Source organism: Pollicipes pollicipes, unplaced genomic scaffold (genome assembly GCF_011947565.3).
Source record: "Pollicipes pollicipes isolate AB1234 unplaced genomic scaffold, Ppol_2.1 Scaffold_6686;HRSCAF=7923_pilon_pilon_pilon, whole genome shotgun sequence".
NCBI classification, from domain to species: domain Eukaryota; kingdom Metazoa; phylum Arthropoda; class Thecostraca; order Pollicipedomorpha; family Pollicipedidae; genus Pollicipes; species Pollicipes pollicipes.
This window is the reverse complement of record NW_023596921.1, coordinates 40,777,682-40,894,326: the sequence shown is the minus strand read 5'-3', so window position 1 is coordinate 40,894,326 and position 116,645 is coordinate 40,777,682. Positions and strand designations below refer to the sequence as shown.

At 55.2% G+C, this 116,645-nt stretch overlaps 6 protein-coding genes across 10 annotated transcripts; 3 read left to right on the top strand and 3 right to left on the bottom strand.

Annotated features, from left to right (window-relative positions):
* Positions 1 to 5,338: 5,338 nt before the first annotated feature.
* On the top strand, positions 5,339 to 42,669 carry LOC119108660 (protein O-mannosyl-transferase Tmtc3-like; the record flags this gene model as incomplete). The annotated part of the gene is given in 15 exon segments (XM_037232280.1): positions 5,339 to 5,475; positions 6,919 to 7,000; positions 10,079 to 10,178; positions 21,640 to 21,755; positions 25,821 to 25,993; positions 28,433 to 28,685; positions 32,396 to 32,544; positions 33,458 to 33,679; positions 35,074 to 35,167; positions 39,089 to 39,286; positions 39,288 to 39,380; positions 39,765 to 40,046; positions 40,375 to 40,569; positions 40,964 to 41,213; positions 41,543 to 42,669. Coding segments are annotated over 14 exon segments (2,319 nt in total), but the record flags the coding sequence as incomplete, so codon positions are not given.
* Positions 42,670 to 43,598: 929 nt separating this feature from the next.
* LOC119108537 (hydroxyacid-oxoacid transhydrogenase, mitochondrial) lies at positions 43,599 to 45,318 on the top strand. Its single transcript, XM_037232126.1, has one exon. It carries the CDS (start codon positions 43,657 to 43,659, stop codon positions 45,052 to 45,054), a length of 1,398 nt encoding a protein of 465 aa, XP_037088021.1. The 5' UTR covers positions 43,599 to 43,656; the 3' UTR covers positions 45,055 to 45,318.
* A 1,704-nt stretch (positions 45,319 to 47,022) lies between these two features.
* On the bottom strand, positions 47,023 to 48,539 carry LOC119107893 (hydroxyacid-oxoacid transhydrogenase, mitochondrial-like). The gene is given in 2 exon segments (XM_037231467.1): positions 47,023 to 47,235; positions 47,237 to 48,539. Coding segments are annotated over 2 exon segments (1,398 nt in total). The 5' UTR covers positions 48,503 to 48,539; the 3' UTR covers positions 47,023 to 47,103.
* Positions 48,540 to 51,763: 3,224 nt separating this feature from the next.
* LOC119108328 (hsc70-interacting protein-like) lies at positions 51,764 to 82,934 on the top strand. The gene is given in 9 exon segments (XM_037231905.1): positions 51,764 to 51,843; positions 53,825 to 54,132; positions 54,439 to 54,606; positions 55,059 to 55,156; positions 55,158 to 55,201; positions 56,030 to 56,132; positions 79,352 to 79,678; positions 80,018 to 80,150; positions 82,831 to 82,934. Coding segments are annotated over 8 exon segments (1,272 nt in total). The 5' UTR covers positions 51,764 to 51,843; positions 53,825 to 53,837.
* LOC119107898 (actin cytoskeleton-regulatory complex protein pan1) lies at positions 57,576 to 74,035 on the bottom strand. 5 transcript variants are annotated; one of them, XM_037231470.1, is made up of 14 exons: positions 73,912 to 74,035; positions 65,760 to 65,950; positions 65,299 to 65,497; positions 64,167 to 64,955; positions 62,919 to 63,587; positions 62,591 to 62,674; positions 62,179 to 62,247; positions 61,525 to 61,974; positions 61,051 to 61,167; positions 60,618 to 60,778; positions 59,486 to 59,674; positions 58,924 to 59,187; positions 58,403 to 58,609; positions 57,576 to 58,109 (listed from the first exon to the last, which is right to left on the bottom strand). In XM_037231470.1, exons 1-14 carry the CDS (start codon positions 73,988 to 73,990, stop codon positions 57,945 to 57,947), a joined length of 3,633 nt encoding a protein of 1,210 aa, XP_037087365.1. In that variant the 5' UTR covers positions 73,991 to 74,035; the 3' UTR covers positions 57,576 to 57,944. The 5 variants fall into 5 exon arrangements, with proteins under 5 accessions (XP_037087365.1, XP_037087366.1, XP_037087367.1 ...); XM_037231471.1 differs by lacking the exon at positions 62,179 to 62,247; XM_037231472.1 differs by lacking the exon at positions 62,919 to 63,587.
* On the bottom strand, positions 82,805 to 108,108 carry LOC119107899 (proton channel OtopLc). The gene is made up of 9 exons (XM_037231476.1): positions 108,003 to 108,108; positions 94,996 to 95,248; positions 88,276 to 88,390; positions 87,185 to 87,410; positions 85,861 to 86,015; positions 85,110 to 85,305; positions 84,654 to 84,785; positions 84,136 to 84,301; positions 82,805 to 83,822 (listed from the first exon to the last, which is right to left on the bottom strand). Exons 1-9 carry the CDS (start codon positions 108,076 to 108,078, stop codon positions 83,012 to 83,014), a joined length of 2,130 nt encoding a protein of 709 aa, XP_037087371.1. The 5' UTR covers positions 108,079 to 108,108; the 3' UTR covers positions 82,805 to 83,011.
* Between the last annotated feature and the right edge of the window lie 8,537 nt (positions 108,109 to 116,645).

Genomic DNA, 116,645 nt, shown 5'->3' with positions numbered 1-116,645 from the left:
TTAATGCAATTCATATCGTCTACGCGGGTGTTGTTGAACAGCTCCCAGCCCGTTGGTCTTTGCAAATTGTGCATCGCATTGGAAGCATGACACATATTTAATTTCAATCTGATCCCTGTCAGTGGCAAGTCAGTGCGAAATAGTAAGGACCTCACACCGACCAAGCGGCATCCAACCGTAACTTTTGATTGCCTCCGATAACTTTTTCCGGTGTCACCCCGCCCAGATCACCTCGCGGCGCGGGCTCATCTCGTTAAGGCGTTATGGCTCAAACTTTTACGATGTCCAATATATCTCGGGGGGCTGTGGCACTTATTTCGGTCCAACTTCCCGGCCCCCACTAATTACTCGGGCCATCTGAGACTGATTTTAGTTTAATGACTGCTGAAAAGTGGCGAGGCTGGCTATTACCACCGCGGTGTAAGAATACTGAGATGGGCATATTCGGGCGTGTGACTTATTCTTGCACTTCATGACGAGCCGGGCCCCTCTTCAACGAGGAAACCGGCGGTGTTTTCGGAAATGTATTACAGCTCAAAGAAACGCACCTGAAAAGGGCAAATGCATGAAATGATTCAATGCAGCGTGCCGCAACTTTCGACGTACCTAAATTGGTAGTGCGAGTCTTATTAAACTCGGTATAACAACCGTATCGAACTTCTTCCCTTGTGTTTGTAGTTCAGTAAACAACAATGAATTAGTTAGTACATTGTAGCACTCTCACTTCACCCCTTCAGTTTACAGGCAGCTGCACGGCGCATTTAGTGTAAGCTGATATTGTGATCGAAAACTGCTGTAATACAGTGCCACAAAGTAGACACGCCATTAAAAAATAATTGTGCTTATAGAAAAGTTCCAGGTTTATTTTCCCAGAACACGCTAAAATGCATGACTACATAAAGTAGTTTTTTAAATGCCGGCAAATTGTGACCATCGTCAACGTTGCCACCGCTGCACCTAATCCTGCGGTACGTTTTCGTCTTTAACTGGCTAACATGTATCTATTAGCTTGAAAGAATATACTTATAGCACTAGCCACCAACTGCAGTCGCGTCAAGGACGAAGGAGCGAGCTTATCATAACGTAGAGAAACTTTTGGAGAAAATGTCAGGTGAATCCGAAGCGGGCGTCACAACTTGTTGCATATTTAACCAAGAAAAACGATTTTTGGAGGCGACCTCAAACCACTTCAAAAACACTTTTTAGATTAAACTATCACAGGCATATCAAATCTATCTAAGTCTAAGTCTAAGTCTATCATATTCCTGTCAAGTGTGTGCTATTGAGGCCTTACAACGCACTCAGCTGCTGAGGCCATATGACGTCGCCTGCCTCTCACCCTGGCAGGAGGGTCGGAAGCATGTCCTTTTCTCACCAAGTGTTCTGAGCAGAGCACAATGCAACGCGAGCCACCAACCCTCTTCTTCACCGATCGGAGTCGAGGCACAGGCACAGGTGCGCACTCGTGTACGCGCAAGCGCAGTCATGCCACCGCACGCCACAAATACCACACATGGCAGCGAGCGGTGCTCTGCAACGCCGGCTGCGGAGGCACCGGTCGTTCAATAGCAGGCCTTGGTCGGTATACGGCGCCCGTCGTGGGCTGTACCTTACCGTATAAATACGACCACTTACAGACAGAGCCAATCACCGTGCATCAGTCGGATGGCGTCGGAGCCGACCCCGGCAGGCTTCGGGCGCTCCCGGGCGACGGCTGTTCAGGAGGCGCCGCCATCTATCGGCCGCGCGCCGTCTCCGGCCGCGGTGGTCTGCCCCCCCCCCCCGCCCTCCGCTCTCCGGAGGCTTCTTAGGGAGGGAGAGGCATCGGGCGCTGCTCTCGAGTGTGGTTTGGTCACGTCTGGACGCCGGTGCGCATGAGAAGCAGCTGGCTTTTAGCCATTTGTGTCGCGTTTGTAGGAAAGCGGTTATGGTGGTGATCAGGGTTGTGTGTAAATCAGGACGGTATCGGAGTCGACATGCGAGTCAACACAATTTGTGTTGAGTCAACGGGAAAAGGATTTCTTTGACGAGTGTCAGTGAGTGGGAACCGGAGTTAAATAGACCGCTTTGGCTTGCATCATCAATGAGTGAGCTCTATTTGACTGCTGCGTTTAAGTCGCGACCTATGATGTTATCATGCGTGTTTGATAAACAGAAAATGGACCACCAAATAACCACGCTGCCATTTTATTAAAGTGTACGTTAAGTATGGACCTATGCACAGTACAAGGATACAATTTTCTCGGTTTTGTTAGTTGTTCTAAGTCTAGTCGATTACGAAGTTTGGTCACATATATGCGAGGCGGAATCGGAGGAAACACAAAGCTGCACTGAGTCAGAGTCAGCATTAACCTCAGAAGTTGAGCCGAGGTCGGAATCGGCAGCACGAAACGACACTAAACATGTCTGGTCTGTACGATGTCTTTTCGTTTCCGACCCCAACCGGGACGGGGATGAGTCAGCTAGCTGTTGCCGGGCTGTTGTTGCTGGGAAGGAAGAATCGTGGAGCGTTTGTTGGTCATAATCGGCTGCTATTTTTGACAATGCAAGGAGCTGAAGCCATGCTGCGGGCGGCTTTTCTATCCGCCGTTGCCACCGTCCGATCTCTATTCCTGTCGCCTCGCTTCAAGTGCTCAGCAGTGAGCCTCCTAGGGACGGAAGTTCTCTGCGAGGACAGTGAGCAGCGCCGGCCACGCAGCCCGCCCCGTCACGATCCGTTGGGCCGCGTCGATGGCAGCTCTCCAAACTGCATCTTACGGAGCAGCCCGCCGAAGAGCAATGGCTTGCCAGCGATGACAGATGGCTGTCACTGTCTGTCTGCGCGTCGCTACCGTGCATGACGACAGATGACTGTCGCTGTCTGTCTGCGCGCCGCTGCCCTGCTTGATGACAGATGGCTGTCGCTGTCTGTCTGCGCGCCGCTGCCGTGCTTGACGACAGATGGCTGTCACTGTCTGTCTGCGCGCCGCTGCCCTGCTTGATGACAGATGGCTGTCACTGTCTGTCTGCGCGCCGCTCCCATGCTTGACACGGCCCGTCTCTGACTTTGTAGCTGCATGCCACTTCCACCAACGGTTAGAGCCCGCCCCAAAGTTGGCCTGGCGTGCCGTTCTCGGTGTCTGCGGTGCTCCCCAGCGGAGTGCCTACCTCATCCCACTCGGCGTCGAGCTGGCACTGGTGAACTTACAGCTGACCGTGGAGGTCAGCCGCCGCGCCTACCCGAACCCATCAGGACGTGGCACTCAGTCGTCCAGCCGACGCAGCCTGACCCCGCATTGCAGACAGCCATTCAGCGGGCGTGCTCTTTAATGCATGCTGTCTGAGCAGACGTCAGATCGTGCACGCGCCTCAAACACTCGAGGCGGCTCAATGGCCCATAAAGCTGCGGTGTTGGCAAAGGCCGCAGCCCGTCACCCCTCGACTTATAATTTATTTGCGCCCTTGCTCACTTTATGACGGGCGTTGAGAACCAAGCTGAGCCAAATACGCTGGCGCTCGGGCCTGCTGAAAGCTCGAGCATGTTGCATTAAAATATCCGGGGTTGAATTAGAGCTAATGGCTATCGCTGTCAATCGGTCGAGAGCGCCTCGGGCAATGCCGAAAACCGGCCGAACTGGATTCATGTGGGTGGCTTCGATCTAACGACGCCACAAACCACCAGCCGCCTGTTCGTGCGTGCTACATATGGCTTAGCGGAGTCGGGACGTCACCGAGCGCGAAACCAGAGCGTCGCATCTTCAACGCAAAGACAACGACGCCACTTAAACGTCAGCCCATGCGGACAGTAGCCACAGCATAAACCGGTAAGCAGCGTTGACCAGTGACTTTTTGCCCGCTCAGCGATGCGGCTATGCCTCATGTGGAGCTCCTGGACCAACATAACTAATGCTGTTTGGGCCGACGGGCATCTCCTGGGGTTAACTGTCGGTGACAAAACACATCATTACACGAATTACTATCTATAGTTATCTCAACGGCATCGGCGATTCGGCGCCGTCCGGTTATGACATCCGTCCCGGGGGCATCGGCTCACCTCCTACAGCTGGGGACGGCTGGGGGCAAGCCCAACGGCATCGGCGATTTGGCGTCGTCCGGTCATGTCTGTCCCGGGGCATCGGCTCACCTCCTACAGCTGGGGACGGCTGGGGGCAAGCCCAACGGCGACGATCCGTCTGACCGACCGCGCGCACGTTGGGCGGCTCGATGGCGCCCGACGAGCCGTGTCATGAACTGTGACCGATCCGGGGCTCGACACGAGGGGACGCCGAGAACGGGCGGGGGACGAGCGCGTCTCAGCGTGCCGCGTTCGGATCTGGGGACGCCCGCTGTGGTCGGGCGGCTACGCCTCGGCCTGGTTGGAATACGAGACCGTCTGGCGAAGAGCGTCCGCGTGAGTCAGTCGTGAGTCGGTGAGTCAGTCGTGAGTCAGTGAGTCAGTGAGTCAGTGAGCCAGTCGGTTGCGGCTGGAGAGTCAGGCTCCAGATCGGGAACAGGGAGAGCGGGAGAAAGCGCGCGACGGAGCACGCATTGGAGGTCCGTCAGAAAGAACGGGGTTTGGACAGGTGGAAGAGTCTCTTGTTACATAAAACTCCCTAACGAATCATCACATTCATTTCAATGTTGAATATTTGTCTTAGCTCTTCGCTAAAGAGGATTAAAGTCACGTATGTTTGATATGTCGTAGACCTTCACGAAAGACAACACAAAGGAAGTTCCAAGGTTGGTTTATATATATATATATATATATATATATATATATATATATATATATATATAGTTTCATCGCATATATCTACATAAATTACCTACGAACATATATCGTGCAAACCACATCGAAGCACAACTGGAACGTCGAGTGTATGGTCGTCTAATGATTTCCAGTGTCATTTCTGTGGGACGGTGTGGCATCTGCGCTGCAGCGAGTTGTTGTCCATTAACTTCATGCATTGAGGCTCACCGCAAATGCAACTGCGATTGCGATGCACGGGACACAAAAGGGCGTTCCAAGGTGCAACTCAATGGCGACCATATATGTTGCCCTGCTCCCCGCTGGCATTTGGACCTTCTTGTCGGCACGAACTCAATAAAATGGCATTAGTCCCACCGGACCCCAGCTGCAGACCGGACATTTTTGTAAGCCGGCCTCTGTGGTGAATAGGAGCGCACATTGTGCACTGGGCATAGTATTTGTGGGACGTCCGTATCGACCACTGTTTACAAAGATCTGCTGTTTGTAATTCCCACTGCTGTTTGCCCATACAACGCATAAAAGTTGGCTGCTTCATGAAAAGTCGTGATGTTGGTACCACCAGCTCTCTGAACGCAACGATCTTTTCAGGAGCACTCTCACAAGTCCTACAGGCCGTTCTGCGTTCTCACATTCAGATGGAACTACTTCTTCCACCAGCTGAGCCCAATGGGCTACCACCTCGTCAACGTCATTCTCCACGGTCTGGTCTGCATACTTTACTTCAGGTATGCCTGATCTCATCGCCCCAAACCACTGCCAAGATGCAGACGTGCTGTTGCTGACATTGTCTGAGAACCGCACGTGCTAGGAGCCACCTCCATATGTAGCTATATGCTGAGCTGTTCACATACTTATCAGCACGAGCAATTACTATAGTTTTCACACGCCATCATGCCATGGGTCATTTTGCTGCGGAGCGACATCAAGTGTCTCTTTCCAAACCGACCACATTGCTCTCAACATCTAGCTGGAACTGGCTGAAACGGACGTGCGTTACTGAGTCTCTCGAATTAGGTGTGCATTGCAGTGCACAATATAATACAACAATGAGCCGTCGGACATGTCAGCAGTGCGGATCTTAGCATCAGCTCTGTCGCCTGTTGAATGTGGGGCTTTACAATGAGCATGCAACCGCAGAAAGTTGAGCTCCGTAAGTAAGAACTGAGCGCCTATTTTAGCAATGGATGAAGCGGTTTGTTAACCCAGTTTATTCTGTCGCGGACTATGAATGCTCGACACGAGCAAGTTGACATGTTTGTAGGAGCATTACGCTCAATAACTTAGAGAGGTTCTGAAAGCAATTTGTGTAACGCAAGTGAACAGATGTAAAACTGTCATCTGCGACTTATGGACAAGTTTAGAGGCGAAATTGGTATTGCGGGACGTCTTCTCAGAGCTCGTGCTTGTAGGAGTCATCGCTTTTTACTGACGGTCAGCGTTAAATCAGTGTCCAGCGAGCTCAAATTGAAATGCCACTGTGTCGCATGTTTTGTACTCATCTCTACGAATTTTCGCTCACTAGCTACAGCGCATAATTTCCTGCTTGTCACCGGTTTTACCAAATACGGTTGTCATCATTTGGCGAACTCCGACAGTGTCCCTATTGGTATTGTTGATCACAATTGGCTCTCAATCCTCCCATTCCAACTACATTCACCTGCCAATGGGTCCACAAATAGGCCCCTTACCCCAGATGCTTCTGTGAACTACGATGTGCTCAAAACACTTGCAAACAGCCCACTGTGCTGTGCGCTCGGCCCTCTCAGAAGCCACAGACATCAGCTGGCTTTTGGATTGAAACTCCCTCTGATCATGTGTCGTGGAAAATCCTCTTTTAATCCAACGCTAAAAAATCCCGAGATCATGCGACAATGTATTTGATCACATGACGAGCCCTGTGAAACACTTTGGCAATCATTCTGCTTCATTCTGCGGTCGCTTTCAGCATCATCTAGCGTATTGTGTGCATCTTAGCATCCACGCTGTTCCGGACACAGCATGATGTTGTATATATATATATATATATATATATATATATATATATATATATATATATATATATGTGTGTGTGTGTGTGTGTGTGTGTGTGTGTGTGTGTGTGTGTGTGTGTGTGTGTGTCATAATAATATAATTGTTTGCCCCACAACACCCATGCTCGTATGTTACAGGTTATGCGCTCTCTTCGCCCCGGACTCTTGCAGCTTTCTGGCCTCACTCCTCTTCGCCATCCACCCAGTCCACACAGAGGCGGTAAGATCTGTTCACTGGCCTCAGTGGTAGCAAGCTTGTCACGTTTTCTTCTGCATTTTGCCATTTCCCCCTCGATTTCACGGCATGGCGCAGGCTGCTCCTGCGGTCCTCAATGCCACAATGTGTCTGCCACCCCGGTATTAGCAGAAAGCAGAACAGCTGCGTGTAGTAAGTCCGGATTAAGAATTAGAAGTAATGCGCGCTATTAAATGAAAGGTCTGCAGGTGTCCTTGCAAATATTAGATCCTTGATGAAAAGTAAAGGTACCCTTGCTGCAAGCTCGTTATGGTGAGGGCTCGTTTTATGTGTCCAAAGTCACGAATTGTTCACGTAATTTTTTAAAAGTATATTACAGTCTGAACTTCCTCAAAAGGCCGACTGCTGGCTGGTGACCTAGTCCACCACCAGGGTGGGCCTGAATCCCAAGGTCGCCTTTTGCTTAAACTCGTTCAAGCCAACGTAAAAAGCTACGCGTAGGCTCAAGAGCAGGGTGATATATCATACACATGTAACCCTTGGTGGCGAGGCCAGCGTGTGCAGGGTCTCAGTAGCTCACCGTATGCAGGAGCAGTGAACCCAGGCCAGTGCACTGGTTCGTTACAGCTTATATAGTGGACCTTACCAATCACTGGACGATGAGCTATTTACATGTTGGTGTGCTCCAGCTTTCAGGTCCCGCGCGCATTGCGCCGTTTCTTTGTCCCTGAACAGGATATGTCCATGCTTATTAATATAATAGGATGCATTGTGCCTGTACCGATAGCACAAATGGGATGATTATATCTGTTGCGTTCAGAAACGACCTTTAACACTCGTTGATATACTGCATTAGACACCGCAAAGTTTGTTCATGCATACCAGTGCATAATTTAATGGAATAATGCATTTGAGCTATATGTTTTCGTTTACACGTTTTGTTTCGTGTTACATTCATGGTGCAATGTGTGTATATTGAAGACATGTATATTCCGCAGCAACTGGTTACTATAGACAGAAAAGGACAAGCGTGATGTCGCAGTCAGGGTGACTACATTTAAGTACGACGCCTGCTGAGACGTAGGTGTTGGCTAGTTTAATTATCAGCAATCCACTTTTCATGCTTAGTTTTACCCGTAAGTTCGCTGCCTTATAAATGGGACAACTTCGAGCCTCAGGTCTTACGGCAAACGTGTTTTGAGATGTTTGAACTTCTGGAGTTTTGTTTGTCTTGGTCGGCTCTTTGCCTAGTCGTTAATAGCCGCGTTCGACTCGGTTGGCGCAAACACGGAAAGTTTCCCTGCACTTGCCTGGTTAACGTCGCCTATCAACGCTCGACAAAAACACAGCACCCACAGAGTGTCCTGAAATCAGCGCGCCGAACTTGACTCTTCCCAGTAACCAACACCGTCCACGCATCTAACGTTTTCGACGGCAAGTAAAACAAAGAGTCTAGCTGTGATCAACCGCAATTCAGATTCACGACAAAAAGTCACTGAGCGCAAGTCAGAGCACCTTGTGAGGGCACAACAAAACCGGCCACGTAAACAAGGTCGGTCGGGATCGTCCCATGTATTGGTATCAGGCAAAAAACAAGAAAAGTTACCCAACCTGTAAAAGTTGCACAGCTTCGAATTGCCCAGACCTGAGGCTCTGCGACATTCGACTGCCGTAAAGAGCGGGCACTGCTGGCAGGGAAGGTGTCAAATGGCTGCTCTAGTGGAGAAAAATGGCCGCCGAATTCCCGTTGCGTTTGCGGATGCCGGCGCCGGCCGTCAGGTAATTATTAAATGGCGGCGCGCCACGCCGGCCGCCGCCTCTCGGCGGCCGGCCCAGACAGCGGCGGTGGATCGGCGCACCGCTGACAGCGTATTAATGGGCGACGTTAATGGGATTAGATTCTGCCCCCGCCGCGACCCGTGGGGGCCGCGTCCAGCGCCGGAGGGGTCGGGCCGCCCCGCCGCGCCTGCCCCCCTCCAGTCCACCCCCGGCGCCGACCGCCAGCTGTTACGACGATGAAATTCCGGCGGCGATGGCCGTGCATCATTCATGCTAATTTACCGCCGGCTTTTACTCGACCCATGCGGCAGTCAGTCGAATGTGGCTGGGTGGGCCGGCGCGCTGCAGCGTGGCCGGCCGGCCCCGCCGCGCTTGTGTCGCGTGTTGAGTCAGGTAGGCCTTGCCATGGCCGTCCCCGCACTGGAGGCGCGGCGGCGCACGGCTCCTGTTGCAAATGCGCCGCGCTAATCAAGCCGTGTTGTCCGCTTGGCTGGGTGTTCTTGCACGGATTGTCGGCGGCACTGGTAATAGCAGAGGCGTCGCGCGATGGTGGGACACGGCTTGTATGTGTTGGTTGGTAAAGCGCTTGACGGTCGATGCGGATACGTTCTCAACTCCAAGCGGCGTATTCTCATGGCGCTGAACTTCGTCCGTACGTCCGTCCGTCCGAACGGACGGACGGACGGACGGACGGACGGACGGACGGACGGACGGACGACGACACTCGACCGTCCCTCACTCTCCCTCTTTCCATCTTCTCATCGGCAGCCTGCAGCGTCACAGCCAAAGCTCCCACGTACCATTATGTTGCTGCGTTTTGGTAACATGCAGAATGGTGATGTATTCCTCCTGGCGGAGTGCCCCAATAAATGAGTTGATATGCCAACATAAAACAGCCATAATTCCGCACCCGTGATTTATGACTCGCTTGACTCACGCATAACCCATGAACGTAATGGATCAAATTATTTTTTACGCCAAATACGAAAGCATAATCGGACCAAGTAATCTACTAATGGCTATTACACGTCAATTGCATTGCATATTTAAACATTCATGCCTAGTGCTTTGTGAAACGTCGGCGCCGTTTGGACCACGCTTCCCTACGCCATAACAAAACAACTTTTTCCTTTCCACGCAACCCCGCCACACTACACACCCTCAAACCTGAACAGCATCCGAGCTCCGTGCTCCGTGCTCCGTGCTCCGTGCTCCGTGCTCCGTGCTCCCGCCATCTCGTGTGCCGTGACCATCATCATCGACGATTTCCGGCCGGGAGCCCAGAATGACCGTGCCACGATCGCCGCCCCCCTCCGCCGGCAGGTGACCGGGGTGGTGGGAAGGGCGGAGCTGCTTTCCTCGCTCTTCTTCATAGGCGCCTTCATGGCCTACGCCCGATCGACGCAATCGCCTCACACCACGGGTAAGGCGCGTCGTGATGACGCAGCTGATGACGTCATGTCGTTGTGATGACAGAGTTGATGGCATTAAGATGGCGTAGTCGATGAATTTGTGATAGCAAAGCTGATGACGTCGTGATGACTTTGCGGACGACGTTGCAATTATAGATGACCTGTTGCTTTGGGTCATGCGGACGTTTATGGCGTCGATTTTACGCAACTGGTAGCATCGCGATAGCAGAACCGGTGACGTTGTCATAGCACTGCTTGTGACGTTGTGGCGACACAGCTGGTGACGTGTCGGCGTAAATGACACCGTCGTTATGACTCGGGCCAGCTGGGCCGGTCGGTGTGCTGGTCACTGGCCACTGGTCACCGGTCACCGGTCACTGGTCCCTGGTCCCTGGTCCCTGGTCACTGGTCACTGGTCACTGGTCACTGGTCACCGGTCACCAGTCACCGGTCAACGGTCACTGGTCACGAGGCGATAGCAGATGACCATCGAGCCTGATGGAGGCCATTGCTTTGTTGAGGTTTGGCACTTCTTCTGACTTTGGGTTGGCTAGTCCCCACATGCAGCTGTGTGGAAAAACGACAAAGCTGGGCACGCTTGCCGCTGTGTGCTGTGGGATACGCCGCGGCTTTTGGGGGCTGCATTCTTGGTGGCGGCACTTGTCATAGCTTCCGGTGAGCAATGATAACCTGCTTTCGGATGCTGCAGCCAACGTGCCAGTATTTGATATCTAAGGAGATATTTATAGCTGCTAGAGCAGCTTTTATTCTTGTCAATTGCATTGGATGCAATAACCAGTTAATCATGGAGCAATTCCAGCGTGACATGTTGCAGCAAACATTGCGCACCTTTTTTAAATAAACGTCAAGTAGTCCGGCAACGCGAACGGCGATGACACCTTTGCTTATCTCTCGAACATGTTGGACTTGGACGGAACAAAATCAACACCGTCCTTGAAAATAAATGTAGGTCTGTCGTACGACTGAAATGCAGGTGAGACTGGGATGAAACTGAGACTCAAATGTGAGACTGTTTCCATTTCTGTCCTGGTTTTTCTAAGCGTGGTTTTGCCTGCCATGCAAAGTGTTTTATTGAAAACCAGGAGTATGAACTTCTGAAGATAATCCCATGCCCTAGGCTGTTGCGTGCAGCATATTGTAATTCTCTGCAGCTTTTATAACCGTTGATGAGCTACAAAGTGTCCTTGTGATGGGCTTTGGTGTACTTAGTTCCATTTCACCATCATTCAGTTTGGTTTATGTGGGAAGTTCGGCATTGAAACGATTGAATATCAAATACGAATACACATACTGGCAGTCCTCCTCTCTGGCTGCATTCAGAGCCGACAATTTTTAGACATAGTTTTACGTATGCATGCCTATCCCAGGCTGATTATGAAGCTCATTTCACTCCCGTAACGCCCCTGCACGCCTGGCTTCAAAGCCAATGCATATATTAACCGTTCCGTGGCGTCAGGTTGGTGGCGGAGTATTGTTCGGGATGATCCCCCTGTACCGCCTAAGACCGCGCTCCTCCCGCCCTCCCAGCCAGGTCACCTCAACAAGTCGATGGCGGGGCGGGCGGCGGCGGCCGGCGGTCTCCATTACCGTCCGGCCGACACCAGGGCGGCGGCGGCGGTGGCGGCGGCGGCGGCATACGGGCCGCTCCCACGCTCCCCGGCGCCGCTAATAGAGGTGCCGAGCCGTGCCTGGCGCGCCGCGCTGACGGTGAAGGCGCACAGCACCGCCGCCGCCGCCGCCTCCGGCCCTGGGCCAGACATCGACGCAGGGCAGCCGGTCCCCTGGTGGTGTGACGGGCGTGAAACCTGACTGGAGGGGCGGAATAGCATGGAGGAAGGGGCAGGTGCTGCTGCTGCAGGAGAGAGTAGTCAAGGTCAGAGTTGGTCTACCTTTCGGCCTCAGAGAGCTGCGGCGCGGATTCGGATGCGGTTTGATTTTCTCCTTTGATCTTTGCCAACCAGTCCGCTCTCTCAGCCGGTTCCTACTCCCGCGTATTTTGCACCTGTCGGTAACCGATCCTAAAACTAAAAGCCTCAGGGTGTTGCATTAGCCATCACGCTCTGGCATTAGCAACAGGCCGGTTGGTTCACACCCTGCAGTGTATTTCATGACCCGCGCCAGCTAATTTTAGTCTCAGCTCCGTACCCGTCGCTCCTTCAAGTGCCGTCGCCCACGTCACGTGCCACGCATCGCTGGCTTGACGCTCTCGATGTGCCTCCCACGTGCCAGCCAGAGCCCTAGTGAGCTATCCGCCTAATGAATGCAAAGGTCGGGCCGTGTGGGGGTTGACAGAGATCAGGCGGCGTACTGGGGAGAGGACGTCTGCTTGCGGAGCCCGGGAGCGGGGCTCACCATGGCATGGACTTCGACGCAGCGTATTGATCAGGCAAACACACCCCCGTGCCTCCGCTTCTGTGGCCAGCGATAACGCCAGAGCATGCATCGCTTGCAACTAACAGCATGCAGCCTCGTCAGGCTGCACGCTTGGCTGCATGTTTGCAATGCCAAACACCATTCTGGGGCCCACGCCGAGACAAAGCCGTCGCCACAGCCACGGGAACGATCCCGGTGTCCCGGTATCCTGGCGGCTTGGGCGGCGGCGAGGCTGCGGCGCCGCGGCCGCCCAGCCGCAGCGGCCGCCGACTGATACCGCGCCCACGTCTGCTCGCCGCTGCCGTCTCTCGACGGGCCCGACGGCCGATCAGCCGGCCCGGGTGAGCCGACCGTCTCGTCGATCGGAGCGGCCCAGATAGGACGCCGGCGCGCGGTCGGCCGGCCCGGCTCCTGCCACCGCCGCCGGAGGCGTGCCACCGTCACCGGAGGCGCCCGGCTCGTGCCACCGCCACCGGAGGCATGCCACTGTCACCGGAGGCGCCGGCTCGTGCCACCGCCACCGGAGGCGGCCGGCTCGTGCCACCGTCGCCAGGGCGCTGCGGTGGCGTGCTCGCGTTCGTGGATGGGTGTGGGCTCACAAAGCGAGGCGTAGTGGCTCTGTCGATCTTGGCGGCCGCGTTGTCGAGAAACGCAATCTGTGTCAACGTCGCCGACAGAGGTGGAGTGCAGTTTACGACGAGAAAAAGAATGTTGATGATCGCACCGCGGGATGAGCGCGCTGCAAATCATTCCGCGCACCACTTCCAGGGTTCGTGAATGATGTTGGAATGCTAGAGATAATTAGAGGGCAGGATTACACACGCTGTGACGCCGTGGCCGGCGACATGAAGACAGATATTAGTTCCGTTTCCTTATCGAAACACATCTTATTATGACAACTCATTGGTTCAGCTTTTTGGCCCGAAACTGAGTGCTGCAATTAAATTTTCTACATCAGAAATAATGCACATTTCTTTCATTTGTTGTGCTGGGCACATGCATATCAGACTCTCCACAGATATCCCACGCATCTGTTATGTTGTTTTCGAAGGACGCACGAATTCTCAGCTCCGTCTCACCTTCTAAAGCCAAGCGAAATGCTACGTCGCATAGCTTGCGTAGAAGTGCATCCGACTAGAACCATTGTACACCAGGGTAGGGTACTTTCGATCGATACATATTACGTTAGTGGGATTAGCCAAGCAGTTTATAACCTCATACAAAAAGCTATGCGTGCTATGACAGGGTAGAAAGAGGTACTATACGCGTCACAGCGCACCACTGCATGATAGACTGATACTTGGTGCGCGTCAAGGCACACCACTGCATCATACACCGATATTTTGTTCGTCATGGCACACCACTGCATCATAGACTGATCACTGCATAAGCTAAACGTGACATGTGATCGGTCATAGCAAGGCATAGGCAGGAGTATGTGTGTTTGAATGCTGTCTGGGACCAGGGAGCTGCAGTAATTCCACATTTAAACAGACGTAGATCAACGCATGCTGAAGATGGCCTCAAAGGATCAGGAATTGCTGTTGGAAGACCCTTAATAGCTGAGCGAAGTACCACCCCTAGTCAAAGGGTAAAATCTTACGTGCATAAACTCACATCACGTTTTGTAAGCATCCAAACGTGTTCCGACGCAAACAACTTTAAATAGCACTTGTAAAGCTACATCTGATATTCTCTAATGTGACAAATGCTATGCCACGATGTGCCACAATGGCCAACATTTCCCTAAAACAACCTTTTCATGCGGCACATTTGGCGATACCGTATTTTAAGACAAGAATAAACCGTAGAATGCGTGCACGCTTATAATTAAAAGGGCCTTAGGATGTTTCTTCTTCGCTTTGGCAAATGCTCTTATCAGGCGCCGGAACGCTGCACCCGAATGCTATGACCTTCAGGGAGGCCATCACTCGTAGAGATTCAGCAGCGGTGGGATCTTTTATTGTTGTAGAGCAGGTGAAAACTTTGAACACCGAGATTCATGAAATTTCATTATTATGCTTTCAGTGCTTGACAAGCTGCTCCAGAAAAACCTGGTGAGTGTGGGAGAGGGAGCGGGGTTTAAAACCCCGTCGTTTGGAGCGGGTTAAAGGGAATGTTTCACATTTGAACGTATTGAAGCAAGCATCAGATGTGATGAAATAAGCGCACCTATAAATTTTGCCACTTCTAATTGGAAAAGACTGCTCTAGACAGCACAATACCTCTATGCAGTAAATATGCTCATCAATATGTCATTGTTTGATTGCGTCCTCGTACCTTGCACAGCAGTGATTGAGAGCCGACTGACGGGCTGCTGTATCCCGAAATCGTGCTCACAAACACCAGATGTAAAGAACTCGACAACCATATTTTTCAGTTTGGAGGCATAGCTAATGACATGACCGGATTTTAATGACGTCATTATGGCGTCATGGATGTCTGGTTCAACCGGAAACAGTCTCCCCGAAATGGTCTGCACATCTTCTCGGGCGTGTAGCTCAGAAAATAGAGGGATTTGGGACTTGAGAAGGGCAGGACTGTGAACTGCACCAAACGATCTTCAAGATGGCCACTTCAGCTCAAAACCCCATACAAATGTGGAACACTTATGAATATTACTCATCGTGGACTGATTGTCTATTTGTTTGTGGGGTAGCTTAACGTAAATGATCTATCAACCGATGATAATTATATTACACTGCGTTCCAATTTAGCCATTCGGAGAATGAATGGAAATTTCACCAATATTATGGAACATTCGCGCTCAGCAAATGACCATCAAGGCGATCACGGACAAATAAGCGACCCATCAAACCTGGTTTAAATGTAAACATCGGAGTAGAACAAACTGGTTAAGCGTTTTATGGCGTAGTTTTCCCTTCATGTTAGTTGTGCGCCATATATGCCCCAGTTAACAGGTAGCGTAATTAGTGTACTGAATTGGCCGTGGCACTGGGTGTGAAGCGTTTAGTTATTTTGCTGTCAATGTCGGGACAAAAAAAAAGTTTTTTTTTAAGAGGCCCTCGCACATTTCGTTACAGCTTATGGGAACTAGCACGCAATACTGGGGCACCGTTGGTCATACCAGATTTATAACACAATTGATATTATCATGAGCTCTAAAACATTTCCGGAAGCTTGTTATGTAGATTCATAGTGATCTTGATTTAGGCACCATGCGCTGAGCTTCGTCAGAATTATTTTTATCTATAACATTGACTTTGATTCACCATGCAATTTGTGTAATGCCTTTAAACATTTGGTACGTCCCCTACGGCCAAAAGTATTCTGACTTGATCCTGTTTTTATGTTTTTCCTACATGATTAATTACGTTTTCACCAGGATTTCCCTTCAAAAAGATGCATTTCGGCGGCCGCTTTTCCATCAAAAGGCTATTGTTTGCTGGGGCACGAAGCCGCGGACTAAACAAGAGCGGTCGTAATTCGATTGAGGAAATTGGAGTGCCGGAACGAGGCGGGCTAAGACGGCGGCTTAATTAAGTTTCGTATTTTTCGCAGGAAAGGAGGAACGGAGCGCCGTCATATTTTCTGCTGGATGAGGAAAACCGAACAATGCAGCCTTTATTATCAGCATTAGTTGCGTGCTCACAGTTCAATGCAGGCCGTCACGCAGCTACTTCGATCAGTGTTGATTGCGCTTGCACAACAGTAGTGTTTTTCTGTCTAGTGTATTGTTTTTTGTCATAATGGAACGACCTGTTTGCCGCCAAGTAAAGTTAATGCCACTTGATGACGATGTAAACAGATTTGAACACAGCCACATATATGATAGATATCAATTCACTGCAGTCACTCACACCATTTAAAGCAACGTTAGATAATAAGGCTTTCAATGACTGATTTTTAGTTTTGTTACGTTGGAGTTCTCTTAGCCCAAAAAGCTACCTCACATCTATGATGGGATCATGAGTCAAAGCTAAGAGACGTACAGTGCAGCGACCACCCAATCCATACCAGACGTCGAGACTTATCCGTCAGTGAACTCCACCTTATTGCAGGCGGGATGTGAAGACGCTCGAGAGTGGACCCCAGCTGAGAGGTCATTAGGTTTACTTATAGCTATCGACCGCACGATACTCCCGCCCTTACGGAGATTTGGCACGACCGCACCATACTCCCGGCCTTACGGACATCTGGCACCGAACGGTGGATGATTATAAGAGGCGGATGGCTGTGCTCGTTACTGTGTACTTACTAAAGAAAGTGATATAATGCGCCGAATTATGTTAGAATTGTGATACACATTTGCAATTGTCCGTTCTTCCTGTGGCGACGCAGTGACTGTGAAGGCTCAGGCACTTTACGGGCATCAATATTTTGTCAGTTTCACTCTTCAATGCGTCCAAGTCCCAAGCGCATTGATCTGGGGCGGCAGCGTGACGATGGCCCCGTTCCCGTGAGACATGATGGCGGTATATCCGGCCAGGCCCCCACGCGCGCAGTCCCAGCCTCTAAACGACCCAGCACCAGAATATCGGACCCTGCCGGCTCTGAAGGCATGCGTGACGAGATGCAGGGTGCAGCCATGTGATGCGGCCGCGCTGTTTAATGGGACATGACGTCCACGGTCGCTGTAGGGGTTATTTGGGTATGAAAATAAAAACTTGGGGCCGGGACCGTGGGTCAAATATTTCCGATACTTGCGTTCTAATCTTATCGTGTTAATATCCAGCAGGAGCACACTTTTGAATATTTCCCGATGTGCCTTTATAGTCTGTATATATAGTCTGCATTTGCACAGCCGAACCGAGGCAGAAAGTGACAATTTGGCATTCAAGAATCGTTTTACTGTAACCATGCTTCCAGTGGCCAGCAGCTACAGTCCGGGTGGCATTGGGACCGAGTCAAAACGAGCCAAAGTTTCATTCGGTTAGCAAAGAATCGATTTCTTAGAAGCATTGTACCAGTTGGGATTTAGGGCTTAGCCAATGGTGTCGATCGGAATCGTTAATGGGTCGACTGAAGTAAAACTGCGCATGATAGAGGATGAATTTATTTTGTTTGCCTTTTTACGCTTCTGCCAACCTTTTCATGACACAACCCGGCTGCAGTTATCTGCATTGTCACTGGAACCAGCTCCGTGTCAATTTATTGCAGGATAAAGCCGCATGTTCCTGAGTGAAAACTAGAATCGATGTATACTATGATATGCCTCTCTGCATCGGAGTTGAATCAACGCAACGATTAGGGAATCGGTTTTTGAATTAATTCCTCATACCGGGTGGGATCAGGCAAGATTATTGTCGCTGGACTTCGTGCGAAGAATTGGCAACGCAAGATTCATGCGGCATCAACTGCCAAGAATATGCGCGGCAGCTCTCTCCTTCCCGCTTTGCTCGTGTCGCGTTGGTTAAGTTGTAATCAGGACAGCCAGGTTCAGTAAATCAGCTAACTCCGACCATCAATGTTCATAAAAATCAGTGGCGTGGGTGTGGCAAGCCTCGGTTGATCCGCAAAAGGGATGTCGTTCGCCGACCTGAAGGCTTTTAGTAACAAATTATAGATTAACATTATTTTGATTATAGAGGACCTTAAGGCAGAACAAAGCTATTCCACGCAACTAAGTATCTAACAGAGCTGTGAACTCGAAGAAGCAGTCCTCCGCTGAAGGCATGTACGTCATTTTCCATGAATCTTGAATGGCTTATAATTTGTTTCACTTTAAATTATTGCGCAGTGACGGCAACTCTTTTTTGATTTTTGAATAGTTTTGTTTGCGTGCATCAAAATACAGCGTTAGGTTTTTCCTTTGCAGCATTTTCGTTTTTGTACCTTTTGTGTGAGTTTTCATGAATACCAGCACGGTTTAAATTGTGTGCGCCGCTTTCACACGAGTACACAAATGACGCTTCCTTCTGTACAAGGTTTCATCAAAATAAAGATCTTAATTTTTAAGAAGACGGCCATAATAAAAATAACCAAATATTGAAAGACTCTGCCTTACAAGTAGTTTTTTTTTAAATAATGAAATCCAGTGTTCCCTTCTTAGCACAAAACTGCAAATTTATTTTTACAAGTCGTTGGTTACGCCTCCCTCTCTTTTCCCGAGTTTTATCTTCGACCAACGAGGGGGCGAGAGGTTTCTAAGATCTTGAAAAGTAAACCAGCTAAAGCCACAATGAAAACGGCATTGAGAAGCTCTAGCAAAATTGCGCAACAGTGAGTTAAACTGAACAATGATGAATACAGGGGCGCGGAGCTATGTTCAAATGGGGGGGGGGGGGGCACACTCCAAAATGCCAAAAGGGTCCCTAAGATTAGGTAGTGACCCCGAAATGCCAGGATAGGCCCTTTACGATCCATAATGGGCCGTCTACAGGTCATAATGGCGCTGTAGGGTCAGAATGGACCTTCTGCAGGCAAAATAGACCATCCGCAATCAATAATGGGTCTAATGCAGGTTGGAATGGGCCCACTTCAGGTCAGAATGGGACTTATATGGGTAAGAATGGGCCTCGTTAGGTCTTCATGTCCCTTCTATGGTTCATAGTATACCCTCCACACGTCAGAGGGGGCCCTTCATAGTCCATACGATCCCTCTACATATCAGAATAAGCCATCTACGGGCCAGAATGGGCTGGCCAAAATCGGCCCCTGAAGACAATAATGGGCCCCTCTAAAGGTCGGAACGAGCCATTTAAAGGCTAGAATAGGTTCTCCGAGTCAATAATGGACCCTGTACAGGTCATAGCGGGCGAATGGGTTCTGTAAAGACCAGAATGTGTCTTCTAAAGGCCAGAATGGGTCATCCAGTCAAAAATAGGCATCTGTAGGCCAGAATGGGCCATCTAGTCAACAATGGACTTCTATAGGCCGGAATGTGCCTTTTTCTGGTCAGAATGGGCCGTCTTTTGGCTCAGAAGTGCCCTCTTTTAGTCAGAATGGATCCTAAAGAGGTCAAAGTGAGCCTTCGACAGGTCAGAATTGACCTTTACAGCCCTATGTAATCCCTTTACAGTTCAGAATCGGGCCTCACATGCCAGGATGGGCTCTCCACAGGATCTCCAAGTTGAGGGGGGCGCCCCCAGGTTTCAAATTGGCGGGCGAGCTGCCCCCCCCCCCCCTCCCCTCCGATTCCCGCATTTTTGCGCGAATGTGATCCTTGGTAAATCAAATGAGGTCAAGGTTGTTCAATTAATACTTTATAGGTCCCTTCTGTTGCCTCAGGAACCAAAAATGCGATAACAATGTGAAAATGACGTTGAATAGCCTTTGACAGACGCTGATCGACGTAACTTGAGGCGAGCGTGCGATAACCTTCGCAAATTGAAGGGATCGAAGTTTTGGCTTTACTTTACCACGTGCCTTGCCTGGTCATCCTCGTCTGGATCGAGTCGGAAATTGTTCGGCAAGATTTGGTGCATCGGGCTAATCCAGGGACAATTGCGATTGTCACTTTTTAGTTGTTGATTGATATGAAATGTGTGTTAAATTTGGTGTTCTCACTGCCCTTACACGCCTGTCGCTTTTGCCCTGATCGAGTCGAAAAACGCACGTCTAGATCCAGCGCATTGGGTAACGCCATGAACGCATCTGCACACAGCTATGAGAGCCAAATTATTCAACAGTTTGTGTTTACGATATGGCGACTGCGGCAAAACAGCACCTTGTTGGACTCGCCCCGCACACCTGTGCCCGTCCAATAACCGTCACTCCTATATGGCAAGAGAACCTCACACGGAAGATCTCTCCAGGCTATGTGCGGGCACCGCCGTCTTCCCACTGTCTGATTAGTCTTCTACGACACAGACTAACAGACAAACAAACCTATAAAACCGTCCATTTGCAGCAGCGCGGCCGGATATTGTCATCTGGGATGATAGGGGTCGGCTCCATATTGGACCCGCCAGAATCGGAACCGGCCCGACTGCGCTGTTTCTTTTGGCGCGGCAGGGCACGCGGCCAAAGCGGAACCACCTTGCGACCCGAGCTTTCCCTCGATGATGGGTGCTGCACGCAGCCGTTGCTGGGAACAACGCTCAATTGTATATGTGGGGTGTGTAATTATGTTGGAAGAGGCCTTTTCCAGAAAAAACATTTTGGGGCGAAACCACCAATCGCTCTTCCAGTCAAGAGACATTCCAGCACGTTGATTTGCCCTGTACACAGTTCCGGATGGAACAAATTCATATCAGACTTATCGAAGGCCTAGCTATCTTTGTTAATTTGTTTAATGAAGATATCTGTCATTTATTTTGGGGTGGGTGAGGGGCGAACATACTTCAAAGTGCTTTGGAATTTGGTCGAATTGCGAAATTAAACAATTTTAAACTCTTGTCTGCTTTAGCGAACACCCATCATGAGAATGAAGGCAAATTTTTTGGGGGGATGGCAGACAAAAGGTTTATATTTCACACTGTCCACCTGAAATGTTCAAATGAAATATACCAGCGATCTACATTAATTTTTGAGGGGCACTTGAGCCATGCTTATTAAGGTTCAAGTAAGGCATGGTGCAAAGCCTTTCATTTTACCCGCTCCAAGTTTCTTGCAACGTTCTGAAATAAAACAAATTATGTAACGGTTTGCATGATGGAAAACATTCTCAAGCTGGCAGGTGATTGATCAAGGTTACGAAACACTTTGTGCAATAGGCAGGCCTCTTCAACGATAAATGACTGACGAAAACTGACGACGTGAAATTCTTATGTTTACTGCACATGAATCTCTGTGAAACATCCCAACACGCTCTTTTGTATACCACACTGCACATGAATTTCTGTGAAACATTCCAACACTCCCTTTTGTGTACCACATATAATCCAAATCAGGAATGGTTCTAACTTTCAGGATCTCTGATGTTTTGCATCTGCCACTGCTTCCGCTGGTACCTTAGTTCCTTTTGTAATGTCACCTGGGATTGTACCGCACGCCTTGGGGGAGGAAAGGCCTTCGGGAGGAGATTTCCAACTTTTTTGGAACTTGATATTACACCTGTTTTGTCGCCACGCAAAATACCACTTCAAAACCCCCATGTCCCGTAGTTTTTGACCCGTGGCGGAGCCGCAGCAACTGCGTCGATAACCGGTACGCGATGCTGCCGTGTGATTTCAGATTGGAGGAGAATGGCAATCGCTTTGGGCTGCGTGACAACCTCGCTTCTCTGCAAAGAACAAGGCATCACGGTGATCGGGGTTTGCGCCGTGTACGAGATCTTTGTTGTCCGAAAGGTGAGAACGCTACCAAACCAACCGCCGTTTCCCTGGAGCTGGCGATCCCTGAGGGATGCCGATGCTGGAGCTGACGATCCCTGAGGGATGCCGATACTGGAGCTGACGATCCCTGAGGGATGCCGATGCTGGAGCTGACGATCACTGAGGAATGCCGATGCTGGAGCTGACGATCCCTGAGGGATGCCGATGCTGTGCGCATAATATCCAGTCCAAGCTTTTTCAGAGCACGCACGGTAAAACCCGTAGCTGGAACGCACATGACGTGATGCACGAAATCTTCATAACAAAAGATCTACCACTGCAAAGTGAGACGATGGACTGTAACAGTTTATATCGGTCAGAGAGCACTTGCCAGTCAGCCATCGGAACGACATCTCTCGACATGTTCTATGAACGCGATGTGTCTGCTTTGGTATCAGCGATGCACGCGAAGTGGTCAAAACGTCAGGGAAAGCCGTCGCCATTTCCGGTTACAACATGTGCTTTTCTCATAGCTGACCCGTTTCCCTACACCGAACGTGGCATCAAGGACGCCAGCGAGACGGCAGTCGGAAGTCATATGCATAAATGATATCCCCATTGCGGCTTCCAAGCGGCGCGTTCTGTTCCTAATGCTGCCATCTGCTTGCGCTGGGATTTTACATTTGGATGTGCCAACTGGTCCGATTTTCCGTTGACTCGAGGCAAGGGACGCCCGGGCAAAAGTTGTGGCCTGGCTTAAGCAAGCAGTGGACGCACAACTTTGAATTCCTTTTTGGTTCTGGCAGAAGCTACCGTTTGTTCTCAACGTATCACGCAACAGTAGGTACAAACACGCCCGAATAAGCAGCGATGAACACGTTTTGTTAACGGGATGACGTTTAATCATATTCTAACAGGCTATGTACGTTGTACATCATAGTGTGTGTTTGGATGGGTCCTTAACGCATTTGAGTCCCAAGAAATCCGGGAGCGTATGGTGCAGACTTTTAATTGTCGGGCTTGAATGGCTGTTTCGATCCGTTAACTGGCGACCGCTTTTACACATATGCCCGACTCGTCAAATTAAAAACGTTTTTGCTCACTTATCTAACGAAGGTGATATAATATTATCGCACGCAAACATAACCTGAAGATTGAATCTTTATGGAGCATGTCAGCAGACGCATCTGCTCTTAATACGAGCCTACCAGTGTAGTGAATTTTTTCCATGGTCACCGGCGAAATAATACTTCACTGGACTTAAGTTACGCCGGCTCTCTTGCTATTGCGAACTCTTTCACCCTTGATAGTACCCAAACATGATGGGGCACCACTTCTCCCGCGACGTCCACCGTTCCACCGGTGCGGCAGGTGCGGTGCGGTCCGAACCACCGGTGCGGCAGGTGCGGTGTGGTTCGACCCACCGGTGCGGCAGGTGCGGTGCGGTCCGAACCACCGGTGCGGCAGGACAGAGAGCCATGTTGTGACAGCAAACGGTCTCCCCTCCCGCCTCTGCGCGCTTTCCGATAGTTTTCGCCGCCCACGCCGGTATTATGCCGTCTCGGGCCGTACGCCAGCCGCTGATAGCCGTGGCGGCGAGGTGGCCGTCTCACCGTATCGACAACGCTCCGGGGCAGCGCGGCGGCGGACCGGACCGAAGACGCCCGGAGCGTGCCTTCACCCCGTGACTGCGGCATGGCGCCCGATCACGCGTCGCTTAGCCGCGATGGGCGCCGTGTTACTGCGTACCACCCGCTGACAGGTCAAAGGTCACGGAGGGGTGGAGCAGGTGGCGACGTCGGACCTCTGCCGGTCGGTGCGGCGCCGGCAGGGCGTCTCTGAAAGGCGCCGTTTGTTTTATGGGTGCCCCCGGCAGCTGTAATCAATGAGTTGACTTCATGGCGATTTGCTGTCCAACAGCTTTATTTCAGAGACAACGGGTTACTGTCGGCCATTCAAATAAATGGGCTCTTTGTGTGTAGTTCTGGCGCGCGCTAATAGGTGGCAGTGATGCGGAGTTCCTGCGAGTTATGCTGTTCCGGTTGACTTAGAATGATTATTTGCCAGAAGTGACTTCACGCCGTGCAACCAGCAGAATATTACCCACTGAAGAAAGGTAGCAATAGTCCAGCTGCGAGCAAATAATCTTATTGGTCTTCTGGTTTGCTTATGATATTTGGTATCAAGTTTGGCATGGCATCGTGCACTTTCTGTATCTTACTAAAGCAAGGTCATTTATTATACAATGCATTCGTTACACTTGTACAAACAAACGATTACCACAAAGCACTTGACTGTTCAGCTGATAAGCCCTTCTGTCCTATTCTCGTTACATCCTGCATGATCGCGACGCCCGTTGATATCCGGGGCGGGCTACATGCACCAGCCATGAGTGGGCTTAAGTGCGGTGGGGCCCCCTTCCGAGTACCGAGGACATACCCCTTAACGGTGTCCCTGTATGGGCTGTCTCGGCAGAGGACCTCCGGGGTACATGTAGCTTTTCCACCATTATTGACTTTGCCTCATCCTATGACCTTGAAATGGTCACTAATGGCGCAAGGGCTCTAATCCAAACAAAACTAAAAACCGATCAGCTCTGTTCGGTTCAGTTTATTTTCAGTTCCGTCTTTTGCCTCCAGAAATGTTGTGAAGCACAGCATAACATAATCAAGCGCTTGGTAAGCAGGCGCTCATAACATTCAATCACTTGTCCGGAGCATGTCCGCAAGTCCAACATGAAACGAAGTAGGCTGCCTTACTGTGTGGCTGGGTGTAGCTCTTTAACAGGCTCACCGGAAGCCGTGGAAATTACCCCTCCCCCCCCCCCTGTAGGAGAACGGATTATGCTATTCCCATCAGTTCAGGACCCGCAAGGAAGAAAAAACAAACTGCATAGTGCAGATGACCACTATAGATCACTTCGTTGTGTAAAAACACCGTATGAGTTACAGTAACGAAACTCATCGTGGAGATGGTAACTATAGATAACTACGCTATTATAGATATTACGAATTTAACAAATTTGATAGTTAGACACAAAGTATTTCATCATTTTCAAATAGAGTGTGATTTTAAAATACTGGTTTTATCTTCTACAGGGGCATCCGTATTCAAACTTATCATTTTACAACGTGAATTTGGTTAATATCCCACACAATCATGCGTTTGTATGGAAGTGTGGTGTGCACGTCACCAGAGGCGTGTTTCATTTGTAAACACGGGCGTCTTACATACTTTATGTACTTTAAACAGTTTATGAAGGACGGTCTCGTCTGACGGTGTCATATATTTCGGAATGAGCCGAACATGAGTGACTGCTGTAGACGGCAGCTGTGTTCTTACCAAAACTTGTGGTATAAGAACCTTGTGCGACATACTAAGTATGTTTGAAGCTTTGTGATCTAATATATCGGCATTTTGCGTGCAAAAAGTACTTAACGCGCCTACCGAGTCAATGGGTGCGTTATGCATTTCACATGCTATTTTCTTCCTAGTTTTGCAATGCTAGTTACAAAAAGCAATGAAAGCACCACGGATCACGCACTGTGCGATTATTTATCAACTGGTACAGTTTCTCTCCAATTGTACCTTCAACCTAAATCGACTTCATTTAACTGAAAGACGTCACGAGGACCCATCACACCATGACTGTAGTCAATTCGTGTCCCCCCCCCCCGCCCCCGCTTCCCTGGTAACCTTACATCGCCTGACCTGCTGCAGGCGCGGGCGGGCAGGCTGGGCTAACTGTCCCCATCCTCCCGCTCCCCTAGTAGCCTTGCGTCGCCTGACCTGCTGCAGGTGCGTGCGGGCGGGCTGGCTGGGGTATCTGCACCCCCCCCCCCTCTCCCTGGTGACCTTGCGCCGCTGCCTGCTGCAGGTGCGGGCGGGTGGACTGGCGGGGTATCTGCACCCCCCCCCTCCCCTGGCCTTGCGCCGCCTGCGCTGCAGGTGAGGGCGGGCGGGCTGGCTGGGGTATCTGCACCCCCCCCCCTCTCCCCTGGTAACCTTGCGCCGCCTGGCCTGCTGCAGGTGAGGGCGGGCGGGTTGGGCTACCCCCTCCCCCGCTTCCCTGGTAACCTTGCGCCGCCTGACCTGCTGCAGGTGCGGGCGGGCGGACTGGGCTACCTGCTGCGATCGCTCGTCAGCGGCAAAGCGCCGCCGCCCGGCTGGCTGCTGGCTGCCTGCCCCCGGCTCGCTGCGCTCGGGGTCACTGCCCTCGGGCTCCTGTTGGCCAGGGTCAAGATCATGGGTGCCCAGCTGCCTGTGTTTACCAGGTAGGTGGTAAGGTGCAGAATGTGTTTTCTGCAAGCGAATTCTGCAGGACACCAACAACCCCTTCCCTGCCAAAGCTATGATATGATAACTGGTGGTCACCGCTGTTGAAGTTATTTCACTACCGTTTGGTTTTCGACTTGGTCTAGAAGTGCTTGTGGCTGTCAGTCTCGTGAATTTTCTTTTGTTGTGGAGCCTCGCACGCATCATCCGACCGTAAAATTGCATCGGCATTCTCTGCCAACTGAACGACTCCGCCGCGTGGCTTCTTCATCGGGCTCAGCCGTCACATCAGCGGAAGCACCCGGCGAACTCCACCTGGGGTGAGCCGGCGGAGGCCCGGGAGTGGGGCCGCGGGAGCGAGCGCGAGCACACAGGCGAGATTGGCGGCCATAAACATCGCGTCCGGCCTCCCCGGAGACGGGGGGCGCCGGATCGCGACTCGGCCGAGCAGCGCTCCGACTTCGGCCGGTTTCTTGTCGCGCTCATCGGGACAATGGTCGCTATTGGTCCCCTGAGGCCGTGGCCAGCGCGGCGTAATCAACTCAGCCCCAAGCGGCTGCTGTGATACCGACTCTGCCGGGAGTCGCCGCGACTCCTCGACGAATGGAGGCGAAATAGCGGGGACGTAATCTTATTGAGCGTTTTATTGGCATATCTCCGCATGCTGGATGCACACACTTAAGGTCTCGATGGAACGCATGTTGTATTGGGCAGGTACTTCTTGTTATATACTGCACATGCATGACAAAGTGCATTAAGACATATCTCAAAAAATTTGCTAACTGTATCACGGCAGACTCTTTTTGTTTTGGGCTACACCTCAGACTCGTACTAATTGCCACCAATTTCTTTCAAAAACCTTCGCTGTCTTTGACTTTCGTATACAAATGCTCTTGTTTCTTTTGCTAAGAATTGCAAAAGCCTCCTTTCACTCACCACCACGATACCTTTGAGGTAAAACGCGTCGAGCTGAAAGCCTTCCTAAAAATAAATAAACAAAAACAAGCAAAGCAAAGACAGAGGTGCCCATTGTCTAGCACTGGTATGAGATACCCTGGTAACAAGTGAAAAGGTCCTCAGTTCCACCTCACAGCGAGTGCACCGTAGGAGGCGACATGCCTCATTTGAGAATAGCCTCATTTGGAAGCGTGCCTAGTGTCCACGTGGGGGCCATTAGGGCCGGCTTCTGTTATAGCCTCTCGGCGCTGATATGGCCAAGATTGCTTAGTGCTCCATTAAGGTCAGTGCATGCACCACGACTTGCCCGCCAAACCATGTTTATAGCAATCTCAACCAGCTGGGGTATTCTGGTAAAATTTAGGGATCCTACGGCTTTTGTGCTGATGCTTTTCACTTGAGCTTAACTGTGAGTTTGTAGAAGTTCGAACTGTGCAGTCAAGAATAATTTGTCAAACTTCAACACTTACTGACAATCTTCTAGGATCCATAATCGGTTTAAGGTTTGCGCCGGGTGTGCAGAGGGCATTGCTCTTTGTCACGGCCTTTTACCTGCGCCTTCACATGGGCGGGTTAGCTTAACCCAAGGGGCTTGCCCGTCTAGTCGGTCATCAATAACTGAAATCGTCTGCGGATGCGAATCATGCATGACGTTTTCAAAACGCGCTGGTCCATTCGTTCCTACCGCACGCTAGCACTCCTGCAATACTCTGGGAACTTCCGATGTTAATGGCTTCAGCAATTATTTGCTTACATAAATCAATCAATCATCATAATGTACCTCAGATCTGTTTTTCTTCACGCAACGCGTCGGACAGCAAGTAGCCGCTTAATGCACAATTCATACCGCAACATCCTACGAACAAAGCCTTTTTTCAAATGCTTACAATCTTAAGTGTCTCAAAATAACTTAAGTACTTCGAAAAACATGTCCCAAAAATTGCTCAGTTTAGGTCTTTTCAACTTAAAGCCTGTTTTTGAGATGTTTTGTTGGCGCTCAGCGTAAAAACAATACCTGTGTGATAACATTGATGCAAGTGATACATACGTGTTTAACGCTTCCCTTGCGCAGATACGGTTCTTTGAAACCCTGCAAGACTTCGAGCTGAGCTTTCCCGGTTCAAAATTTGTACTTGCTCACCGTGAAATCGGAATTGATTGAAGATGAGCTTATTTAAATGCGTTAGAAAGGCCACTAGATTGCAAGGCAAAGTATGATGCCGTAAAAACAATGAATCCTTGTTTCAACCCGCCCAAGATTGCCTCGCGTAAAGCCCTTATCAAGGTCGCTGCAATATAAGCCCCATCAAATAGGGCCTAATAGACTTCTTTCCAGAAAGCGTGTTTATGGGCCCATAAAGAAGGGGTGCATCACCGCTCTCAATTACCCGCTAAACAACTGAAATCGGCTTAATGACGTGATGAAGTGATGGCCGACTTCGATGGGTCATTTCGACCTCAATTGGGGTGCATTTCGCCAGGTTCGACAACCCGGCATCTGTGGCCGGCTCGCCATCCCGCCAGCTCACCTACAACTACCTGGTGGGTGTCAACGGCGGCCTGCTGCTGCTGCCGCACGGCCTCTGCTGCGACTGGACCATGGGCACCGTGCCGCCGGTGACATCTATCGGCGACCCGCGCAACCTCACGCCGCTGGTCACGTACGCGCTGCTGCTGCGCCTGCTGTGGCGCGCGCTGACCGCGCATGACAAGGAGTCCGACCTCGTCATCATGGTGAGCGGGACGGATGACCGGTCTGTGGGTGATGTACTGTTTGGAGGTGGAAGGGTTCCCGTGGTGTGTGCGCTGCTGCACCGCCGCTACCGCCGAGCTTGGACCCTGCGGTCGGCTGGCAGGACCTCGGCCCTGGTGTAAGCACGCCGGCGGAGGGCGCCCAGCTCTTCAGTCGATGAACACCGACATGACATGCCCCATAGAGTCGGTGACGCCAGCGAGTTAAAAATTCAGCCGCATTTGCATAACTGGCCGAGCCAGACAAATGCTTTCAGACGCTGTTAACCGGAGCAGCATGGCCGTGGCTGTGGTGGCGCGGATTTACAGCCAACTTTCGCACCCGCAGTCACAGCCGGGGTGTGGCTTGGCACGAAACGCGCTGGAAGCTGGCAGGCGTCAAGCTTTCGCGATGGTGTACTGATGCACACTTGGCCAAAGCGGCTAACGGCCTGTAGCCTACTTTAGCATCTGATCCTGTCCTCCACACTGTTGAATGAAGGTGGAGAACAGGCAGACTGGGTATGGGCCGTCGCTTGTTTAATCGTGAGTGCGAATTACGTTTTGATGCATGGAAACAATTCACCGTAAAAGGGCCTTGACGTACACTCTGTTAGGCACATTTCTACTCGCCGTTCCCCTGATGGGATTACTTCTGATCCGCCGCTGCTGCTTATCTGCACCGCTATATCTCCCTCCCCCACAAGCGGCGAGGCCGAGAAATGGCGTTGTTGACGACGAGCAGAAGCGCTCGTTGGAGCGGAACGGTCGCCGCTCCCCCGGCCGCGTCTGGGACCGGCCGGTGGTGCAGCCTGCCGGCCACGGATGACCGAGTCAAACGGCCACGTCATGGACGACCGGCCCGAACGTCGGATGGCGGGATGACCCAGTCAAACGGTCACGTCGTGGACGAACGGGCCGAAAGTCCGATGGCGGGATGACCGAGTCAAACGGTCACATCATGGGCGACCGGGCCGAACGTCCGATGGCGGGGCGACCGAGTCAAATGGTCACGTCATGAACTGCCGGGCCGAACGTCCCATGGCGAGACGATTGAGTCAAACGGTGATGAACGCCATGAGCGCCATGAACGACCGGGCCTAAAGTCCCATGGCAGGACGACCGAGTCAAACTGTCATGTCGTGGACGACTGGGCCGAACGTCTCATGGCGGACGATCGAGTCAAACCGTAACATCATGGAATATCGCGCTGAAGTCCTATGGCGGGCTGACCGAGTCACACAGTTACGTCGCGGACGGCCGGGCCGAACGTGCCATGGCAGAACGACCGAGTCAAACGTCCATGCGTGAGGCGAGCGAGTCAAAGACCCTCTGCAGGGTGACCAAGTCCGGCGTCGCTCCGCACGTTTGTCGAGTCAGTGGCCCCATCGCGAGAAGATAAGAGTCAGCCCTCCATCCTCGAGATGACTGAACCCACAGCATGTCCGCAAGACGATCGAGTAAGCTCTTCATCCTAAGGACTCCCGAACCCAGCATCCTTCCCCAGAACGACCGAGTCAACCGTGTCACCGCGGCTCGGCGGATGTTCTCTTCCATTCGCTCTATTCTCGGCTATGCTCGGTCGACGGCCTAGCATCAGGATGTTTGTCGCGACATTACCGCTGACTTATTGCGCCAGCATCATAACGCGGTCCGCTGTAAACATGGCGACCAACAACAAACCCATAAACTGGTGTGGCGATGCCGTCGCGCCGCTGCGTAACCGTTAGCGCCCTCATCCCGCCGCTGATGTTGGCCGTTATTGGGGCAAACTGTGCCACGTGTGTGTATGGTGATGACCGTCGCCACGGCTATGACGAGATTACTTCCGGGAAAGTGGAGGTGATCCATCTGGCCGATTTGACAGACTGACAGCGCCATTCAGAGAGAGAAAATAAATCGTCGGCGTTTATTGAGACAAATTACCCACATGTGCGGAAAATTGCAATCAAAGTCGGACCACCAGAACCAATTAGTAACTATATGCATGAATAACGCCTCTGAAAAATGGTTTCGGATGCGCGCAGCAAGAGCATCTCGGGACCACTGCGTTCTGTGAACTTCTCCCCAGCGCTGCGGAGTTTTTCGACGAAGCCGACGGATCCGCCGCCGTGCGCGCCCTGACGTCTGTTGCTCCCTGGAGGAGAATTCGGCATTCTAGGCGGATGGTAAATCGTGGGGCGCGGCGGTGGAGCGACGAAATCACTCCCCCGCCGCGCTGCAGGCTCTGGCCAAGTCTGAGCAGGGCGGTCCGTAGCAGTCGGGACGGCGGAATGATCTGTTGCGTCAGAGGTCTGGAGAGGTGTGGGACGCAGGACAGGACAGGGCTCTATGCCTGCATACTATAAAATCCTGGTTAGCTTGATATGAAGGGGGTTGTGTCATATGATGCCTACGGCACGTGCTTATTTAATGTACCGCAAAGCCTGTGTCGTTCTCTCCTCCCCTTCATCCCTCATCACACCCTCTCCAACTCCCCTCATTCTCCGACCCGTCCTCGGCGCCCGCGCTGTTTTCGCCTCCTCCATCCAATAACCGCGCGAATCGACTCAGCTCCGCCGGTTATGGCCAGCGCGTCAGGCAGTCAGCCCCGGCGGCGCCCCTATCTGGCGCCGGCACCGAGCCGGTGGCGCTGTTTGCGCGGCCGCCGCGCGCCGGCCGGCGCTGCATGCCGTTTATCAGCGCTGCCAGACGCGGCGGCAGCGCATCACTGAGCGGTGCGGCGTTGTTGACCCGCGCCCAGACGGATGACGGTGCCAGCCGATGCGGGTGGCGCTTATCCGGTGTTGGAAGGTGGCGGTGAGCTTTTGCTGTGATATGGCGGTGGGAGGCGCAGTGGAAGCTTTGCGGCGGGCGAAAGGGTTAGAGTAGCTATGAGGGAATAGGGTTTTAGTTGCCAGTCGCGTCCGCTCTTGTTTGGCGCGTGGTTTGCTTGGGTACTTCTTAACATGATTAATTAAAACTATTTCATTTCAGCGGCTGGATATTATACTTTCACCAAGTTTGGCATTACGAAACGTTTTCCCCCTGCTCTGCGCCCATGCAAGATCATTCATCCTCCCCCAAACCATTACAGACATCCATGAATCCGGGATCACATTCTCCATTATCTCGTTGAATCCGTAAGCTCTGTGGAGCGCGTGGCTGTGCCGCATCACCATTATCACCCGCCGCGCCCGGCACCCCGGCGCCCGGCGGCGGCTGAAAACAACAGGCTCGCGCGGTTAAGCCAGCGTTAAATTTCCTGCCTCGCCCGGCGCGAGCAGCAGCGAGCGAGTGACAAACGCTCGAGCTGTTTTCGCTTCACACGACTCCTGACGCGCGGAAGCGCCGCGGAGCCAACGGAACGCAGCCGATCGGCGCTCGCCGCACACCTCTTTATCAGGCACCGTCGGCGAAAGAAACGGCACTTTGTAGCCTCGCTCGGGTTTTTATTGTTTCAGAAAGGGCTGGATTGGCCTGAATTGGCTGCGATTGAGGAGCGGTAACACGATATTGGTGTTTGTGTTCTCGCTTGAAAACGAACTGCAAATGGCTTTGACGTGGAGCGAGAGAAATAGACGAAATGTTGGCAGATCCTTTTTGTCTGTCGCTTCCACTGCGCTGGATTCGCCCGTCTCAAATCACTGCGCTGAGTGCGACCATGCAACTCCGGATTTATTTTCTCTTCTCGAACCATGTTATCGCACGCCCCTTCTGTTCATCTGTTACAGAGCTTGGCGTTGATGGTGTTTCCATTCCTGCCGGCCAGCAACTTGTTCTTCCCCGTGGGATTCGTGGTCGCAGAGCGCGTGCTCTATATGCCTTCCATGGGATTCTGTCTGCTAGTGGCCGCTGGTGCTTGCAAACTGGCCTCATCCAGGTAAAGTCTGTTTGCAAGCTGGTCATTCTCTCTCTCTCTCTCTCTCTCTCTCTCTCTCTCTCTCTCTCTCTCTCTCTCTCTTCTCTCTCTCTCTCTCTCTCTCTCTCTCTCTCTCTCTCTCTCTCTCTCTCTCTCTCTCTCTCTCTCTCTCTCTCTCTCTCTCTCTCTCTCTCTCTCTCTCTCTCTCTCTCTCTCTCTCTCTCTCTCTCTCTCTCTCTCTCCTCTCTCTCTCCTTCTCTCTCTCTCCTCTCTCCTTCTCTCTCTCTCTCTCTCTCTCTCTCTCTCTCTATCTCTCTCTCTCTCTCTCTCTCTCTCTCTCTCTCTCTCTCTCTTCTCTCTCTCTCTCTCTCTCTCTCTCTCTTCTCTTCTCTCTCTCTCTCTATCTCTCTCTCTCTCTCTCTCTCTCTCTCTCTCTCCTCTCTCTCTCTCCTCTCTCTCTCTCTCTCTCTCTCTTCTCTCTCTCTCTCTCTATCTCTCTCTCTCTCTCTCTCTCTCTCTCTCTCTCTCTCTCTCTCTCTCTCTCTCTCTCTCTCTCTCTCTCTCTCTCTCTCTCTCTCTCTCTCTCTCTCTCTCTCTCTCTCTTTTCGGTTTCTCTCACCTCTCTTTCAAACCCCAATGCGATTGAGTGCATCATGTCTCAGCTACCACCCAGAGTTGTTTTTTAAACATGCAATTCAGATTGATTGCATTTGCAGTTGTGGAAAATAGCTTTATGAATTAACGGCATCGTGATGATGGATATGTAGACGCATGCCAAGGTTTAAAAGACACCGATCATATAAACAAGCAGGCAATGCCATATCATTACTAGTCATTTCAACGTCCCCTTCCTGCCCCGCTACTGCTGTCTGTTCCTCTGGCTGCGGCGGCTCTCCAGGCCACCTCACCGCTGACTCCCCCCCCCCCCCTGCAGACGTTGTGGCCCGGCGCTGTACGCCGGCCTGGCAGCGCTCCTTCTCAGCCAGGCCCTCAAGACCCACCAGCGCAACTGGGACTGGCAAGACGAGTACTCCATCTTTGCCGCCGGCCTCCGCGTCAACCGCAATAACGCCAAGCTCTACAACAACGTGGGCCACGCGCTCGAGAGCCGAGCCCAGTACCGCTCGGCGTTGGCCTTCTTCCAGCAGGCGGCCAGGTGGGTCTCCAACGCGGTCCCGGGTGGGTTAGGTGGGTCTCCGCCGCGGTCCCGGGTGGGTTAGGTGGATCTCCGCCGCGGTCCCGGGTGGGTTAGGTGGGTCTCCGCCGCGGCCCCCGGTGGGTTAGGTGGGTTTCCGCCGCGGCCCCCGGTGGGTTAGGTGGGTCTCCGCCGCGGCCCCCGGTGGGTTAGGTAGGTTTCCGCCGCGGCCCCGGTGGGTTAGGTGGGTCTCCGACCGGCGCGTCACTTTTGATGTTAAGTCACTGAGATCAGGTTTACCTCGCTTTGAATTGGTCTGCGGGCAATGCCTGCCAAAAAGTATCTACTTCAGAGTCCCGTTCGCAGAGGGCCACCAAACATGTTACGAGCTCGTGCGTTAGTTTGCAATGATTGCTCGTTTTCCACATTTCACGTGCGACCGGCGATAAAACTCATCGCTACATTCCAGAAGCAGGCCAGCGGGGTGCGTCTCACGTAGTCTTCTGAAGTCGCGTCACGTATCTACATTAGCGAAATCTCGTCTCAAATTAACAGCCTAGCCAGTTCGAGCTGCTAAATCGTCGTGAGGACTGGGAACCAGCCGGATTCTGAGAGGACGTATATATTACCGGCCGGTGGTCGTTATCTGGTGCCGTTGAAGTTAAACTATTCGTCAGTGCCCACCACGTCTCCGCCCCAAGCTCTGGGGAACTGAGTTTTAATTACCACGAGAGGTGGATAAGATTCACACTGTTATCAGATTAAGTACTGGTACGGGCTCAGCACTTACTTCCAAGAATCAGACCTACAAGGACTTCTCAGGAGGGCTCGTCTGGCATCTTAAACTGCGCTTAAACATCCAAAGATACGGCCGCGTCTAAGAGGATTCCCCAGCAGCCAAAATGTTCAGGTTCTCGCCTTGCAGCTGGCTGTAGACCCCGACGTCCGGCGTCGCTCGCCCCGCCGGAGCCCCTACGGCTGACAGCGTCGGTCCGGGCGTGGCGAGGCCCGCGGACGGCGCCTCTCGCGCCGGCCGCTGGCGTCGGACGTCCGCCCGTCGCTCGTCGCCGCCGACGCGGCCGGGCCACGGCGGGGCTGCGTCGGGCTGCGGCGACGCCGCGGTGGGGCGGGACGGCGGGCAGCGGCCGGGAGGAGCGGGCAGACCGGACGGCGGGGTCGGACGGCGGGGGTCCGAACTAGCAGTGTCGCGAGGGGCGGACCTACTGGCGTGGAAGCGTAGGGCTTCGGGATACACCCAGTCCGCGATAGCTTCTTGTATTCAAAGCGTGATAGCGCTGTTGCCACCAAACGTCGTCGAATCGCATGCATTTTCTAGTGCATGATTTAAATCCGTGATGTCATGTCGCAGGTGTGATTAATGGAGCCTCCTCGACAATGACTTTATGTCTTTGCAGAGTGCAAAACGACGATATCGGAGCCCACATTAACGTGGGCCGGACGTACAACAGCCTCAAAATGTACGAAGAAGCAGAGCAGTCCTACTTGAAGGTCGGTGCAGTTGTTTAATGGCAAATTCGAGTTTGTAGAGCTCTTGGAGAGGCCACTGAGGGTGCATGGACGTAGCTTGGAATCGGAGTGGCACGAGGGCGAAGTCGATCGCCAGCTGGTTGCAGTAAGGCTCCGCTGAGGCAAGGCACGCCAGGATTCCAGAACTTCGCGACATTGGCGAAATCGTGGGTGAATAGTGCACTGGATGACCTGACCAGAGAACTAGAAGTCATGTACAAACCCTTGCGTAGAACCTGCTCCATTATGGAGCACTTGGCCAAGTTTCCTGCCACGACCCCCAGTTGGCGATTCATTGATAAGCCCAAGTTCTCCATCCAAGCCACACTGCATAGTAACAAGCCCGCGTCCCACAAGTTCGGTCTGAAACCGTCCTACGCCGTGCCGTAACCATACAGATGAAGCAGCGACAGCTGCAGTGCGAGCATCCATGGAAAACCTTCAGTAACACGGGAGGTATAGGGGAGCGGTATGTCCTAGCTGCTCAGCCCGACGCTGCACCACAACACGGCGCAGTACTTCCTCAGCGTTGCGTATGCGCCTGCGGAACAACGTGCGAAAGCGCCATTCCCCGCCAAGCGTGTGAGACGCGTGAGTAATTTCAAATTCACCGCATTTCAATCGAGGATCCTGAGAAGAGGATGCATTATTCCTTACACGGTCCATAAATTCTCCACGCGTGCCGCATGCTCGCGAGAGCCGCACCGCCACGTCAGTCGACTGAAAGGAGCGGCCTCGTAAATCGGTCAGCAGTTCAGCCGTTCGTGAGTTCTCTCAGAGCCACCCACCCGACCATTGCCATTCCAGCGACGGATATGTTAACTGATGATTGACGCTGAGCTTATTTGTGAACGCCGGTCTCCCGTCAGGCCCGTTAAATTCTGCCTAAGTGATTTCGGCTGATTTTACATTCAGACTACCGGGGCCTGCCGAATTCTCCGAGCGTTGGCGGCCTCCCTGAATGCTAAACGGGCGCCCATTGTGCTCAATCTCTGCCGGCCTACATAAATGCATGATGAGATCCAGTTAGCGCCGCGAGATTCTCAAGCGCTGCAGATGGGCGCACAGGCGTTGTGAGCGCCGGGCCGAGGGACACGATAATGAACAGACAATACGCCAGTGGCTGGTTCCGGAACTATGCAAAGTTGACAAACATTCGCTAACAGGTACCAGGAGACTAAGGCTTCAAAATCCTCCGAGGGAAGATGTTTATTGCGAAAACTACCCTGAATATTTCAGGTGCATTTGTTTTCTCTGGTTTGCACCGCTTCCGTTTCAGCTGTTAACTTATTCAGTGTTATTTGCGGCGGTATTTCTATGCTTTCGGGTGTGAGACTGGTCGCGTTGCGCCAATATGCTGCATACTTACCGAGACATGTGCTCAATTAATCACTTCTTTATGGAAACAAAAAGGCCACAATTTTCGGGACGGTGCAATGAATGAGTGCGAGCTCCCAGGCTTACCTTTGTTTTTGGAGTACAGCCACCGTTTCGTTGTGTGTGATAAATTGTGTGTTTTCTGAGGTGAGCGTTCTCATTATGTGCCTCGAGAAATGTTGGGCCCGAGTTTCCTCCTTCTGACACAAAATTGTTTAGGAAAAGAATGTTGTTTGCTTTAAGAAGTTCCCACTCGCTTCTTCCACTCCTTAGAGTATTCAATTATATCCTCTGACTCATAATGGTACCCACCTTCCAGTTTTGTGTTCTATTCGTCATGGGCGCATCGAAAGTGCCGTACAGGCTGCAAGCCACGTGATCCAAGCGCCGTAGCATGGCGGCAGCTCGCGCCGCCTCCCCTTTGTCATATCTCTAGCTATTCCGTCTCGTTCGCAGCTCGAACGCCGTCGGATTATATTTGTTCCCTAGCCCTCTCGCCTTTGCGTGTCAGTGCCACCATGCACCTGCACGTCCCCTGTGCACCTCCCCCCCCCCCCTTCCCCACGGTGTCGGCGTTTCGCCCCAGGCGCGCCGACGATCAACCCCTTCTTGGCCCCGCGCAGCTCGCTCGTCAAAAGATTAATCAAACTTCCGACCGGCTGGTCATCAATCACACAGCGAGTCGCACCGCCACTATAAACTTTGCGCCCGCCAGACCCCGAGACTGACGGCGGCTAAGTATCAGTGCGGCTGGAGAGAAAAATTCGCCGCGCGCCACCCCAGACGGCAAGCTGGCTTCAGACCGCGGCCTGAGCTGCTGATCAAGGCGGCGCGCTGGTAGTCTGTCCCAGACTCAGCGCACGCCCACGGGCAGGACGAGAGATAACGAAAACGGCAATATTTGCAGATGTTTTTTGCTGTTTACAAACTCAATAGCCTGTAACGAGCGCTCAGTTTGACTGAATAACGGAAAAGTGTAGCAGTTGTGCAGCCGCTGAACTCTTCCGATCAACAAAGACTACTTCGACATGCTCCGGACTGTGAGAAGTTCGAACTTGCCATTACCATCACAAGGCAACGCGCGGTGAGGCACGAGCGAAGCGATGACAGAAGTGAGGGGTGTCAGTTCCCATCATTTGGATGATGCCAAGAGCTAATCTAATGAAGCCAGATGCATTCGGCAACCAATGCCAGTGAGTTCGGTCCGCGCGCTGAAAAGTCTACTTCGCATGCAAATTTAGCAGGTAAAATCAACCAATGCGGCATTTACTCGCCAATTCACAAACACTATTGCCTGAAAAACCGCTATGGGTCTATAATCCTAATCGGGCTTAGTAACCTTAGTCGACGAAATTAACGCGCTTGCAATTATTTACAATCTGGATAGCTGTGGCCAAAATATTGTCAAAATCGCAAATACTGTGGGTTGATATTGGCCATAACATTCACAGCTGCACCCGTGTGTTGTTTTATGATTCAGACACTTCCAGTTTAGGCCATATAGTCCTGTACCCAAGATCAGTTTCGGAAAAGCTAACATTTGTCGCTTTCCCACTGCGATTAAGGCCCTCTTCTGGGTCGGGCAGTGAGAGCCGGTAGGCAGCTGTCGCCGCTAGATTCGCCTATACCGTGCAAGCGATTTCCATACCTTGCCCGCTCTGGCTGCTGAGATCTTACTGAAAACACGAGCGCGTGCCCGTTTACACACATTGGCCAGGTAATGTCTTTTTGCGAATGTGATTTTCCCGTCCGTCCGTTTCCCGTCCAGTATGTGAGTCTAATGCCGCTAAGACGCCGCGTCATAAGATCTTGATCTGGCTTCGACCCTTTTTCTTCAGTTTTAGGCAATTTAGAAATCTTACGTCTTTGGGTGAAATAACGGCGGAGGTGAAATCGGGGTGATAATACAATCTTGCAGACAAAACGACCTGATCAAACGGCTTGCAGGCAAAAACCTAACAATTTGCAGCTTTTTAAGACTTCCGCGAAATCTTCCTAGGATCAGCAAGAACACACCACCAGTGGCCACAAAGGCGTTTGCTTTTAGAAAGGGTGACCGCCGGGACGTGACAGACCGCTCAAGGGGGTAATTTCCTCACAGTTACAGTTATTCACAGTCAGTCACAGTTCGAGCGAGACTCACTCGGCTTGCCATCTCGCTCGTAAGGAAAGTTAGCTAATTTACACTATTTTTATAGGGCTAACGAGCCCGCGCCTTCTGCGAAATAAAACCTCCAGTTTACATTGATGTCGATGAATAATATAAAACTAAGGATCCGGGTTGTAGCGTGTCGCTGTTGTTGAATTCGGTTCCTCAAAATGCAGTTTGTTCTAAAGAAAGATAACAAACCCCTGAAAGTTGTAAAACCCTACCCATCTCATCTAGTTTTTCAAAACATGATTTGTTCTATCGATGGATCGTGCCGTTCTCTTTAGAGTAGGGCGACATCCACTACTGAGGACACTTCCTCGCCTGCAGAGCGTGTCGCATCTGCCGGCCCCTGTTTGAACCTCGTCTTCCCCCAGGCCATGTCGCTGCTGCCACGGGCGAAGCCGGGCGAGGTGTACCACGCGCGCGTGCCGCCCAACCACCTGAGCGTGCTGCTCAACCTGGCCAACCTGATCTCGCGCGACCCGGCGCGGCTGGAGGAGGCGGACGCCCTCTACCGGCAGGCCATCAGCATGCGCGCCGACTACACGCGCGCCTACATCAACAGGGGCGACTGTGCTCATCAAGCTGAACCGCACCAAGGAGGCGCAGCGCACCTACGAGACGGCGCTCTTCTACGACAGTAACAACCCTGACATCTACTACAACGTGAGCGTGCGCCTTGGAGTCGGCTAGGCCGTGAGCAGGCCGCGCCACAGCTGTGCGGTGTCGGTGGAGGCGCCCGATGGTCAAGGAGACACCCGGTGCAGACGGCACGCGGTGTGATGTAAGGAGTGATGGCAGCTGGGAGCGGCGAGGCAGTTGAGTCCCCTCCTATTAATCCCAACCGCACGTAGGAAATACCTGGGAAATGGGCTGGAAGGATGGGGAGCCCTGTCATTCCCCTACACTTCGTTCCAAGCTGTCTTCGCAGTACTGCCATGTTATTTCGTGTTGCCATGTTTGGTTGTCAGGCCTGCGAGCCTGCTGGTATTTCATAACACCTGTGCCCGCAGCTGCGCAGGAGTCCTGACCCTCCGCCTGTCCCCACAGCTGGGCATCGTGTACCTGGAGCAGGGGCGACAGGCGCAGGCGCTCGCCTACCTAGACAAGGCGCTCGAGTACGACCCGGACCACCAGCAGGCACTGCTCAACTCGGCCGTGCTCATCCAGGAGCTGGGCAGCGGCCAGCTGCGGCCGCGGGCCTACCAGCGGCTGCGACGGCTGCTGCAGCTGCAGCCCACCGTGGTGGACGCCGAGCGGGTCCACTTCAACCTGGGCATGCTGGCCATGGATGACCACGACCTGTGGACCGCGGAGACGCACTTCAGGAAGGTGGGTGGGTGGGGCGGGGCGGAGCGTAGGGGAGGGCGCGGCGGAGAGGAATAGGGAGGAAATGTGCTGTCCGTCTGGCAGAGATGGCTGATGTAATTCAGACGAGCGGTGGGCTATATCATCCGCAACACTCAGGTATAACAGAGTTTTCCCTTGTTCCAAGGGCTTGGTTCGTGTAGACAGCAGTTAATCATATGAGCCAAACTATGCCGTTTGGGGTGCGCTCCCTGGCACCATGTGGTCTGACTAGGCGACACACCCGAAGACAGCTACAGTTCCTGAGCTCCGCACGGCCAGAGGCTCAGTCCGTCACGTGCTCGGCCGACAGGCGGTGGAGACGCGGCCGGACTTCCGCAGCGCCCTCTTCAACCTGGCGCTGCTGCTCAGTGACGCCGACCGGCCGCTGGAGGCGGCGCCCTTCCTCACGCGGCTCGTGCAACACCACCCGGACCACGTCAAGGCCTTTATCCTGCTCGGCGACATCTACGTCAACAACATTAAGGACCTGGACGAGGCGGAGCGGGTGAGACCACTGGCCGGCCCGTCGCACCAATGATCCGGCGCTTACTTCGTTCGTTTGCGAACTAGCTCTTGCCATCTTAAATTGTTTTGTGCACGTAAAACAATTGCGAGAGTGCTTTTTAGCACTGATGCCTACCATGTGGATAGGACAAATGGTAAAACATGCCGCGATAAAAATATAGAATATGACAATGTGACAAGCGCTCCCGGTCTGTCTCGCCAAATCATATCAGTACATTAAAATTTCATGGAGGGGTCCTAAATACGACACTGCAAAATGCACGCGGCGTTTACTGCGAGGGCCACCTGTTGCTACCCCACGTGATGTCAGCCTCGCGTTCTCATCTCCTGCCGGGCGCCCGCCGCAGCTCAGTGCCACCCCCGTCCGCCGGCAGTGCTTCGAGCGGATTCTGCAGTTGGAGCCGGAGCACGTGCAGGGCCTGCACAACCTGTGCGTGGTGTACGTGGAGCGGGCCGAGCTGGCCAGGGCCGAGACCTGCCTGCTGCGCGCCGCCCGGCTCGCGCCGCACGAGGAGTACATACAGCGCCATCTGAAGATTGTGCGCGCGCGCCGCCAGGCGGCGGATGGCGAAAGCGTCCCGAGGGATAGCGTCACGTAGCGGGCGGCGAAGGAGCTAGGGTTAGGTGGGTGCTACTAAAGCTCTCTCCGCATATGAGTTTTGAGTCGTTGGTATGTGTAAATAATCTTGTGGACTGATTTCCATCGACACTGTAGAGTGAGTTGAACAAAAACGAGCCACATCATGCCAGCGACAGTCTGGAAAACCTCCTATTTTCGGTCCCTACTGCTCAGATCCCAGACTGGCTGACCTAAATTTTGCAACGCTGAAGTTATCGATGCTGGCCTAAATGTTTAGATAAAATACCGCAAATGTATTTCCATGATCACCGCTGGACATGGTACATCCCAATGACGATGAAACGCGCTAATGTGACCGTGCGTATGTTTCCAGCGTGCCAGCCTTCCTCGCAGCAACATATTTTCAAACTGAGTCTCAGGTACAGATAGCGGACAAACACTAGCGAAATCTACCGTTCTCGCCGTGGGAGAACCATGGGAGAACTGGACTGTGGTGCGCCTGAACCCTGCCACCCGTGAGGCTACTATTGTGGGGAAGCTCTTGAAGAAGTGCGTTCGAAAAAGTTCGCAGTGTGTGGCAGGCAGTGGCGGTGTGGCATGCGAACATGCCGCGGCATGCGAAGTGGATTGTTGTTTGATCTGAGGCCCGTTTGTTTGGTTTGCGAATACAGTGACACCACGGTGCGTGATCCTGCGCATGGACGCAGGCAAGGGACCTGGTAATTAAGTGAAGCTCGTTGCTACCGGTCGGGGAAGTGATGGCATGGTACGGGACCAGGGGGGTTGAGGCCGCAGCTGCTGTAAGTTTCTCGAAAGGCGCATTTGTACCGCAATAGTGACGATCTCATCTGGTGCGTGGAACAACCAACCAACGCTGACCCGACCGTGTGGTGTTTATTTGACTTCTGGTAGGCCTGAGATCCGTCGTCTGCGAGATATACAGGGTACACACGGCCAGCGTTTTATACAAGTGCGGCCTTTGCTGTCGAGCGCGGGGCCAGGGTCGCGGTCGGCTGCCGTTGGACGCTGCTGACCAATGTGTGCTGTGTGCCGCTTTGTGGGCTGCTGCCGCGCGGTGTAAGACCGCTGTGCGGGCGCTGTGCGCTGTGCCGTCGCTTTTGCCGTGCGCTTGCCTCGCCGTACGTTGCGCTGTGCCGTGGGCCTGTGCCCAGAGCGCGGCGCGGGACAACAGAGAAATGGTGGCGGCCCTGAATAGCACTCCCGAACAGCAGGGCGTGCTGTGCACGCTTCGAACAGCGCAGGGTGCTGTTCAGCCGCTCAAGAACTGTCCTCGTGGTATAAGGAAACCATTGAAACCCGACAGTGGTCCATCTATGATGGGAGCCCGCGATGAGGGCCATGAGGGTGTTGTAACGTGAATGTCAGACTATGTGTACCAGCAGAGGGGCCGAAGTGAGGCCACAGTCCTGAGACGAGGTCGGTGCGCCCGCCTGGCGCTGCACGTCTGTGATATCTTGAATAAATGTGCTGACATGGTGAGTGGTTGAGGTTAATATGTGGGACAGTGCGCTCAAATGCCCACGGCGCGTTCGGTAAACAGGATCTGGTCGGAAATTGGAAACATCTGTCCCGTCCACAAGCAAAAGTCGAGTTTTCCTTAGCTGAACTAAGTTTCTTCGCGTCGTGTTTTACGACAAAAAGCGCTGAGCTATTATTTACACAGCATGGCTTCAACCTCCCATTCATTCCGCCTGACCCAATGAAGCCTGTGAACAAAGGCTAGGAATTCACGGACGTGTATTACTGCTAAAATTATTTGAGCCTCAGATTCCTTCTGCTCAAAGGAATTGTACGGTATATCTGCCCCAGACGCCCGTATAAGGAACGAATCATGCAACCGATGCTTAATAAAATGACTTTAAAAAGACAACTTGATTGTCGCACAGCAACAGCTCACGGCACGCTGGCGACGGTTCATTGTCGGCTTTTTGCCGGTCCCAGACCCTTGCACAATCCTGACGGTCTAGCTCAACCTTCCGAGGCCGCGTCTGGTTTTAGATCAACTTCAGTGGCAGCTTCAGCGCCCATTTCAGGAAGGCGCCAATCATCAATGCAGCGTGATTTCAAGCAAGGCAAGAGGTGTTAAAGCACATCTGCTCTAACAGATGTTTCTCTATCACAATACAATGCACATGCTTACACTCGTAAGGCAGAGCACAAATATAAATAATGCATCACACATCACAAAACCCAGCACATCACGTATAGGGTGAGTCTGTAGAGAATACCACTTCGGTCACTCGGTCTGAGCCCACGCCTGGCACTTCAGGAGCGTTGCCGAGTGCACGTAGCGCGCCCTGAAAAAAAAACGGCACGTCCACGCCGGGCCGCTACTACCGCCGCCCACGGCGACCTTGGCGGCTCACCGGACGCGTGGACGCCGCGTGAGGCTCGTCTTCCGTGTGGCTGCGGCCGGTGCGGGTGCCCACGCTTACTGTCCCCCGTCAGGATCTCCCACCGTGCATCATGGCATCCGGTCGCGGCCGCGTGCTCTCCATGCTGCAGGCCATGGACCGGGTGTCGTGTCGGTGTCCGGCGCACGGCTCCGGCGGCGCCGTCCGGCGCGCCGCCGCGCCTGCGCCCTCCACAGACTACGCCTTCGAGATGGCCTGCTCCAACATCCGCTATGGACCCGGCGTTACTCAGGAGGTCGGCATGGACCTCAACAACATGGGTGCGAAGAAAGTGTGTGTCATGACCGATGCCAACCTCGTGCAGCTATCACCGGTCAAGGCCACGCTCGAGTCTCTGCACAAGCACGGCGTCAACTACGAGCTCTACGATTCTGTCCGAGTAGAGCCCACCAACGAGAGCTTCGAAGACGCCATCCGCTTCGCACGAAGTCATCCGTTCGACGCGTTTTTGGCCGTGGGCGGCGGCAGCGTCATGGACACGGCGAAGGCGGCCAACTTGTACCTCTGCAACCCGGAGGCGGACTTCCTCGACTACGTCAACCCGCCGATCGGCAAGGGCAAGCCCATTCTGGGCAAGCTGAAGCCACTGATAGCTATCCCTACAACCTCCGGCACCGGTTCGGAAACCACTGGCGTCGCCATCTTTGACCACACGCCCCTGAAGGCCAAGACCGGCATAGCGAACCGCGAACTCCGCCCGACGCTCGGCCTCGTGGACCCTCTGCACGCGCTGACGATGCCGGAGCGTGTCACCTGCTACAGCGGGTTCGACGTGCTGTGTCACGCGCTTGAGTCCTACACGGCCGTCCCGTTCAACCAGCGTTCCCCCCGGCCGGACAACCCGATCCACCGGCCGGCCTACCAGGGAAGCAACCCCATCTCTGATGTTTGGGCGGAGGCGACTCTGCGAATGATGGCCAAATACTTCGAGCGCTCTGTTTACGACGCCGGCGACGTGGAGGCCCGCAGCCACATGCACATGGCAAGTGCCTTCGCCGGCATCGGCTTCGGCAACGCTGGCGTCCACCTGTGTCACGGCATGAGCTACCCGATCGCGGGCATGGTGCGGAGCCACCAGCCGGCCGACTACCCGCACCACCACGCCATCATCCCGCACGGTCTGTCGGTGGTGATGACGTCGCCGGCCGTGTTCCGCTTCACGGCACCGCTCTGTCCGGAGCGCCACCTGCGCGCCGCCGAACTGCTGGGCGCCGACGTGACGGGTCGCACGGCCGCCCAAGCCGGCCCGCTGCTGGCCGAGCGGCTGCTGCAGCTGATGCAGACCATGAAGGTGGAGAACGGTCTGGCGGCGCTAGGCTACACGTCCGAGGACATCCCGGCGCTGGTACGCGGCACTGTGCCCCAGCACCGCGTCACCAAGCTGGCTCCGCGGCCGCAGACGGAGGAGGACCTGGCCAAGATGTTCGAGGACTCGCTCACCGTATACTGATCGTGGCGAGGATGCATTCGCTCACCATCTAATGATGATCGCGGAAGCAGAAAACTGGAAGACGAATACGTAGCATGGCAACTGGCGTTAGATGGGTAACAAGCAATTTGGGTTTTGCAAACACCTTCCGATGCCTGCGTCAATGTGTTTCATGTCGATGCCCTATGTGCATAAACGCGGGTAAGCAAGGCGTTCCCGGTGTACGTGTTGTGCTATGTGCGTCACGCCGTGTTTGAAAAAGAAATACATCGGCAGGTGTTGGCAGCATGGGTTTGGCATTGATGTTGCATTGACATAGAGACTCGGCATTTCTTCCCGTGAATTAAAGACTGAGCGCCACCGAGGTCCATCGTTTGGTTTATTGGTTGGGCCAGCGGAGAACAACCGGCCAATGACGGGGCACAGCTTTATGACGCCATTTGAGCAGCACCTCTGGCATATTGAAGGTCTATTGTTGTCAGAACACGACCGCAACTCGCAATGCCGAAAAACCAGGAGCTCAATACCTCTCTTGCCTGGCTTTAAGGCATTGGTTTAGTGACAGAACAGTGGTGGTCAACACATACACTGATAAGGTACCTGCCGCAGCTACAAACTCGTCAGTGACGCGTCCTGCGGTGTTGGACGAGCAAAGTTTCAAGAGACGTGGGGCCTGCTGAGCTTGTTGAGCATTTATTGCGTGTACATGTTTCTGAAATCTAAGGTAATGAAGGCATATAAGTAAGCATCAACAATGCCTCGAAAACTCCATATTTCTTGGCAGTTTAGCTGGTAGAGGCTCAGTCGCGCTGCGTACGAGTTAATTCATCAGTCACTCGAGTTGAAAATCATCTGACCATATGACTCTTGCCAGGACCGCCTACTTAACCACAGAGAATCATGCCACCTTAGTTGTACTTCTCACTGTTGGATCAGACGCGTCCGACGCGCCTTTTTGCAGCTTCTCGAAATCCTTCCGCGTAGCTCATAATTTAGATTTGAAGTAGCCGCTTCCGCAGGAGAAATCTTACTGGTCTCCCTGCTCGACACTTTGAAAGTAATACGGTTCCTTTGGCTTGATTTTTCAACATGTGTGTTTTGTAATGTTTGCAGCACACTAATTTGCCAAAATGCTTGTGTAATCAATACTACAAAAGCCGGAAACACTGTTAAGAGGAAGAAATATGCAAACATGAGGTCATTTTTCCGAAAATTCAGCGAAACGTTATGTTATGGCTTTGACTTCCCCTACCTACTTTGACTACCCCTACTTCGGATGGCGTTTACCGCAGTGTCTGTTTTCGAAGGGTACTTCGACTTTGGCTACAGGAAACAGAGTATCACACGGTCTATAGTGACGCGCTGGTTCAAACTGTAAACGATGCGCTTCTCGGTAACTGGCCCTTGACACCGTCTGTGCTAATCACAAACGTTCATTTGTACTGACGTTATTCATGTCAGTGGAGGTCCCACTTTCAAGCCTGCAAACCCGCAATGCGCTGGTCAGACAGCTTAAAAGCGTTACCTCTAAACCGAAACAGCTGACAACGGCCCTCAGCAATTTCTGCCGCCGTCATAACGACGGTGGTCGCGACAAGGGCAGATGTCGCAAAGTCGGAACATTCTTTCACTGGGGCAACCGAGAAAAGAAGAAGTGTACTGCTGCTACAAAACGCCTACAACGTGATTTGGACGCAAACAATATTCAGACTTATCTATGCCATTTTACAACTGAGCTGCACGCAAAGCGATCAGGCCGCTTAGGTGATTCAGCCCATGCGTCAACTCCGCAAGATTATGTCTAGAGATGCGCTAGTGATGGGACTAGAGGTTTGACAAGTCCCTCGACAGGTGAGCTGGTTAAAGAGATAGAATGGCAACGTTGCATCTTCCTCTGCCAAGTACAAAGAACATTCGCCCACGACGCATAAGATCCACAGGGCTACTTGACAAATTCCCAAAAGCAACAATTTTTCTCGCCAACTGTGACAAACTTCAAGGTCAAAATGTAGCCATCGTTGCATACCACTCAGTGCGAGTGTCATATGTGTGTGAAGCGCTCTGTCACGATCAGTATACGGTGAGCGAGTCCTCGAACATCTTGGCCAGGTCCTCCTCCGTCTGCGGCCGCGGAGCCAGCTTGGTGACGCGGTGCTGGGGCACAGTGCCGCGCACCAGCGCCGGGATGTCCTCGGACGTGTAGTCCTAGCGCCGCCAGACCGTTCTCCACCTTCATGGTCTGCATCAGCTGCAGCAGCCGCTCGGCCAGCAGCGGGCCGGCTTGGGCGGCCGTGCGGCCCGTCACGTCGGCGCCCAGCAGTTCGGCGGCGCGCAGGTGGCGCTCCGGACAAAGCGGCGCCGTGAAGCGGAACACGGCCGGCGACGTCATCACCACCGACAGACCGTGCGGGATGATGGCGTGGTGGTGCGGGTAGTCGGCCGGCTGGTGGCTCCGCACCATGCCCGCGATCGGGTAGCTCATGCCGTGACACAGGTGGACGCCAGCACTGCCGATCCCCATGCCGGCAAACAGGCTGGCCATGAGCATATGACTACGGGCCTCCACGTCACCGGCGTCGTAGACGGAGCGCTCGAAGTATTTGGCCAGCACGCGAAGTGTCGCCTCCGCCCACGTGTCAGAGATAGGGTTGCTTCCCTGAAAAGCCGGCCGGTGGATCGGGTTGTCCGGCCGGGGGGAACGCTGGTTGTACGGGACAGCCGTGTAGGACTCGAGCGCGTGACACAGCACGTCGAACCCGCTGTAGCAGGTGACACGCTCCGGCATCGTCAGCGCGTGCAGAGGGTCCACGAGGCCGAGCGTCGGGCGGAGCTCGCGGTAGACGATTCCTGTTTTCGCCTTCATAGGCTTGTGGTCAAAGATAGCACCACCAGTGGTTTCCGAGCCTGTACCGGAGGTTGTAGGAATAGCTATCAGTGGCTTCAGCTTGCCCAGAATGGGCTTGCCCTTGCCGATCGGCGGGTTGACGTAGTCGAGGAAGTCCGCCTCCGGGTTGCAGAGATACAAGTTGGCCGCCTTCGCCGTGTCCATGACGCTGCCGCCGCCCACGGCCAAAAACGCGTCGAACGGATGACTTCGTGCGAAGCGGATGGCGTCCTCGAAGCTCTCGTTGGTGGGCTCTACTCGGACAGAATCGTAGAGCTCGTAGTTGACTCCGTGCTTGTGCAGAGACTCGAGCGTGGCCTTGACCGGTGATAGCTGCACGAGGTTGGCATCGGTCATGACACACACTTTCTTCGCACCCATGTTGTTGAGATCCATGCCGACTTCCTGGGTGACGCCAGGTCCGTAGCGGATGTTGGAGCAGGCCATCTCGAAGGCGTAGTCTGCGGAGGGTGCAGGTGCGGCGGCGCGCCGGACGGCACCACCGGAGCCATGCGCTGGACACCGACACGACATCCGGTCCATGGCCTGCAGCATGGAGAGCACGCGGCCGCGACCCGACGCCATGCCGTAGAGTGAGCGGTCCTGCAGTACAGACGCCGCAGTTTCGGAGCACACTCCCAGCCTAAGCACCGCCTAACGAACTACCGTCCTGTATTGCTCAACTGTACAGCAGAGAACGCAGAGCTGGCACCGCGCCAAGGTCGACAACTTGGGACAAGTTGACGTCTAGCGCCAGGCGGGGCTGATAACGGCGGCAGGCTGGCGACGAGGTCAGCTCAGGGACGGCGACGAGCTGGCGACGAGGTCAGCTCAACGTCGGTGGCAGGCTGGCGGTGCGGTCAAATCAAGAGGGAACACGGGGTTGCGTGCCCCGCCCCCCCCCCCCCCCCCCCCCCCCCTGTATGCACCACTGGTCTGAACTTCTATTCTGGCAAAGCAACTATGATGATGCAGAGGAGTATCAACACAGCAACAGTGTATTACGTGCTTTCTTTCACCTAGACCAAATGCATCCACTTCGTGTCGTAGGACGCTTTTGCTAGTCTAAAAACGCATCATACTAAAAAAAACACTTGGCTGTGCTTAGGACCACATAAAAAAACAGTCGCGCTGCAGACCTAGAATGAGTATGTGAACTCTGTAGTCCTAAGCAGTGTGTCATTGGGATGCTCTTGTCGCCGCCGTAATAAAAGGTCAGATTTCAGAGTTGTCAATTTTTGTAAATTATTGGGGGGAGGGGCGAACCTAAGGTCCGACCACCCACCCACCCCCGCTTTTCCCTACTGGTTAGCTCACTTTACTCTCTCTCTCTCTCTATCTCTCTCTTCTCTCTTCTCTCTCTCTCTCTCTCTATCTCTCTCTCTCTTCTCTCTATCTCTCCTCTCTCTCTCTCTTCTTCTCGTCTCTCTCTCTCCCTCTCTCTCTCTCTCTCTCTCTCTCTCTCTCTCTCTCTCTCTCTCTCTCTCCTCTGTCTCTCTTTCTCTCTCTATCTCTCCTCTCTCTCTCTCTCTCTCTCTCTCTCTCTTCGCTCTCTCTCTCTCTCTTCTCTCTCTCTCTCTCTCTCTCTCTCTCCTCTCTCTCTCTCTCTCTCTCTCTCTCTCTCTCTCTCTCTCTGATTTTAATCTTCATATAATTAAAAAGTCTTTGATTTAAGCAGCTAGAAGTCATGCAGGGTTGGATCCAGGGAGCAGGCACTGGACGCACGCGTCTCTTCTGAGCGGCACGTGAAGGCACCCCCTTAGAGGCCACCTTAGGGCGCCGATGGCGTCCTTCTGTAGCGATCATGGGAGGCGGCACGCATTTTGGCCGTGGGGGACGGGGACGGGGTTAACCATGAGGGACGTAGGTCACCCCCATGTTCCAGAGCTTTTCACTTTAACCTCACAAGCCATTGCGTGTCTTATGGCGCCAGGTATGGGAAGTTTATTGCATCGCTTATCCGCTCAGCTGTTACGATTTGTGTCTTGTGATGAGAGCAACCACGACTTTTCGTTATGGGAGTGGCACGAGACGCCACTACGTAGCAAGATCAAGGAAGATAGTTTTTATGTCATGACCATCTTTTACCCACGTTTTTTGTAATATTCCAGCCAAAAACATTGGGGGACAAAGCCAACATGGGGAAGGGGGCAATTTAGCATGGGGGGGGGGAGTAAGGGCACTCGCAAAAGAAGACAAATCGTTACCCGTGTGAGATTTGCTCTTTGTCATTATTCTTCCACAAGCAAACAAAAACCTTTTGGAATCGGGTGCCCAGGCCAAAGTGTAGTTGCGGGGTAAAAATGCACAAAATATCACCTCACGAAGCTTCCATCACTGTAGATACACACATCTCTATACCAGTACATTATAAGACCAACTGGTCGAGCTGAAAATATTGCACTGTGCTGAGAAGAACCTGCGACACTACCAGCAATTTGTTTCTGTCGGAATGGAGCAACGGACGTCCTTCCACGTTAGGAAGGCGAGGGAATGACAGCTGGTTTGATTCTTTCCATTCACTCAATAACCACAGGGTCAGTGCCAAATTTTCAGAGGTGTGGTTCTCAGCCCCAGCCCCCACCCCGGTTCCCGCCCCTCCCCCCCCCCATGCCAAAGGTGCGACAACTGAAGATTGACAAGAAATTGACATAGCAATGCCCATTTACGAGAACGCTAGTTGCAAACGTGTGATTTCATAGCCATTGCTTTTTATTCAAGTGTTAAGATGGCTTTACGATCTCGCCTCCCTATCAAAAATTGGTGGGGCCGCCCCTGCCCACATGATCTCCAGCCATGATGGTGAACAAAATGTTCAAATAACGAAGATATGATGCGGACGTGCCATACGTTTATCCCGTGGGAGGTTGTATCAGTGAAGTATTTTTGTCCGTAGTATAGTTTGTGCAATCGCTCAAAGATAAAAGGCTAAGCCGAACTAAGAAATGCATCCGTATTGTATTGTTTTTGTATTGCTCCCGAGTTTCACGCGAAACGAGGATCAAGATTCAGCAGCGGACCGGTTCTGCCGGGCCGAGATCGCACCAGGGGCGCATCATACGCCTCACTGGTGATAGACCACGTTCGAAAAGCTGCGTGGGACCGCGCACGGTCCGGCTTATCAGACCCAGGGCAATACAACACCATCTGACCGTGCGGGCATCCAAACGGCGCCGCGCGGGTCCGCCCTCGCTGGAGGTGGGAACCGCGGCGCCAGCCTCCACGGCGTCGGAGCAGGGTGTGCGCGCAGCGAAGCCGCGCCTTTTCGTGGCGGATCGGCGAGCACCGTGGAGGCAAGGGCGGGATTAGAATCTGACCACGGGAGATTCGGAGATTCAGTGTTGGGCCGCTCCGGGCGGCGGGATTCCGGGCCTCGCGCGGCAGCCCGGTTACTGGCGGCTGCCACAGACCATTCCCGATGCGGGCCGCGCGACTGCCACGGGAAATTGCCAACTAGAGAGGGACCCCACCGCCTCCAGCGGGAGAGGGCATAGGCCTCAGATCTATCCACTTGCCTACACCCGCAACGCCGCAGCCCAAATTTGAGCAGCGTCCGAGCACACTAGGGCTCTCTCAAGGTCGTTTTCAGCATTGTTGTTGACGTACACGCGGAACTTCGGGAGTCTTCGGACAACTTCGAACGCGAACAACCGCTCCGGAACTGTATTCTAAATTGTTGTAATGACGTTCTCGAAATTCGGTAGCAACGAATCCCATCAGAGATCTGATCCTTACTCCAACTGCTTTGCTTCCACTCAGTGCTTTGATTGGTCAAAGGGAGAGTCGGCTGCGCATCCACGAATACGAATCACACCGATTGCGCGATGGCTATAATTGCGCCGAGTACGTCGCCATTTGTATTTGCACATGATTCGCGGTTTGTGTTAAAGGGACCGGTGTATTGCCGATAATTCGTCCATAGAGAGGTAATACATTCCCTCAGTCTCGCATTCACACTTTGTAAACGGTTGGCTCGAGTGAGAGTGAGGAAGACTGCAGGTAACACTGGTGCTAGCCTAAACGCAGACGTTTGTTGGATTCTTTAGAGTTTCGCCTTTAGGCGTCGGTCCAGGTGGGTTACATCCTGCCTGGAAGTTCCCCTGAAGTGTTGTTAACATTATATCGCTTGTTGGCTGGCAGGAATACCTTTTGCTTATGGGAATTTATGCATTTTGTGTCGCGCGGTTGGGAGACTTTTGGCCATTGGCACACTCTTGAACTGGCACATGCTTGGTGTGACCAAATCATATTTTGGGGCCATAATTTGAAATACTGTTGATAGTTTTTCTGCAGTACTATTTCACACAGCTAACTCCATGTTGTTGAAAGGTTGTATTCACCATGAAGTCAGGGTATTGCAATGTCATGGCTCAAATGGATGCTATTCTCAGTTGGACATCAAGCATGCTTAAAAAGTGACATGGCAGTTGTTGTGGATCAGGCTATGTTATATTGTGCTGGTTGTGAGAACATGATATTTGGATATTGGTGCAGCACCCATGGGGAAGTTAGAATAAGAGGTTTACCTTGTTTGCAAACCATGTCTGATTTGTCAATAAGATGCTTTGAGCACCTTTGATACTTCTCAAAACACAGTAACCAGTTGCCCCATGCAGCACAACTCTGGTGTTGAACTTACCACACCCAAAAATTGAGTTTATCATTTTATAGCCATGCTCATCATATGCATTTAACTTGCTGGACTCCATCCAGCTGCACTGGATATGAGTCTAAGTGCATGAAGTATGTTATCTAACCAGGAGCAAAGGGCTATGTGGCAACTCTCCAAAGTAGGCCCACCTGGGGTGGGAAACCATTTTGTTGCACAGTGTGCCACATAGCACTCATCAACTGAATGGTATTGTCCTAAACTGGGCAGCAGGCCTAATTACATTGACAGTATCCACTTTGCAAATGATCTGAATGTAAAACCATTTGTGTAAACCCTCAGAATATTTATTTTCAAATTGAAAGAAAATCTTGATAACTTTGTCCAGTGAATGTACACACTTAACCAGTTCCAATATTTTGTTTTCAAACAACACTGCAGTTTTGTATCTATTGTGTAAAAGGAACATAGAAACCACAAATATTGAATTGTGTAGTCACCTTCATTTTTGAAGCATTTTGTTTCAAAGATGGTTACATAGGCTCCATAAATAGGTGTGCAGCTCAGTAAGGATATATTGCCATGGATACAAGAGATGCAATCATGAACTTTGGCATAATGGTCTCTGAATTAGAGAGTACTGTACACAAGATGCGTAAATGTCCCATTTAGTATACTCATCCATACCCAGTACCAACTGAGCAAGCTTCTAAGGTGACTTATGTTTTGAAAGAGTCTTAAGGAACTAACCACAAATAGTATACTAAGACTGCCAAATCTTCACTAAGAATCCTCTTGCAGCTTTAATGGAAGGAGGCTGTTGCTTGAGGTGCAGATGTAGGTGTTACTCCATGTAAAAATTTGTCTTTTAAATTCCTCTGCAGTGTTCAGCAATTCTGCAAGCTGTTCAGCAATGCTTGTTTATGCAGTGTGTATTGTATGTTTATTCATTGCATTATGATATGTGTTGGGTATTGTAAAATTCCCTGAAATAGGAAACATCATAGTGGCAGAATAGCTGAGACCATCGCATCATTGTATTATTCTGATGGTCATGTGATCTGGACTGTAATTCCAGTAGTGAGTCATGAAAACACAACTTGGTATTTCAACATAATAAAAGTATCATGCCATGCCAGTATGTTTCTTGTATCCCTACAAGTATCATGTTGCATTATAATGAAAATGTTGGATGTACCAGAATGACACAAAAATGTCAAATTCACCACCACAAGTATGTAAGTGGCCTATAAGCAAAGCAAGTGGGCATTGTTACCACATCATTGTCCATGTTCCAGCTGTGCAGTAACCATGTTGAGCCCAGCTGAGGTGGAGAAGTTCAAGCTGTTCATCAAGGCATGTGAGGCTGACCCGGCCATCCTGCACATGCCCGAGCTGGACTTCTTCCGCGCCTACCTGCGGAAGCTGGGTGCCCAGCTGCCGGACCCGCCGGCTAAGGGCTCCGGTGACACCTCCACCCCAGCCCCGCCGCCGCCGCCGGAGCCGGAGCCGGCGCCGGCCGATGAGCCGGAGCCCGAGCCCGAGCCGGAGGAGGAGCCAGAGTCCGAGGAGAGCGACATCGACATCGATAACTCAGGCGTGCTCGGTGAGAGGCCTCGACGCTGAAGAAACGACGGGGGCACCGCTGACGTCTGCTGACGTGGCTTCGTGGAGCATTGGTAGAATCAGGGCCTTATTTTCAAGCATGGGCTCTGGCAGCTGAATTCCTGTAGCTTGCTTGGCGAAGGCCAGCGCCAGGAAATTTGCAGAAGCCTGCACGGTGCCAGCACTCCGACTCTGTGTCGTTGCCATGCTGCCGCTCCGACCGTGGCCGTGTCGCTGTTGCGTCCGTGTGGACCGCTGCGGTGTCGCCTTTCTGACGCCCCGCCCCCCCCCCCCCCCTTCCCCGTAGAGCCGGAGATGGACGAGCCGCAGCCGATGGGCGACTCGAGCAAGGCGGTCAGCGACGAGGACATGGAGGCGGCCGGCGAGAAGCGCGCCGCCGCGCAGGCCGCCTTCTGCGACGGTGACTTCGGCAAGGCCGTCCAGCTCTACACAGAGGCCATTGAGCTTAACCCGGGTGAGTGGCCGCCAGCAAACATCATACAGAGTGTGTACGTACGTAGCCTCTGTGCACATCATTCTAATCAGGAGTGCATGTAGTTTGAAGTTCTGGAACAAGTACTGGTGATATGAGCAACGGGTTTCGTAGTGGCGGCACGCAGAGAGGTAAACAGAAAGGAAAAAGGTTCTGACACCTTCTGTTAACTGGTGAAGAAGCCCTGATGACAAGTTATGATTCAGTAACAAAACCTGTCACTGCTTCTTGGTTGTCTGACGTCATGCTTATCTTTGTTAACCTTTAGTTTGTGTGCATGATGTTTTATTGACATTTTGTAAACCCTGCAATTCATCGGATCAGTAAACAGTGACACCATAGAAGACCCGCTCCTGTCCTCCGTTACGCCCGTGGCCGCCTAGACCCGGCGGTGCTACCCGCCTCGGAGAGCGTTTGACCTTCCCCTCTCGCAGGCTCGGCGCTGTTCCACGCCAAGCGCGCCGCCTGCTACCTCAAGATCAAGAAGCCGCTGGCGGCCGTGCGAGACTGTGACAAGGCCATCCAGATCAACCCCTGACTCGGCTGCTGCCTACAAGTTCAGGGGACGCGCCAATAGGTCAGTGCCAAATCCAGGGGAACCTGGGGGAGGGGTGGAGCAGCATTACAAAATTTATCTGGTGGAGTATCCAGTATGTCAATGTAAATTCATGCTACCAGAATCCTGACTCTCCGGCGGCCTCCACCCGCACTTGGTTAGCGCTAATCCGTTGCCTTTTGACTCGGAATCCAGGCATCAGACCTGTCCGGCCCACTTGCCAAGCCTGAGGCGCTTAGATGCTGGGATGACCCCGGCCCGATCCCATGTTGATTGCCTGATTTTGAGCAAGACGAGGGGCAACAGGCAGTAAATGTAAGTCGATAGGTGGTGTAATACCATGAATAAATATCGACATCCCTGACAACCAAGTGGAAAAATATTGAAACACGGGGGGGGGGGGGGGGAGAAGGCTGCGTCCGCGCCGTGCCGAGACTGTGTTGTGTTTGAACACTTCGCGGTAGCCGGGAGTGTTTCCTCTCATTTGTACTTGTTGGCGCGGTGAGACTGCTCCCTGTCCGCTATAATTGTGCCGCTATAATTGATATAATTAAATCCGCTATAATTGTGCCGCAGTCAGCGTGGCCCGACTGACCCCAGCGGGCATGGGACGGCGCTCCGCCTGCTCCGTCTGGGGTCGGAGGCTGTGGATCAGTGACACTAGCAGTGAACGGTCGTCCCTTATCCCCGGCGTGATCGAACGGTGACCATGCACCTGTGCCGTGGCACTGCCGCGCTGCAGACCTGCCTCCCTTCGTCCAGCCCCTGCCTGCCCTCTTCGAGTCCGTGTCCCCGCGTGGTTGTCGGGGGGGGGCCGCGCCGGCTGACGCGCCGCCGCGGCCGCCGCAGACTGCTGGGCCGCTGGGAGCTGGCCGCCCGGGACCTGCGCACCGCCTGCAAGCTGGACTTCGACGAGCAGGCCGACGAGTGGCTGCGGGAGGTGACGCCCAACGTGAGTAACGAGACGGGCATACTGCAGGAGATTGTCGACGGCCTGCTCACGCTCATCATGTGAGCCTGCGCCGCGCCGTGCGGCCTCCCGCGCCTCCCCGCGGCCCCCGGCGGGACGCGGGACTGGCCGGGGCACAGTGCTGTCGTGGTTGTAGGTGGAGGGAGGCGCCCGGTCGCGCTTCCTGCGCCTGGAAGGCGTGGTACGGCGGGATAGGTCCGTATGGCGCTGTACAGCGCGGGTGGGACGGCGAAAGTGTGGAGGACAGTTTTGAAAGGCATCGTTATGTTATGACAGCCGCCAAGGAGGTTTTGTATCTCCGGCTTTCGGAAAGAGTTAGGATCTTGATTTACGGCATTTTTACAACTTTATTTGCCTCGTGAGGCTCAGACGCACTGCTACCTGATACAGGGAGTGTGACCGACCATGGCACCCAGTTCAAACGTATAGTCCAAGAGAAACAACATATTACTCAGCGCTGGGAGCGCTCTGAACAATACGGTCAACATCTTCACAGCAATTTATGCAATCCAAAGTTTCCGAATAATTGTGAACAAAGCAGATGTCGTATTGGGTTGAGCAAGGGTCACTTCATGACCAGTAATCATCAGTTCCTTTGTAGTGATCCTGTGTTTGTGCTCACGTCAGCAAAGCTTTCGTGGTGTGCGTACTTGCATTGTTTTCCAATTTCCCCTTGTTTTCCCTGTACAGCTAAGACGGCTGGTTGTTTAGCCGATGTACGTAGCAAAAGAGCATTGATCTTTCACACAGAGAAACGGTAGTAGATGGTCCTGCTTCTGATTTAATATAAAGTTTATCTTGTATTTCAGGATATTTCAAACTCATATTGTAGCTTGGCACATATATTTGAACACAACGTAACCTTGACATGAGGCACTAGAAGCTGCAAAAGCTTTTCGTCGTGGTCAGTTGGTGATATATACATTTCCAAGCTCAACTGCCACGTTATGTGATACTTTACGGTCATTGTATGATTACTCGCATCCCCCGTTTTATGGAGAATTGTCAATAAGCTAGCCTTTACCATGGGCTGTTGCATTCGGAATTCTCTCTTTGCTTCGCTTTTGCTGTCTTTATAGCTCGCCATCATAGTTTATTCGCTCGTGAAACGGGTCGAATTATTTATCCAGTGACAATACTTTGCTAGCGCGTGTGTCGATGTTTAGCACGAAGCCTGTGCCTTAGGTTTACAAGGATGAATGCTATATTCTCGGAAGTGGGGCATGATATTTCATGACTTCACATAAATATGAAGTTGATGTCTTTGGGGTTAGTTCGGACTAGCGCGTGAAAACGCGGGGCCGGCGACGGCGGCCGGGCGCTCTGCGACGTCCCGGCCGTCTGGCGAGGCCCGGCCGGCGCCTGCTGTAACACTGCCGTGTCGCGCCGCCACACTGTTCACCTGGTCAAAGCCCGAATACACCGTCAACCGGATCGGGTGTATTTGTGGTGGGATTCGCGCGGGACACGTGTCGAACGTTGAGCTACATCAAAGAACACGGCTCTACAAAAGGTCCGGCCATGGCCGCCGCGGCAGCGCGGGCCGCTGTCACCCCTCTTCACTACTGGCACGCGCTCTGGCCAGTCACACGGGGGCGGGCGCCGGGCGCGGCCGGCGCGGCCCGGCGCGGCCCCGGCCGGGCGCCCGTCTCTCTCCAGTGAGGTGTCGCGCGGCGCGGCGCGCCTCGCCCGCCCGGGCGGCGGCAGTGCTCTCTCTCCGCGGTCGGGAATGTCGCCCGACGCTGGCGCCGGCTGCGGCGCCGTCTCTAGGCGGCGGCGGCGCGGCCGGCCGCCTCAGCCGCGCCGGCCCGCCGCCGTCCCCCGCTCCACCATCTTGCGGTACTTGCCGAGCAGCTCGGGCAGGTCATAGCTGATGGCCACGTCCAGCTTGTCCAGCGGGCAGCCCTTGAAGTAGGTGCACGTCGAGGCGAGCGTCGGGAAGTCGTACAGCGGGTGCAGCTGGAACGCAAGGCGGCCCGGTTAGCAAGGGCTGCCGCATGCCGACGGGCCTGCTACGGTCGGTTGTGAACGGCGCGCGTGGCCTATAGCATGACAGGATGTAAAGCTGTTTTCCCCATAGGGACTTCTTTGCTTTGTTGACTCGTGAGAGAGAGGTTTCGCATTGGCGCACGACGCTTAACGTAATTCGCCGAAAGCATTCGACATCCGTGTGGCGGCCATCGAATGCCGGCGTCTTTCCATTACATCCCCACGTCGCGGACGATGCCATGGCCCGCGTGCGCCGGACTGACCGTGAAGAAGTCCTCGTACACCTCCGGGTCGGGCAGGTCGTAGCGCGAGATATTGGTGACCCGGCTGATGCCCTCGTAGATGTGGTACTTGTGCGGGTTGGAGACCACGTCGTCGGCCAGCTTTTTCTTGTTGCTGAGGAACGTCTGCTGGTTCAGGAAGGTGGTCACGTAGCAGTCGACCATGCGCGCATGGTTGCGCACGCGCACCTGCGGGGCAGAGAGGAGCGGTTAGAAGACGGCGGTGCGACTATTGCAACACGGTGTGCCCACGCCCATTGTGCCACTCCACCACCTGAGTTCAAATCATCACCATGGTAACGCAGCGCGGTTTACATCTGGTTTCCGAATTTCGCCGCTAGTCTTGCTGCGCTTCCCCATCCCCCGACTTCGTGGGTTCACCGAGTCAAGAAGACCGGCGGTGACCCAACCGCTCGTGTGCGGCGTGACCCGACCGGCGGTGACCCGCGGCGCCGCACGCCCCCCCCCCCCCTGACCCGTCCTGCGCGCCGGCGGCCGCTTACCGCGTGTCGGCGCGCCAGGGCGATCCTGTTGTCGACGCGGCGTGACATGGAGTCGGCGATGTCGCGCAGGATGGCGTCCTCCTGACTGCGGAAGAGCTCTGCCGGCGCGCCTGCCCGGTACGGCTGGCTGATGAAGCTGCCCGAGTAGATGGGCGGCGGCGTGGCCGAACCGATCAGCGGGCTCAGCGACCAGATCAGGCCGCCCTGCACCGTCAGCAGCTGCTCGGCCGGCAGCTGGTCCGCCTTGTTCAGGATGATGCGCACCTGACGGTGGCGCGCGCGGTCAGCGCCGCTGTTGGACGTCGGCGGAGGTACCAACGCCAGCGGCTCTGTCAGGCCGGGAGAAATCACGCGGATAGAGAAGTCGCGAGGAATCACGCGGATAGGTGAAAGGCCGGGGCGCTTGTGGAAGTGCGGATTGTACAGAAATGGTCGAACAGGGAAATACGGCATTGTGCTGGGCGTGGACGTTCAACGGGCGAAACGCACGCTCCTGTGCCATGCAGGACAACGCCAGTGCCCGTCTCCCCTTCCCTTCCCCCCCCCCCCCTGGCCAGCTCACCTGATTCTCCCGACCCTTGAGCTGGTCCAGCAGGCTCTCCATCTCGACACCGATGTCGAGATGGTGCGGGTCGAACACGACGAAGATGATGTCGGCGCGGTCGATGAACCACTGGCAGACGTCGTTGAAGGGATATATGCGGCCGTACTGGCGGCCCTCCATGATGCCCGGCACGTCCACCACGTTAACCTGCCGTCCGCGGGAGGGTCAGACACGGGCCCCGAGACGACGCCGCGGCGTCGGCTGGCCGCACGCTGCGCCCGGCGTCCGGTCAGAGGAACAAAAGCGATTCCGGAATTCACACCGGTTCAGTGTGGGAACTTAACGTACGCGCCGTGCTCGCCACGACTTCTCGCCGTTGGAGAGGGACGTGGAAGCCGCTGCAGGCCCATCTGGATAGCGATCGGGTCGGGTTCACCGCATCTCACCGACTCGTTCACCGGCTCGTGCAGGACGATCGGTGTTGGAAGAGCCAAATCCCTTGCCACCCGGCGAATGCAGGCTGCTCATGCGATTCAGAAGGGTTTCTGAATGGCTCTGGGGTTTCTGAAGGGTTTTTGAATAGTTTCTCGGCAGACTGGGCGCCTGGCCGGTGACGCGTAGATGCCACTCTGCGTGACGAGTCTCGGGTGCAGTCTTCGGCGGCCGTGCTGAGGGCACAGACGACACTTGCTACTCTGCGTAACGAGTCTTGGGTGCAGTCTTCGGCGGCCGTGCTGAGGGCACAGACGACACTTGCTACTCTGCGTAACGAGTCTCGGATGCAGTCTTCGGCGGCCGTGCTGAGGGCACAGACGGCACCTGCCACTCTGCGTAACGATTCTCAGATGCAGTCCTCGGCGGCCGTGCTGAGGGCACAGACGGCACCTGCCTAACAAGCTACTGGAGAAGTTTGTATTGAACCTTCCTCAGCAACCGATTAGGCGGATGACGCCTGTGGGCAGTGCGAACTGTCTGCCGACTCGTCCGAAGGCGCCGAAGATGTGGCTGGCCGGGAGCGAGCCGTGATCACTCTTCGCTTGGTGCTGGCTCCCATCCCTCGGATCAACACACGTTGGTTCAGATGCCGGCCGTGTCAAAAAGACCTACCTGCGCTCTGAGGACGTTCTCGGCCGGACGCGGCGCCGGTTACCTTCTCGAGGAGCCGGTTCTTGAGCTGGCGGCCGGACAGCCGCTCGAGGAAGGCCTCGCCGAACTTGAGCAGGCCGGAGAACTCCCAGTGCGCCGTCACCTGAGCGCCGTCCTGCCGCTCGTCCTGGTCGCCGTACGTCAGGATGCGGAACTGGCCGCTGCCTGCCGACCGCGCCGCGCCGTCAGCGCACCGGTCAGCCGCCGCCCGCTCAGCGCCGCCCGGCATCGCGGCACGCCCCCGCCGAGGTCCGGCCGGCTGTCAGCTGACGGCTGCCGCGCGCAATGTCGAGGGGGTCAAAGTAACGCGCGTGGCGGCTCGGGGCTTATTTGCGCCGACGTTGTGCTGCTGGGCTGGACAGGAGCAAAGACTCAGGCAGCCTCGGCCTCGGCCTCGGCTGATATCGTCACACGGCCAGCGCGGCGGCGAAACGCACCTGGCATGGCTGTGGTGCGGGTGGCGTCCGTTCCTAGCAGGTAGTTGATCATGGTGGACTTGCCGCTGTTCAGCTGGCCCAGGAACAGGATCACCGGCTTAGCGAAGATCTCGGCGTCTGCGGAAGGGGAGCATTACGACCCGAGCGCATCGCCGCCCACGCATGCGGTGCAAGCTGATGTTCCGCTTGGTCATGACTAGGCGTTGAGTTTGTCTTCCTTGATTGTCTGTTTTAATGGCGGCTACCACGCCTATGACACGATACCCGTCAAGAATCATCGGCAGCAGATAACTGCATTGGCACACCTCGGAATACTGTCACGTCCATTGCAATTTAATGTTTCCGTGAGCGAGACACAGCCGTAACGGTCGGCGCGTGCTGCAAATAGATGATCATAACCGTGGGATATGTCTTCATCCCAGTTGTTCTCCCACTGGATGTGCGGGACGGTCTGTAGTCCGGGGCCCCGCTCACCGGCCAGGGTGCGCGCGCTGACGGAGTTGTACTTGTAGGTGTCCTCGAGCGGCTTGATGGCCGTGTCGGCCGCGCGCTTCAGTTCGCGCAGCGCGTAGTTGGTAGCGTCCTCGACGGGTCGGCTGAAGGGCGCGTGCAGCCCCAGCAGCTGCTCCACCTCGTGCCGCGGCCGCGCTGTTGGACTTGCCGTCGGCGCTGGTGCTGGGGATGCAGATGGGACTGGAGCGGGGGCGGGAGCCGGTACAGTCGGGGCGGGAGCAGCCACTGGAGGTGGAGCTGGAGCAGCTGTGGGAGGCGGCGCTGGGGCGGCGGTGGGTGCCGGAGCTGGCGCCGGTGCCGGCGCTGCTGCTGGGGCGGCGACGGGCGGTGGCGTGGAGGGAGCTGGCGGCGGCGACGGTGGTGGCTGCTGTCGCGTGGCCGGAGCGGGGGCCGACTTCCTCTGCTCTCGCTCTGAAAGGTCGGGCTGAAGTCAGCTTGCGTTGGCCGCACTCCGAACCCCGTAACGATTGACGCCATTCTGGGTCCGGCTGCGAGCGTTCAGCGTTATAAACTGCGAGCGGCGTGTGGCGTTATGATAACACGGCCAGCTCAAGGCCCCGGGACGGACGCCAGACTTGTCGGAACGCCGAAGCTCGGACTGTCCCGATAACCGACCTGTCCCTGCGGGGTCGTCCGGCGTCGCAGCGTCCTGGGCGATGGCGACCGGTGGCGGCGTGTGCTCCACTGAAAGCCAGACCGCCATCAAAGCACAGAAGCCAAGCCATGCGCAAGTCGTGTGCCAGGCGTAGTGTTGTCGGTTATCGTGGCGTTAGCGATCAGCCCAGGCTAGCGTGCGCGTCCTGACAGTGGCTACGAAGCGACAGAGCACTGAACCGTCGGGGCTGGCCTCGACCGACGTTCTCGGCGACGCAGCGATGGCCAGCTCTGGAAGCGCGATGACAGAAGCGGCCCCGAGGTGAGTGGGGCGGTGCTGTTTGGGCCCGGGAAGGGCTAGAGGCGGGCTCGTGGGACCCGGGAGGGTCGAGGGTGGGACCGATGGGGCCCGGCGTGCCACCGCGTCAGTTACCCGGCGTCGGCGGCGGCTGCTGGGCTCGCGCTGCTCGTTCGGGGGGCTCGACGGGTTCGGTGGCGGCGACAGTCGGCTCGGGCTCTGCAACACGAGGCGTCCGTCGGTCCGGCGCGCTCGGCCCCGGTCAGAGTGTCCACTCCGGGCCCCGGCGCTGCAAGCTAGTCTATGATGTATTGAAATGGCCCCGGGAAGAAGTTGTAATGTCACATGAACAGCTAGAGCAGCGCTTCTTACAAGTGGAAGAGATCTTAAGTGCTTCAGCTTGGCAAACATTAACTATATGGGTAAATGTCGTGGGTCAGTGGCATTTTACTCCGGGACATACCGTTTTCTGCACTGTCCTCGTCTTCGTCCTCGTCCTCCTCCTCATCATCATCCTCATCATCCTCTTCAGCATCAGTGTCCACGTGGTCTTTGTCGTGGGACTCGTCGTCTTTGCGGTCAGTGGCGTCCGTCTTTTGCTCCTGGTATTCATCAGCGTCACTGTCATCGTCAGCTTCGTCATCATCATCGTCGACGGTCTCATCATGTCCATCATCATCTTGGTCACCGGCAGGGACTCCCGGTTGGTCTCTGTCGATGTTAACCTCGGAACCAGCATCAGCTACCTCGTCTTCCTGCGCAGCCCGAGCGCCTTCCCCCTCAGCCTGAGTGTCCTGCTCAGCCTGAGTGTCTTCCTGCTCAGCCTGAGTGTCCTGCTCAGCTGGAGTGTCCTGTGGGTGGGCCGTGTTACCCGGAACAGACTCCTCTCGTTCGTCAGCATCTCCAGGGCCTTCCTCGTCTTCGTCTGCTTCAACATCTGCATCGTCAGCCTCATCTTGATCACCGACTTCATCATCGTCGTCGTTGTCATCGTCATCATCGTCGCCGTCGTCATCGTCATCGTCGTCATCGTCGTCGGTCTCGACGGTGACGTCAGTGTCCGGGGCGTCTGCTGTGGCCGCGGGGGCTCCGCCGTCGCCGTCGCTGGCGGCGTCCTTCGCCTCGTCTACGGCTACACATGCGGAGGTGCAGGGCGTGTCAGTTGAACCGAGAGGCACCGCCGCAGGCGGCATACTGCCACTACCCAGACAGTGGGCTGAGTCCGCTAGTAGGTTTGGAAATCTAAGGAACGACTAGCTTTCGAATTTCTTAAATCCATTCTCGATCTGTGGTGTATTGCATGTTGCGCGCACTGATCCGTTTACCCTGTTTCGGGAAAGTCAATTCATGACGAGAGATTCGAAATGCATTCGTTTGTTTCCGAACATTAATGGCGTACGCCAAAGATGGTTTAGTAAAATGTGAAGCTACGCTGCGAAGCAGGGGGAAAATCCGTGGGCCCAAAACATGTGCAATGCCATGGTCCTCGGCATGAGAACTTCGAGCTTAGTCAAGCATCAGCGTGGCTGTTGTAGTGCAAGCTTGAGGCCTCTCGTATCAGTATCCATGCAGTCTATGCAGCACGACATCAGCAGCAGAATGCCGAGGCGTGGCAAGAGTTAGCGTCGGTGCTACGCTGCACTACCGCTCAGCGCTGCCCCGGCCGGGAACCGCGCGGCACGTCACCGCTCGGAGCCGGGCGACCTCTCACCTGGCGGCGGGTCTCCGCGTGCGAGCGCCTCCTTGTGGCGGCGCAGGTCCTCCTGCCGGGCGGCGATGGCCGCGTTTCGCTCGGCCAGGTAGCGGCTCTCGGCGAACAGCTCGTCCCAGATGCGGCCGATCAGCGAGCGCTGCGGCGCGGCGGTCGGTTCGTCCAGCTCGTCCAGCCGCTCCAGTGCCTCGGCCGGTAGCTCGCCGCGCTCCACCTTGACCCGCACCAGGTCGCGCTGCCGTTGGGCCATGGCGCGCCGGCGCAGCTCCATCAGCCGGCCCTCGGAGAAGATGGCGTCGCGCAGGCGCGTCAGCGGGCCCGGCCCCGCCGCCGGCTCCTCCGGCTCGGCCAGGTTGTCGAGCGCGTCCGGCGGCAGCTCGCCGCGCTCGATTTTGGTGCGCACCAGGTCGCGGTGGCGGGCAGCCAGAGTGCGCCGTCGCAGCGCCATCTGCCGCCGCTCGGGGAACAGCAGGTCCCAGAGACCGCCGCCCTCCGTCGGCACCGCGGCCGTCGGGCTGGCCAGTCGCTCGTCGTGCAGCGCCTCGGCCGGCAGCTCGCCCCGCTCCACCTTGACCCGCACGAGGTCGCGGTCACGCGCCGCCATCGCCTGGTCGCGCAGCTGCATGTAGTTGACCTCGGCGAAGAGGATGTCGTACAGCCAGCTGCCGGAGGAGGGCACCTCCTGCGCGCTCGCCGAGACGGCCCAGGTGGCGGCGGCGGCTGGCCGCGCCTTAGGCGCTGCCTGCAGGACGGCCGGCACCTCGGGCAGCTGCGTCGGGGCCTCCTCAACTGCGGGGGTGGGCGACTGTCAGGGGACTGGCCGCCAACAAATCACCACCGGACGTTATCAGCCGAGGAAACCGTATTCTGGCGGTAGACCAGCCACCAGCACGGCACTCTGAGAAGTGATCAGCCACGGACAGCTGACTGGAGATTTAATCCGCCCTGGCAACTGGCCCTTGGAATGTTGAACAGCATGGGGCAGGTCACTCTTGGAGATCGCACCATGCACAACGGCCATATTCCTCGATCCCAAAGCTTGGGACTGACGCAGAGATTCGAAGCTCATGACAGGTGCCGGCCGTCGCCGGGCCATCGTCTGCCGCCGCGCGCCGCGCTGGCTGTCACTCACCGACCGGCTCGCCACGCTCCAGTTTGACCCGGCGCAGGTCGGCCTCGCGCGCCGCGATGGCCGCGTCTCGCTCGCGCCAGTAGCGCGTCTCGGCGAACAGCTCGCCCCAGACGCGGCCCAGCAGCGACGGCTGCTGCTGCTCGGCGGCCGACGGCAGCGGCTGGTCCAGCGCCTCGGGCGGCAGCTCGCCCCGCTCCACCTGGCCGGGGTTACGGACAGCTAGTGGAGTCCTGACGGCTTGTTAGTGTCGGCGTGCAAATACACGGCGGCGGTGTTGGTTGAGATGTTCATGCTTTCAGTGTTTTAACGTCCGGACGTAAACAAGTCGGGTGAGTCTTTGATCTCGTGAGGCGATTTGGGTCGTAACGCCGCTCGTAACACCCACGACAAGAGCCAGCTGAGCTGGTCACGGCTGGCACTGATGACCACACGGGGGGCCGCAGTCGCTGCCACGCACTGACCTTGACCCGAACCAGGTCACGCTGGCGGGCGGCGATGGCGGCGTCGCGCTGTCGCATGTAGCGCGACTCGGCGAACAGGATGTCGGAGAGCCAGTTGAGCGGGCCGGAGGGGCCGGCGGCGCGCGTCTCGCACTCCTCCCGCTCACGCTCGATGTACGGCCGACATTCCTCTCGACTCGGCTCGGGCCCGGCTGAAAGCGGAGCGGACGCCGTTAGCGGGAGGCGGACGGCGAGCGGGGTCGGGTTCCCCGCTGTTGTGGCTGATGTTGCCAGAGCGGCTGTCACAACAGCTAGCTACACAATCGCGCCTTCGCGGCGTCCTGATACGCAAACAGTCGATCGGGCGGGCGTCGGACGGGCTGCAGCTGGCGTTCGTGGCGTGGCGCTGCCAGCGCCGTGTCCTGTCGCCGCGCCCGGACCAGGTGCGTCGCGTCGCTCGCGTGCCCCGCCATGCCGAGCGCGAGAATGCCAGTCCGCCGTGCAAAGTGCACCATCAGGATCGGCACGCGCGCCCGTCGTCCCGAGCCGTGATTGGCTGCCAGCGGGCGGCACGCGGTCTATGCGGGCCGCCGGGCCGGCCGCGCCACGCGCCTTGTCAGCCAGGTCAGTGGGGCGTGCCCTGCCCCACAGGTGGGCCTGCGCGGTCACGGGACACTGGGAGCCGCCGTGTAACACAGGCCGACGCCAGGGATGGCTGCGATGACGCTGATCCTATGTTACAGGGTTGGACGGCGCAACTCTCCTAGTTTCAGTGATGAATAGTGTCGCTGGCGCAGGTTAAAACCACTGTGGAGGCTGAGGAAGGTGCTGGCTGATTTCTAGGCAGCTGTGCGAGGAAAAGGACACGAGGAGTTTCTTCGGGGGAGGAAGTCACGCACAACTCCACAATGACCTGTCGGATGCTTAACTTTGGAGGTTGTAGCCGGGCGATTGTTTGCCGATGAAATCTCCCGGAGGGAAGATGTCTGCACCTGACGCCGCGAGTGGGCCGGGGGGCAGGCGATTTGGCCACCGGTGGGGAGCCGCTGACACCAGCGGGCCGCCGCCGCAGCAGCAGACGCCCCGCCGCACTCAGCGAGAGGGCTGGAGTCGCGTGACTTGGCTTCCGTTCAGACCCGGCGCCGCGCTGTGACCTCGCGTTGCGCGCTGATGGCCCCGGCCGGAGGGGGGCGCGCGTCAGCGCCGGGCGGGCCTCGGGCGGCGACGCCGGCCGTCGCCGGCCGCCTGGATGGCAGACCGCGGAGGAATCCGCACGGCGCCGGCTTCCGCCCGCTGGCCGGCGGCCAGACGGCGCGGTCGCGTCACTTGGCAGTGCGCAGCGCGCGCGGGCGGCACCTGTACGCCGGGATATATTACGGCCGGTTTGTCATCTGTCAACGCTCTCGGTAGTATTTATACCGGTGAGGGCTCCGTCGACCGCCGTCGGCCGCCTCTGTTGCCGTGTCCCCGAACGCGACGCGCTTGTGGTGCGGGCAGAGACGGCGAGATGGGACTCAGACGGAAGCTGGCCTTGATGCCGGCTGCTCAGGCGAATTTTGGCATTGGCCCATCGTGCTGGAATGTGACGTACGACTCGCTGCTAGTGGACTGAGGTGTGAGAAGCGAGACATATGAATCGTGTCAGTTGGACGCCTGTCGCCCTGGAGCACTCTGATGCCAGCCAGATGTGTCTCGATTCGCGGGCAGCAGCGACTCAGCGTCTTAGCGCTGAGTCTGCCGGTGGCGTGCGTGGACGGGGTGCGTGACCTGTACTCTGACTCGGGACCGCGGCCGACCGCACACCGGGCTCTCCCCCCTCGAGCACCGTCTGGCGGCCGGTCGGGACGGCAGCCGGCTCCGACACCGGCCGTCTCCGTGGACCGACGTCAGCTGTCCGAGGGCTCGGCGCCCGGCCGCCGCCGCCGCCGCCGCCGCCGCCGCCGCCTGCGCCTCGTCCCGCGCGCGCCCGCCGCTCGCCTGCCTCTGGCCGCCGGCGGCCGACCGTCGCCTGGAGAGGACGCGACGGCCGCCGGCGCCGCCGGCTAATTGGTGTAAGGAGTCGCGCGCCGATCGCGCTTTATTCTGGTCTCCTGAACGACATTGAGGCGGCGGCCGGCCGGAATTTGGCAGCGGCGGCTGCCAGCGCTGCGAGAGCGCCGTTGTTGTCAGGCGTGCAGATCGCGGCGCTCTCTCTCCCCTCCCGCCCCTCCTCACCTCTCTCCCGCACGCCTCGCCTGCGGCGTCTGGGCTGGAGGGCTTCAGGGGCACCGAGCGCGCTCATCCGGACTCGGTGGTGTAATGACGCCGTCAAACTCCAGCCGATAGTTTCAGTTCACGGCTGCGATTATATCGAAGTTCTTTTCATCGGGTGGTTTTGGCCCTGGACGATCGCGCTACATCGCGCTTAATTGCCGCTCTTGTTTTTCATCGCCGATTTATGCGGCGATATTTCGTGGCCGTTTTGGCACCGTGCCAGCGCTGGACAGTTGCAACGGCGCGCAGGAGACTGGGTCGGAGGCGCTCACCGCATCCGGCACGCGCTTCGTTGTCCGTGGAGCGCCATGACGGGCCGGCCGCGGCTCGGGAGTCAGCGAGCCACTGATGCGCCGTCTCTACCTTGCAGACGGTGGCTGGTGCACTCCCGGGCCCGGCCGGCCCAGGGCCCGGTCCGCCGCCCGCCGAGTCCGCCGTCGCCGCCGCCGCCGCTGCCGCTGTCGTCGTCCCGGCGCCGCCGGCCAGCGGCCGCCGCGGCAGCATGGCCAAGCTGTACCAGTGCTCCGAGTGCAGCAAGGCCTACTCAAAGGCGCAGTACTTCCACCGGCACCTGCAGCGGCAGCATGGCCTACGCGTGGAGGTGGCGCCGCCGCGCTGCTCCGTCTGTCAGCGGGTCTTCTCCTCGCGCCAGGCGCTCGACACGCACTGGCGCATCCACAGCGGCGACTACCCGTTCGCGTGTGAGCGTTGCGGCCGCCGCTTCCGCCAGCGCCAGCACCTGGACGACCACGCGCGCACGCACACGGGCGAGCGGCCGTTCGTGTGCACCGAGTGCGGCCGCGCCTTCGCGCAGGCGCAGACGTACAGGAAGCACCGGCTGGTGCACACGGGCGAGCGGCCGCACGGCTGTCCAAGATGTTCGCGTCGCTTCACACGCGCCGACAAGCTGCGCCGGCACCTGCGCTCGCACAGCCCGGCGGCGGCCGAGCAGCCGGCCGCCCAGCTGATGGTTAAGGAGGCGGACCAGGACGAGGACGTACCGCGGCAGCTGTACGAGTTTGAAGAGCCCCCGCCCAAGCAGCGGGTGGCGCTGGCGCTGGCGGCAGACGGTGCCGGCGACCCGGAGACGATGATGCTGGCGACCGATTTGCGGCGAACGGAGACGCTGACCTTCCTGGCGGGAGACGGGTCGCAGGAGACGGAGACGCTGACGCTGCTGGCGGGAGACGGCTCGCAGGAGACGGAGACGCTGACGCTGGCCGTGATGCCAGAGAGCGGTGACCCGAAGCAGGGGCCACTCATGGTGGAGGTCACGGGCCAGATGCTCGCCGACCACTTCATCTCAGGCGTGGACAGCTAGCGAGGCCGAAACGCCGACGTCCCTCTGAAAACGTGGCGGCCCGCGCCTGGCGCCGTGGCCGTCCCCGGCCGTCCCCTCCTCCCGACGGGGTGGGGAAGGTGGCGACGGGGACGGACCGGCGGCCGCGGGACGGCGGCACGGGTCGTCGCCATCGTCGGATGTTTGCATTGGTCGCGGCGGCGGCAGCGGCGCGGCGGCGGCTGCCAGCCGGCGACGTGAGTCACCTGTTTGTGTTCCCTGCGCCACCGATCCGCCGCTGTCCGGCGGCGCCGACCGTGGAGCGGACGTGCCGCACCTGCCGCACCGCCGCGAGCCTGACCGCGTCGCCGGCGCCGCTCGGTCTCTCGGTAGCGGCACCGGCCGCTCTGTACCGTCCTCCGTCCATGACCGCCCCTCCCCGCGTGTCCCCGGCCCGCGGGCAGGCTGCGCCGGCACCGGCTGCGCCACCGGCTGCGGCGCCGGCGGATGTCAGCCGCCGGTCCGCGCTCGTCCCGGCCGTCCCGTCCGTGGCGGCCGGCGGCGCGGCTCGCTGGCAGCGGCCGCCGCCCTGAAATAGCGCTGCGCAGCCACGTCTGTTGTCCCGCCGGCGGCTATTTTCACGACTGTCACTGGCCGTGAAGCGATCGGGCTGTGCGGGGCTATTCGCGATCGCCGCCCGCCGCGCGCCGGCTATTCCGGACCCGTTCAGCCGTGAAGGCGCGCTGCGGGCGGGCGGCGCCTTCGTCTCGTCACGTGTCGCGAGGTCCGCCCGGGCCGCCGCGCTTAAAGCCGTTGCCCGCTAGCGGTCACGTGACGTGTCACGCGTACAAAGTCTCTTGCGGTTCTCAGGTAGCTGTGTGGGCTTCCGACGATGTCGTCGGGAACGTTTTTGTTCCTGCGTCTCGGCGATGGTCGGGCAAATGGGGTTCTGCCTGTGCGTCATGTGTCATACGAATGCCATGTGTGGAGCCATGCCATGCCATGCCATGCCATGCCATGCCATGCCACCGTATGCTACGGTGCAGCGTACGTTGGGCTTGCGAAAAGCCTCGCATGGAGACAGCGGAATACGCGAGGCATGATTATGTCATGAGCGACGTCAGTGAACATGAACGTACGTATGCACACCGAACGTGTGCAAGTCACTTGGGCTTCCCCATTGGAATTGCGCAGGATTGTGAGCACGTTCGAGAACGTAAGGACGCTGTGAGGAATGTTTGGGGTGGTCGGGGCCTAAGTTGATAAACTATCTCGACGGGGTTTGTCCACAAATGGAGGGGGCTGTCGGGTGCTGACGTGAACTGGGGTGACGCCTGCATTCCGTAGGGACTCATTTATAACGGATAGAAGGACAGTTGAGGCATGAGTGCGATGTCTTCCAATGTCAACAGCTGTCCCTCAAAAGGCGAGGAGCGCGACGGTACGACTCCTCCGTTGATGACACATACGTCCACGGCACTCCGACGAGCGATGACAGGGAACGGGGGGGGGGGGGGGGTCACAGCGAGTCAATTACTTTCGTTTCATCTAATCACCCCGGTGTACCGCGTGCCTGCAGGCTATTCCGCCGTGTCCACACGCTGTGGCAGGCGGCGAATTTGGCAGCTTATCTGCTAGTGAACAACACATGACATGACTCATTTTCATTGACGGGGATTGATGCCGCGATTGACACTCGGCTGCTGAGAGCTGATGCCAGTTACCCGTGCAGTTTGATCATGCGATCACACGAGTGACCACCACGGCAGATCATGCGATCACTCAAGTGACGATGATGATTATTTAGAGTTTTAGGGTGCGTCGACTGCGAGTGGTTGTGTAGCGCCCAGCGAATAGGCGCCGGAAATCACAGCATAAAATCACGAAGGGAGTTCACAAGTATTTATACCGGTGAAAACGTGCACTGAAGGAAGCGGTGGTGTATTCCATTGATCACACCGCGTAACTGAGTATAACTGAAAGCTATGAATTGCCTGCGATACATTTCAGATTGCTCGGCTTGTTTGCATATTTAAGTAACATGTGTGTTTGAACAGTCATTACCAATCGCCAGCACCCGGAACGTTTCCTAATCAGAAGCATCATCAAGGCCACTTTGATGCCCGCCTGCGGCGTTGGCGGGCCGACAGGTGGTCCCGGGTGTGCGGTCAGTCGGCACCGAACACGTGCGACCGGCCACCGGGGCGGGCCCGCCTCCCCAGACTGACCGCCAGCCGTGTTCTGGAGGTCGCTCTGGAGCGGGCCGGTAAGCTGACTCAGAGGAAAGCGACCGAACTGCTGGGAAAGGCACCGAACTACTGGGAGAGGGGCCGACCTGCTGGCTACCGAGGGCTGGCCATTGGGCGCGCGTTCCTAGAAGGGGAGCATCTTTACACTCAGGTGTCGCGTGGATAGCTGGCAGCGTAACCAGCCCTGCGTCGATACTAAGCGTGCGGCCTTCTATAAGCATAAATGGGGATGGCATCGGGGTTTTTATACTTGAAATATATCTGCATTGGTGTGTGTTAAACCAAGTGATTTTGCATTCGGTTGGATTGCACACTCATAAATTTAAACGGCATGGCCTTGCAGCGCCCGTCGGCAAAAGGCGCTGTTGGTGTTCAGTGGGTCGCACCGCCCACTGTGTGTATTTCCATTCGGCTCGCTTTGTGTTCGTGTCTTACCCTTAGTGGCCAACTAGCAGCAGTTTGTTTCCACCGTACAGTGATTGGTTCCCACCTTGCAATAGTTGGCAATAGCTAGGCTTTGTTTTGGTCTCGCTCTGTGCGCGCGAATTAAGGGGCTCACGCCCAGACGCGAATTGGGAAACGGTCGGAGCGGGGCGGACACCTGGAGCGAACAGCAGGCGCGTTTTTGCACTGTCTGTCAGCAAGCGGTGGTCTTTGCGGTCTCGACTGGCCCGACAGACCGCAGCCCGCGCGGCGAGCGGTCGGGTGTTTGGCAGCGGCCCGACGGCGGCTGGCTCTGGACGCCACCGACGCCGAACAATAGTCGCCGACGGAATGTGGCATCGCCGCTGGCGACGACAGCGCCCCACGCGGCGGCTGACGCAATCTGGCGGCCGGCCCTGGCCGCATAGGATATTGTCTGAGCGAGCGCCCGACAGTAACGAATCGTGCCCACCTGCTGCCACCTGGTCCATGAGAGGTTTGGAGGGCTGCCCTCCGCGCCGTGTGCTGTCCCGGCTCCGTCCGGACTCATCGCCGCTTGCGACCCGAACCTGTCCGCGCGGGTCCCGCCCGGGGTCCTGCAGGTCCCACCGCCGGTGCGCTGGCGTCACCTGATCATGCGCGCGCGGCCCACCTGCGGCGGCCGGCGCGCTTGGCAGCGCCGGGCCTGCCCCGGACTCAGCTGACAGGGGCGGCCGTGCCAGCCGGCGGTAAATTTAGCCGAGGGCTGTGCCGGGGTCCGACACCGCGCCCCCTTACCCGCCGGGCCTGGGCCCGAGAGGGTTCGCCGGCCGTCAGCGGGGGTAAGCCCCGGGCCGTCACGCGCGAGGGAGGCGGGGAGCGCACCACTTCCCGTGCACCCGCCGCGTGTCGTGCCGGTGGGCCGCCGTGTTCCGTTTCATTCAGGGCGGTGCCTTACGTAAACCATGGGAACTCACCCACTGCGTCTGGCCGGGGGTGGGGCTTTACCTAGGGTGCAGTTTTGGATGTGTTAACGCGTCCGCGTACCCCTTGTTTACCGCGGTGGTCCGACACGGAATGGACAGTTTATAGACAGACAGATAGACAAAAATGATCGTTTTATCATCCGCCTCTTGTCTCGCAACGCATTTATGAAGTTCACTGGGACCCGGCTCTGTTAAGGCTCGAGGGGCGTAGGGGGCGTAGTACGTATGTGAAGGGTGGCGCACATGTGGTAGTAATGTGGGGGGGGGGGGGGCGTAGATAGTCGCCTCCCCCCCCCCGCCGTACTTCAGACGAACGTTTGCGAAGTTCTGGCTTTTCTACTCTCCCACCTGCATGGTGTAGACGGATTTTGCCGTGGATTTGTTGCTGGCGTGACTTCCCGAGCGTTGGCTCAGTGTTACGCTCAAGGAATCACATTTATCATGTACGGCGTGACCAGTCACATACTGTCATACATGTCCCGGTAGTCAGCGTAGCCACCCACCGTTTTCATGTCTGGCCGTCGGGAAATGTTATTTCTCGAGTTATCCCCAGAAATAAGGATATGATCTGTTTATATGGAGGTCATCTCTGAATTACAGGGGGAAATTTAAGCCTGATTTTCTATTGACCAGGGGTGCGTAACCAGAACCCAATAACTCAATTACCAACATCATTTTTGAATGTAGTCACCACGATACGCCAGTGTTGCAGCTGCGACCCGAAACATGGGCTTCAAACCCCAATGGCTTCAACACCTAATAAGTGTGAGACGTAACCAGTGAGTAGCGTTCGCCGGGACCTGGCTTACTCGGCCATGCGGCGCCTACAGCCGTCTGCCGCCTGCCGTGCGCCCGGCGGCGGCGATCGCCCAGCCGGGGGATCTGGACGGCTCCTCCCCACACGGCAGGCGGTCAGCTCGCTGGACGGCTCCTCCCCACACGCCGTCCAGCGAGCTGACCGCGTGGGGATCCCCTCCCCCCCGGCCCCGCCGGCGGCGCCTCACCTGAAGCGGCGAACACGGCGAGCGAGGCGACGAGCAGGAGCGCGGCCGCCAGCGCCGGCAGTGGGGCGGCGCTCGCCATGACCGCTCGCGCGCGGACGTCGGCTCACTGAGCGGCCGCCATGCCGCCGCGCGCTCGGCCGACGGCCGCCGCCGCTGCCGACGCCGACGCGCCCCCGGCCGTCACGTGACCGGCGACCGGTGACACGGCGCGCCGGCGGCTATTTCGGCGCGCCGCGGCCGGCGGCCTTGTATGGCGCAGGTGACATCGGGTCCGCGGCGACGTCAGCTGACCCGGCGAGGACGCGGCTGACGGGCGGCGTGACCACCGCCGCGGGGCGGGGCGCCGCTGGGGTCGGCTGTCGGTGACGCCGTTAGCTGCTGGTCGCCGCGCCGCCGCTGGTGTTGACGGCGGGCTTTGAGGATGTGCTGCGGACGTGTAAACAGCTCACGTGCGGTTGGCTAGATTCACCGTGACATAGCCCACGATGATATTCCAGAGCACGGGTTCTGAATGATCGTAAGAGTTTGTCGGTGTCTGGGTTGGTCTATGCCCTTTGATTCTCTCTCTCTATGGGCTCTCCTCGAATGCGCACGTTTTGATCATTACCTTCGGCTCTATAGGCAAAGTGCGGACATGGCGGAGCGCCCCAAGCTGCCCGGTATGTCTAAGCGCCGATTGTTATCAAGTGGCGCTGGCCACTGGGTACGCCGGCACGTGTAAACATCAATTGTCGGCCGCTCAGACAACCTCGCTTCGGTATTCCTGCGGTCCCGACCGCCGACACGGTAGCTGCGACACTGTCAAGACGCTGACCAGAGCCCGCCGGGAGCGGAGCCGGTCCGACGGCGCCGGTGACGCTCGCGGTGACGCCGCGGCCGCCGCACGGCGCGGCGCCTGGCCGTCTGCCACCGATTGCTGCATACACACAGCTGCGAGCGACTTGCCGACCTGCCCCACGGGCGGTTGCCGAGCGCCGGGGGTGGCGGCCACGGCGCCGTCGCGCTCTCACGCCGGCCAGTGGGCCGGCTGCAGCCTGGGGCCACGCCGCAGGTGCTGCCCACTGAAATCAACGGTCGTGGCGGGGATGATCCGATGATCCGATGTCCGCTCCGATGATCTGATGATCCGATGATCCGATGTCGGCTCCGATGATCCGATGATCCGATGTCGGCGCTCGAGAACTCCAGTCATCAGCAGGGGCATCCGATCGAACTTATTTCTGCGCCCTTATGTCGACGTCAGCCCTCTCGCTATGCTAGCAGCGTGTGGTATTGCTGGGGCTGAAGCAGCGGAGATGATTTATTCAACATTGCATTCACAACATTTTCACATTCACAAGGCGGTGGGTATCGTGTAACAAATCGCGGGTTGATTTGTGTGGTTATGGGATCCAGGTGATCTTAAGGTGGAACAGACCCGTCACTCGATCGTGTTTTTCAATCCCGTGTCTTGCACTGGGTTTGCCACTGTGGTATCGTAACGCATGTTTAATTTTAAAGCACTTTAGTTCACCAGTGGGTTAGAGCAAATATGGCGTTAAGTTGCTGTGCGTTTCGCTGCAACACGAGTGTGTCCCAAGGCGATGGATTGGGGCGGCGTGTCGCTGTTCGCCGTTACGATCAGCGACATCTCGGATGAACTTTCCCAGTCTGTGGGCCGTGCCCGTGTTGATTTTACCTTCGGACCAGCGCGGCACGGTCACCATCGATAAAGCGGCTGCTGCAGCTGGCTGTGGACCGTGTCGGGAAGTGAGGCACCATAAGTGGGCTCAGTTTTTCGCAAATAACGAGACTAGCTATCCATTTTTGTCGCTGTCGGCGATGCGGTAGCTTGGCTGACGGCCCATCTGTATGGGCAACGCGTCCGTCTTGGGCCTGTGGCTAGATACTTTATTATATACGCTGACCGTTGGCTGACGTAAAAGGTACATCTCAAAACGCTACGTGAACGTTGTTTTAAATCTGAATATTATGTCCCTCATTTTATTGGTGCTAAAACGTGCTTCGCGCACATCGCATGGAGAAGATCGATATGCGCATGTGCTGTTGTACCATTCAATTGCACCCTTGAGGCGTTGGACTACGCATGTTGTATTTATGACAGTGCGCGTGAATGTACCCAACGCATTCTTCACGTCGTCCATTACAATGCTCCCCGTATGGCATCGCAGAGATGTTTAACACATCACCTATCGCAAGCCTCATGACGGAATCACCTGAGCCGCGCCCGTCACGAGGATGGAAATATCCGGTATGCGCTATGCGCTTACGCTGGGGCAGTCCCCGTCAGTTCCAGGCATGCAGACAAGCAGGCTGCTCCGTGAGTGTGGCGTGTTCACACCTCGTCAGAGAGCGTCTACATCCCTCTGGACAGGATGATTTGTCCCGGGTGCTCCGTTATATACCAGGAAGCAAATGGCGTTGTATTGCATCTAAACAGCTGTTTTTGTTCTAGAAACATGTCAACTTGAAAACTTTACACGGCTCATTACTAAGGTAAAAGCCTCGTTATGGTTTCAAAATGACCACTGCAGCGCGCGCCCGAAGCTCGTAATAGGCGACAACACAAAAGCGTGACCGCACGCGTGCTGGCTGCTGCCACGCCCCTGCTCGCTGCTGCCGTGGTCCCGCTGTGACCACGGCTGGCGTGGCTCTGCTGAGCTGGTCTGCCATCCCGGGGTGTTACGGGTGTCAGCTAGCGAGCGGTCGCCGCTGCCTTGCTGTGAGCACGGCTGGCGTGGCCCTGCTGAGCTGGTCTGCTATCCAGCAGTGTTACGGGTGTCGGCTAGCGAGCAGTCGCCGAAACCGTCACTCCGGAGCGATTGCGCAAGCTGCGGGTAACATGGCAGTTGGCTGGTGATAACATGGATGCAGATGAAACCAAACACACGCTGCGTGAATGCCCAAACAGGATCCCGCTCCGTGACGGAATGTCATGGCAATCTTTGGACGTATAAAGCTTGCGACGCACTTGCTAGCTCCTCTGTGTTGCCATTAGCTTCGAGCTTTTGCTGCAACTCCATTTGGACTTTTTTTAGCACGTTTTACATATCACCTGGGTGGTATTAAATGAAGATGGCCACACACAGACGCACACGGCCGTGTGCGTGTGTGAAGCTGTGCGACGCTCGACCATGTGATAGGCTCCGCAGGCGCTTGGTCCGCACGCCCGTCCCGCTGTCACAGCCGTCCAGTCTGACGTTTGGTCCGCACCCCCGTCCCACTGTTGCAGCCGTCCAGTCAGACGTCCGACGTCTGATGTCTAATGTCTGACTGACGATGTTTGACGCCCGATGCCTGTCCTATGCGTGCTGCCTGCTGCCGGCGGCCGGACCGCTAGGGCATCGCCATTGGCAGGCCTGCCCGGGGCAGGCCGCCCAGGGCAGGGCAGCGCCCCGCGCGGGCTCTGGCACCCGCCGCGCCATTGACATAGCAGGGATGCCGCGCGGCTGTCGGAAAGGGCTGGTCCGATGGCTGGTCGGGCGCATAATTTGGCTTCCAGTCGCGCCATTGGAGCTGAAATCGGGCGGAGCCGTCACGGGGCCCGTTTGGGGCGTCTCGGGTGTGACGCCGGCCTTTGGATGCAGTCTGCACGTGGAGGAGACGCCTGGAGACGCTCGAGGGCGCATGGACATGCTGCCTTTGGTCGGTGGACTTTGTGCACGGCTGAGGGAGTTTACTGGCAGGGGTCGCACGGCGCGGCCCGGATCTACGCCCATTTTATCTTTATTGTGGCGAAAACACGCCGTGCTAGGCCATCGCGCTTGTGTTTGAAGTCCTCGCCCACCTGCCACTGGTGTTGAACGCACGCCGATTTCCTCCAGCTGTTCGCGTACAGCATATAAACTACGTCGACTCGGTTGTACCCGATAGGCGGGACTGCCAGCAGCCGCTGGCGCCGCCCGCGCCACCTGTCGGCGACCGCGGCGGACGGCGGGGGCGCCGGTGGCACCGTTCCGAGCGCCGCCGGCGCGTGGCCGCCGCTTGCGTCAGGCGCGGCCGTGGCCGGGCGATGGGCTCGGCTCCCCCCCCCCCCCCCCCCACCCAGCCCCGCCCCGCGTCGGCCGGGTCAGCGGAGACGTCGGGCCCGCCGCGACCGATGGTCCCCCGGCGGTGGCGGCGGGCTGAGGTGCTGGGGAGCTGGTGCCAAGCGGACCCGGCGCTGGCCGGCGCCTGGACGGTGTCGGCCAGCCGATGCGACCGACGCCAGGAGCCGTCCCAGTCCACGCCCCGGGCCTGGGGCGGTGCTCTCCGCCTCGGGGTGACCCTGCGATGCGGCGTCGGCTGGCGAGTAGGACAGCGTGGACTGTGTTGGGGAGAGAATGCGTGGGGGAGGGGGGAACTGATATGGGACGTACGGACAGATTGGGCCGGTTACACAAGGCACCAGCTCCACATTTTTACATATCATTGTACAGCATTGGATGGCCTTGTATGGAACTGACCTCAAACTGGAGATGGCAAGATAGATGGAGATGATTTAGTCAAATCCTTTTAATTGTATGACATTGTAGATCAGCGTCCACGTTAAGAGTAATTGTTCCTTGGGACCTGACTCCACCACCATTAACCATCCGGTACAGCTGATGGTGAAACGGAGCTCTTTTGTTCGCCCTCCCTGTATGTGGGTCCGGCGACATCTATGCTGGAAACGGCAAATGGCCGAAATATAGCACCGGTACCAAATCAGTGCTGGCGGTACCTGGTTGGTGCCTGAGTTCTCGGGACTTTGTCCATGCCAGGAATGTTAACCTGTGTTTAACGTATTGAAAACGGGTACCCATGCTGGTACCGACCGATGCCTGTCGGTCCGGACGGCGATAACGGGCGGCAATGAGCTCTGAGTGATAAAACCCAGCTGGGCTTGCGTTCGTCTTGCTCTCGCAATGTGCGACGGGAAGCAGCACTATGTCGACTGCGCATCAGGCGCGCTTACGTCACTCATTGCTGTTATGTGGAGCCGACAGGCCGCTCTGCCATCGATGTGGTGTCGTTCTCACTGTCCACCATGTGATTGTGTCGTGTCCGCGCCTTGTCGAAGAACATCGGCGTCACTTTGGGTAGCAGGCTTCGTCCCGGACGATTAGCGATGCGGTTGGAGACATCTCATTGAATCTAAACAGCTCTTCTTGTTTCTAAGAAATATCGACTTCCAGGTCATGCCCACACCTCCCTTAGTAAAAACATCGTTATGGGTTAAAAACATCGCCAAATGACAGTTAGAGTCGGCACGCCCTGAAACACCAATAAACAACAAGGATCCACCTCGTCCGTCGTTGACTTCGTCGGCTGTTCTCAATCCACTGTGTAACGACCTGCCCTTCTGTCTGGTGGGACGATTTCCCGGCCTGGCCTAACCTGGCCGCGGTTGTGGCGGTCGTCCTCCGCGCCCCAGCAGCCCGGTGTCACGCCCGCCTGACCCTCGCCGCTCTCCCGACAGGCACACAAGATCGAGGAGCACAACCGCAAGTACGAGCGTCGCCGCGAGGAGCGCGAGCTGCGCCAGAAGCAGGAGCGCATCCGCCGCGCCCGCCAGGAGCAGGAGAAGGCCCGCGCCCGCGCCGCCGCCGCCGCTGATGCCGCCGCCGCCGCCGGCGGTGGCATGCCCGGCGGCATGCCCGGAGGCATGCCTGGGGGTATGCCCGGGGGTATGCCAGGGGGTATGCCCGGAGGCATGCCCGGAGGCATGCCCGGAGGCATGCCCGGAGGCATGCCCGGAGGCATGGCAGACCTGCTGAGCGACCCGGACATCATGGCTGCGATGCAGGTGGGTGTCGAGGTCCCGGCTCGGCGGACCCTGGGTCGCTGTGACGAGCCCTCAGCCCTCGCTGTGACTCCGCTCCCCACCGCGCTCATGTGTCCGGTTACGGCCGCCAACCAAGTCGCCTGTCATTACCGTGTCACCGACGACGGCGTGACCTTTGACCATCTGATTTTCCAATGTGGAGCGATTTTCATCACCGGCAGGCATAAGCGGGCCTGCACTGGCGCCACTGGTCCATGCTTTAGACCGTGTGTTTTTCAATGTTCCCCTGCCATGTTGCTTGCGAGTTAGATCGGACGGCGCGCCGCCAGGCCAGGCCTTACCCTGCGCCGTCACTTTCAGGATCCGGAGGTAATGACCGCGTTCGCCGACGTCTCCAAGAACCCGGGCAACATCATGAAGTACCAGGACAACCCCAAGGTCATGGCGCTGATCACCAAGATGACCCAGAAGCTGGGTGGCGGAGCCGGCGGCGGCGGAGGGCGGCATGCCTGGCTTCCCCGGCGGCTTCCCGGGCGGCATGGGAGGCTTCCCGGGCGGCATGGGAGGCGGCCCGGGCGGCATGGGTGGCGGCCCGGGAGGACCGGCCGGCGCTCCGGACATGGACGTCGACTAGCCGGCCAGAGGAGAGCTCGCGAGCCGGCAGCCGCCGTGGCCCGGCGGCCCGCTCCGCTCAAACGCGGGCCGCGCACCGCCGCGGGGTGACGCCGCCGGCCGCCGGACCGGGCGTGCCGCGTCCCGCCCTGGTCCAGCGGCCGGTGACGGACGGCAGCTGCCGCGGCGGCCGGGCGGGCGCGCTGTCCGCCGCGGCCGGCGCTGCGCTCCGTCCGGTGCGCCGCGGCGCTGCCTCGCCGACGACGGCGCAGCAGCGGGCGCCAGACTGTGCTCTGGGTGACCTCTGAGTGCCCGTCTCGCGGTCTGTTCTGCTGTCTCAAGTTCGATGCCGCACGCCCCCCCCCCCCCCCCCCCACGGCAGTCTGCTGCGTGTGGAGCCGCGCTGGGCGCCGGCCGGGTCGGCCGGGGCTGGCCGCTCTCTCGTCACGACGGCGGCCATGTGTATGTTTGCGGTGGGCGTGGACTGCTTTCTCGGAGGCCCGGCCGGGGTCCCGCGACCCCGTCTGCGGACCGCCGGGCCCCGGCCGCCGGCCGTCCGCTGGCTGGTGTGTCGGCTTGGAGCCTCGCGTGCGTATCTGGGTAGTGCTAGGCGTCTGGAGGGGACCCCTGACGCCCAGCTGAGTCCGCCATCTGCCTCGGCAGCGCCATCGCTATCACGCGGCGTCGCTGGCCTCCTGTGTTGCGTTCCGCTTTGGTTGCGTTTATGTGTTTGAGGATGGCCCGGGTGAACAAATAGACAATCCACCTGGCTAAGTGTGTTTTGGTTACGGATGGGATGCTTTGGAGACATGCGCTCTGAACTAACTTTTATTTTAGAAACGTTTGTCGGTGTATAATGGAGCACACTGCCATCTGTTGGACGATAAACCAGCTCCTACTAAACACCCCAAGCGCCAGGGTCATCGTAAAACAGCTTAGCATACATCAGCACGAGCACACCAACATAGCGAACGTATTTGAAAGGTATCATAACCACATACCTTAGCTTAACATAAATTACAATGCGCTGCTGTCGGTCGAATAAATGGAAGACAGTGCCTTTCTAGCACGCCATGAGCCCTTTCGAATCTGTGATTCGGGCGATCAGCGCACTCATACTGACCCAAGCAATACCACAACAAAGAATATTAATTCGATAGCTCTGCTTGCATCGCATTCCATATCCCAGCACAACGCCTAGCATGCAGACTCGAATCATCACGTGTTAAATAAAGCTGCGCTTCCTCCAGAAACAACGCGGATTCGTCACTATTGTCACAATGTACAGAACACATTTCCTGATAGCCCAGCACTGAAATACGCCACACAGAACATTTGATATAATGCGTTGGCAGCAGCTCCATTCTACGTCAGGCAAAATCCCGCTAGAATGCTCGGGTTGTGCGTGCGTCTGGCTCGCTGTTGATTTCGTGAAGCATAAATTGAACGCTGTGTAAACAATGGTATCGCGATTAGCCCTGGCGCGTCGGGCCTTAACCATTGTCCGCCAAGAGCAACACATTTGCGATCAATAAGATCAGCAACAAAATGCAGTGGAGTTGGTTCCATCTGTACGTCCATACAGACCAAGGCGTTCAGCTCGGTGACGACCGATTTGGGCATCCTGATCCAGACTTCAGATGATCTAACTTCCCAGCCATCGTCAATACCTTCACGGCGTCATAGTTCATTGTTTCCGGTCCAGAGCAGGCATTACGTAGGCCACTGTGGAGCGATATTGCACGCTGAGGTCGCCCCACGTTGACTCGCTCTTCCAATACGCGTAACGTCCCATTGTCCTATACACACTGCACAACTACAAGTCAATGAGGTTGCCTTCCCAGACGCGTGAGCTCGCCTGTTGATGTCACCAGTTACATGTGCGGCGGGTAGGTGCTGCGAAGGGTGCACGTGCCATGGCGCGCCGCTGACCAGCCCGGGCCTCTCGCGCGCTGCCTGGCTAGCAGCCGCCGCTCTGGAGCGGCAGAGCGCGCGCCGCGTGCTGAGCTCGTGGTGCGGCTACAGCCGCATCATGTGGTGCAGGTTGCGGTGGAAGGGCATCTGTTTGAAGGCCGTCGTGGGGGCGGAGGGGGGAGACTGGACTTGCAACCAGCCCAGCACCACGGGGTCGCCGGGCAGGAGGTCTGCGTCGAGCTGCCGGTTGGGCAGGAAGTGCGACACTTCCGGCCGCGTCAGGCGCTTCAGCTCGGCGCCGAGGTCCGCCCGCCAGCCGGGGTGCGGCGCCAGGATGACGTTGGCCGCGAACAGCCGGTCGGAGGCGCGCCGCGGCGCCGGCTCGTCGTCGTCGTCTTGGTCGGTGAGGTCGGAGTAGTCGCGGTGGGCGGCCCGGCGGCGGCGCGGCCGGCCGGGCGACACAGCCGGCGCCAGCGCGCGCAGCCAGCGGCCGGCGCGCGGCTCGGCGCCGGCCACCAGCGGCCGCTCGGCCGAGTGCGAGCGGCTGCGATGAGAGGGCCAGCGGCGCGGCCGCGGCGCCGGCGGCGGCGTCAGCGCGCGCCGGCCGAACAGACCGCGCCGGTGGCCCAGCTCGCGCGCCGCGCCAGAGTCGATGCTGTCCGTCGACATGGAGGGCGGGCTGCCGGCGCGGCCGAGCGGCGGAAGGCGCGCCGCGAGACACGCCGAGCACCGCGAGCACTCGGACGTCTGACTGCAGCTGCAGCTGCTGGCGCTGCTGCTGCTGCCGCCGCTGGAGTTCGTGTCAGAGTCAGGGTTGCGTCCCCCCCGCTAGTCGGTGCGCGTCTTGTACGTGTTCTTCCAGATCTCGACGAGGATGACGGACTGGTGGAAGCGGTAGAAGATGGTGAGCGGGAGGCTGATCCTGGAGATGACGCCCCAGGCCAGGAAGCCGTAGTAGTTGAACTGCATCTCCTGCGAGAGCCAGTGGTGCGACATAAACGTGTCCATCATCCAGAGCGTGGCGTTGGAGAAGAGCAGGAAGGTGATGACCTGGCGCCCCGGCTTGGCCTGCTGCTGCTGGCGCGTGGCGCACTGCCGCCGCACCGCCTCCGACACCAGCATGCCCTGGCACGTGGTCTGCACGATCAGCGTCACGTTCAGCACGAACAGCACCAGGTGGCGCGGCTCACCCAGCTGAATGCCGCCCACGATGAGGCCGAAGATGCCGAGCAGGTACACGCCGATGATGGTAACGGAGGAGAGCATCGAGTCGAGGTGCAGGGGCTTCTTCTTCTGCGCTGCCGCCAGCTTCGGCACTTGATAGAAGCCGACGAGCGTCATGACCACGGACAGGCTGAGCACGACCAGCTGCGTGCCGGACGACAGCCAGAACATCTGGTCCTGGAACTCCTCGCTGTCCTTCATCACGAAGAAGATGATGAGGACGACGATGCCGCCGACCAGGCAGAGCAGGCCGAGGAAGAGGCCCTTGGAGGCGGCGCGGCAGTCAGTGCGCCACTGCTTCCGCCGGCGCGCGTCCAGTGTGCTGCCCTCGTCCAGCTTCTTGGTCTCCGACTGCTTGCTGCGCTCCCGGCCCACGGACGTCCACATGATGTACGTGACGGCGGCGGCGATCAGACTGCCGGTGATAGGGGGTCGTTAAGAGCTGGCCGCGGCTGGGCGCCTCAGAGCGTGTGGCCGCGACTGAGCGCCCCAGAGCATATGGCCGCGTCTGTGAGGTCCGGACGAGCAACACTGGTCACAACGTATCCTCGACGTTACAGTGGTTGACGCTTTGTCCCGCTAATCCGGCTAGAATATGCGAATAGACAAGTCCGATAAACTAGTGGACTTTCTGGGTGCTTTCTTCGATGGATACTACCCGTGTATGTCACTTGAATCTGGACTACGCAGCATGTGCAGGGTGAACAAGAACTTCCGACCCAGCTTACCTGTACTCCACGATGAATGGAAACAGGTATGGCATGGACTTGGTCCACATTTGACCGAGGGTGTTATTATTGTAACACTGATAGAGCCGCATCACCCTTTGCGCATGTGCCGTGGTGAAGGAGAATGCAGAGCCGTTGACACACGGCGCCGGCAGCTGTTCGGATCCTGCAAACGATGTGTATTTTAACCGATGCCCACCTGCGCATGGCGGCAAGGGCATTCGTCGCACAAGATTAGCACGTAGGTTGTCAACCTGCGCGGATGAAAACGATCACGTGGACCACCAGCAGGGGCTTTACAAAATCACTCCGACCCCGTGGTTTTGTTTCGCACCTTGTCTGAGCTTGACAGTGCGCGCATTTCACCACACATCGGTTTTTTGTGGTTTTTGTTTTTTGCTTACTTGTAGCCTATTAGAGCATCGTACCTCCTGCAAGAGGTACGACAATGCGACACACGCCACCACACGAGTGTGACGCGACGAGGAATGCGCCCGCGCTCGCGCCGGACGGCTCACCTCCGCCGTACGGGTTCCCATAGTAGAGGACGCCCGAGTCGCGCAGGTCTAACGTCCGGTCGATGGTGGGCTCGGTCGTGCCGTCCACGTCCAGGTAGCCCTCGTAGCCCAGGTCCTTCAGGCCCGGGAAGCCTGCACGCGACCGCAGTCAGACCGTCAGCGGTGTGAGTTGGATCCGGGTAGGGTCACGCAAAGGGAAACGCTCCAGCGGGCGCGCAGTGTCAGCCGACGCCAAACACTACGCGAAGGCCGATTTCACGAGCCTCTCCGTGGTGACACGTTCGCCCAAACAAACTCTCCGGAGCAGCGGCCACGTGAGGCACTTGCCATACCGCAGCTACATAGACGCTTCGGCTGTTGCCTGTCGGTCAAGTGTGCGCTGGGGGCCGACACTGATAGACCCCCTCTCGCGCCCTCGCCGCGCGTCCGGCCGCGCCCGCCGCCGCCGTGCCTCACCCTGGAGCCGGAGGGCGCTGGGGCTGGGCGTGCCGCCGTACTGCAGCGGCCGGTCCGGCTGGGCGTGCAGGTGCACGAAGTGCACCCACTCGTGCGCCGAGTCCCAGATCACCATGCGGAACCACACCGAAAGGTTGGTGGCCACCAGGTGCATGAAGCCGAACCGCGCCATCTGGCCGAACTTCTCCACAACCACCTGCCGGGCGGGGTCAGGCGGTGTCAGGGTCAGACGGTGTCGGGGTCAGGCGGTGTTGGGAGAGGCGGTATAAGGTCAGGCAGCGTAGGGGTCAGACGACGCCGGGGTCAGACGGTGTCAAGCTCAGGAGACAGGACAGGGCCGGCCGAGCCGACGCGTCACCAACTGCCAGTTTGGGTCGGGTGGTGGCAGGATCAGGGGGGGGGGGGGGTTCTGCACGAGCTTAAGTCACGGTCAGACCCAGACGGTATCAGAGTCAAAGTTGAGTGCAGCTCTGACTTAACTTTTGTGTCATCGCATGTACGGCGTGATGAAGAGGGATGGAGGAATGAGGAGAGCGGATAGGACAGGGTTAATAGCTGACAGCAGCTCGGCAATGTTCAAAATTCAACGCAAAAAGTCGAAGAACGAAAAATTCAAACGCCATCATGTGGATCCCGGGCCAACACAATCACGCGTAATTAACAGAACCTAAAGCTCACATCGCGCGGGTTTCTGATTGCGATAGCTTGCTTTCCAGATCATCAAAAGACGCCAAGCGCTAACAACCCTCACCTCTGAGTTGACGAAGAGGAAATGCATCTGCAGGAAGGTGAAGATGGCCTGCAGGATGGGGTGGGCGAACGACAGCTCGCCGCTGCAGGTGGTGTCCGTGGTGGAGCGCATGGCAATCTCCAGACCGTTGAACACCAACGTGCCGAACCCGAACACTGCCGATAGCACAACGGAGGGTTAAACCAATCTCAGTGCAAACCCTACAGTGGAGCATGGCACTCCGTGAGCTGGGCGTTGGGAGTTCAGCAATGCACGCTGAGGCCCGATCGGTGCTGGACATGGGACAAAGTAGACGCAGAGTTAAACATCGGACAGTTGGAGGGAATCGCGGGGTCAGCTGGCGCTGGTTGGCTCCACTAACGCACAGTTGGTTGAGCGTTTGTGCACGGCTCCGTGTGGAAGGTCGTGGTTTCGAATCTGGCTATCGGCTTACAGTTTTGTCGGCCCTGCGATTACCAGTGAGAGAGACCGACACGCTGAGATATTCCAGATTTTGAGTGTTTTGTTAACAATCCAACATAGGTCGGGTTGCTGACGGGATGGTTCAGTTAAGCGATGGCTTTGACCATTTTTGACAATCTTGTTGTTCATTGGAAATACGTACCTTTTACCTGACTTGCAAATATATCACAATGAATGTTCTAATCAATTCAAACGAATCACTGGATGCTAAAAATTACCAGATATCAGGCATCAATTGTATGAAACCTCGTGGAATTTCATGCGCTGGATAAGTGAGTTCCATAACTGTCGTACCCGTGACTCTAAATGACCACTTTTGACTGCCGGCGATGCCGAACGAGTATCGTACAACATCACGCTGCCGCTTCGCATCAACCTATCCTCGGTCCACGGCTGCCAGTCGGCACCCACGCGTTAAAGATGTAGATAAGCGTGAAGACCTCCCGGCTGACTGTCGAGCACCGTCACTCACCTCCTCACCTCTCTCCATTCCGCTCACTCTCTTCACCGCCTTTGAGAATATAGCCCGCAAATGCGGGGTTGCCCGCACCCAACACTACGGTCCCGGTCTTGCGTTACTCAACGCAATGCGGTGAATGCACCTAGTCGATAACCACCATTGTCAGTGGATCGATTCAGTACCACCCTGAAGGAAATAAATTTGCAATACTTCCTTGAAGCTAAAATATCAGTGAAACAAACGCACTCGAACCTCCTTGTGCGGGCACGTGATACGCACGGTCTAAACAGAAGGCCTCGCTCAACACGTGGAGGTATGCGTAATGGCTTAGGTACGACTCCCCACCATTCAACATCCGGCAGCTGCGCCCCGTCCGCCACCAGCCACCAGCCAGTCACTCACGGAGCGCGCCGACCCGCAAGTAGAAGCTGGTGCGCGTGGTCTTGGAGCGCGAGATGTGCGCCCGCTTCAGCGTGCCGAAGCTGGCCAGGCTGGTGATGTCGGCGTCAGCAGAGGTCAGGTTCTGCTTGGATGACGTCACGCTCGGGATGTTGTCGGCCACCACCGTGATGTAGATGCACAGGATGGCGATGATGCTTCCCACGTACAGGTACATCATGAAGACGCCCTGCGAGACGGCAGTGTCAGTAGTTGCTCGTGCTGGCGTTTGGGTTGTTTGGTGTGGTGCGCTGAGATTGCCATGAAAGGAGACGTTCGTTTCCCGTCCGTTCGCGCAATGCTGTTCACCAGATAATGGTGTCACACGAGACACTCACACCAGCTTTTGATACTTGACCTTAATTTACCCACGTTGCGACCGCTACAACTGAACTTCGACATTAATATGCAGCGGCCTCAAAGTCAGTGGTGAAAGTGTTGACTATCTCGGTCAGACGAGTTTCAGCAGGTGTGTGCCGTCGATCTGCTGCGTCGCGCCCGCCACAGCTTCACATGTGAGAAGCGTGGTGGTCTATTTCATGACGCGACGCTTTCTCTGCATTCGTTACGGTAGATATACAAAGCAGACTTGTGAGGACAGAGATCAGTGACTGCGGGCGGAAATAGCACCGAGCTCTCTGAAAGCCAGAAAGATGGCTTGCATCTGTACACCAAGTCATTTGGGACACCTGGTTGCGGAAACAGTGTCTGAGCAACAGCCTTCGCCATTGAAGTGGATCTGGACCCAATGTCACTCCGGCATGGACGTAGTTTTGCAAAATGATTTGGGGGGGGGGGGGCTAAGCGATGGAAAAATGAAGTCACCTTCCTTCAAAATGCGCTGACAAATCGGTTTCTCCAAGGATGTAACCCACATTTTTCTCAAAGTTGGGTGGCTGGAGCTCAAGTTAGGGACGGGCTGCAGTCCTTACAACGGAACTTTTAAAAAATGCATCCTACACTCCGGTAAATGCAAGACTGGCGCAGTGCAGTAGCTTGTTCACCGACGTCACTGAGACGGAGGCGCGTACTGGGGATACCGCGGCTTCTCTGACCTGGAATGTGAGTGGCAGGATCGAGTTGTCCATAACCTCAGTGAGGCAGAAGGCGATGGTCAGCAGCACCACCAGCTTGCCGTACATGGAGGAGAGCACCACCCACATATGTGTGCTGAAACGGAAGCGCAGGCGTGTCAGACAAAAGGCAAAGGTTACGGCGAATCTCTGCTCTGACGTGATGTGAGATCAATTCCAGTGAAGCATGTGACATTTAACAAATGCCCTCAAGAACCTTTTGACGCGCTCAACTAGTAAATTGTGTACGGTAGTAGATGCGCTGCCAGCGTTCTCGTCCATCGATTCAGCTGGTTTTGGTGACTGTGCTATTTTGCGGGAGTCATACGGCTTCAACGTCATATTCCGCTGGCATGCAGCCTCATGAACGGTTCCTGAGGTCACAGTAGCTCGGGCTTAAGAGCTTTCAGCCACCCATCCACGGATGCTGATCACTGAGACAGATGACTGAAGTCGTCAGAGGTCGATTTAACGACATTATCCCGGCTCCGAGCAGTTTTTACTAGAGTAATAGTGCGGTACTGCCGGTGGGAAGCTGGAGCAGATGGCTACGCTCCAGACGCTGCTACTCGTACGCAGGCGGACAATGCCACCTCGTCGGTATTGTTCGGACCGTACGCACTCGGATTACGACGTGAACTGTTACTCTTCGCAAAACCGAGGCATTGTCGGCGGGCGCCAACGACCGCTGCCCAGCGCGACGTGACGTCCGCGTCCATGCTCCACAAAGCCCACTCCAGCTCTAAAATCGCCGCTACACGCTCCGTTGTCAGGCGGTGGCAGCCAGTCATTCCGCAGCGGACTGTGATCGCTGCGGTCCTGCGGGCCGAGCACAGCGGAGCTGTGGCGCTGCAGTCTGCGTCACAGTCTGCCGCGGTCCGGCAGTCTGGGTTTCGCCCCGCTGAGCCATCGTGGTCTGCGGTGAAGCCCAGCTGTAGTCGCGCAGCCTGGCCTGACCCGTCTGGTCGTAGCCGAGGACCTGCTCTCCGCCAAGGACAGTGACATGAGGTGGCGCAGCCTTGGATGCAGTCCGGCTGTGGTTCTGTCGCCCCAGAGCAGGCCCCAGCACGACCCCGATCGAGCCCAGCAGTCCCAAACCTGGACGGAGCTTTCTGCTTAGCGTTTTAGAGTGAACCATCTCCCAGCTAATGTTTGTCTTGGGCTCATTTATATTTGTCTGAAAACCGACAAAAACATGCCACAATAATACTTAACATAAGCAATAACGCACAACTGAACATACCACTAACATCATGCTTTGAGGACAATGTACCTCGGGAAGCTAGACTCCTTCCCCCTGAATTGCATGACATTCTGTAAACAGCCTCAGACACGGTTCAATTACTGCTACAGGACCTAGTGCACTTGGGTCCTGAACGGTGCTCAGCAACAGCCAATCGACTCTCGCTCCGGCGGCCTAACCGTGCCCAGTATCAGCCGTTGCAGAGCCGCGTACGCAGGCTGGTCACGGCCGGCCGGCCGCCGCACCGTTACCGCCGCGGTCGCGGGGGCCGCTGGAGCAGCCCGGACGCCGAAGAGCAGCCGTGCGCGTGGCGGCTGGCGGCGGGGGCCCGGCGTTTTTCCGTTGCCACGTTTTTTGATGCCAGTTGTAACGGAGGCGGTAGCGAATCGCTCGGCGCGCAGGTGTGCGGATGGCACGGGTCAGCGTGGTAGTGACACGGCGCGCGGGTCGGCCAGAGACCCCGAGCGCCGACAGATGGTGCGGACAGCTGCCGTGGAATGTTGAGCGGCGGCAGCCTCGGCGGCGGTGGCGGCCTCCAGGTGTGGGCGCCGGCTGGCGAACGGATTCACGGGCCCGCAGGCTTAGAATTCATGAGCCAATCGAAGACTGAAGGCAGTGGCCGAGGCGCCGTTGCTTATGGAGCCCGGGGCGGGCATGAAGTGCTTTTTTCTAGACGTGGCGGGTAACGCAACTGCATGACGTCTTCGTGGCATGGTGTGGGCTTCGTTTGGGCGGTTTGTGAACACTCTTCTAAATCATCGGCATCATTTCGAGCTGACAGTTTATTGGACGTCACGTCCATGTCGTGAGATGGTAAGTGGGCAAAACATAACAATACCCCACAAAAACCAAAAACAAAAGCAAAACCCATCCATGCTGGAGTGTTGGGGTGCCGTAGTGATAGACAGCTGATCAAATTTCGTCACCGCGCGAGAAACCAATGGAGATTGCTTTTTAAGAATGGGCTTAATCGTGCGCATTCTTCAAAGAGAATTACCACACGGAATAAGATACAGCACGATACGCTAAGAATGTTGAGGGTTTCGAGTTTCCTCCCTACTGGAACAAAAATTGTGATCAGCGGAAGTTGTGTCGGCGGATGTGGCTGTCTTAATAAAATCGCTTGAACGAAAGACAAACCACACATTTATACTCACATTTTAGGACGACACAGGTGCTAGCAGTTCAGACTCCACTCGGTTCTGTCAGGTCCCGCGATCTTTGGTCGAGCTTTCTCCAAGTCCTTCTTGGTGGGGTTTACACCACCTCCAGACGAGCCTCACCCAGTGCATGCGTTTTTCGCTGCTCCCGTTCGTTTGATAACGAATTTTCGCTCTCAACACGGAAGACCTATCGCCCTGAACTCCGGTGCTACCACTCCACAGATCCCGCCTCTCCCTACTGGCGCCTGCCTACCGGCCGGGATCACCACGCAGACACTCCCGGATCACACCAGAGCCGCGTCACTTCACTCCCCTGACACTCTGGATCACACCAGAGCGACCGCTCTTCTCCACTGCTTGACACCCCGGATCACGCCAGAGCGACTGCTCTCCTCCACCGCTTGACACCCCGGATCACACCAGAGCGACTGCTCTCCCCCGTCGTCTGACACTCCGGATCACACCGCGGCCGCCACGCTCTCCTCTGAGAGAGTGAGCAGGGGCGCGCCGCGGCCGTGGCCCCCGCTGCTTAGTGGGCTAACCGGCCCGCTCCGCTGGCTACGCGCGCAACCGGGTCAGCACACGACACCCCCGCCGGCCATCTCCCTACTCGCACCGGCGCCAGCGGAGCGTGACGGGCTGCCCCAGCCGCCAAGCCAGGGCGGGCTCGGCAGCAACAGGGCGGAAACGATCTGGTCGACTTGATCAGAAGTTATGGCTCATTGGAGCGCCTCTCTCGTTGCCCATGGTCTTACCCCTCAGCTCTGCGTTTCGGTCTAGTTGACTCAGTCTGGCTAAGACAAGGGTGCACGGGTGCAACAGGTGAGCCAGATTTCTTAGATATACACAAACGCCTGGCATACCTTCGAAGTTAGTATAGCATGCAATGAGGCCGCCAATGAGGGCGTACCCTCCACGCCGGGTGTTTTTACTTTTTCATCGCAAGCGGCCTATGACCACGGCTCCTTGGAAACGTTCGGGGCAAACTGAACACGTGGTGATCTCAGACATCTGAGCTCACAACTGATAAGTCCAGATGTTTCTTAGCCACGTTTTCCATCCATTTTTGCCTAGCATTTTGCTAATCCTTGCTACATTATCATTGCCAACTTCGTCGTCATGTCGCACTGGGATCCGAGCAGCTCAGTGCAGCTCAGTGCAGTGCAGCTCAGTGATGCGATCACTTGCCGAGCGCCATAGTAAGGGCCCAGGAGTGCTACGTTCGACGAAGTGCTGTCTAATTTAGAAGGCATGGAATGATGGCTATCCATGCTGAGCTGTGAAGAATATAAGATAAATTGGGTGCTTGTCATACAGGGATTAGGGCCGAGGGCTTTTTGCTGCCTGTGATATAGCACGATTATGATACGATAGGACCAAGGAATATCTATAATAATGCTAAGAGATCCATCAGACTCAGCTATGTCGTAATTGTCAATTCATCAGATATTCGAAGAATCATCTTTCTTTGGCCCAGTGCGAGACGATCGCCGGCAACACAGCTAGGTTGAAGGCATCGAAGGGAGGCGTTGTTTTGGAGCCTTACGAAAAGGAATCAGCAACATGAGCTCCTAAAACTTATCTACACTCTTTTCGACAGTAAGACGCTTTTCGAAATGACACGGGATACTGCTCAAGCTTTCAACTAATGACTTCTTTGGAACATTCCGATACATAGTGCAACCAAACGCAACGCCATTGCAGCAAAGACCGACAAATAGAGCGCACTTGAAAATGATGCAAAGACGCAGCATAAGCGTGACGCTATTGACAGTAATTTAATTGAAACGAATACGCAGAATCGCCGAGTGTTTATCCGTTTAGAGCGTTTTGTGTTTGTTCCACATACCGGCTATTTATAACGGTCCCAGTCTCATCAGTCGTTGTCGTTAGTCAGGTGTTGTATCCCATTCTACGTCGTTTTGTGCCTCACATTGCAGAAGAATCACTGAAAGCTATTGCACACATCGGGCCAAGAAATATAGACATGAATGTGTTATTACAATTTTGTATTTAGTAACACTTGCAGCGCGTGTCCCCCATGCTTGTCTCCAGCGGTAGCTGTTCATTCCGTTGCCTCGCCTCCGTAAGCTTTTTGTCAATACAACACTGTTCAAAGGTCCCAGCTTTACGTGCGAATCTTGTCTTATCTACAATGTTCCCACTATCACAGCGAGCGGCGATTTGGGCCGTTCCAGAGGTGCAGTTGCACGCGCTAGTTGGTCCGCCAGAGCCCGACGACCGCTGGCTTATGAATGATCACAAGTCACACCCGCTGCACCAAATCGTGCTCACTTGCTCCGTCTGCCGTGACCGAGGCTCTTAGCACCGGCCAGAAATATTTCAAGGCAGGGAGCGCGAAGGCAGGGAGCAACGTTCACGGTGGTGCTCGCGGCTGGGGAGAGTGAGCGAGCCTAGATGTGTTTCTCATCGCTCCAGATATCCATCGGATCGCGTCGCCGCCGTTTCCAGGTCGCCGGTTATCGTGCACGCGTCTTTGGGAGGGAGAGAGGACACGGTTGCTGACCCAGTCAACGCGCCGTGTTGGCACCGCGGGTGGCCCGCCTGAGTGGCGATGACGAAGAACGTTTCGGTTTCGCCCACGGGTTTAGGACTCCGGGTTTTTCTAGTGAGGACTTTACCGGATTACATCACGCAGCACGACAAGGTCGCGCAGGACCCCCGCTTGCTACAGGGAGCGGTCCGGCTCCAGTCGCTGGTGGATCCGACCACGGAGCCGGGACCCAGCCATTTGCCGCGCGGAGAGCCACTGCTGCGATGACGCGCTGTGGTCCCGTCGTCCACATGAACTGCGCATGCTGAATACCATACGTGTGTCTCGGGTTTTACTTTGCAGTTGCTACCGGACGAAATTGTCCGGATTAACGTGACTCCGAATGTGTTTGTCTTGTGCTGATGCCGAACAACATTGGCCGGCTTCACGTAGCGTAGCCCCTCCTGTCCCTTGCTTTGCGCCGGATAACCAAAGCCAGTTTACCGTAGCTCCTTCCTTGCCCTTCATCAAAAAGTAATTACGTAAGCTGTTCAGTGCATTAGGGAGGAACAATATTCACTTAGATAAGTGAAAAATGTTCAGCGCAAAATGGAGAAAAACCAGGAGAATGGAGATATAGTCGGGTTAAATATCTCCATTCTCCTGGTCTTTCTCCGAGGGATAAGGCTATTACTACTGCCTTATCTAAAAAGCAATTCATCCAGCCCGGAAGTAATCTAAGATCTTCGGGGCAAAAGGCAAAATTTGTTCATGCACAGTCTCTCTGTGTCCCGCGTGCAGGTCGCTTCTGGAATCAGGGAGCCTTTGTCGCTTGCCGTCTCCTGCCCTCATTAAAAAACAAACCTTGGGTTCCGTGTGTCGTGTTGCAGTAATATCTTGGTTTTTGAACTCACCATGAATCGTAAGATAATTTTCCGCAGACTGAGCCACAGCAATAACGAGTAAAACGGCGCTGTGAATATTGTAGCATGTGAGTCGTTTGCTTCTTTCGGCCAGTTTTTGTTGGTTTGCTTCTTTGGCAGTCATCAAGAGAGACCATAAAAATATCACTGAATGATGATCGCACGGTCAAACTAAATCTCAAACGTTCTAGAGTGATGGCTTTTGATGATATCCTCTGGTTTTCAAAGAATCCCATGCAGTTATAAAAGCGTTCAGCTAAGTTCAGTCAAAGCCGTTAAATAATCAGCGTGATACAGCTGTTGTTTCAATAAATAGCAATGCGTCGATACGATCAATCAAATGTGTTACCCCCTTACTTTGAACCTTTGGCGACGTACGGTAATCGGGAACGACACGGGAACGATATTTTGAAGGCAGCAATCCACTGTTCTTTGCACATGCTGACACGTCGGTTACGGCAGTGTGCTCGCGCCGCCAGCCGTGTCACGCTCGCCCACTTTAGGTGAATGAACTATATTACGACCCCAACGTGGTGCAATTACGTGCACTGTTCCGGCCCTTACCTCGCTAATGCTGTGGGCGGCATGCAGGACCCTCTGGGCCGTTGGTGCACCCGGGCACTGGCGCTGCAAGTTTTCGACACTCTACTGCCTCTTTGGTCAGACGTAGTGAAAGCTTTAAAAGGCGGCTAACCACCCAAAAATTTGCATACAAGTGCCAGTAATAGTTTTTTACATAGTTCGTTCGGGAAAATGCTCGAGCTTTTGTGGCAGAATCTCTTTGCAGCATGTTTACGTGAGCATTCAAACTAGGTGAACATCTTCCACTGGCTCACCAGAGCAACGCGAATGGTCCTTTCACCGCAGCCGCACACTTACCAGGGCTCCGTCTGGTCCCAGGGCGCGGCGTCGCCGCTCTCTGTGTCCTTGCGCTTCATTTTCTTGTCCTTGTCCTTGTCCTTGTCGTCGTCGGGCTTGAGCTTTTTGTGCTTCTTCTTGGCGTTGGGTCCCTTGGTGAAGCTGGAGGGGACGGCTAGGGGTCCGAGAGGTGGCGCCGGCGGCGGGTTGGTGCCATGGCTGCTAGACGGCAGGTTGCCATCCAAACTGTCCCGGTCCGGGTTGTCGCTGTACGCTGAAACAAGACGAACGGGTCAGGCTACAGACCCCGTCCACAGTCGCAGGCTGTGAGTGGCTCACACCTGTGAAAAGGTGCACAGCGCTGGAAAACACGCGACCGTTCACCGCTGGTGCGTCATATGCGCAAAAAGCGCAACACCCATCTGGGCCTTAGCGCTAAAGTTTGGAATTTTGTCCCGTCTGGTATCTGACATTCATTTGTACCACTGCTCGTCATGCGTCCGGTACGCTGTTTAAATTCAAAGCGCGTCCGCCGCTGCCAGTTGTCCGCCCACACGCGTAAACTGTTGGCCACAAGACGGCTCCATGCGCCGGCCACCGGTACCGGTCACGGCTGGAGTTCCGGTCGGGGTTCCCTGCTCCCAAAGCGCCGCCACAATGGTAGCCGGCCTGCCGTCTGGACCGGGGAGCTGCCGGGGCGTGCCGTGATCGGCCCCGCTGCGCGCGCCGCCCAGCGGAGCGAAACCGAACCACGCCGACCGGGCGAGCAGCCCGCGCCGAACCCGAGCCCGCGCCCGCCGCTCAGCTCCCGGGGGAGGCTCGCGCCAGTCCGCGGCCAGCACCGCGCGGCCATTGGGGCACTTTCTGTCCTGCTAGACATAGCTGCTGTCTGCAACGAGACGTTTGTGCCGATCCTGGAATAAGGCTCGAAACCTGAGCCTTCAGTCAGCATTTCCCTTGTCCGCCCCCGGAGCTCAATCGGCTCCAGCGCCCGCCATTCAGCATACACGCGGCGGAGTGAGTGGGTTCGAGACGCTTTGGTGCTCGTTATTTGCGCTAAGCAGGGACAGTCTGTGGCCGGTGGCAGCGGCCTCTCAAGTTCAGGTAAGGTCAGCGGACGGGCGGTCCGTGTCCAGCATTGTGGCACGCCAAACGTCCGACACAAAACTCTGCCGTTCAACTGAAATTTCTTAACCGTATGGTGGGGTCAGCGCTCAATCAACAAGCCCTGCTTAGCATGAACTGCGGGCAAGAAAACTATCCAACACAAATTTTGGGCCTAGATTTATTAAAAAGAGTAGTTAAAGAAAACCTAAATCTTCCTGGGTGGTGTGCACTCGATTCTAAGATTTATCTAAAATGGTTAAATGTAATAGATAGTGGTTAAGGTAACATCAAGGTAGCCTAAGATACTTCATCACTGAATTTTTAGGAATCCTAGATCTCTTCCGATGAAAAACTCTTTCAGGATTAACATGTGTTTTCAAAGCATTGTTGCCATGTTTTCCATGACTCCTTTAGTTACACGGCTTTTTCTGTTGACTCTCATTCAAAGTAAAGCCAGGCTGGGTTGTGCAATATCCAAAATTTAAACACAAAGCTACAAAACGTCCTGCAAACTGCAATGCCTATAGAGCACCTCCTTGCAGACGTCATTTCTCAATGGTCTGCACTTAGAGGCGTATGTGACAAAGTCTGAGAGAGGTTTATTTGTTAAGTAGACGAGATAAGCAAATTTCAACTTACCAAATACCAACATATGTCCGTTTTAAGAAAGGTTGGTGTGGCAGCTAGAACAGGGGGAGTATAGCATTATGGACCCACTTTATAGACTGCCGAAAGACTCACTAACTTAATTCGCATGACTACCTCCTTGTGTCTGTCATGAAAGGGACATACTGCTGTACTGTACGCGACAGATTTGAAATGTTGTAAAATGGGCGAAAGTTTTTCACCGGCATCAGCATTTTTAGATTCCCTAATGCATGAATTACGAGCTTGGCTAGCTTATGTCCTTGTTTCCGCCAAAGTCTAACGCAATGAATCCAGCCTGATAAGACTGTTGTGCAATACAGCACGTGCGTACCACGTGAGTCTGCCCACCTGCGAAATATATCTGTAGAAATGACGCCACCAGAGAAGAAATCATTTCCTCCAGACTTTCGCTTTTTGCTAACCACGCAACTCCGTTATCTGCATTCAAATGGCATGCGTTCCAGTTGCACGGTAATTAAGTTTCACCACCTTTATCTAAATGTTTGGATATCTAATCATTCCAAGCTTTTGTGCGAAATAGCTACACGGTTCACATTAAAGTTGCTGTTTTTAAATGAACAATAATACATTTTGTTTCCAAACAAGATGGCCCGGGAAAACTGCACGGTAGCATCTTTCCAAAGATCAGCAGCGTGGTTTAAGTCACTGGACAAAGTTCTTGATCAAATCAAAGTCCATTTCCTTTATAGAGCCCAAATGCTGCTGCGTCTACTTTCATCTGCGGCTTTTGCGCCATTCATCGTGTGCAGGGAATAACAAAATAAACAACCTCTTAAATCTGAATGTCAAAACAGAGGTTTTTTGTTCTTAGAGCCTCAAAAATGCTGCTCGTCTTATCCGAGTTCAATATATGGAAGCCTGCACATCTGAATATGTCCTGGAAATAAACATTGGTGAGCACAAATCCCGGGAAGAATGGAACCATGGTCGCACACCAGAGAAAAGAGGCTGGAATTGTAATCGCCTTCCAAGCATGACGGTGACTGATGACGGCAGACACAGCTCAGCTGTGGCCAATGGAGTAGTGCGGCCGCGATAAAAGGCTCCCACGCTTCCGCCGCGAACGGCCACCTAATTGCCTAAGCATGGAAACTGGGTGGGAGCCGAGCGTCATCTGCTCGTGCTTGTGCGCCTCTGTCCTCTCCCACGTTCTTATTGTTCGTGTTGTTGTTCCGGTAAGTGCAGAGAACACTGGACACCACTCCACCCATGCGCGGAGAATGCACTCGTTGAATTGTTCACCCGTACATTATGCAACTTGGTGAGCAACTCTAGAAGCATCAGCTGTCATGTCGAACAGTAGTCGCTGCATGCGACAGCGCCTGCAGCACTCAGAGTTGGGGCTTCAAAGAAGGAAAATCCTTTCACACGCTTAAAAGAGCGTTGACATGGCTGGGAGATGACTTGAAGGCAGTCGGTTGATACAAAAAAGTGGTTCACGTTAAACACCGGAAAACATCGGGAAGGTCCAACAGCAGTTCGTAACAATCCAGTGCACGTGGTAACCACAGACGTGCCGCCTCACAGGACAGGGTGATATGTGGTGAAACCCCGCCTCATTTACAGTGGTCAGGTGAGATCAGCGCTGTCTAAGCCCGCTGGATGACAAGACCTGCATGGTAATTTCAGTTTGTTCAACTTCGCTCACTCACGCCCTCCAGCCCTGCTTATGAATCGTATTCTTTACTTCATGTCCCTTGGGACGGTAAAGGACCTGGTGCTTAGACAGCTTAGGATTACAGTGAAGACAGTTGCTAGGGGACGTGTGGGCGCCCGGCTGCTTAATACAGAATGCAAGTAGGCTGCATCCATAGAATGAAAAGAGATCAAAGCAGACACGCAACCAGATGCAATACTTAAATGGTTCTGCGGAGGTAAAAATGGATCACTTTAGCAAGACTGGGTCTGTATATTTCTAACAAACATGCCTGATGAGTGTCAAGCGCAAAACCGGCTCACGAGAAAAAAAACAGCCGTAGCGAAGCTGTGAATGGCTGCCAGTTGTTCGAGGTGTGACGGATTCGGTGCAAGGAACGGATCTTCAGAGATATTTATTAGGGCACCACCAACAGGCGGACGGGAACAAGCCCCCCCCCCCAATCCTCTAAAAAACCAAATGCAAAGGAAAAAATCGTAAAATACAACGGAACATCTACAGGAGTAGCATGGACAGGAACACCATATACAATCGATATACTTTTTAACTCTGTGGTGGATCTCCTATCATTTACCCTCGACTACCGCTCGACAAACCCGCAGCAGACGAGTCCGGAGTAGTTTACCTTGCCCGTCTCCCCCTCGCCCGAGCAGCACCTCGCTCCGCACAGACCACTGTCCTCCGGCTCCAGCTCCAGCTCGCTCTGTACTGTCCCGCACCCGCCCTGCCGAGGCCGCTGCGAACAGCCGGCGCCGGCGCCGGCGGCCAACAGGCGGCGCCGCGGTCGCCGCAGTGCCCCGGGCGACCGACAGATGGCAGGCTGGTCACCGCCCAACGGGTGACGCCGGCCGCATCGTTCATGACCGGAGCTCTGGAACCGTGACTCGAAGCACACGGCGGAATCGATCTCCGGTTGCCGGTGTAGCGTTCACACTCGTGTTACAGCTGAGTTGGCGTGCGACATGTGCAGCTGCCGTGTGATCGTGTCTCGACTGCTAAGCTTTTACGGCGCGGTCGTTTACTGACTGATCACTTGCCATGGGGTCCTGGCGTAGAGGAAGCCATCCATGATCAAAGCTAGCAGAGGGAGCTCGGAACCGTCGGCTCTTGATGATATGTGATCAGACGCAAGCCGGTGCGCTGATGCTCGCCCACCACACCGGGTCTGGACGAATGACCACCTGTGCGACTTCGGTTATATGCCAAGAATATGACCATGGGTTTGAGCTCTTCCAAAGAGCAAAATCCCTGACACCATTTAGAGGATAGGAGTGAGGCTAAGAATGAAGCATGAGGCTATAAAATAAGCTACCACTGGCGATTTACGGTGAATTTGTGATGCAATGAATGATCAAAAAGTATATTCCTATTCAGCTCTTTATTAGTGTTTTTTTTGTTGCCTACGCATTCTCTACAGCTGCAGAGTCACAGAGTTTTTGAAAGGTAAAAGGCAAGCAACGATTCAACCAAAGGGAAAAGTTGTTCTCCGTCGCTATGTCAGGCAATGCTTGACGAAGCAGACCGCTGTTGGTTAGAGTATTTGGTGTTATCATGGTTCTGGTTTCGAATCTCACTGATTACAGGCATTAAACTGAACTACCCGATTGCTTCAGATGTATGCGACGTTTGGACTAAAAAGGAATCAGCCTTTACGTAATTCGTAGACAAATCCATCACAGCTGTGACTGGTGAAAGATGCTGACTAAGGAGCTAATCGGCAACTACTTGAAAACTGTCGCACGTCCCAGTTTCGAGGCACAGAGGGATACCGTGACTCACTCGAACTCAGACGCGCTGTGCGGTGTACAACAGTCCCTAAAGCCGCGCCGGCAGCGGCGTGGGAACAGGCCACCCGTCACCGCCAACTGCAGTTATGTAATAGTTGTGCGGTCACCGTGAAGTGAACAGCGTTTAGTAGCGGTCTGTGCCGACAGCAGGCACCGATTCAGCGAGGCGGCTGCCAATCACGCTCACAGATGGCGTTAGCGAGTCATGTGCCTGGCACGCAGCGCCACTCCGTGAGCGCGCCAGCGTTTGGAACTAAAGCCTATTGCGACTCTCCTCGAAAGAATGCTGCACATCTGCACAAGTAGTGAGCAGTGTGTTGTACGGAAGATAGCCTCCGGACTGTTTTGAAGACCGGTTGCACCATGCTGCAGTGGTCTAGCTAGGCGGGACCTTTGGGACCACCCCCGAGTCCCTGGGGTGGTGAAATGCCCTGTAGCCGTGAGCTCTGCTGCTTTTTTGCAGCTTGAGACACCCATAGGAATGCTCAGAATTTCTTGTGAAAAAACATGAAACGAGTTCCCGAGACCTAAAATAGCATCCCAAGGCTAACAATTCTCCGGATAAAAAGTGCCCTTAAGTAACAAAGGCGGTTCCTTGGCTGAATGGCCCTGACTGGACTGGTTCGCTTGCGTCCCACCTGGACGAGCTCCTGGCTGCGCCACTGCGCAATTGGCGGGGCTGGCCTGCTCTCAGTGGACGAGAGGTGGTGTTTGATGCGCAGGAGCTCCTTGTCTTCTACGCTCGAGGGGGGAGGGGAGGAGGGAAGAGTAATGAGCATGCGCCGTAAAAGTGGCGAACGCTGCTTACTATTGTGCGAGAACTAAACATGCCATCGAAAGTGGTTCTGATGACGCAAGCCTGGCAGGCTCGCCCTTTCCGCCTGGTTGATTGCGACACTACGTTTTTAAACGCGTCGACTCGGAGATTATCTTCCGCGATAGCGCCGGTCGAGTGAGCATTTGGTGACGACCACTGTCTAGGCGGTCGTCTGACCTCACGATCCTGTCACGCAGAGCCGCCTCGAGGGTCAAGTGGAGCGAGACAAGCGCGTGTCCGAACCGGGCTGGACTGGTCGCTGCCTCGCCATCCGTCTGGATGCGTGGTGTCAGTTGGCATGCATATAAAACGATTATTTCCGATGGCACGACTGATGTGCAATCAGGAGGTACCAGTATTGTAAGAAGTGTACAGAACACTGATAAGTCGCGGGACAGAAGGCAGCTGTCATCCTTTTGGGGGTCGCCGCTTGGTGCAAAAGGCTGTCTGCCGTGGGATAGTATTCTGCATGGTCGCCTCGCCAAGAACGAGGCGACAATGCGGAGTAAGCAATACCACACTGTTGATCTCTAACGAAGACCAAACGGCGATCAGGAATTGCCACAGCCATCGTAGAACAGCATGTGCGCAAGTGTGCGGACGAGCTGAGCCCTCTGTCAGCGATCGCGCTGCGCCATTCGCACCACCGGTTGACAGTGCCTTTGGATTGACACTTCTGTAGCCTGATAACACAGGAGACACAGCGATCACGACCGGGGGCGTGGGTTTAAAAAATGAGCTGGAGGGTTGAACCGTAAACAATGACAAAACCTACCCCACAATACACCAACAAACGAGTTTCTCTATGGGTTTCGCCTGAAAATGTATGTGTGTGGGGGCTCCTCATTCCAACTAAATATGCAAACTACATCACTGATTCGACGCAGGAACTTGAGCAGGTAATACCAGACAAGAGGCCGCGACCTTACTTCAAGCACCAACATATTTTTCTGTCTGTACACTCTGCGTTCTACTGTGCGCCCCTCACAGTATATAAACCGCAGAGCGTGAGTGCTCCACAGCGCGCACGTCTGCAACAATGCACGCGCAACTAAGGCGTCGAGCCCGATGTCATGCAATACCAAATGTGCTAGCACGATACCGTCTCTAATGATCCCTTAGCCACGTCTTCATGCGGCGGTCGGTGCTCGTCGTCTCAAAGTAATGACCGCATTTCAGTGGCGGGCAAACCGCCGGCAGGTTATCCCGATGTGTTCGGCGAGCGTTTCCAGGCGGCTAAGACTGGCTATATCTCCGCATGTCTCAGCCAGTAGGATTCTCCACGATTTAGATAAAATCCTAAGCAACTTAAGGTTCGTTGTGCGCGAAATTAGCCCAGCAGTCTAAGTCCGCAACCAGCGACGACAGCAGCATGTCTTGGGCGTCATGCTTCATTTTCGGTCATTAATGTACCATCCTTATGGCGGCGTTATCCACTGCTGACAGCCGTGAGAACCTTCTGTCCCTTTCTTCTCCTTCCATTCATCGAATTCCCCTCATCTGGGTCGACACCCTCGTTGCTCGTGAGTGATCGATCGCGAATGTCTTGAAAAGCTTTGACATCGGTAGTCGGCCAACCCAGATCCCGGGTATGTCTGATATGACTCCATTAGTCACCAACTGTGGACAGCAGCCCAGACTGCCTGACAATGAACTGTCGTGCCACAAATCGTCGTAATGGTACCAATGTGATTTGCCTAGAACAGCCCATTGGCTTGTACACGAGCTACGCGTGTATCTTGTGAATAAAGAAGCATGTGATGACTACTTCTGTCTACTTATGGTACTTGCCGCAATCACAACCACCAGTGGTACTGCACTGCTGTATTTGAACATGCTTCCGTTAATAGTGTGCACTCCCTGGGATATCTGTGTGCGTCCGAGTGTGGTTTTATGAAGTCTATTGTGAAAAGAAATATCACAGCGTCACGTAATAGAAGGCCCCATGAATCACAAGAGCGGGTTCTATTCCTGAAAAAATGCGAACGGCGGCATATTTATAGATATTAGTCATGTTCGTAAAACCATTTTGTCATGCTTACTACCATTCCGAACAACATAGTTTAAGTGATGTTATTCACGGAAAAATGACGAATATCCTCCAGAGGCACGATAGGAACAAACAGCTCGCTCTCAGTCGAAAGCGACAGACGCCATCTGATATGCCATTACCAGCGATTCTGGAGCGGTGACGGCAGTGTTTACGTACATAGTTTCCCTCGACCTCAATGGCCCACCAATTCATGGCTCTGGCCCGACACCAGCAGAGGGATGACTTCCGTTATGTTCTGGGCGACGAAACGGACCCAGCGGGAGCCTTCCCGACCGGGGAGCGAGAGAGCAAGCGAGCAAGAGACCAAGAGAGGAGGAAAGAAGGAGAGGAAGGGGCCGAGAGAGCAAGAGATCAAGCGAGCGAGAAAGCAAGAGGGCAAGAGAGTGAGAGAGCGAGAGAGGGAGAGAGCGAGAGAGCAAGCGAGCGAGAGAGAGGGGGAACAGCCAATATAGAACAAAGGACGGAGCCGGGGCCAAAGCCAGAGTCGGAGGCAGCGCAGAAGGCGGAGCCACAGCCGGCGGCGCGCCGGCAGAGCGTGCTCGCGGCGTTCTCACTTCCCACGAACGCCGCTCGCGAGTAACCAGCCGTGTGATTATTCTGTTTGCCCGGCGGCGGCGAACCATGCCATATCGGTCATTGGGTCAGGGGTGACGGTCGACCGGCCACGCCCAGAGGACGGTAGCCATGTTGCTGCGAGATGCGCACGCGAGATGATGGCGGCCATGTTGCTGCGAGATGCGCACGCGAGATGATGGCGGCCATGTTGCTGCGAGATGCGCACGCGAGATGATGGCGGCCATGTTGCTGCGAGATGCGCACGCGAGATGATGGCGGCCATGTTGTTACCGGATGCGCAGCACTGAGACAATGGCAGCCCCATGCTGCTACCGGAAGCAGTGAGCCCTTATGATGTTGTCCGTTTGTATTCAGTGAGCAAGATCCCGATATAATGGCGGCCATGCTGTTAATGTTGCTACAACCTGCTGATACTAGCACTGGAGGCAGTCACTCGGGAAGAACCTGGATGACGGAGCTCGTGTTTGCAGCAAAGAGTATTACTTTTTAGAAGAAAGGCTCTCCGGTAGTAAAAGTCACTAAAAAGCGAGTAGCCCGAATAACAACTAAGTTATTAGTATCAGCATTATGACTATGTATAGTGGGTGTCACTTAGACTGTTCCAAACATCACTCAAGTGATTACGATTCATACCGTGTGTACCAAGCCACCTTGTTTCACCGACGAGAGGAGAGCACACAATTATCTGTGATTTCGTTTTCACCTGCTCTGTCGGATGTATTCATGATGTAACATTGACGGCGTTTGTCACAACGCCTTCGTGTTGAAGCGCTTCATGCATACGCCAGCGACATGTCATCGGTAACTGCAGTTGAAGGGGTGGCAATCACCTACAGAGTGGCGCAATCTAGCAGGGCGACACTTTCCCTTAGCAAACCTCACCTCTTCAACTCTATTGCCTAATTCCCATTCACTCTGACTTCATGGCTCGTGCTGCTTTGTGCGGTGTTTTCACTTCTCCGTGCTGCCCGACACAAAAGGCGGTTCAAAGTCCTGCCCGTGCAGGGATCCTAACGCGGTACCATAATGTCTCACGTGCATGGAAACTATGAAAAATGACGTTTCTCCCGATGGAGAAACCAAACCCCGTCAGGCGTGGCGTCGCTTATGCCACAGTGCAGCTGGACAGCAGCAGATGCTGCACATCACGCCACTGAAGAGCTTGTTCGTGACGAAAAACAGCTTCAACCAAACGAGAAGCACCGAGCAAGAAACGTTGAAAGCTCAGGCATGCTCAGACCGTTTGGGTGAATGGTGGGCGACGACCAAATTTGTAAGCCCCTGGTCTTACATTGTTCGTAGTTCGTAGTAGAAGCACACAAGGCGAAAAAGGTTACGTCTGCGGGTTTTTGCTTATAGTTTAAAAAGCAAAACCACAGGCTGGCTATATCGCCTGATGTCGAGGAACCGTCCTATCGCTAAATGTAAACATGCGATTGTCGCTAAGCAAATTGTTAGGAAATCAGGAATGCGTTCCCATTGTGTATAAAAAACAGGACCTATTGTTGCGGCGGACGCTAATCATCCAGCGAGCCTGGCTTCTCCCTGCCCCGGTCAGCCCTCGCGAGCCCTGTGTCGCTCGGCCGGCGCCGGAGATGAGCGGTCCCGCTGTGGGCGACATCGAGGCTGAGTCCGCACTGCCGCTGGCCGGCGGACAGTGGCTGACCCAGACTGGCGACCGGTGGAGCGGAACGGCCAGGTCCGCCCGCCGACGCCGCTGGGTCACCGGCCGTGTACGGGACTTCTGCGCGCCCGCACCACCCGCCTGACACGTCTGGCGGGCGCCGATTGGTCGGGGGGGGGGGGGGGGCGGAGACGGTGCGGTCAGGTGGTGGTGGCCAGGCCCGCTTGCGTGTGGCATGCTCAAGGTTCTTCAGAATGACAAGAATGAAACCGGTTGAGTTTGGAAACCCAATGGTTTCACTTGCTGTAATCAGGCAGAAGATTTATACTGGTGGGCATGGAAGGGACATAAAACGTTGTCGTAACTTGGACATAACAAAGAAATGTCATGTTTTCCCAGTGAAAGACGTCCTCTGTGGAGTCCCGCCCCATCGAGCCGGCAGTTGCTCTCAATGGCCGGTCAACTTGTGTGAGGCTTCGCCGCCCAGGCAAATGAAATAGGACGCGTTTTTACTGTCAACGTTCTATCGTGTATGCACTAGCTCGTTGTACATCGGGCCATCATGTTGGAAATGGACAACAGGATTTTTAATTTGGCAGAGGCTATCTATTTAAGCGTTTTTGCTGTCTGCTCCTGTCAGGAGATCCGTTACAGCTGAGCTAGGTACAAATGAATGATGGCGGGGAAATATTCTGCCATACATCACCGGAATTGCTTCATGGTCATTGCTGCTGTGAACCCAAATGACGACTGCAAAGAAAAGTAAACTGCCTCAGGCAGTGAGATGACCTTTTAGTTGCGAGACAAGCAATCTACTGCTTTAAAGGACACAAAGTACTGTTTGTTTATTTGGTGTACACAAAGTTATGTGATGCATACTTCATTTCAATTGAAGTCTATGCCGAGTCAAAACACATCAAACCATCCACTTTTCACTAAAACTGTACCCCATAGCAAGGTTTGGGGTTGTGAGAAAGATCATCTGCAAGAAACGGAATGCTTGAAAATACAGAGCCTTTGCTGTATGACACTCAATAACTTATGGACTAGGTTTAGTTCAGTCCCTATGACCGCACAACCATGACGTTACTTGAATATTATTGCCTCTAGGCTGATAACAAAACGCATCGTTTGCGTCAGGGAGCGAAAGGTATTCGCATCAGACCTGAGATAAGCTCACGTGAAAATATAAATTATATAACTTGTTATCATAACTTACTGCTCATAGTTAGCAATTCCAAAGAAAAGATTCGGCACCGCATGCTACACCAGTAAACATCCTTAGTAGTACATTCATCCTCAGCTGCCAGTAGAGTTACTGACGGGCTCCACATCGTCAGGAAAGATGGGTCACTCAGAGAGGACAAGCTCATGAGGACAAGAGGACAAGCATCTCGACGTCAACACCACGGGCGTCCAGGAATCCCTGGGTCCTGCCCTTATTTCCCCGGTGATGAGACATTGCTCGACGAACCGAGACGGGACTCCACATTCGGCTGATGGCTCGGACCGCAGGACCCGGGGTGGCCAGAGCCACCCGACAGCTGCCGGCCGAGCGGCGGCCCAAGTGGAGCGCGCGCCACCGCACGCAGCACCTCAAGCTGTCTGATGTCCGCCGAAAACTCATTACCCCCGCCGTCCACGGCGAGCCGCAGCCATGTGTTTGACATAACCATGTTCCGAAATGGCAGCCGGCGCAGCGTATTGGCTTTGGAGTCCGGAGGCGCCCCGTCGACGGTCCCGTCGCTGACCCAATTCGAAGCAAATGCGTCCGAAATAGCCGGGTAAGTGCTCTAATGTTCATCAGTTAGTCCTGAGCGCCGTCCGCAAATCAGCTGCCCCTGATGACGGCCGCACAGCATGGGTCAGCAGAGCACAGGAACGAAATCAGCAACCGGGAAGGAAAAAAGCAGGATGCCTCCCGAGCCGCCGTACCGCCGAATGCCAAGACCCAAATACAAAGCGTCCACCGGTCGGGAGATGGGCTGCCGCTAGCGCGCCAAACGGCACGCAAAGCGGGCGGTTTTGCCGCATTCAGACAGCATCCGGACCTAACTGTGCGGACTGGCGTCTGAATGCGATCGTGCCGGGCCGCCGTCATCTGGCCGCGCTGAGCGGCAGCGTCGGCGGTCTTCAAACCGCCGAGGGTCAGACGGCAGCTGCGGCCGCCGGCCGGTCGCACCGCTGCGCCCGGTCACACACCTCCTCCGGACCAGCCGCTGACGCCACGGGGCGGCCAGCCGCGGCTCGGCCTCGCCTGCAGGGCGAGCGGCAGCCGGCCACGCGCCGGGTTTGAGGCCCCCGAGGGTATGCATGAACGGTGCCGGCGCGCACCGCTACCGGCGCGACGGAACCATCTCGGCGGCAGCCAGCGGCCGTGAAGTCTCTCCGAGCGGCGCTGCACCGCAACGGTACCCTCACCGGCCGGCCGCGTAGCGCGCGCCGCCGATTCGCCTCACGTGGAGGCCGCGGCGCGCCACTTGCGGCGAAAATCACGACCGATGGGTTTCGCGCCGGAAATCACGCGGCGAGGTCGGGCCGTGGCGACCTGTAGCCTGGTACCGAAGGAGAAGGGAAAACCTCCCTCCGATGGACAATTAGCCATTGCTGGACGATTACACGGAGTGCAATGCATGCCGTCAGCCATTGGGAGTGCGAAACCATGCAGAGGTCACAATAATGCTATTCTGTCAGTCATAAGGTAACCCTGGGGATGACTGTCAGTCGGATGTGCCTACCTCCCCAGTGTTTGGGCCAGAGCTGCTCCACCGGCGGTCCGGGCGGCCGGTCTGCCGACGCTCTGCCGCCTTTCATCTCGCGCGCCGGCGGCACCTCGTCGCCGTCGACGCGGGGTTCGTCGGCGCCGGCGCGAGCCTGGACGGGCGCCGGTCGGGGCTCGTCGGCGGGGCGGGGGTCGGGCCGTGCGGGCCGTGGCGGCGGGGGGAGCCCGGCCGGGCGCACCCGCGCCGCCGGCTCCCGGCTCGCTGACACCTCGATCGGCTCGTAGGCCAATGTCGGCGTCTTGGGCGCCTTGGCGTCGATCTCGACAGTGGCGGCGTCGCGCGGACCCCGGTCCTGGCCCCGCTCCTTATGCCTCCTGCACGTGTGCCGATGATGGTGGTGCGCCCGCGCCGACGCGCGCCGCTCCGGCTCCGCCGCGCCCGCCATCCGGTTAAAGTGTTCGATGGCCCGACTGGCCGCACCGCTGCGTGTCAGCTCCTCGCGCGTCCTCGTCTTGGCGCGCTCCTCCTCAGTGGCCATCGCGATCCCGTCCGCGGAGAACACACGGCCGCAGCGCTAACGCCGGCGCGGCGACTGCGTCGGAGACGGCGACGCGCCACTAGACACCAACACCAGAGACCGCATCGCGGCGCAGGAAAGCAGCACCACACCACAGCCGCGCTCGGCCGCTCTCAGTCCGACCGCCGACGTCGGAGAGCGGCGGCCATCCGCGGACACGGCGCCTCGTGGGAACGACGTCGATGCCGCCGCGCGGTGTGCCGGTCGGAGCGCGCGCCGGCCGGGACGGAGGCAGCACGCGGTCTGGCGGGCCGGCCGGCCACCGCCTGGGCCGTCAGGCGGCGCCGGCAGCGCCTGCGGCTCGGCCGGCGTGACACATTCGGCTGCTCCGATCGATACGTCCGCCAGCTTTCGCCGCGTTCTGATGGGACTCGGAGGTCATTTTGACGTCGATGGCGGTGCCGCACCGGAAAACCGGCCGTCCAGACGTTCTGCTCCACTGGTGAACGGCCGATTTATATCGCACGGACGGGGGATGCCGGTGCCGCGTGACAGTTGTTCCCGGGGTGAAGAGACTCTCGAATAATTCGGAGGCTGGAGGTGCATGAAAACTGCCCTGCTTTCATCTGGCTATCCGGTATTCGTGATGAAACGTGGATTCCGAGCAATTTATGGCATATTTATGATGATGATAACTCATTCCATGAAGCAAGACATTATTATCTAGTGCGTGCCAGAATGCGCATACAACTACCTGCTTGTGTCAAAACGTACGGAGTGGGATCTACACGCAAAATGGAAGAAAAGCAGAGAGTTATGTACATATCCACTGGCATTGTTATGCATCAGGTATTTACAACGTTTGACCTTCCTTGCGTGCGACTCGCGAGAGCAGGGATGAGTTGCTACAGACAGAGTCCATGTCAGTAGGCGGTTTTCCCAATGTATTTTCTTTTCTAACCAGTAGAAACTGGTGCATCTGTATCCTGATATTTTTTGTCAGGTACGACAGCCTATCGCCGCTTCTCTACGATGCGATCATGCGTAGATATCTCATGTTCAGCATTCGTGCGTTGGCTCTCAAAAGACGTCGCTTGAATAATGGCTAGATGCTGGCCTTGGGCCAGTCGATTATACTTGATGGAATGAATAAATTTGGAGTGACTAAGTTTTCGGTTTTTATGATTCAAATCATGGGAAAGAACAGCAATGTTTTGGCCCGGTCCAAGTCAACCAGTTTATACACCTAGTACATCTTGCATGGCGCGTTATCTCTCGGCTAAAGCACTGTTTGTCGAATACGAGGCTTGCAGCGGAAGACACGCCACTGACCGCCTCCCGGTCTGTTGCCGGCGCACCTTTGAGTCAGACGTTGCTGAGGTGAATCAATTTTCTTTGGCCAGGATTATTGTCCACACTGTGCGGGTAGTTTCACGCGACTACCTGGTCTGGTCGCCCAGATGCCACATCAATCTCCACATACGTCACGACGGGGACGGATTCATGGTTTACTCCCAATAATGCGGGTCAAAGCTTGCGCACGACAGCCCGTACTAATGCCTGTGTGATTGTCTTTTTTCTTCCCCGTCAAAATGCGTTGGTATAATGTTGCTGTGGCTCCTGTTTGTTGAGATCACGGTCAGGCTTAGACCAACCAGCCTTGTCAGCTTTTCCACAATTGAAACGTTTTACGTCGTAGTGGTTTCACAGATATCGTGAAAGTGGGTTCTCACCAGGTCGGGCTGGGCCGGTTTAACATGCTGAAGGTGCCGAAGTCCTAGTAATTTAGCGTTGAAACTCGCTTAATAAGCTCCTCTGTTTTGTAAAACAACTGGTAGGGCGAATGTGGTGAGAACACAATTTGGATGAGCACCGAACGCTTAGCATCATGAGTTCGACAGTCCTGTGTTCATGACGTTGGCTGTAACATATCTTTCCAGTGTTTCCGTTGCTTTACGTGTACATCCATCATCGTTCTTATTTATTCTGTGTGCATGGGGCTGAAACCTTGGAAGCTGGAAATTGCTTTCTTACGAGCTAAAAAGAAAGCACTTCTACTTCATGAACAAGATCAACCAATGCGCATGTTTAACTTACTATGGTTGACGTCCTCCATGATGTTCGTCTCGTTCGGTGCTTCGGCTCGACCTGAAACGAAACATATCCTTCGGTAACATATGGGTAAAGATGCAATCTATGCTGTCGTTTCATGCGTTCGGCACAGAATAAAAACACGAAGTTCAGAGTAGCCTCTCCTCGCGTAGGCATGGGCAAGTTACGACTTTTGTTGCAATAAGAAACTTCAGTCATTTTCTGCAGTTATAAAGTGAAATATTTCTGGCTAGAACGCTTGATTAGTGAATTTGAGCAATCACGCCAGATTTACACACGTGAACGGAGATTCGGACAACTTTGTAAATAAATTGTGGTGTGAATAGCATGCTAACTTTGTTTTATTTGTCACCACCTGACAATTTGCAGTCGCTTAGCCGGGTCCATCATTGAACACAGCAAAACATTCCAAACGGGGTCTGAAGTTCTGGCGGAGCTGTTATGCGGGATTTTGCATGGCGTTATGCAGAGTGGAGAGGAAAGCATATCCAGCAACCACCTGCCGATAGCACACGGATTATAGGCCAAATGAGCACATGTATCCACGCGAAGGTTTCAGAAGACGATGGAGATTTCTGTCATGCGTCGTTGCATCGTGCACGCGTTCGAGATGTCTCCATTGTCGTAGGAGGCAGAGGCGTGCACGCCTTGCCACTTCACCGATAACTCTGGAGCACGTTCCAGGTGTGATCTTGCGCGTCTCTTGGCCGATAGCCCCATTCAGATCACCGGGCGCCGTGGACTCTTCCTGTAGACTTGATATCTCAGTAACCACATTGAGGAAAATGCGGGGTTAGATCTGAAGTGAGTCAGAGACTGGTTGTCTTTCGGGTGAGGATGCGCAGTACGCAATCCTGAGAGGCCTTCCAGCCAGGTCAAGGTCACGTGTGCGGGGGTCACTCCGTCTTGCTGGAACCAAGCGGTCTCCCTTTTCACCTGGGCTTCTTGATCCATCTGCCGCCGGAAGCGTTCCAGCATGCCAACGAACCTCGCCCTGTCAGCTGTGGGCGTAAAGCCGTCTCCACGTGAAAGGAGGATCCAATGAGGCACGTGGAACTCATTGTGCTCCACGCTGCCCCCTTTGAATTACGCAACGCGCTCTCAAGCACGATGCCTGGAATCTCTGAGGCCCACATCCGACAGTTCTGGGTGCTTGCTGGGCCATTCAAGTGGATGTGGGCCTCGTCGCTGCACCACATGCGGTTCGGAAACGCAGGGTCGACTTCAGCCTGCGCCTTCAGCGAGAGTCAAATACCGCCCGTTGCTGTTTATCGGCTTCGGTCGCCTGCCGGTCGACGGCCACTTTGTGGAGAAATAGTTTGAGGTAATATTCCTGAGTCTGGCACACTGTTGCGTAACTGAAATGTCAGGTGCGGTGGTAGAATGCCGGGCAGGTGATCGGAAAACTCCGATTCGAATTCCATGAATTCCAAAGAAAGTTTTGTTTGTGATGCATACATGGCTGAACGCCGACCACCATCGAGTCCCTCCTAGGACCTAGTAGCCCGACAAAGGCCGGACCGAAACGTGGTGTTCATACTAAAACGCTAGGCGAGGAAGGTAATTTGAGCAGTTGTTCCATCCGTCACCTTAATTCTACGTCTCAATCAATTCGTAACAGGACCTCTCACCATTCGCGTATGCATGTAGACCAGCACAGGAGGGGCATGGGACGTATATCTGTCATCTTTCCACGTGAGAGGACAACCCCAAAATTAAGAAAACTGCAAAGCAGTTTTTGCTGCGTAAAAAAATATTCTTACATACAATTCACAAAGCAGATCATACCGGAAGCATACCTCATTTTGAATTTAAGGATTTTAATCAAAACCGTCGTTTGAAGTGCTTGCCGATCAATAAACCACTTTATACGGTACAAGCACCTGCACACTGTTCAAAAGCGTTCTCGCTGTATTTCAGCACCACACGTTACATTAGCTTTGCTTCCTCTCCCGAACGCTTTCGAATGACGACCTGACTGATATACACCTGGTTGGTATGCGCATTGGGTTCCCCACAAAAAGGTGCGAGTCTCTAGCTTTTCTAGAACCGAACAAAAATACGTGATGGTCCATCACAAAGGAGACAGATCTCTGATTGTTACCAATTGAATAGAAAAACTTGCGCGATGTGAGACGTGATGAAAGCCAGACGAGACGTAAAACCTAGACGTGACTGTGAGATATAATGACCTTTTACGTAATGTCAAATCGTGATTGATTCCTTTATATGTCAAAGATCGCGATCATATACGGCATATTCTGCCCATGGATCGGCAAGGCACCGTCCTTCGTAAGGAACCCCTGACACTGGCGTCCGCAGTGAACACGCCATGTCCAATGCAATGCTGTAAGCAGCTGCCGTGTGCACAAAACTACCTAACTTTTTGCCACACCGGTCAACTTTGTTTCAATGTGCACATTCATATCTATGTTCGGAATGGCTCGCAAATGTCGCTGTCAATTAAGGGTGTTCGCAGAGCAAAGTCTGTGTCTGGAAATCTGAGCCCACAGCACAAAAAGTGTTGTTCAAGTTTACCAGATGATTTCGTCGCTAATATTTTCAAGTACAGACCGGGCGGCACGGTAATATCTCTTGGCGCACGATGTTACAATACGTACACACAGCGTGTCGGATCAACCCGCTTTGCTACTCATTTAACACGCTGACGTGTTTGAACTCAGCCGGGCTAAGCTATCACGGCTTCAGGTACTCTCTCATGTAATTTCCGCTGGATAGGATGAGCATCAGGTGTTTGACACATCGTTATCCTGCTTTGCTTAATCGTGTAGGACTTCATTCGCTTAATCGTGCACGTTGATGGGTGTGGAGAATCTAAGTCCCCCACACCCATCAACTGAGCCGGAGGCTCTTCTCTGGAGATGTTCTTCAGTGCGCTGGTCCCACCATCAAGCAATCCCCTTGGGACCTGCTCTGACGCTCGTATCAACTGTATATAGTATGCACTGAATCAGCCAAGGTTGTAAATTGTTTGAGAGAAATCATAGCTTCCAGATCGCCCGGGGCCATGGCTGGACCGCCTTCTGGCGCTGAACGTCAACACGGCTTAACTGAAAGGGACTACAGGGGCTCCTATGAGTTTGGTCTCAGGCAATGATCTGTGTTGGCTCAAATTTGCGTGCGGTCGTTTCAGTGATTTCTCTGTTTTGATGCTGAAACAACGCTGGTCGGGGAAGAATGTCATGGTTCGCCCACACTGCAATGACATTGCGTGGAATATCGAGAAATTTGTAAGTGCCCCCCCCCCCCCCCCACCTTGGGTCCGTGTCGGGAGGCCCGTTACAAAGCCACAACTTCAACATCCGACCATCCCTCTGATGCCCACTGGTGAATGCAATGGGCAGCGTTAGTTCCCGTGTCACTCACCAGGGGCGCACGGCTATCTTAGATGGCGCTGCGAGTGAACGGAGTGGTAGTGTGTTGCTAAGATTAGGTCTCTGAACATGATATTTTCAGAGTTCCACAACTTCTACGACCACGCCAGTTGGCCTCGGATAATGGCCCTAAACCAAGGCCCTTTAAATCCCTTTCCAGAAAATCAGGCCTTCGTTTTTATCACCCATAACGACGATTGCGTTACCAACCATCCGTATGTATGGATGCCCGGCCAGTCAGCTGCACACTGTGGCGCAAATCAGGTGCATTGTTAAGTTATACTATGCTGAAGTGCAGGGGTACATTATTATATTGGAGAGATTACGCACGGTCTGTGGTATAATTGGCCACCTGGCAAGGTGAAACAGACCAGCAACGATCAAGAACAGAAGCGATGTTCTCGCGCTTAGCAAAGCTCGGTCCCAAATCGGTCAAACATCTTAACTTGTCAATCATGGGCATTTAGATCTATCATCGTAGCCAACCCCTGCAGTCAGCAGTGGTCCCACCTCATAACAGTGTTCTGCTCCTGACTGTCAGGTCGTCTGCTGACAACGCGTCAGAACCTCTTTTCAGTCTAAAAGAAATATCGCCATAAGGTCCTTGTAAAAAATCGGTCTTTTCCCATTTATATGACCTCTTCGGTCCAATACCACCATGGAGATGATTCCATGGTGCACGAAGTTGTTCTGCGATAAATGACTTACTTGTCATATCGTCCTCATCAGCGGGTCGGCCATCCCTATCAGTGAAAGAGTCTTTTCAATCCCAAAATAATATTTTGGTTGGCAAAGAGACATCGAAATTACTCTATTACACGCTTCTGTGAATGAATCTGGTACAGCACACGAACCGTCCGTCACTTGACAAAAACGTAATTTTTCCCTAATTTATCCACCAAATATTCAAAAGCAATCCAATAGCGTTAGGTGGAACGTAAAAAGCCTATCTAAAATGATAAATTGAAAGCCTTTAATATTTCACCAACGCCACTTAACAAAAATCTGCCGGAGAAAAAGACAATGGATCGCTCAGTTGTCAACATCCAAATCACATGGCCGTTTTACGAACATATTTCAAGGTATCTGTCCAGTGGACGTATGAATAACATTCAAAACCATCAGTATATCTGAGCTCTTGTTAAAGGGAATGTCTCTGATTTGAAGATATTCATATATGATGAAATAGGCTCGCTTATAACTTTTGCTGTATTTTAAGTGGAAAAGGCTGCCCTACACAACACAATTTCTCTGGTTAGTTAACACACTTCCCAATACGTCGGTGTTTGATTGAGCCAGTATCTTACACAGCATTGGTTAAAAGCCAATTGACGACCGTTATAAGCGCAAATTGTGCTTACGAACGGCTGATATGAACGACTCGAATTTATATTTTCCTTGGCCTTGATTGCTGCATGACCAATAGAATGGCAGGATTTGAATAACACTATTCTGATGTCATGGATACCTGGGACAGTCTTCCTGAAATTAGGTTGTACATCTTCCGGGCGCATAGCGCAGAAACTAGAAAGGTTTGGATCCTAAGAAAGGCTGGGCATGCAGGGCAATCCCTGTAAGTGAGGGTAAGTGCTATCCAGATACGAAAAAGTAGCCTCCGTGCCCACTTTTCCCTTCATAAACCTATTCCGACAGCATGAAGACGAGAGCGTACAAACCATTTCATTGTGTCTCATAGGCTTAACATTGAACCTGATCTATAAATATTCATTGAGCCAAAGGCTCGAAGTGAGTTGCTCCGTTTGATTTCATGGTTATGTGATTTGGGATGGGCTTATTTCCGGCCATACCCCAGCCTTTAACCTCTCGCTATTTCCGACCATACCCCAGCCTTTAACCTCTCGCTATTCCGAGCGGACGCCGACCGTTGCAGATACCGATAGCGCACGTTTTGTCGTCGATGTTTTCAATCATTGGTATTGAGTGTGCTGTCAAGAATAGCGAGGATGTGTGAACAAGAATTTTGTCAGAAGCTCAGTCGTTGAAGACCGAATTTGGTCCGCAAACGCTCGCATCACTGCTACAACTGACGTTCGCGTTGCTGTGTGCTATTCCAAACGAACTGTAGGCGGTACAGGTGGCGGTAACGGCACGTGGAGCGAGGGCACGGATCGCCTAGGTGGCGCTTCGAGCGCACCTGCGGCATTCACGTGGTAAGTGCATGATGGCGTTGAAGCACACGGCGTGTAACTACGTCACAATTATACGGTGCCTGAGCAGCATGCAGACACCGTGTGATGTGACAACCATTCACGGTCAAATTCAAAGGGCAGCAGATCAGATATCCGGCGAAGAATGCCTGGATGGTCTCAAAACAGCTGAAAACTCCTAAATTTAACGTATCTGGACCCTGTTTCGGATGGCGTGGCACTTACACATATCTGGTCACATTCCGTTTAGTTCTGAACACAGGGACATGTGTTCTGGATAGGGTGGTCAGGGATGGATGTACTAACAGAGACCACTTGACCACACACATTCGTCCTTTTAGCCCCAGGTAAGATCTACGTCACGCATATCGAGCACGGAAGCTCTGGCCAACCCGAACCACATATATGGATGCCATTTTCTCCAATGTCTGCAGTCATGATCGTGGAGCCAAATAAACTATTTGTC

Excerpts from the sequence above, each read along its gene's own strand:
- LOC119108537 (XM_037232126.1), top strand. The coding sequence starts at position 43,657 with ATGGCATCCGGTCGCGGCCGCGTGCTCTCCATGCTGCAGGCCATGGAC.
- LOC119107898 (XM_037231470.1), bottom strand. The coding sequence starts at position 73,990 with ATGGCGAGCGCCGCCCCACTGCCGGCGCTGGCGGCCGCGCTCCTGCTC. Across the intron at positions 62,248-62,590 it reads GCAGCCGCCGCCGACGCCGG|TGGAGCACACGCCGCCACCG; the intron begins GTAACTGACGCG and ends TCTGGCTTTCAG. Across the intron at positions 61,168-61,524 it reads CAGCGCGCGCACCCTGGCCG|ACGCCGAGATCTTCGCTAAG; the intron begins GTGAGCGGGGCC and ends CCCCTTCCGCAG.
- LOC119107899 (XM_037231476.1), bottom strand. The coding sequence starts at position 108,078 with ATGAAAGGCGGCAGAGCGTCGGCAGACCGGCCGCCCGGACCGCCGGTG. Across the intron at positions 86,016-87,184 it reads CTTGCGGGTCGGCGCGCTCC|TGTTCGGGTTCGGCACGTTG; the intron begins GTGAGTGACTGG and ends TGCTATCGGCAG. Across the intron at positions 84,302-84,653 it reads TGGGAACCCGTACGGCGGAG|GATCCGAACAGCTGCCGGCG; the intron begins GTGAGCCGTCCG and ends CATCGTTTGCAG.